Consider the following 144179-nt stretch of genomic DNA (forward strand, 5'->3'; position numbering starts at 1 on the left):
TCCAAGTCTGTAGGGTAAACAGGAGGAGCAGTGCTGCAAGCTCACAGCTTGATGGTTTTAAAGATAAAGCAAGTGTGTTCTAAGTACAGAGATCTTCATTAATAAACATCCTTTCTGCATCTATAGAAGTAACTATTTACCCACTAGCTGATTGATTGAATCAATCTTTCCCAAACCTCCTCCCTTTCACATAAAAATACAGCAGGTCACCATTCGGGCTTGCAGTATTACTCTTTGCTTTCTCCTTGCTTGCTTTTACACATAACTGTAAGCTCCTGCTTGAAAGACCTTCAGTCTAATTTGCTTTATCCAAGGAGCAATCACTAAGGACACGTCGTTATCATGCTGTGGACTGGTAGTCAAAACAATTCACAAAATAACACCCTCAAAACCATGGCACTTTAACCACCTCTAAACAGAGAACCATGAAGAGGAGGAGGCTTGGGCATCCTTCCAGCAAAGCAAAAGGTCATTCTTTGAGACTGTGCCTATTGCATCATTTGGGCATCATAAACTAAAAATGTGCGTGGGTCTGGATATCAGAAGTTTAGTTTGCATTCAGGAAAGAAAATGCCAAGAATTGTTTGCATTTGTAAGAAACAGTATTTTAGCAATGGCCTAAAACCCAATAAAATAGTCAGGCAAGGATGTGAAAATGGGAGCTGTATGGTGTTATTAAGGAACAGACAGCTAGTCCTGGAAGGTGAGCAAACATTCACTTTTGCAATGAGACTTGGCACTATATGTACCCAGCCAATAAAAGGGCTCCGTTGATAGTATTTGAAACAGGACATGGACAACATTTTGTTTTGTTTTGTTTTTCAAAGCTTATGAGACGTGGAGCCTCTGAAGAGCAAAGAAAACAAAGGAAATGGAGAATTTGAGGCAAATGTCTGTGAACCAGCAATGAAGAACGAGGTTTATGAAATTTCAAGAAGAAATGAAAAATAAGAATGAAGGGGTAGAGTGAAAAAAGTTTACAAGAATGAGAGATAAAACCCTGACTTTCCTGCAGGCCAGAGAACTTACATCATTGGTTTTAACTGAGCCAGGAGTTCACTGAAGGAGCACTGGAGCTGCTAGGAGTCCAGGCAAGATTACCTGATGGAGGAAAGGATCTGAAGCAAACCAGAAAGGCTTAGGGTGTTAAAAGCCCTGAGGAGAGACAAAGCATTTTGAGACAGAACAAAGTTCTGCTGTGCAGAGGTTTTTAGGACTAAGAAAATAACTATTACTGGCTTCATCTCTATAATCTGCTGTCCTGCTGACACACTAGAGGGAACTGAGGAAGAAGATCCCTGGAGCTTTTTTTTTTTTTTCTGGGTGCTACACACCCACTAACAAAATTTCAACCTAGATGAAATGCTTGGGAAAGGTTATGATTGTAGAATGTCACTGAGTAGCAGGTTAGCAGTTGCATCAGTTAGAAACAGAATGGAAAAATAGCAAAAGGAAACAGAGCAGGTAGTGGTGGTGTCCGGCTGCACGCTGATTTGGCATCCTGCTCTAAGGAACCTGCTTTGGCAGGGGGGTTGGACCCGATGATCTTTCAAGGTCCCTTCCAACCCCTTTGATTCTGTGATTCTGTGATTTTGGGACAGGCAGTTCTGCAGAAGTATCATTACTTACACTGATGAAGGACTTAGGCTTTGCAAATGCAGGTGGCAAATGCACACGTTTTCTGGATGCTGAAAAACACAAGCATATTTGCAGATGATCACCAATCTGCAAAGGAAGGAAAATTTCAGAAGAATTTATATGATGTTATAAATGTATTTCATATATTTATGAAAAACAACAACAAAATAAGAAACGAAGTCACTGCAAAGACTGGGTAACATAGTAGCCTTGAAAAGTTTGTCATGTGAGCATTTTAGACCTTTTATATAATTAATTAATTATTTTCCAGCCTGAAGCACTATTTCTGCTGATTTTTTGCTCATTTCTTTGCTATGCCAATATTCACAGAAAAGAGTAGGGAATTTAGATTTATTCTGCAAATCAGTGGGCATGGAATTTGAAAATATTTTGAAAATATTTTGTTTTTTATTTCTGCTCCTTACTAGGAGCAAATATAATAACCTGCTTGGGTCTTTGTAGAGTTAGCAGGGTAACATCAGCAGAAGGAACCTGAGCATTTGTTGTATATTTTTGCTCTTAAAAAAATCAATACAAGCTACAAAGTCATTAACTTATAACAAGATGACAGTGATAATATAAGCTTGATTTGAATAACAGGATGATCTGACCAGATAAAAATGAATTTCCAAAGTATTATAACAGTAACAGTAACAGTCACAATAATAATAATAATAATAACAACAACCACCTCTCTGTGATAAAATAACTGAATTATCAGATATACCTTATACTTTCATTAGGTTCACACACCATTTGTGATTCAGATGATCTCAGTTTCAGCTTCAGAGATTTTGTGATATAGTGTGAGTGTGTGTTAAGTCTTGTGCTAATTATCAGATATAGATTACATTCATTCTTGCTCTTTTTGTAATTCCCTTGTCAAAAAAAAAAAATTATTTTCCACTCAATTTTATTGATCACAGTCTCTCTGATGCATTATGGAAATTTAATTCATTTTAAAAAGTTACTGTGGTTTGGCTAAGAGAGAGAAAGTGTTTTTCATGGCATCTATCAAACATTTTCCTCTCTGTTTAACAAAAACATTTACTGGAATTTGCACAGAAGGAAAAATGTGCCAAGCTAGAAGATAGAGGGTTGGCAGAGTGCTCAGTACATGCATCAATGCAGGAAGATTGTTCCTTTTGTGAAGTGGTCTAGCTCAAGCAGAAGAAAAGAAGAAAGGATGAAAATATCCTTAGGAATTCTCAGAGCTTAAACTTAAAAGGGAGTCTGCTTTAAAACTTTCTATATTTCACATGAGTAAAATAAGCACTTCACTTTCTATCTGCCTGTACCCTAGCTTTAGTTTCCAGAGTCTCTTCTGGGCACAGACTGTCTGAGCAGCTCAGCTTTGAGCTGGTAGAGGCTTGGGTCCCTGGAGAACCTGGCAATGGGGGACATTATTGGCGGGCGAGGGGTATATCGGTGGACAGCAGTGGTGGAGCACAAGAGCCTCTACCAGGCTAGGAGCTGGGGCAGATTTAAACTGGGACAGGGTTTGGAAGAAAGTTTGGAGGGCAAGTGATACAAGTGGTACAACTTCTGGATTGGGAGAGGTTGCAGAATGGGAACCTGGAGGATCTGGGGACTAAGGGCCTGGGTCAAGCAAGAGAGAGAATCAAATGGCCTGGACAGCACACGTGGGACCTGGTTTGGAGGTAGGGATAGACACGCATAGCTCTTCTGTTTCTCTTTACCACCTTCCTTCTAGTTTTTGGAAGCACATCAGCCTCAAAAAGAGTGTCTTGTTGCTCCCTGACTTGCAAGTTTTACTACTTAAAATAAAGCCCATCAAAGAGCCAAAGAGTGTTATATGAAGTTATTGCAAAGTCAATGCTTAAATTTAATTATACAAATATGGACTCAGCATGCTTCCAGAAGCACTAAAAATTGCCTATTAAAATATTTTCTAAAACTATTGAAAGTTTTTAAAACTGTGTAAGGACAAACTTTAAAAACATGATGAGTAGCCAAAACCAAGCATCCCAAACACCATGTTTCTTTCCACCCATAGTAACCCTGCAGTGTCCATACTTTTTTGTTTCTGCTCTCACTCTAACAACCTCCAGCAGCCTGATGGCTTTGTAATAAAGAGTACAGAGTCTTTGTTAGCTCTTGAGGACATCTGTTTGTTCTTTCAGCACCTCTGAGGCTTGGCTGCAGCAAGTTCTTTGCCACAGACAGGGCTCTGTAACTGCTGTAATGTGTCGTGGCCTCCCCCAGCTCTCCATCCCCCTGCTGAACCCTCAGGTCTCAGAACAGTCACAGTTTCCTCCCCAGGGGTTTATCTGACTTCACAAAGAGAAGCCAAAAAGGGCAATTGCAGCCCTGGTTCCCTGCTGCTCAGATGCACCCTTTTAATGAAAGCCACCACACATCATACACATAGTAAGCTGTGAACACACAAAAAGAGTGATGATATATAATTTATCACATTTACTCTGAAGTGTGGTGTATTTCCAGTATACCAAAGACCCAAGGAAATGATGTGGCTGAAACTCATCAACCACTACAGCAAACTCATACCGAGCCAAAAAAACAGACATACACTTACCATTCAGAGAATTTCTCTTTGAAAAACAGCCGTGCAATATCAGATTTCTTGGTCATAATCTTCAGAGGAGGAAATTAAAATAGGCATCTCAGGTACTAAAATCCTGGATTGTACTGAAAATTAAGGACTCAAGAGAGATACTAGTTTAAGTATTTGTTATGACCTTCCTGATTTCCCCTCTGTATCACTCAGGATGCAACAGCACATTTTTTCTACTCAGTTGATGTAATTAAATATAACTAACAGCAGTCCTGTAGAGCCTGAATTTAGCTTGGATTTTACTGTTTTCTGCATGTGTGTTAAGGAACCTTGAGCTCAAAAGCCTTTCCCCCTCACTCCTGGCAATTTGAGGCTACAGCAGAGCCAATCCAACAAGTGTAAGGGAAGGGCTTGCTTTGCCATCACTGCTCCTAGACTGAGGTGCTGGTGCTTGTCTGACCCTTCCATAATCAGACTAAACCAATCTGAGGTGTTTTTGTTAGTTAGTTCATTTGTTTGTTATTCAATTGCTGAATTTAATTGCTTGGGAAGAATTGGGCACAAGGTGATAGGAGAGGCAGAGCAGCACTTTTTGTGCCATTGAGATGGTGGGTAGCCTTATTCCATTTCACAGTAGGCTACCATTGGTGTCCCAGTCAGATGAAGGATACTGAATCTCTATATGATCAGAGGAGAGAAAAGGGTGATTACCATAGGTGTATTATTGTCACTGTCAAGACAAGTAGTGATCTGAGATCTTCAGATCGAGAGCAAAATACCCAGAAGATGCTCCCCAGACAAGCATGTCTTTAACAGACAAAAATTCTGTGGTCAAAAAAAGTGATACAAGAGGTCATATAAAGTGTTCTAGTGGTTCTTTTGGTCTTTTAAAATATGTAAGAAAAAAAAGAAAAAAAAAAAAAGAAAAAAAAAAGCACAAAGAAGTAAATAAAACAGCTCTTTGCTAGGACCCAGGATTTTAATTTGGACTTAAATCTGGTTTTGAAGCATCCCTCCTCCCCTGCAAAGTCTTTTTGAACTGAAAAGACAGAAAATTGTTCTAGAAGTATGGGCTTCTAGAAAAAAGAAAAAGAAGGCTTTACTCACCATCTTAGATGAGACAAAATGGCTAATACCTTAAATTATATTTCAGGCAGAAGTTGCTGTTCTAGAACTGCTTTTTTCTTCTCCATCCAAAATGGCTATTGGAAAGCTTTTGAGTTTAAATATTGCATCAACAGTGGATAAATAGAGCAGCTCTTTGGTCCTGGCATGGGATGACGATGAGGTCAGATTTGCTACAATAACAAAAACTGTCAGAATTTAGAAAATGATTTAACAGTGGCAACAGTATAACTGCTGGCACTGGCTGACTGCATGCAAAGGCAGCTGTACCATAAGAGTCAGGGCATATATTTTATTGCTGTTTGGCATTTTCTTTCTTCAACTCTTTATATACCACTATTTCTGTGGAAGATTATTTCAGAGCAGACACTCTGTACTAGACCTAACCACATGGCTAAAGTTATTTCATTCAGCATTTAACGGTTAAACACTTTCTACTCTAAAAGTTGATGGGAAATGGGACTTTAAATCATTTTCTCCCCAGACCAATATAGCAAAAAGAATCCTGCAGTTTTAAGCTCCTGACTTCATTTTTACCTAAATGATACTGCTCTAGCTACTTCTTAGGGTCCAGAACAGGCTATTCACAGTTGCAGTAAGGTCTCACCCTGTGGCTACAAACAAAGTTATTTGCCCTCCCTAACCTTTGCCAGCGCAGTAGGCAAGCACAGTGCCAGGGTTGACAAAGCACTTTGCACTCCTTAGCAGTCAGTAATTTTATTTTTAAAATTTTATGTCTGTTTTTGTTTTGTTTTGTTTTGTTTTGTTTTGTTTTTTGAATTGCTTGGGGTCCTTCAAGCTCCCTCTCCCTGTTTCTGTACGAGTCAAAATGAGCATGTTGTCAGTAGGTATGGACAGGCCTCCAGCTGTTTTCAATTGATGTCCTAGTACAGAATTAAACCTTGAAACAGAGCAGGCAGGACAGCATGAGTCACTGGGAAAGGACAGGAGCACGAGGGCAGTTTAAAATAGTTTCTTTCTCCCAAGAGTGGTTCTTTTCAGAGGCCAGCTGCAACACAGCTCTTGTGTGCCTCTTCAACCTGAAAAAGGTTGTGAGCCTTGTCTTTTGGGCCCTGTCTTCATACTCAATATTTATTTGCTGCTCTTTGTTTCCCCCAGCTCTACATATCACTATCATTTGCCTGGATTTTCCCTTTTCCTCCATTGTTTACTTCCTTACCTGTTTTGTAACAATGAGAAGTGCCTGGAGATGTGTCCCAGCCACATCCCAAGCCTGTGCTGGGGTGGGATGTAGTTGTGTGCCCCCCTGGCAGGGATCTGAGATGTGCTCCCCAGGTACTCTGATGTGGACTCCAGCAAGGGGGTCTTGAGGACTACAGGGCATTCTAGACAGACCTAAGGTTCTTGCTGGCCAAAATGGTTGCAGGCAGAAACATGTTCTGTTTGAATCATCATGATTCTTTTTTCTGAAGTACTTTTCCTTAGAAAAAATGGTGTATAGTCTAGCTGTTCTCAAAATAAAGCTTAATATAACTATTTAATTAATTGAACATAACTGAAAAAAAAATCTGCTGTAAACAAAGTTGAGAAATAGCATTTTAGAGTTTGCTAATATATTTATGGATGTCAGTCAAGCATACGGTGGCACAATAACAACTGACTTTGCTCTGTGTATAATTTTATTATTCTGGATTACATCAAATCTTGACCACATACAGTTAACAAACTTAACACTCCACAGCTAATACTCTTCCAAACTCTGAACCCAACCATGCTCAGATATGCGTGCTATATACAAGCCACCCACCAATTCATGGTATTTTGCACTGGTTTAATTTCAAAACTTTGAAACTGATGCATGATCAGAGTGAGCACTTCCTACAATGGTTTGAGTAAAACCAAAGTATGATTAGTTCAAACCCAGAGAGCTTTTTTTTTTTTTTTTTTTACTTTGTTTTTTTTGGTTGGTTGGTTGGTTTGGTTTGGTTTTGTGTGTGTGCATGTGTGAGGATTTCCCACTCTTCACAAGGGCAAAGACTTGAGGTGGAAGAGGAGAAGGATGGCACTTGGGCTTTTTGATTTTCAGCCATGGTCACAACAAACACAAAGCTCCGCTCTGCTGGGCAGGACAGACGAGACCTCTGACCATCTTTTGGCCAAGCCCATGAAGGCTGGATGCACTCCCTGGCCCTACCAGCACCCAAGGAACAGGGCAGGCTGCAGGGCTTGGGCACGCTGATTTTCCTGAGCTCTGATGTATAGGAAATGCACCATGGAGGGCTTGGGGAGCCTGCTGCTAGCAGGGAGAGGGGAACCATGAGGAAAGAGGAGGACTACACACAGGAGGGTGGAAGGAAGGACTACATCCCCAGTAGGGCAGTGGCCTCCCTTCACAGCTGGGCCTCTGAGGGAGCGGCAGCAGAGGGCCTGCCCGTGGTGGGTACTGGTAGTATTTAGAGACAAGAGGTTTAGATGAAGCTGTTGGGAAAGGGAAGGACTGAGTGGGGCCTGCAAAACATGCTGTGAGGGAAATTCAACCAGGAGCTCTTGCATTAAAGGAGATGGGAGCAGAGTGCAGCCATGTGGGATGTGCCGGGGGGAGGCAAATGGTCCAGGGCCTTGCCAGTTGCAGAGCCGCAGGCACTGAAGAGGAAGGGTGTCTGTGGGCCTGGGCCCCAGCCACTGCTCCAGATCTGTGTGGAAATGTGGCCAGGTGCAGTGGGACAGCCAAGCAGCTGTAATGTGCTCTGCCTCTTCCTAGCAGACCTCAAACGCCGATGCAAGACTTCTCCCCATGCTGGCTTAAAGCTGTGGTTGAGCTGCTCTGTGCTTATTCAGCCAAACTTTCAAGCATGTGGTTAACTTCTGGGCACATGAGTCAGTCCCTGGGACTCCGGTGGGACTAAATCATGTGCTTAACTTTTAATTTGTGCTCAGGCGCTTTGCTGAACAGGAAGGGGATCTCCTATGTACTTGAGGTTAAGCAAAAACACTTCAGCACTTGGCTGGGACAGGACTAACTCAGGAGTCAGTCTGCCGAAATCAAGACTTCCAGACTCACTAAAAACAGAAAGAAATAAGAGAAGAATTAGGCCTACTCTTTTTATGGAGCTTTTCCTGATGGTTGAATCTGTTGATGTCAGCAAAAGCTGAGATACCTAAAAAACAGAACAAAACAAAACAAAAAACAGTCATGCTTGTTTCAACATTATTTAAGGGATAACAGAAACCAAGAAAGGAGACCACCATTAAGCAAATTCCTATCTTAAATAATACTGCATAAAAAGGCCAGCTATGATATTGATCCTGGTTTTCTTCTCCCATTGCTGCAAAATTTTCATAAAAGCCATTAATCATCATAATTATCATAAAATAGGGGTGTCACTGAAGGTGTACACTGATGCAAGAGAAAGGAAAATTTGGACTGATCTTTACAAGCATCTGCTTTGAGCAATTCATGCTGTTGATCACATGAACATCCAAACATTTATGTTCTATTAATAAATAAACCAAGCCTTTTACAACTTACTTCCTGGTAAAAAAAAAGTGGTTTTTAAGCCACAGAAGTCCATTGTATCATGTGTAGAGCTCATTCTTCTGGGAAACTTTGTCCACTGCCTATTGTATACTGAATGCTTTGTTTCAAGCTTGCAGAGGTTGTTCTGGATGCTTCCACCCAATGTTACTCCATCTGTGTTTAACAAGTATTTAAAACCCAGAGCATGTATTTGTAGCAAGAATGAGAATATGTGGCTGTATGTCAAGAGCTATTGAAAAACACAGCCTCCCAAATGTTAGGGGGAGGGAATTGCTGCAATTATCAGCAGGAAACTTATGGAAGCCTGAAATAATAATAGGAATAATAGAAATCTAAGTATGATTTAGAAATGTAAATAGTTTTCTGTTCCAGTTCAGGGTAACTGCAAAATCTTCTTTCATATTTTTTGTTCTAAAGTTCTAAGAACATGGCTATATATTTCAGAGTTTCTGGGAAACTGTAGTCAAATACCTCTAGTGGGATGCAAAATTCTGCCTGTTTACATAAATAGAAAAGCTATTAATGTGAAAGTCACACTCTCTCAAGCAGGTAAGCTTGAATAAAGACCAGTTAATAGCCATCATGGCATTAGTTTTATGCTTTTTGAGGACAGCAGGAAACACTGGGTGTTTTCTAGGGATAGTGTTTTGTGCAGACACACTGTGTACATCACCCGCAGAAGCACAAACCATGAAAATTTCAGATCATTGTGCTAGTATTAACTCAGAAGCTGTCTGGGAATGCACAGAGCCCTAGGTACTTCCTTTTCCTCTGTCTTAAACTGGAAGATAAAAATATACTCACTGTGATACGCTCTAAGCAAAAGTTTCAGTATGCTTTCTTCTCTCACTGGTGTCTAGGAATGTCACTGTGTAATTTGCTGGTGTACTCCTTGATAGGTTCAGAAGTGAATATTATATGACTGTGCATGATAAATATTACTCTGCCTGTTGCATTATATCGACTCATTTTAACAGCAGGATTTACATCATTTGTAAAAACAAGCCCCTTTTTCCCCCTTTCAGGATTCCCATTAAATATTCAATTTTTTGGAGTCCACCACCTTTACTTTCATCATTTCTACATATGCATTAACACTGAATTTTATAATGAGATGCGCAGGGCAATTAGAGGACTGTTTCTAGACTGGCAATGGAACCACTCAATTGTCTCAGAACAGCATTGCGCAATGCTGACATAATTTCCAACACCAAAAGTGCGTCCTTCTTGAGAAGAAAGGGCTATATGGTTGCAGCAGTAAACCCCTAAACTTCAACTGAGACAGATGGCAGCATTAGACTAGAATGTCCCTGATTACCTGAACAAAACGCCTGGTTTAAATAATTTTGAATCATTTTCTTCCTGAAGATTACACATCATGGAAAAGCTGGTAGCAGTGTCCTGGTTTCAGCTGAGATAATTTTCTTCATAGTGACTGGTATGACACCTTGTTTTGGATTTAGGATGAGAATAATACTGATAACACACAGATGTTTTAGTTATTGCAGAGCAGTACTTACGCTAAGCAAAGGATAGTTTAGCTCCTTGTGCTGCCCTGCCAGCGAGGAGGCTGGGGATGCCCCAGGAGCTGGGAGGGGACACAGCCAGGACAGCTGGCCCAGGCTGGCCAAAGGGGTGTCCCACACCGTGTGGTGTCGTGCTGAACAGTAACGTTGGGAGTTGGCTGGGGATGTGTGAGGGGCAGCTGCTGCTTGATGCCTTGCATCAGTCAGCAGGTGGTGAGCAATTGTATTGTGCATCACTTGTTCTGTATATATATATATACATGTATAATTATAATAATAATAATAATTATTATTATTATTATTACTTTCCCTTCCTTTTTTGTTCTATTAAACAACTTTTATCCCAAACCAAGGGTTTTACGTTTTTCTGATTCTCTACCCCATCCCACTACAAGGGGATGAAGTGAACGAATGGCTGTATGGTGTTTAGCTGCCTGCTGGGTTAAACCACAACACAGAATAATTTCTACAAGTAGATTTTTTTCTTTCCTAATCACGTGGCCTTACGTACAGAACTGCTAAGGTAACATTCAGAGAGTGGTCTTTGCCTACTAGATAAATCAAAGTCTACCTATTATTGGATTCAGACTCTAACATCCCTGCTCCTATTTTTGTTGCACATACGAGACCTTGAGGTAGACAGGAACATTTGTGCCACACTGTACCACAGGAAGAATAGTCAAATAATAGCTCAGTTCCCTGAGTTTCATTTCATTCTGTCTTGTCCTGCTTCCTTGCTGTGGCTTTTGCTTATAGGCAGGCAACCCTTTCTCAGTGAGGTTCCAGTACCAATCACACCATTCTGCAGCAGAAGGAGCAAACTAGCTAGCACGTCTTTTTCTATTGTTGACTTAGCTATGTGAAGCAGAAAGTACTGAGTGTTTTCCAAAGCATTTTTTCAGAATTTAAATTCCACAATTAGAGAAATTAATATAAGATTTTGGTACAAAGTCCTATGTTTTCCAAAAAGCATTCCTCAAGGACGGACTACTGGATAACAAGTTGCAGTAAACTTATATGGAAGGTCTTTAGTTTCTTCCTGGATGAACTTTGCAGCTGCTGTGTATACCAGATCTAAAACATACATTATAAGGAGAGACTGGTGGAATGTAGTTTGATTTATTGTATCTTGCTGCATTTTGTATTTTGCAGTCTGATTTATTGTTTGTTTGTTTTTCTGTATATATATACATATATATTATTCTTTTCCTCTAGAAGAGGAAGTCTGTTACTTTGTAAAACAAATATTTTTGCTCTGTAATGTGTTCCCTCACATTTTGCACAATGACATCCTATCTTATTTCTACTAAAATTCTTTTAATTTTTATTGGCAGTAAGAATGAGGTAATGAGTTGGTTTAACCTTGACAGCTATTATCAGAATGAAATCAAGGGTGCAGAAATAGTGGTTGCTAATATAATTCATAGCAGGTGCTTGCATCCTAACTTTCCTTATCATGGCATCCAAGAAAATGGCTTTAAATTTGGATAAACTTCAGTTACAGAATAAATATCCTTGTTCTCTCTGAAGACCTATAGGCCTATCCTTTTGAGAAAATGTGTAAATTCTTAGAGGAAAAGCTTTAAAATGATAAAGGAGAAAAGGACCAACTTCAAAAGGATGTTGCACAGAGGTAGGAAATAGTCGTCACCCATCCTCTCCAAATTCCGTGTACATTTGGTGCTAACTATAAAAATTTCTTCCTGTAGTTTAAAGCTGAATAAAATTCCCAGTGAAGTCATTCAATAAGCACCACAGTGTCAAATCCAAAGCAGTAAAAGTAAATATTATTTCTTCCTGTCCAGGTCAGAGTCTTTTACTTTTAAGATAAGCTGCTTAGGACCTTCATTTTTATTCATAAAATTCCCCAAGGAAAATCCTTCCAAGCACACTTTCAGCTATTTAATTCAGAGGGAAACGTCATGCATAGCTTAGAGCTGATGCACATTTCCCTTGCTGGTTTCCTGCAAGCCCGTCAGTTCCTTAAGGAATCATTCACTTTACAGCATATTCAACCTCTGGTTTGTTAATCACACAGATAATATGGAAGAACATTAGGATCTATCTGAAATACAAATATTTTATCAGAGATTCTGAAACACTAATTGAAATGTTTGCTACCCAACAAAGCATTCAAGTATATATACCGTGGAGAGAGTTTGTGAAATTGTGATTAACCACTTGATTAAAGCCTGAAATCCTTCTCTGAACTTGTAGTGGTACCAGTGACTTCAAGTATCAGATCTGGCTGCCTCTAAACAGGTGCCTGTCATCACTTCCAGATTTTCTGGCTTTTACACCAAGTTCTTAGAGCACTGCCAGTGCACAGCATCACGTCAAGGCTGGAAACAGGCCAACAGCAATTTAGCTTTAAGCTAACAAAGGCAGGAAGCAGGGAACATAGGCTTTATCTAAGCTTGCTGAAACATGCTTCCATCGATGTGGTGTTGAAGAACAGGAGAATGTTGCCGAAAACATTGAGTGACCTTAAAAGGGAAGTTAGTGTTACTTGTAACAGGAGCTAGAACCCCTCCTTTAAAAATAGAAGTAATGAAATCTGTCCAGTTAATTCTGTAGATGCATTTTTAGGCTGCATTTGTGTTTTGCATCGCATCACTGAGATATTCTCTCTTTGCATGCCTGGTATGTAGATGGGATCTGCTTCACTGCTTTTGCTGATTAGATAACAAAACAGACTGTAATGAAATTTATAAAGCTCAAGGCTATTTGTAAGAGCTGGCTGAATACTTTCCAATGAATATTTCAACAGGATTTAATCTAAGATCCGCTTTATAAATTATTCACAAGCAATGTAATTCTTCAAAAGGATCTAACATGTAAATATCCTAGAAAAAAAATCATTAATAATTAGGAAAAAAAAATCTCTTTTTTTTTTTTCCTTTCCAATTCCATTTCCCTTCTATTTCTGTTAGAAAATGTGTTTAAAATGTGAAATGATTTAGTAGCTGTATATTTTTAAAGGTAAAAAATCACACAGAGAAGTCTCTGACTTGATGATGACAAATATAAGGGGAAACTGTTCCCTTTCCCCACTTTGTTTCTCAAATGAAGGAAATTATTTAAAATCAAAGTTGCTTTTCCTCCACAAAACAGGAGCACTAAGAGAATGCAAAGAATAAACTTTTTTTTTTTTTTTTCCGTCAAGATTTAAAATACACACAGAGTTTCTGGACAAAAATCCAACCTTCCTGTTTAACAAGACATCCACACAAAAAGAAATCCCTGGTACTGGCCGCATCTGCTGTTCACAATAATTCACAAGATCCCTAGGGAAAGAGAAGTCTTTGTATGGCAACCCAGAGTTTTCAGATAAGACATTGATCCAGGAACTGCAGGGCTGCACCCAAGCATCTGCCTGGGTCCTTGCCTCAATCTATCATCTTATCTTGATCAAGTGAAGCAGTCACATTTAGATCTAAATAAATTGAAACTAGTGAAATCTCTGAAAATGTGTACTTGGGATTACTCTGAGTGTGTTTTCTCAATCTGGAGACATGTATTAGTTGCATTTTGTACTTTAAAAATGGATTGTACTAAACTCAATTCAATTTGAAATCGTGGTACCCATTGGCAACTGTGCTGCATTACATCAGTACCCTCAAAGGAATGAAAAACTAAGGGCACAGACCACTTTTTGCTGTGTTTGCAAAGCAGCTGTCAGGGACATTGGGAGTTCTGTGCCCTGCTCATTAGCCATAAACAACTGCAATAATACGTGCTAGACCTTCCATTTCTCGAATCTTTATCTACTGGATAGAAGACTTTACATACATGACTTTGCAGCCAAATGAGAGGCAGTTTAGATGTTAATTAAATACCTGGGCTTTGAATTACATGGCTTTGAAGGATACTTAGCAGAAAATAAAAAGATTTTACTAAATATAAGTGTATCATTGCTATTAGGTCATGGATCCTCCCTGTCACCACTCCTTCCTGGAATACTGGGGTCACTGTGAATTCATGATGCAGAACTGGTGTGTCACAGGCTGCTCTTTGCCAAGAGAAATGTGTAATCCTACACAAGTGCACAGCTGAGGTGTCTGGGAGCTTCCCACAGTAAAATATCTTGTATGTGTGATTAATGATTTCTCTAATCATTTCACCCATTTGTCCTCTAATTTGCTGATAAATTACATTACACGAATTGCAAAAGCAAGCATTTTTACTCATCATGCTTTGTGTAATCAACAACCGCCAACTTCTCTTTCTCGAGCACGTTTCCTGTCTGTGGAAATCACTACAGGAAACATTTCTGTGGAGACTGAAAACGCCTCAAATGGCAAGTGTTTGCAAAGCCATCAAGAGACCCTTGCTGCAGCAGGGACCTCTCTTTACAAAGGCTTTGATGGTTTGTGAGCAGAACACAGGACTGCCGTGCCACAGTGGTGGCTGAGCAAGGATCTGCTGCGGTGCGACAGTTGCTGCTCGGTCACTGCTGTGGGTGATGCTGGAGCAGGGGCTCTTCTTTTAAGACATCCATGTTACCTGTCCCTGCTTTTCAGAAGAAAAAAAAAATCCTTGATCGTGCTGATGGTGTATGAATTCAGGAGGACTAGAAGTGTTTGGATGTGTTTGAATTTAAATGAATTATGGAGCTAAACTCTCTAGTAAGAACCTATTCTGTTATTCAAACCATTTGTTCACATAATCTAACATCTCTCAAGATGCCAGAACTACAGATGACAATAATTAGCTGAAGTCTCTTTCACAAAGGGTTAAGTTTGTGCTTTTTACCTTTCTTTAGCCATGTAACTCAACAGAAAATGAATGTATGGGGGGTATACTGCAATGACGTGGTCAACACATGTTCACATATTACTCTTCCACAAGTTGTTCTAGTGTTTGAAATCTGGTTTCTCTACTGGAGATTTACCAGAGATTATCTTCTGCTTGACTATTTCAGAATTTGGCCACGAAAACACAGAGTTCTCCAGGCTCTGAGGGACCTCTGGAGCTCATCTAGTCCACCTCCCAGCTCAAAGCAGGGCCAGCTTCAAAGATAAGACAGGCTTCTCAGCGCTTTTATCAGCTGAGTTTTAACAGTCTCCAAGGAGGGAGATTCCACAGCCTTTCTGGGAACATGCACCAATGCTTAATAGCACTCATCATGAGATTTTCTTGCCTTAGATCCAACTGAAATTTGGATAGGTGCCTTTAGCCTCTTGTCCATTTGCTGTGTTCTTCAGTGAAGGGTCTTGCTCTGTCTTGCTCTAAAACTTTCCTTTTTGTAGCTTTGTAATAAACATGTTTCTTCTTCAGGATGAGTTTTGAAAAAATACTATTTTCTGTACGTACTTTTTGATGTGCAAATACTGTTAAAATATTTCAGAATACTTTCATATGTTTCATAACTAATCCTATGTTTTTCATTCTGTGAATTGTCTTCTATAGCTTATTCTCAAGAAAAATACTTCCTGAGGACTGTTTTTAATTCCACTTCCCTTTGCCTTGCCATCTGTATTTACTTGAAATGCCTAGGGTGAATTGATATTTATTTGTAATATTGAGGATAGCTCAGGTCTAATTAAAGCTTTTTAAACTCTTGCTTTTCCATTTTAACTACATTAACTAATGTTTTATCTAAAGAGAAGATTTTTGCTTTGTCTTCTTAGCTCATATAATTTTTTAATTTTTTTTTTCCTGAGGAATAAGGCTCTTTTTCAGGCCTGTTCTACATGCAATGCTAGAAGTAGGGAAAAAATGGCAAGAGTTAAGCAGTAAGCAGAGACTGTTATCTCCACAGAATCTCTGTAACTTCTGTAACTTTGCAAACAGTTCAGAAGCCAGTGTTAAAGATTGATAAAGCTGTCCTGGAGCACTAGTATAAACTTACACCAAAACAAACAAACAAACACACAAACAAACAAAACAAACAAACAAAAACAACAACAAGGAAAAAAAAACACAAAAACCAGTTCTATATTAGCATAAGTTACTCTCTCTCTCTCGGAGGTAAAATTTGAGTTCCATACTCCAAAACAATCTTTCTGTCTATCAGGCTGGCTGTATCACCTCTACACCTTAGCCTCTGTTTATAAAATGAAAATTGTCACACTTCCCTAACATACATAGCTACAGTATGGAAACATTCATGATGTTTCTGGGAACCACAGGTATTATAGTTATGTTGGAAATGAGTAATAAGAGAAAGGAGACTATCTGACTCTTTCTTTTCAAGGCCAGAAACAGCCGGAATAATTCTAAAGTTCATTCTAAGGCAGATGAGCTTCTGAATTTCTAAGAGTTTTTCAGACACCCAGATTCACCATTGCAGTTTGATGGCCACCAGATGCCAATGTGCTTTGTCTGGTCAAATTTTACCTGAGGATATTCTTGAACAACAAGACTTGTGTGAGCATTCTGAGCTTTCAGATTCAGGTTCAGTGTCAGTCTTTCAATTTGTGGCTAAACCTGGTCACTGAGGCCTGAATCAAAACCTAGGCTCCTGGAGTTATAGATCTCTATTTACTGAACTACTTCAGTACTATAACTTTCACATTGTATGAAGACTACTGACGTCAGAAATGGCCATGATATATAAACTGGAGATGAGTTTCTTAGCACAGATATTTCAATCAACATAAATATACAACACAGGAGAAAACAAACAAATAAATAAGTAAAAAATAAATAAATAAATTTCCAGTGCCCAGTGCAAAATCATAAGATTACTCAAAACACACCTGATGTGCTGCGGTTGATAATTATTAAGGTGAATTGATATATAATGTGTCTTACTGTTAAGATTATTTCATGCCTCAAATGTAAATGCATATGTTTGAAGTCCTACTGATTTATGCAATAACACTTGCTTCTCTAAATTTCTCTGCTAATGACTCATGAGGGTATGCACTCAGAGAAGAGCAGAGGCAGAAACAGTGTTGTGGCTGGGAAGGTGAAGGCAAGTTACTGAGGGAGATGCAGGGTCATCCATCAGTTGGTGACCTGGTGCTCTTTACATGGGGTACACATGGTGTGCAGGAAAGGATGCAGTGCCTTTTCTCCACCAGGTTATCTTAGAAATGCAATGTGGGCAACCAACCAAGCAGTAAAGTATTTTTCCTCCTTCCTAGGGCAGTCTTTTATGCAAGTAAATTAGTAATTCTCATGATACATCTGCAGAGCCATAGCTTTGGGCTGCCGCTAGGTAAGACTCACCTCTGACTGCTGAGCTACAGCTTGCTGTTGCCCCCCTTACACTGCATGGGAGAGCTGAACTGGGAGATCAGGCAAGTGTCAGGACTAGAACAAGGGAAGGGAGATAAGCACCCACCAGCCACACCAAGGACAGAGAGGGAAGTGGAATTTCTTCTTTGACAGGGATGAGCTGTTCTGTCTGCTCACCGTATTGCATTGAACACCTTCAGCTGCTGTTCAGCAAAACAACTTAAACTAGTGACAGCTTGAGAATGAGTGGACAGATCTGGTGTCCTCTACTGCTATTTTCAATGATGGCAAGCTTCTAAAAGAGCTAGACTCTTTGTCACAAAGTGCTGACAAAGTTTTGCCACTTTATATAAGAACTTGGCTCTTAAATAGAAACTCTGACTGGGAACATATGTTGGAGTCAAAAAGCTGGACTTACTTGGCCTATTTATAGGAATGCTTTGACTTTTGAAAGTGTTGGATTTTGGTAATTGCTCAAAAGGAAGAATGTGTGGATTTTAGGTGTTGTGGGTACCACTTAGCTGAGAAGTGTGTTCACTGCGGGCCATATGTCTTCCATTCACCACTGTCATCAACAAGACGATGGAAACTTCAGGATCTGACAATGAACTTTGTTATTTTAAGTTCAATGTCTGTGATCCTAAACCTCCATTGGGTACCGCAGTTCCTTTTTTCCCTTGACTTTAATGAGCAAACACTTCCCTTGGAATATACAGTCGTATTTATAAAAGGAAAACAGTGAAGCTTTCAAAACTTCAGGAAGAAATACACCTCCATGAATGAAATACCTTGAACTAAACATGTAGGGAGTGCCATGCTTTACTTTAAATCTTGCAGGAGCTTGAAAAGATAAGAGGTCTTCAAACGCAGCTCTAGTCCTGCCTTTCTCTCTTACAGAGACTGTTGCAGTGATACACTTATAAAACATACACCATGAAGAACCAGCCTGCTAGTGTGTGAAGCTTAGGTCAGATTTCATAAAATGTGCTTGCATCGCAAGATGATTACATCACCTAGTAAGCTGTGGCTCAGGTGGTGTACAAAGAAACAAAGAGAAGTTCTCTGGGACAACTAGCCCTACTGGCCCAGGGGAGCCAGCCCCACAAAAGGGGCCCTCAGCCCCCCCCCAACCCTCCTAGGCAGGAACATCAGGCAGACAGCCATGTGGAGCAGAGGCATGTCTATCGTCCAGAATACAGCGTGGGATCCAGCCATGGCCGTAAACCAGACGGCAGTGTTGAAACCATGCATGGAAATGAACCAGACAGTGGCATGGGACCTATGCGTGCAACTGGACAACCTCCTGGTTCGGCACGCTGGCCTGAAAACATTCCAGATGGAAGGCATCCTGTCTGGGCAGTCCCAGGAAAGGGCTGGCTCATCCTTCTGCCAAACACTGTGGAGTCCATGGAGTTGGTTCCACCAGAAGATGCGGAGGAACTGACAGAAGTGGATCCACCTCGGCCAGACCAGACCTCTGACTACCCCACCATGTCTTCGCTCTCTGCCATGCGAGTGCACCAACAGCATCACAGGAGTGCCCGGTGACCTCCCTACTCGTCGCTCAAGCTCCATCCCAAGCATTAGCTTGGAGCCGCCAAACGCCATGGACATCCTGCAGGCTCACTTGCAAGATGTCCTGGCAATAAAGAACTCTGTTGCCAATTCTCAGGGGTTGCGTGAGTGCTTCTTTCCCATTCCCCAGCCCTTGTGTGAGAGGTGGCATCCCTTCTGCACAGAGCCTCGAGGAAGAACACAAGAGAGGACCCAGCTTCCTTCGGACTGCTATGTTGCGGTGACAGGAGGAGTCCCCGAGGGCCACCATGCACCTTTCACATTTGTGAAAATAGACTGAGGGGTGAAAATAGTAGTGTGTAAGCGATTAAAGGTGGCTAATTTCTTATATTAGGAGTGAGTTTCTATATCTGAGTAATTGGTAATGGCAGACATGGAGAAGGCTGAGGTACTCAACAACTTCTTTGCCTCCATCTGCACTGGTAGACGGGCTTCCCAAGTCTTTCATTTCCATGAACCCATAGATGGAGGCCGGGGGATCAAAGTCCCACCCACTGTAAGTGAAGAGCAGGTTTGAGACCACCTGATGAATCTAAACAGGTACAAGTCTATGGGACCTGATGACATGAATCCCAGGGTCCTGAGGGAACTGGCTGATGTAGTTGCCAAGCCTCTCTCCATCATAGCTGAAAAGTCCTGGCATTTGGGTGATGTCCCTGGTGAGTGGAAAAATGTAAACGTCATGCCCCTACTCTTCAACAATTAAAACAAAGAATCGAACAAAGAGCACTCCTCTTCAACAATTAAAACAAATAGAAGACATTTCTTCTCAGAAAGAGTGGTCAGGCATTGGAACAGGTTGCCCAGGGAAGTGGTTGAGTCACCGTCCCTGGGGGTGTTCAAGGAAAGGTTGGACCTGGTGCGTAGAGACATGTTTTAGTGGGTGTCATTGGTAGTAGGGTGATGGTTGGACCAGGTGATCTTAAAGGTCTTTTCCAACCTTAATTTTTCCATGATTCTATGATTCTAACTCCGCTGTTTTTCTGTATATTTTGGGCAGCACTGAACTAACTGCTATTGCTGAAAATAATCCCTTCCCAAACACATACAGGAAATACCATCCATCATCTTATGAGCAGAATAAAGACATCATCTCTCACAGACGCTTTGCAAACATACATTGCCATGGCTGCTGCATGTATCTCAGACTTGTAAGATTTTATAAAATTTAAAATTACCCCAGCAAATTACAGACATTTTTGGAAGATGACAAGAAGTCAGTGCATGCAGGTGCAGGTGCAAAGTAACCATGAAGAGTGGTTGCTAGTTGTTGCCAGCTGGTGAACTGCCAAAGAGTTTGACACATCTTGCACTTGGGAAATATCTACTCCAAATGTGGTGGTACAGACTGCTCTGTTAACTGTGTGAAACACTCTGCTAACTGATTTTATCACAAGATGGGAGCTTTCAAAGAGTTTTTGTTGACATCCATTCCTCTCTCTAGGATTATCTTTGTTACTATAATGGAAATATATTCTGGCTATGATTAGCATGAACCTCTCTTGATGTGGCCTGTTGTTGTGAACAAGATGTTTCTCTGTGCATCATCTAAAGCACAGAATATAGGCCAAGTGTTTCAGAAGTATATTCATTTGCATGGGGATTCGCTTTGGGAATTGCCACAGTAAAATATTAAATACTGTCAGGCCAAAATAATAGCTACTTTAAGGGCTCCATTGTGTCATCAATCAAATGCAGATGTCCCAATTAATATTATGCAAACTCATCATTTTGCCTGGAGAATTTCTGGCAGCTAGGGTCATGACAGAAACTGCCTCCTAGGAAATTAAAGATAATCAGGCTAGAAAGGTTCAAAATCTCCTGAAGAAAAATGATAACTGTCAATTTAAAACACAGTGCCATAGCAATCTCTAAAAAAACTTTTATTTAAAAAAAAAAGAGGTGGGTGGGATGGGGGGGGACATGGGACAGGCTCCAAAAGAGCTTGGCAAAGGCAGCCTAATTAGTGTGAAACACAAAATAAAATTGAGGTCCAATATATTCCTACACTTTTAAATTTTAAAAGTTGCATAATATATAATTCAGAATTGATTTATTTTTTTTCTGGAATTTAATAAAAAACATAAAATATGATTATGATATCTTCCTTGGCTGTTACCAAATTCTGTACATGCTACTTAATACACTTAATTAAGAGCATGGCATGAAAAGCAAACTTCTTCCTCCAGGGCAAGTTGAACAGCAACGGATCATCTTGCTTGATGCCTGCAAATGAGTATGTCTGCAGGTGAACAAATAAACCTGGGCTTCTTTTTAGCACTAATGAAGAGAAACACATTTTAGATGTAATTCACCTTGTCCATCTGAGGAAATAGGTAAATTAAATCCTATTAAATCCTTACCTCTTTCTTCTCTGTCATCCACGACTATAGTGACAGCTTAGAGGCATTAGCTTAAACCACAAACAAAGTGAGATAATTCCCATCCACTATGACTAAAATGTTACCAGGTGTTCAAAATAACTATTTCAAGTCTTGAAAAATCAGGTCTTAAAATACCAAATATTAAGTATTCAGTAAGGGATTTGACTACCTTTCCTTTTACCTAAAAAATATTCCTCTGACTTCTCAACCTGATGTCAGCAGGTGTTTGTTTGCTCTGCTCTCTCTGCAATGTAGGAATATTAGCCACCGGATGATCAGAAGAAACTTGGCTCTTCACATCTAACTTTCTTCGGGAAAAGGAAGAATTCACTGAAACCAACCATTCTGAGTGGGCTCAACGCATACAAATCCATGGGTCCCAATGGGATGCATCCACGTGTGCTGAGGGAGTTAGTGGAGGTGATTGCTGAACCGCTCTCTATCATCTTTGAAAAGTCCTGGAGAACAGGAGGGGTGCCTGAATACTGGAGGATAGCCAGTGTCGCTCCAGTCTTCAAGAAGGGCAAGGAGGATCCGGGAAACTACAGGCCAGTCAGTCTCACGTCTGTCTCTGGAAAGGTGTTGGAACAGCTTGTTCTGGATGCCATCTCCAAGCAATTGGAAGAGAAGAAGGTTATGAGGAGTAGTCAGCATGGACTCACCAAGGAGAAGTTGTGCTTGACCAACCTCGTTGCCTTCTATGATGGCATCACCAGCTGGGTAGATGGGGGGAGAGCAGTGGATGTCATCTACCTTGACTATAGCAAGGCTTTTGATACTGTCTCCCACAACATCCTGCTAGAAAGGCTGAGAAAGTGTGGGATAGTTGAGTGGACAGTAAGGTGGGTTGAGAACTGGCTGACTGGCTGAGTTTAGATGGTGGTGATCGGCGGCACAGAGTCCAGCTGGAGACCTGTGACTAGTGGTGTTCCCCAGGGGTCGGTGCTGGGCCCGGTCTTGTTCAACATCTTCATCAACAACCTTGATTAGGGAATAGTGTCTGCCCTGCTGATGATACAAAGCTGCGAGGACTGGCTGACATGCCAGAAGGCTGTACTGCCATTCAGCGAGACCTGGACCAGCTGGAGAGCTGGGCAGGAAGAAACCAAATGAGGTTTAACAAGAGCAAGCATAGAGTCCTGTAGCTGGGAAGGAACAACCGCATGTATCAGTACAGGCTGGGGGATGACCTGCTGGAGAGGAGCTCTGTGCAGAAGGACCTGGGGGTCCTGGTGGAAGACAGGTTGACCATGAGCCAGCAGTGTGCCCTGATGGCCAAGAAGGCCAATGGGATCCTGGCGTGCATAAAAAGGAGCATGGTCAGCAGGTCAAGGGAGGTGATCCTCCCCCTCTACTCTGCCCTGGTCAGGCCTCATCTGGAGCACTGTGTCCAGTTCTGGGCTTCCCAGAAGAAATACAGGGATCTTCTGGAAAGAGTCCAGCAGAGGGCAACAAAGATGATATGGGGCCTGGAGCATCTTCCCTATGAGGAAAGACTGAGTGACCTGGGTCTGTTCAGCCTGGAGAAGAGAAGACTGAGAGGGGATCTTATCAATGTTTACAAATATCTTAAGTGTGGGAGACAGAGGGATTTGGCCAACCTCTTTTCAGTAGTTTGTGGGGACAGGACAACGGGCAATGGTCAAAAAAATGGATCACAGGAAGTTCTGCACCAACATGTGAAAGAACTTCTTCACAGTGAGGGTGACAGAGCACTGGAACAGGCTGCCCAGGGAGGTTGTGGAGTCTCCTTCTCTGGAGATATTCAAGGCCCGTCTGGACGCCTACCTGGGCAACCTGCTCTAGGGAACCTGCTTTGGCAGGGGGGTTGGACCCAACGATCTCTAGAGGTCCCTTCCAACCCCTACAATTCTGTGATTCTATGATTCTATGATCCACCTGGACTTCCTATTATGGCTAATGGTACCAGTACCTTCAATGTTATTATTTAGACAACTCTGCATTTTCTGTATCTTTAATAAAAAGAAACAAGTTCCCTATTTCTTTCACTCTTCTTTTAATGTTGTGTGAAGCCAGCTGGCCAGCCAAGTGTACTGACCAAACAACACCTTTACACAGGTCCAGCCTCTTTCATGCACTTGTCCTTCAATTTCCCCATGCTGTTCCTCCCAAACCACCTTGATCCCTCCCTTTACATGCCTTTGTTTCCTCCCCTGAACATCCCGTAATCTTCCACAGCATCCCCTGCCCCCTGGCCATAACCCCTTAGTCTGTATCTGGGGAGCCTCTCCCACTGATTCACTGTGTAAGATTTTGGTTTAGGGAGATGAAAAGAGATACGCTCTTGTACTTTTAATTGTCTATGGTTTAAGTAATTAATGTTTTACTTTAAATTAAATCCTTCAAATTTTAATGAAATTTATAAGCATCAGACTCTACAATCATCTTCCAAGATCAAAGAATTAGAATGGGTTTCCTCCTCCTTCTGAAGCTGAAGACACTGTGTGACTTTGATAGCCAGTACCAGTCATAAATAGCAAAAGTTTGCATAAACTACCCAAAACCAGACAGAGAAATATCTACACACACTGTATTAGTCATGCAATTCCAAATGAGTAATCCGCTGTTGAAATCAGCTTTTGTATGTGTTTAGTCCCCAAACAGGAGTGCTAGATGCATAAAAACCTGAATTACTTCAAATGAATAATCATTCATTAGACTAGCTCTAACCACAGCTTAGTGAATGAAACACAAAATGTGATTATCTTTAAAACTGGGCAATATCATATGCTGTTCCATCAAATGAATTAGCTACTCAAGCCTGCTACAAGAGATGTAAGAAAATGGGGCCATGCTATCAGTCAGCGGCTGCACCACTGGGCTGGTTGCCATTTTCCCACCTTCACAATAAATCCAAATTCCTCTTCTGCTGCTTAGCATAACAATAAAGCCAATCTATTTACAGGCACTGACAACCTTTTTCTAAATTTGAATGTGCAGGTGTCATAAAGTTACTTTAGAGAGACAACTAGCTCAGAAAATATCTGCTTACCTTACTTTTTTTAAGCAGAGCCAATTTCTCTAGTGTGTATAGAGGAAGTAGCAGTCTTATTCCCTGTGAAAATAACTCAACAAAACTGTCTTTCCATTGAATCTGCATCTCATGCTGCAGCACTGAAAAGGAAAAATCAACACAAGTGCCACCTTCAGCATCCTCAACAGAGAAGAAAAATGCTATGGCCTCGCCTTTCATTTCCCTCTTCCTGTAGCAAACATTCCCATAATAACACACAAAACTACTGTAAGGTGTGCTCAGATGCAAGACCAAGTAGCCAGCTGGTAACGAAGATGAAAACATCCAGAAATTCACACTGCAGAAACTACAACCAAGGAGGTTACAGCTGCGAGGTCATGCCGATGCCTATGTATTGGGTTGGGCTGTTTCTTTCCTTTGGGGATCCACCACCTAGATTCAATAGTCTCACAGAAGAAATTCTGATAAAAGACCGCAGTCTCTTTTTCATTCTGTTTTATAAACTGCTTCTTTAAAGGATTTGGAAGTTCAAAAGCTCATCTTGGCTAAATGCCACAGTGGGTGGATTCCCAGCTAAATTCTTCAGGTCTATAGTGATTTGAGCTATTCCTAATAACCATAATACTGCTCTTGAGTTTTTATCTGTTGTCACAGACTTGCTCATTCTTTGTCAAGACTTACTGTGGCCTAATACCATGGTCATCATCCCTGTTAATGTTTTGTTCTTTGAATGAGAATAGTCCTCTTCCATTGTCCCTTCTAATACTTTATTCTGGCATTAGTAATACACAAATACTAAGTGAAGATTATTATACTCTATTTTTGCTGGCTGTTTCCCTGAGAAATGTATTCTATTTATGGGACGTGTAGACACAGCCGGTTCCAATTTTCCTTTTCATGCATAGCAATTTGGGGAAGCCTGCCATATTCCTGTATGTAAAAGCAATCATGACAGGCTTTTGTTTCGGAGCGCACCCCAGCCTATGGGTCCTTTCTACTGCCTGGGGAGCTGATCCTTGTGTTCGCTTGCCAGATTGTCCTCAGCTTCCTCAGCAGATGTGTCGACCCCTCACTGGGGTCACAGCCAAGGATAATACCAAGAGGGAGACAATGCTTCTCAAGCCTAAGGCCTGTTCTCCTCCCACTATTCTGGAATAGGAGTGTCCACACATGGAGTTAATCAGGGGTAAGTCCCAATGCAGACAAGCCCTCACACTAAATGTACCACTCTAAAAGATGCTGAGGCCTCTAACCACATCCTGGGTACTTTGCTACAGGCTCCCTCAGCACCGTGATTTTATGTTACAGTCTAAACCTGAGCATTCAAACTTAACAAAGGTCAAAGGGTAGGTACCCAGAGATCTACTATTAACTTCAAGACTTTACAACAATTATTAATGTGATAGCTGTCATACTTCACATAGCCATTTTAAAAAGCCTTTGAAAAATTAACTAATTAATCTCCACAACACTACTGTAGAGAAGGATATCAAATCGTAAAGAAGACTATCAGATGTATCACACTGCAAATGTTTCAGAACTATGTTTAACCTCTAAATGTGAATATCAGGAAAATTATAAAACAGTAAGTTTTCTGAGTGCTTTTTTTTTTTTTTTTTTTTTTTTTTGTGGGGAGGCATGGGGAGAGGTTGGGAAAATGATTCAATGTGATGACCCTCTAAATTCCTGTGGGACTCCATGAAAAAATGATACTTTTCTACTTTCAATTTTTTTGGACAAAATTAAAGGCAAAGTCCCAATTTCAATTCCCAGTTGCTGCTGTGTAAAACTGGAGTAACTCCACCAAAACCATTGGTATTACACTAGATTTATGTTGCTCTGAGATCAGAATTTGGACTGCAGGCTTTGTGGTCACTGCTTGACTACAAAGCTTTTCAACTTAAGGGTTTTGTAATCCTTTCTCCCAGAATTCTTTTCAGATGAATTTAGGAAGGCACTCCAGACAATGTTGTATTTTTCTTTTAAAAATCTGTGTTTTAGTTAGTGACCAAGTGTAAGTGTAATCTTACAAGTACAGAGTAGAATAAAAATAGGAAAAGGAATTAAGAAGTCTGAGTAACTTTCCTTTGTTGTTTCACCAATTCTTTAGATAGCTGGATTTGCTCAGCAAATGCTGGCAGTGGAATTTCTACCCAAAAAACAATCAGATAAAGTTTAGTTTGAAAATGGATAAACTGTCTTTTTCTGCTCATTTGTCAGCACTTGGCAGGGTTTGCATTGGAGAAGCATTGTCTACAGGAGCATGCTGGGACCTGGCATTTGAAGGCTCTTGAGTTGCATCATCTCGGAAAGCTTGGTCACTCCTGTAGGTCTCCTTTGCCTCTTCCTCCTCCTTGCAGCTTCCCTGTCACACCCCTCAGTGGCCACAAACTGGCTGTGCAGGTGATGTCCCACCATGGTGTTCTATTCCAGGCCCTCTTTCCAGCACCAGACCTGGTGTCTGTCTCCGGCCCAGCCACAAGCATTCTTCCCATGGCAGGAGAAGAACTGTCTTCTAATTCATGGGTACACCATGAGCAGGACGTGGTCAGAAGGCATGCAGACTTTCTTGTGGCCCTCCTCTGGATGCCAGAAAAGCAGATGCAATGGAAGAAGACCACGTAGGCTGAGCTGGTGATGGTGCCCAGGCAGAAGGGCCATGAGCAGCCTGCTGATTACTCTGACTGCCCTGCCTGGTGCAGCTGGGTCACGTTGTCCATTGCAGCAGAGTCACTGTGCTCCAGAGCTTCCTCAGTGCTTATGCTGTGAGCAAAATAATCTCCACACAGGGGATTTTTATTTCATTAATAACTACTACTTCTACCACACCAACGTCTGAGCACTGATTTGGGTACTGAGGGTAAAAAACAGAGACGATAAACAATCAAACATTTTCTTCCCAGCTTTCTAGTCTCGACTTCCCTTATGTTCACCCCAGACCGCACTCAGAGGGACCCAGTATCTTTGGTGAGGTGACAACTGGCACAAAATGTCAAATACAGAATCCAGAAACACCAACGTAAACTCTTGTGCCTGTACCAGAACAAGGCTGGCATTGGGCAAAGGGGCCTGGGCAGGGGGAGCACATGTGGCTCTGGGGGTTATGGTATTTTGCAGGTATTTTAAGATTTCTGAGGAGGGAGAGGGACAAAAGTGTTTGGGGCTGATAAATGTTACAAGGGAAAGCTTTTAAGGAGCTTTTGGAAGTGTGTAAGGCTCATACCAGGATGTCTTGGGGAAGGCCCTGAGGTGGGGGAATGGGATGGGTCCAGACAGATGAGTGAGGAATCAGTGTGGAAAGAGAGAAGGAAAATCATGGGCTCATGGGAAAATTCAGGCTGGAAAGAACTTCAGGAGGTCCCTCGCGGTCCCTGCCCGCTTTCTTACACAGGGGGATGGAGAGTTCTTGTGCTCTAAGGAAAACATCCTTAACGAGTTGCCAGCTCTGTCCAGCTCCTTTGTCCTTAAGGACAGTGCTCCAGGGGATCTCATCTACAAGGTATTTAAATAGCTTGAAGTTTGGTTTTCTAAAATTCAGGGCTCTGACTCTGCTCTTCACCAGGCCTGTATTCCTTGAGATCACAAACTCAGTCAGGGAGTGGTAGCTGCAGCCCAGACTGCCTCCAGTCTTAACCTTCTTAATGAGTTCATCCACACTGGTGGGCACCAGGTCCGGTAACACTTCTCCTCTGGTTGGTTTGTCTGATACCTGGACCAGGAATTTATCTTCAATGCACTCTAGAAATCTTCTAGATTGCTTACAGCTTTCTGTATTGCCTTCCAGCAGACATCTGGGAGGTTGAAGTCCCCCATCAGGATGAGAGCATGCGAGCATGATGCTTCTTGTAGCTGAAGCAAGAAGGCCTCATCCACAGGCTCTCTCTTTTTTACTGAAAAAAAGCCTGGCTCCACCTTGGCAGTGACCTGCTCATAGGCAGGGGAAGGCTGCTCTGAGGTGCCCCTAAACCTTTCCTTTCTCCAGGCAGAAGCAGCCCCATCCCTCAGGCTTCCCCCAGAGGTCAGGTGCTCCAGTCTCCGAACATCCTGGTGGGCCTCTGCTGGGCTCACTCTAGTTTTGCAATGTCCCCCTTGGATCAGGGAGCACAAACCAGAGGATGCAGCATCTAGGTATGGCTTAAGAAGTGCCAAGTGAAGGGGATTGCCACCTCCCTCCACCTCCTGGCTGCACACCTGATGCTGCTGGCCCTTGCTGCTGGCCCCCAGGGCCCCAGGGACTTCTGTGCAGAGCCACGGCTCTGGCAGGCAGTGGAAGGGAAGGCCTCAGGGAGGGAAGGCCTCAGCTGCCTCTCCTGCCTCCCCGAGCTGCCACGGGGTTTCTGGGTGGAGGCATGTGGGGCATTATTAGTTTCTGAAGAACAGCTTAACTTGGAAGGCGTCAGGGTGTTTATTGGACACAAAATGAAACTGCAGCCTCTCCCCCTTATGTCCTCCTTTTCTTCATATCCCAGAGACACAGGCAGGGTTTCAGTGGGACTCCCCAGCATATAGGTTGACACAGTGCCATTGCAGGCAATTTACAGCAAAGTGGAGGATGTACCTAATGTCCCTGGGCCTTCAATATCTACCGAGATAGCAAGATCCTGTTCAGAGTGATCAGATTCAAGAACACCATGGACATCATCATTAACTCAATTTAAATCCATGGGACCAACCACAGGAGAAACAACAATTAATGTTGTGTCAGGGATAATAAAACATCCAAGCGTACCAGTGTGCATTAATCATGTATCCACTAGTTTCAGGGTGTTTAGATAGGACAGGATAACTATCAATCCCATTTATTTTTTGAAATCTCACTAGTAGGAAGTCACCTGACTGATACTAATCGTTTCATTTCTGCTGTTGAGACAAAGTCACAAAGTCCTCAAAAGTTCTATCTTGAGACTTCAGCAGCGGCCCAGAATTTATTTGTACTTTTTTCTCTCATGTTTGCCCTCTCCCTCACACACACATGCTCCACCCAGATCCCATGAGGCTATCTTTAGACTTACAAGCAGTTTGGATTGTTACTCAAAATCACTGGTTACTGTTGTTTTTATTTTCAAGTCTGCCCCAAAAAACAAACAAACAAAAAACCCAACAACAACAACAAACTCTGTAAGCTAAACTTCACTTTATCATAAACTATTAAAAATGTCAGTGTACTTTGTAGGCTGGTGGATTTTCATAAAAGATCAAGTTGTTTAACATTAAAGTTGTTTTTTTTTTTGTTTGGTTTGGTTTGGTTTTGGTTTTGGTTTTGGTTTTCTGGAAGTTTTAGTCCCCTGTGGCATCCTGCTATGCAGTAACATACTACAACTGTATACAACAGAAGATGGATGAATCATGGCAAAGATTGACAAATGTCACTAACGGAGAATATGTATGAGCTTGTTTGGACACGGAACCCCAGGTCCACACTGATTACTGGATTTAGGAAAACAGGAGCTGTTAGCCTGTTGTGACATGACATGGCTCCTTTTGGTGGTCATGCCTACTGTTGGGTAGCAAACATTATCAAAGGCTCAGAGGAAGGCAGACATTGAGCTTTGCAACTTGCCAAAGTTTGAGTTAACTTTTGCATGTTGATATAATTCAAGATAATTTGAATAAGTCTTTTATTTTTCAAATTTTCTGGTATAGATACTATATTTATGCTATGACATAGGCCCTTTTAACCACACAGCTGAGTATTGATGTACACAAAGTGTTTTTTCAGAGTAACATATGACTAAGCATTTAAATTTTAGTTTACTAAGCTGAAAATTTATGTTTTAAAGACCACAGAGTATCTTCCCACATAGTGCAAGCTAAGCTTCAATGGTGCCTTTTCTAAATTATGGAAGTTGTCTTGCTGCTCTGGCAGGCTCCTTCCATCTTACAAAGAACACCAGTATCTCTCCTGTGGAAAAAGATAGTTTATGCACACATTCTAATCTGAGGTGTACCTGTATGACCCTGTAATTTTAATGACTTTGATGACAGCTCTATTCCTTCATTATTTATTTTTATTTATTTTTTTCCCTTGGGAAATCTACATTAGTTTCCAACATCTGTTACCTCTTGACTCCTTGGGAACAATGGCTGATATCATTAGTTTCCACACATCACTCTGTGCACATCTCTTACCCACATTTTCATTCGGTAAAGTGATCTGTTCTGTACTCATCCCAGGGAGTGGGATAAACCCTTCACCTGCACCTAGCACAGGGGCAGCTAGTGCACTTCTTTGTGAGAGGTGATTTTTCAGGTCAGTTCCATAGAGGAGGTCATGGCCCCAACAAGTATGAAGCAGTCTGTGCCTCCAGGAAAAATGAATGTGAAGCATCCTACCTTGGCCAGTTTATGCTCATCTCTGATAGCAGATCTGGAGGAAACTGGCTGAGTAACAAAAGTTAAACGTATATTTAGAAAAAAAAAATCTAAGTTCATCAAACACAATAGTTTTGTTTGCAAGTGGAAAGCTCTTCAGACTCTCAGTTTGACGGAGCTTGAAGTGGCTGTGCATGTTACAGAAAAAAAGATCTGTGTGCTGCAACTCATGCCCATTCAATTGGACCAGATCACTGTCACAAAATCCCTTACCAGCTCATTGCCACAAACTTCCTTTCACAAACTCTTGGATTTCCTTCATACAGTCTTATTCCTTTCATAGGAAATAAGTGCCTCTTAGATGCCAGCATTTAGATATAATGATGATAAATGCTATTTAAAGGATGAAGGCATCCAGAGTATACATGATGGGGGAAAAAATTAGGCCCTTGTCAGTTATGGTGATTCAAAGTTTCATAGTACTTTTTAAAAATCATATGTATTCACTTCCACGGCCAAAATTCAAGTTAGATAGCATGCTGTCAGCTTTTCAGACTGGAAATTTTTGCCTTCACTTCCTTTTCTCCCTAGTGTAGTACTTCCAGTACTTGCTCAGTCCCATCCCAGAGGTGGTTGAGGGATGATACCTCACATAGAGGTGTAGCTTGTAGCTGAGTTGTTACTCCTGCAAATGCTAACACAGCTTCAATACAAACCACACCTTCCACCAGATTTACCCCTAATATACCTTAATACATTTTGTATACCTCTTACAAAGCTTTTTACCCTAGAACATATTATAGTGTTTGCTCTATCTGCATCTCTAAGTCAAAAGCAGAGTAGCAAAGGCACAACTAAAGGAAACAGCAATGCTGAATAGGTCACTAGAGGGAGAGGTGGACAGGGTGAGATGCTGTAACAGCACATGCCAGGGCTGAGCTGGAAGCGCCTCTGTCCAGACAGTCTCAGATGGTCTGGAAGAAAAGAAGCACTTTCTCTCATGCTCCTTAGACCTGATTTTTTGTTGCCTTTGTCCGTGTGGTCTCCTCCATATACTGATGTTTGGCTGTGAAGTTTATAATAGCACCTCTTTGTTTAGCACTGAGTGCCCATACTACCCCTTAATTTCCCCAAGGACCAAGATAGCTGCTCAACTCTCCCTTTCATGGTGTAGTAACTCCCAAATTTATCACTGGTATGCACTGCCTTGTGCTCTTCTCATTAGATGCCTTTTTTCAAACAATGCCTGCTGCTCCCTCAGGCTGCCCTGATGTGCATTTGTGTAGCCCTGGGAGAGTTTTGCCGTGGGATCTCTATCTAGTGCTACTTCTAGAGGGCTCATGTTGCCAGAAATGTCTCAAGCCCTCATCAGCAAAGTGGGGCTTAACAACCTTGAGACTATTTCAGATGCTCATCAAGGTGGGGATTGTAAAGTGTTTTTATTGTTTAAATGGTGTTGCAGTCAGAGATGCTAACCCCATCAAAAGCTAATTATAGTTCTCTCAAGTATGCAAAGGAAATAGAACTAAAAGAAAAAAACATGATGGTATGTAGATGTTACTGGTAGAACAGCATACATTTCCCTCTATTGTGATAACGTGAATACAGAAAAGGACAGTTTGACAGGCATCAGCCATAACATGCTTCCACCAGTATCTCCAGGCTTCATGGTTATCTGCTTTTATTTATCGATGCTCAGAGATGACTTCACAATGACCTTTTTCCACTGCCTTTTGGAGCTTGCCCTTTATCCTGCCATTTTTCTCCTGGTATTATTCTTCCTGTTATTTTTTTTTATTTTTTATTTTTTTCCTTGAGGCATTCTGCTATCTACTCACTGCTTCATACTTCCTCCTTGTTCACCCCTATGCTTAATTTAGTTGTTTTTTCCTTCCTCTTTCCTATTTTTCTGTCAATTTCCTATGTAATTCTAAGTTTTCCTTGCTTCCCTCCACATTTTAGCCCATTGTCTACTCATAAACTTTGAATATTTGGGCATCATGATATGAATGTGATTCATCAAAAACATCTAGAAACAAAAACAGTTTCTTCCTCACAAGCAGTCCCCTCATCTGATTATGACAACCATTTGCTACTACTCACCACATTTTATTTTTCTGAAATAGAAAATCATTCCAGCTAGGAATGCTTATGTTGACCTAGCACAGTTTCTCTCACCTCGTCCCTCAGCACAGCATCCTTGGCTACTTCCTCCCTCCCCTGAGCTCACGGGGCTGTGCTCTGACCCAGGGAACATACAACTGAAGCAAAGATTAATTTTGGCCAAAGTCAGTTATGTGGCTGGGTGCAGCACACAGTCGTGACAAGCACAAGGGCAGAAGTGGGGCATGAGGAAGGAGATCCACCAGGAGGGGTGGGTGTCAGTGCCTCCCCAGCCAGCTCTGAGGCTGCAGAGATAGCTTGTGCCAGTTGAAACCGATGATGACAACAAGGCACTGCTAAAAATTGCTACTTTGTGCCTTGTCACCATCAGTAGATATGTGAGGAGACTGAACTCAGGCCCAGGACTCCCATTTCTCACCTAAAAGCTATGAGTACTCATTGCACTATTTCTACTTTTGTCCAATCCCTGGTCAAGGCTTTCTCCAGTCTCAGTTAGAGTCACAAGCTTCTCCTCTGCTATCAGCAAACCACATTGAACTTGCAGTGACTTCCATCACGCTCTCCATGTTTTCTCTGATATCTCTCTGCATTATCTTCTGGCTGTTTTCTGTATCTTCCTATTTACTGTCTGCACTACTACAAAAAGAGACACCTCCATTAAATCCCACAGACTTAATGAAAAATTATATACAGGCTTAATGTTTGCATTTGAAATCAAGTGAGCAAAACATTTTTGTAGTGTATGAGAAATAACTTGGCTCCTGGATACCCTGATACTGTAACTGAGAAAACATATCTGGTCCATCTTGCACAACAAAATTCAAATTCAGCAAGCATTTTAATTGTTTTGTTTTACTCGTTATTCTCTCTCTCTCTCTTTTTTTTTTTTTTTTTAATTGGAAATCAGGGTCTGACATCAGACCTATTCTGTTATCGGCCAGACTCCCAGTGAGTTCACTGGGGTCTAGAGCCCTTGCTATGGACAGATGCAGAGACGTGGCCAACCACAAGCACTCCAACAGTTCACTCAGTAGACCTACTGAAAGTACCTATAAGACACAACCCATCCCAAAGTGCCAATGTCCCGAGACTCAAAAATGTTATATTACTACATCCACAACCCAAGATATTTTTGCAGCCATCACATGCTGTACAGCTGTATACAAATAATATTGCCTAAACCATCACTATGTCCCAGTAGGTCCAGCAACATGGCATGGCACCCAAAGGAGCTTTGGGCAACCACAATGCCAGCAGGATTAGGTCCTTTCAGAAAGGAAAGCACACTAGAATTATGCTCACATGTCCTTCCTTAGTAATCAACAGATACCCAGCAAACAGCAGCAGAAAACAGGACAAGCCGGAAAGGAAGGATCACCCTTAATCCACTGCTTTGTGAATGTGTATTGCCATAGACACAGAAGAGTTTTTTCTCTTACCAAAAAGGACACATAATTTTCAATTATGTGAATGTGTGTGTACTTCTAAGAGGCCATGAAATGACAACTGAAATAAGTAAGTCCATATGCATTCTATATATCTCTACGTATTTGTGAAATTTCTAAGGGAAACATTACCCTTTCAGAAAAAGAAGGAAAAAGAAAAAAGAAAGAAAAAAAAAAAAGAACATGAAAGTCTGTGCATTGAAAAAGACTGAAATAAAGGGACTGGCTAAGATCCCATTAGGGGAAGGGTCATGAGCTGGACAGGATTTCAAGTGCCATCCAGTGTTCAGGGATTGGCAGTGATGCAGCTTTGCTGTTCTGTAGTTGGGATTACAACCGGAACACTTAAATACCTGGTAGTTTAACTTCATTCCAGGTTAGAGCCAATGAGTAAAAATGAGTAAAAAGTCATTTTGCTTTCCCATATTTTGTGACTTGAACTCAAATCACCAAAGGGAATGAATGTACACTACTACAGCCACTGAAAGAGCCATCACGTTTAGACTCAGCTCAGTACTGAACGTGTTCAAAGAGGGACCTGTGAAATGATTGCACCAGATCAGGGCTCAGCTGCATTGTTAAAAATACTCAAAACACCTCACTGCCACTATGCATTCTCTATTTCTCCTTTTGGTATGTGTAGAAGTTCAGGCTCCAGAGCTGCCCTGTCACATGCACCACATCCAACAGAGTAGGCGTTGTTGGTGGGCACTATTTCACAGAATCAGAATCACAGAATCATCTAGGTTGGAAGAGACCTCCAAGATCACCCAGTCCAACCTCTGACCTAACACTAACAAGTCCTCCACTAAACTATATCACTAAGCTCAACATCTAAACGTCTTTTAAAGATCTCCAGATATGGTGACTCAACCACTTCCCTGGGCAGCCCATTCCAACGCCTAACAACCCTTTCAGTAAAGAAGTTCTTCCTAATATCCAACCTAAACCTCCCCTGGCACAACTTGAGCCCATTCCCCCTCGTCCTGTCACCAGGCACGTGGGAGAATAGACCAACCCCCACCTCGCTACAGCCTCCTTTAAGGTACCTGTAGAGTGCTATAAGGTCGCCCCTGAGCCTCCTCTTCTCCAGACTGAACAATCCCAGCTCCCTCAGCCACTCCTCGTAAGACTTGTTCTCCAGACCCCTCACCAGCTTCATTGCCCTTCTCTGGACTCACTCGAGCACCTCCATGTCCTTCTTGTAGCGAGGGTCCCAAAACTGAACACAGTACTCAAGGTGCGGCCTCACCAGAGCCGAGTACAGGGGGACAATCACTTCCCTAGCCCTGCTGGCCACACTGCTTCTTATACAGGCCAGGATGCTGTTGGCCTTCTTGGCCACCTGAGCACACTGCTGGCTCATATTCAGCCAACTATCAACCAGCACTCCCAGGTCCTTCTCTGCCAGGCAGCTTTCCAACCACTCATCTCCCAGCCTGTAGCATTGCTTGGGGTTGTTGTGCCCCAGGTGCAAGACGCAACACTTGGCCTTGTTGAACTTCATACAGTTGGCCTCAGCCCATTGCTCCAGCCTATCCAGATCCTCCTGCAGAGCCTTCCTTCCCGTGGGCAGATCAACACACGCACCTAACTTGGTGTCATCTGCAAACTTACTGAGGGTGCACTCGATCCCCTCATCCAGATCATTGATAAAGATATTAAAGAGGACCGGCCCCAGCACTGAGCCCTGGGGGACTCCACTAGTGACCGGCCTCCAACTGGATTTGGCTCCATTCACCACAACTCTTTGGGCCTGGCCATCCAGCCAGTTTTTAACCCAACAAAGCGTACGCCAGTCCAAGCCACGAGCAGCCAGTTTCTTGAGGAGAATGTTGTGGGAAACGGTATCAAAATCCTTACTGAAGTCAAGGTAGACCACATCCACAGCCTTTCCCTCATCCACCAAGCGCGTCACTTTGTCATAGAAGGAGATCAGGCTCGTCAAGCAGGACCTGCCCTTCATAAACCCAAGCTGACTGGGCCTGATCGCCTGGCTGCCCTGTAAGTGCGACGTGACAACACTCAAGATAATCTGCTCCATGAGCTTCCCTGGCACTGAGGTCAAACTAACAGGCCTATAGTTCCCCGGGTCTACCCTCCAGCCCTTCTTGTAGATGGGTGTCACATTTGCTAGCCGCCAGTTGACTGGAACCTCCCCTGATAGCCAGGACTGCCGATAAATGATGGAAAGCAGCTCAGCCAGCTCCTCTGCCAGTTCTCTCAGTACCCTTGGGTGGATCCCATCCGGCCCCATCGACTTGCATACGTCTAAGTACTGTAGCAGGTCACCAACCATTTCCTCGTGGATAGTGAGGGCCACATTCTGCTCCCCATCCCCTTCCACCAGCTCAGGGTACTGGGTATCCAGAGAACAACTGGTTTTGCCGCTAAAGACTGAGGCAAAGAAAGCATTAAGCACCTCAGCCTTTTCCTCGTCTCTCGTCACTAAGTTTCCCCCCGCATCCAGTAAAGGATGGAGATTCTCCTTAGTCCTCCTTTTGGTGTTGATGTATTTGTAAAAACATTTTTTGCTGTCTTTAATGGCAGTAGCCAGATTGAGCTCCAGATGAGCTTTGGCCTTTCTAATTTTGTCCCTGCATAGCCTCACAACAGCCTTATAGTCCTCCTGAGTGGCCTGCCCTCTTTTCCAAAGATTATAAACCCTCTTTTTTCTCCTAAGCTTGAGCCACAACTCTCTGTTCGGTCAGGCCGGTCTTCTTCCGCGCTGGCTCGTCTTTGGGCATGTGGGGACAGACCGCTCCTGAGCCATTAAGATTTCCTTCTTGAAGAGTGCCCAGCCTTCCTGGACTCCTCTGCCCTTCAGAACCTCCTCCCAAGGGACTCTGCCAACCAGTGTCCTGAACAGCTCAAAGTCAGCCCTCCGGAAGTCCAAGACAGCGGTTTTACTGTTTCAGTGAATAGTTTAAAGGCAGAGATCAACTGTTTAATTTTCCAGTCTTTATTGTTTTAAGTCAAACCTTCTGTAGTATTTTAATCTACATGGTATGTCTTTGTACCATGTAGACTGAAAAATTGTCATGCTTTCAGACATAGCACTATGAAATAACCCAGTCTCAGGTGTTATCCACTGCTTTTAAAAAATCATTCATTCCCCTTCCCAAAGCTTTGATCTTAACATACATTAATACAATTGGATGAATATTTAGAGAATGTTTGATACACCTGCCAAGTCCCCTCTTTACAGAAACCTTGCTTCAGAGATTTGGGGATGACAAGAGCAAGTCTAAGCTTTTTAAATATTTATGTGATACATAGCTGCTAATATTTAGCAGCTCACAAGTAGTTTGCCATAATCAAGAGAAATGTGTTTTTCAGAGGACAGCAAAACAGACTCTTTAGAGTATTGCTCTGTGGCCTCCTTTAGCTGGCACCTGCATGTAACATAAATGGTTTTTACATATAGTTTTTAAATTTTTACAAACGAAAATTGTGCAAAACCACCACACTCCAAAAGATTATTTAGAAAAAAAAAAAAAAAGGCAAAAGGACTTTGTGCCTTTCCCCTTTTTCCTGAAAAAAAAAAAAAAAAAAAAAAGAGGGGATGGGAGGGGGGAGATTAAATGAACTTGCAGGTTCTGAAGACTTTTTGAGTCACCATCTAAAAGGTGTGTTGAGTTCTGTAGAGCAGGATTTATCTTTTTCACTTCAAACCTTCTAGTAGTTTAAAATGACCAGCTAAAAACCCCAGAGAATCTTTCTTTCTACTTTTTGCTGATACATCTTTGAGTTGTGTGTGTTTTTCCACATGGGGAGTTCTAATATTTAACATCACATTGATTGAAAATGGATTTACTTCACTTTTTATTTATAAAGGTTACTATTTTCATGCTTCTCATTTGTGTCACTGGAAGTAGATGATGTACACATGGCAAGAAATATTAACCAAAACAAATATCACAAAAGTAAAATTAACAAAAATATTAACCAGAACAACTATGCAGAAATTTGGATAACATTGTTACCTTGGTAAACACAAACAGCAAATGTTTCTGTGGCAGAAAGCTGGAGCTAAACAACTATGTGTGATAAATGAGGAACTTTATTTTTCTAGCATTCTGGATGGTAAACATCTGAAGGAAATTGTCAGGAATGATGTGGTCTAATCATATGAAATGGCAAGTCCTGTGAGTTTGGTGCCTCAGGTTCCTCGTAGTAAGATAAGAATGCTTGTTGTCTGATTTTACCTCCTACAGGATCAACTCTACCTTCCTTGCTCCTGAACCTTATGGCACACAGGCAGCCTCTGCCCTTATGGCAAGACTTGGTCATAAAATTCTGCCAGCATTGATTGCTTTATAGGACAGGGCCACAACATTTACAAAGCTTGTGGCCAATCTCCCTGAGTCTACAAGCTGCATCCCAAACTTTCCCATGTGGATAAGTGCCACAGAGTCAGAGGTTCAGGAGGACAAGTGACCATACCAGGGGACAAGGGTATCCTGGAAGGATTTGCAAGCAGGAGCAATAATTAGGGTTGACAGCTGCTCAAATGCTGGGATTGGAGCCTGGGACAGAGACAGGTTGCATTGCACTGTGCAGGGTGTGCAGCTGGACCAGGCAGTGCTGGCCTCACTACATTCCCAGCCTCACCTTGTTCCATCACTGAAGACATTGCTGGGCACTCAAATGAGCTCTGGCTGGCAGTCCCACCTGAACTGCTTGAGAGCTGCCAATGGCTCAAGAGATCACTGTAGGCTTTCCCTTGTTTGAGCAAAAGAGCTTCCTATCTGCTCAGTACCAGAAATAGAAATAATGTTTATCTTACTACATTAAAAATAGCAGCTGCTGGTTTCATTGAGACATAAATAGACTAAAACGCAGGAAGATGCACAGGTTAATGTGCAATGTGAGCCAGATTTCCGTTCAGATTGTATCTTTGCGTAGTCTGGGCTTTTAAGGTCATCGCCATCTGGGAAGTGATATAATTCAATTAGAAGATTCACTTTGACTCAGGACCTCATTTATCTCTTAGAGCTGTGACCATAAATCACAGCTTTGTGAGCAACAGTACAAGACAGTTGCTCTGCCCTCCACCTTGCTCATTGATCTGCCTGAAAAGAACGCATCTGTCTCTAAGATCTGGCACTAGTCTTTGTTCCCTTGGCAGTCTGGCTCCAGGAGCACAAGCCAGAGCCAAGCAACTGAAGTAGAAATAACACCTAGTAGGAAACAAGTCATTTCCATGCAACTGGAAACGCATGTGCAATGACCAACCATGTGTAACCAGAAATTGTGTTTGTGAATAAATAGTTCAGTCACTGTTCTGAGTCTGAGTTTGTTGCTGGTGGTGGGCCTCTGCTGAACAGCGGTGTCATTGAAGCTGAGCTTAGTATTCAAGCTTGGTTGAAAAAGCACAGCAGTGCACGTTCACTGCCAATTCTAAAAAGAGCTTAGCAGCTGAGCATAGAATTCTCTACACACTCTACCTTTTGGGGCTGGAGGGGTTGTTTTGTAGAGAAAGTCATATAGGTGGGATTAGCCTGCAAATCGTCTCTGTCAGCAAGCACATTTTCACTTACAGGGATTCCACATGAGACAAAGCACTTGAATTTATTTTTTTGTGGATTGTTGTGTCTCCATTCCCTTGTCATGGACAAGACTACCTACTTTGAAGGTTGCAAGGCATTCAACATGCATTTAGACAGATATAATGCTATCTAATAGATAAGATCCTGAACAGATTCAAGTGACTGAAAATATAGAAGGGCAATATAGACTTGGACTGGAAAGAGGCAAATCAGAAGTGATACTGTAAACACCAATAAAGTCACAAGTACCATGAAGAGATTTGGGATTAGACTGTTCTCTTTCCTATTATCTGAACAAAGTACAGTTGTGGAGCTCCTCGCCATAAGATCTTATGTATGCAAATATACATATATATATATATGTATATATGTATTTAAGGAGGGACTAAACGTATTTATGGAACAGAAAACCATCACAGGCTTTTTTTTTTTTTTGAATATAAAATCACTCCTTTGCCTCTGAAAATCCACAGATTGTTGGAGCATGTGGACAAATACTATACAACGTTCCTCTCTTGATTTACATTTTCAGAAGTTTTCCAAGATCAGCCAGTGCTGGACACAGGATAATGGAGTAGATGGACCTTTGTGCCAGTATGTTACATATCTACATTCTTAAATCACTGTTGCATTGGTCTGTTGGAATTATCCCACTCTTCACATATATATTTATCATACGTGCACTCAGTGCGGAACATGACATCTTAGTAAATTGCTGCTAACATGGAAGAAATGGGCAGAATTTTTTATGCTATTGGTGTGAACTGCACACCCAAATATCTTAAAACAGTCACGCAAGTGAGAGTTTTGACATTAACATGACATGCTATGCCTCTGTCATATATTACACATTTTCTCTATAAATGAGTCTGTTTACTCAGAAGGAAACAGGTCTAGAATAAGAAAGGCCTTGTGAACCTCAGGGATAAATGTGACTTCTGGCATACTTGCATTCAAATGGCACTCTCTGTTTTTTCAGTTTGTGTAATGCTTGAAAATCAATATGTCACTTTATCTTGATAAAGGCTAAGTGCAGATAATGGATTAATCGGATTATTGGGCTGTAATGAAAATGGTCCCAGGAGAGCACAGATGCACAAAGATGCATGCAGGTTTTGGGACTGTCCAGCAACAACTGAAAATACTTTGATTTTGTTATGCAAATCATGACTTCTTAATGTAGTGATTCAGCACGTTTTACAGTAGAGTTTGGGATACATTATTACTATTGGTTGTTTTTTTGGTTGGTTGGTTGGTTTGTGATTTGTTTTTTTTTTTTTTGAACATCAGTGAAGATAGATAACTACTCCCAGTGTCATTTAGTGTATGACTGTCCCAGCCTTCCTGAATTAGCACTTTAAGCACTACAGTTATATGACAGGAAGCACTCTCTTCATCGTTTTCATCTGTGTCCTGTGTATGAAATCAGTGTGCCCTACAGACGAAACCACAAAAGTCATTTAAAAGCATTTTCCAACACTGTTTCCTGGTTTACTGTCTTTAGTTTATGATCTGTGAACTCTTTCTATGATACTCACAAACAGAAACAGAAGAGCAAGCCAATTGTCAGCAGGCTTAAATTCCCTCTAAATGAACTACATGTCCACTGGAAAGACTGGGGAGCTCAGCAAATCAGAAAATCAAGTAGGATTAAATTGTGCCACCTCAGACAGAATTTACTAAATATATCATTTTCTCCAAAAGCAGCCCCTGTTTAATTCAAGGGACCAAGGAAGTGACTTACCAATTAATTCAATACTACTACAACTGCAGAGAAGCAGGAAGGGGTGCACTGTGCTTTTGTTAAGCAATGCTCAATAAGGGAAGCTGCATATGGAAATTAATTCCTTCCCTGCATTTTAACTGTTAATGCATAAAACAGCACAAACATTCATGACCTAACGTCTGGACAAGGAACTTTCATGCTCTCTCACTTCTTTCTTTCAGTTTGGAACTCGTGGGTTTTTTTTGTTCATGCTACCTCGAAATATCATGATAAATGGAAGAAAGAAAAATAAAATTAGGCAGCTAGTGTAATGTAAAAGTTCTTTAATTTGTACCTTTTAACATACCAAATGCATGCACAGCTGAATTCTAAGCCTTGATAAATGTGAAAGCAGGTTGAATATTAATTTTAAAATTAAAAAAAATATATGAATAATTTATAGACAGAGAAGTTCCCACATTGGTCAGATGAATGATTCACAATGAATAATTCATCAAACTCCATTAAATAATTTTACATCATTGAAACCCCTATGCCAGGCTCCCAGCTGTCTCTTCAAAAATCTAATCACTCTCAAACAATGCGATAACTGCAGTATTAATTCTGAATATTTAAACCATACTTTTAAACTTCTGTACCTAGTGAAGGACAGAAAAGACCAGTATGGGATCAGGAACTGCATGTATCAGGTTCTTTCCACTGAAGTGAAATAATCTGAATTCCCCAGGAAACGAACACTTACGTTCTTCATTCTCAAGCATGGGTCAGGTTTCCTATCACCAGAACTGTTAGACAATACTACAGGTGTACCTGGTCATTCAGTTCAGTTGTGTTTAAGTGATCAACCTCTCCTTGTTTCTACAGGAACTCACTTTATCTCTTTTCTTCCACCTGAGAAAAATTACCCTGAGAATAGTACTTAGTGGCATAAGCTGAATTTAGTGCAGACAGCCCCAGCAGCGCTTGTGATGTGTGGCAACTGGTAGGTTCTGGACTTTATTTTGTCAGAACAACCACCAGCCCCAAGGATTATGACATTTCATTTAAAAATATATCAGAGCAAAGCCATTAGATTAGTAAACAGTTCCTGCTTGCTAGCAGAGCAATCTTTTCAACCTTACTCAGCATTTCGCACCAGATGATGGATATCTGTGGTCACAATCTCAAATTCCTGTTTATTTTCAGCGACTCAGCTGTTTCTTCTTTTTCTGCCCTAAAATCAAGTAGTTTCACAGGATTCATTTTCCCTAGACGGAGTATTTGTGAGTAACAGGACACAAGTCACTTGTCTTCCTTGCTCTTCCAGTCATGACAACCACTCTGATCACTCATTTCTCTCTTACTTCCTTCACACTTGATATCCTTTAGTGCATACCTGACCAGTGGACTTACTTCACAAATACAAAAAGTACAACAGCCATTCCCTCCTTGTCTTGCATAAGAATTTAGTGTGAGCAGTAAGCATCTAATGTGTGAAATAAGCATTTAGTGTGAGAAATAACATCTTCTAAAGGGAAGCTAAACTGTACATGAGAAGACGTGTTTTTTAAGCAGCACACAAAAGTAAGCTATTGTCCTGGTTTCAGCTGGGATAAGTTAATTTTCTTCCTAGTAGCTGGCATAGTCTTGTGTTTTGGGTCTAGGATAAGAATAAGGTTGATAACATCCTGGTTCTTTAGTTGTTGCAGAGCAGTGCTTACACAAAGCCCATGACTTTTCAGCTCCTTGTGCTGCCCTGCCAGCGAGGAGGCTGGGGGTGCACCAGGAGCTGGGAGGGGACACAGACAGGACAGCTGGCCCAAACTGACCGAAGTGATGTCCTACACCATGTGGCTCAGAAATGAAACTGGGGTGACAGGCTGGGATGGAGATGGGGCAGTCTTCAAGGTCTGGCTGGGTCCTGGTCAGTGGGTGGTGAACATTTGCATTCTGCATCACTTGCATATCACATATTCTTTTGCTATTAGTATTATTATTATTAATCTTCCTTTTATTTCCTATTAAACTGTCCTTATCTTAACCCAGAAATATTTTTACCTTTTTTTTTTTTTTTTTTTTTTTCCAGTTGTCTCCCCCATCCCACTGCAGGGGTGTGCGGAGTGAGGATATAGCTGTGTGATGCTGAGGAGCTGCCTGCTGGGATAGACCACAACAACTATACGTCTGTGAAGCTACTGGTATTTTATACTCTCCTCCTCTACCACAAGTAACCCAGTTTAGACATTTTGTCCATGTATTATGTTGGTGTGAACTCTCTCTCTCTCTTTCTCTCTCTCGTGTGTGTGACAATAAACAACAGAATCCCAGCCTGGTTTTATAAGAGGAGATCTCCTTGGGGACTTTGTACACCAGCAGAAGATGGGGTTATTGTTTTCTGATTCTTGATGATACCAGATCAGTGCATCACACAGCTGTGAGCCACAGGACTCTGAAGTTTCTATGTTGTAACCTCTTAGAGTACAGTTCTCCAGTGCACAGGGAAAAGTTATCTTTTCAAAAAGGCGTAAGTATTTGGAGCTTGTGTACTTACTTATATATTGGGTCCAAGAACGCAGGCTCACCAAAAAAGTTATGTAAAGGGGTTCTGTCTTGTGTTGTACTTGCTGTGTACTGCATTGAAGTACGAGGCAAACGTGGTGTTAGCTAGACCAATGCCATGGGATGTTCCAGGCACTGGCACTCAATGTTATTACATCACCAGAATTGTCCTCAGCAAGGCTTTGGTCCAGGACAACTGAAAGACTTCCCAAACTTCCTAGACATTGTTTGTCCTAGACATTGTTTTGTCCTAGACATGCAATTTCCTTGGCTAGGAGCCTTTCCTAGGAGAGTGTTGTAGCCATCGTGTCTGGGAAGGCAAGAGGGGTTAATAGATTGTGAGCTCTCCTAAGAGAATAGGCTCCTGTTCCAGGTAAAGATCTCTGTCATGTTTAATTTACCAGGATAGCTGCAAGCCGAGCTCCCACCTGATTTCTATAATTGAGATCTTCAGATTGTTTTCAAAATCTGGTGTCTATAGATGTTACTATAGCTCCTAAACCTGCTCCAGAGGACTCCCAGAACTTTTCCTTTTTTTCCTCCTTTTTTCCTCCCAACTTTTCCTTCTTCCTTCTGAAGTTGATGCAAATGATGAGGCCTTCTCTCTCCACCAGCACCTTCCGCTGGAACACCAGAACATGGAAGTGCACCAGGGGGATTTGGGAGCCCCAGCACACAGCTTTCTGGGCAGCTAACACAGGAAAATGGAACTTGCCTTTGGAAAAAAACTAGAAACACTGACAAGTTATTGTGCCTTTGGAATGAAACATAAAACTTATTTTTCCTGGATGGGAAGAGAGCACAAATGCAGTCAACAGCAGCATGACCCAGTGAAGCCAATTTTGTTGATTTTTTTTTTTTAATGAGCAGACTGCATATATAAGATGAATAATTCTTAGAAAAACTCAATGGATGGTTTCTGTTTTTCAAATTTTCAATTGTACAGCTCTTTAGGAACAATTGTGGCAAACATTCTTTTAACAACTTGGCTTATGTACAGCAATGCTGTACAACTTTCAGGAAAAGGGAGTAGCATGAAGATAGTCTTCTTTGGTCACTTTATCATTCACATAAATCATCTAGGTTGCTATAGAAATAAATAGATTAAGAAAAAATTAAAAATAGAAAAGGAGTAATTTATTCTTTGCGTGCTTCCAGAGTGCTTTGTTATTTAAACAGCTGGTCATATTTCTTGTCCTGATCATTTCCACTCTCATTTTTTTCCCTCTGTGTTTCCCTTTCATTCTTTAACCCTACATCAGGCCAAGGAAAAATAAAATTGAGAAGGAGAGGTGCCCGTGGAACAACCAGGAAAAATAAACACCATGTGGGTGGAGGGTGGAGGGAAGGCACAACAGTGGATTCAGCTGTAAATTCATGCAGTTTGTAGCCTTGCCTTTCCAGACTGCCCAGCAAAAGGCCACATTGCCCAACTTGGCTTGTTTCAATGAAAGAAAAACCCATGACTCTTGCAACCAGGAAATGTTGACATAATGGAGTTAGTAAGAAAACCTAAACATTAGTCATTCTCCAAACTAGATGCATCACAAGCAAGGTTGCACAAACATTATTCACATTAATACCAACTTTTCGTTTGTTTTGACATCGATTGTGACAATCAGGCACCAACTTTTTTGTTCGTGCATGAAACAAAACAGTGTCTTCCTTGAATACGTTGAAAGGAAATGTTGAGCCTGTGGTATGGATGTACCTTGTGAAAAGAGAATAGGTTTATGGCAAGGAAGGGTGCATTGCAGAGAATTGCCAGGACACGTTCAGATATGGGTGGGTATCTTATTCCTCCAGCTGCTATTGTTAATATACATCTAAAGGAATTTAAATGACCATGAAGAGACATTAATCCTATATTCAAGAATTCTCTTTTAATATCAAAAGCCTGAACAATTAAATGCCTTTAAGCCTACACCACACTTTGATAACTAAAAGTCATCACTGAAGCAGCAGTAACTGGATATATGGAAGACTGAATCAGTTAAATGCAATTACAGAGCTGGATATATGTTGTATGAGGGCTCTGTGTCATGAACCGAGGAGAGGAAAAGAAGAATGAGATGCATTATTTGACAAGAATGAACAAGGCAAGGACAGGAATAGAAAAAGAAATAGCAGATGTGGAACCTTACAGAGTTCTGGTGTTATGGGTAGCTTCTTCCCTTTGTGGTGAGAAAGGAGGGGGTGAGTGTCACTGCAGGCATGGGACCATCTGCGTGCAGCACATTGGTGTGGTTTGTGCAAGTGGCAGTGGGAGTGAGAGGTGCAAAGGCAGGACAACTGAGCCTGTACACCTGCCCTTGCATCCCAGTCCACTGCTAAGTCTGCTACAGATACCTCTACTTTCTGACCAGTTTTATCCTCTCCCTTATGTTTCCCTATTTGCAGCAATTCATTTTTCATCATCTCCCATTTTCCCAAGAAAGGAATATGGCCGAACTACACCGCTTTACACAAAATAAAGAACTCCAAAAAAAAATTTTTTTTTTTAATGTTAGTATATAAAGCTTTGTAACAGTTCAATGAAGATGAAGGTTCTTGCTCAGAACTGAAAAATTTGAGGCAAAGAAAAGTTAAGGAGTTTATTTAGCCATTGCTTTTTAACACCTTCATTTCCTAGGCTTATTGCTTTCTTATAACTTCATTGTTAGGGTCAGAAGATGTGTGTAAATGGTCCCCAATAAAGCACTTTATCTAAAGACACGGACTAAGTCAGTGCCAGTTAGGATTAGAAGCCAAGATTTCCAAAATCGTCATTTTCCTGTTTAACTACCTCTATTTATCTATTCCCCCCTTTTCAGATCATGCGATCACAGAGGAACCAAAGAGCTACACATTTTGCCCACGTGTTAAAACAATGAAATATTTGGGTTTTATATTGAACTGGTATGTGAGGAGTATATGGAAAAAATCTGAGTTCTTTCTCTTCTGTTACTGCATACTGTTAAGCTTGAGTCCTTGAATAAAAACATTCTTCTTGTTTAAAAAGGACATTAGTACATCAACTTCAACTGAAGTAAGCATGAATGAAATAGAAGATAAATTTTCCTGTGACAGTAAGTGACCACCAGTAATTTCTGGGTAATGAAAAGGGTAGGTTTCATGGTGGAGAGGTCTCAGACAGGACTAACCACAAGCGTGTGTCATTCATTATTCACTGTGAGGCTGAGAGGGGAAAGCTAGTCTGCCTTTAACATTTCAAAGCTAAAGGTCATATTCAAAACATTTTCAGGTTATTAGTAAAATTGTGGTTCTTTCTTCTGCTATAACCCCCTGAAATATAAATGCCCTGCCCTCTATATATATGTTAAAGTACACAGTTCTGGACATTAGCAATGTAATCCAGGCTCTTCAGAGTGTTGAAAAATACCCCATTTGGGGTTGCTTGTCTTTCTAATTGAACTGCAAAAAGGTTTCTTCTGGATAGCATTATCATCAAATGGCTCTAAAAAGCGTAAAACTACTGAGTTACTGAATCTATTTAAACTCCACTCAGAGATCAGGTAGAAAACCCGCTACAAATATGTTCTTCCTAAAAATAGGCTTTTAATGTTAATTTGTGATTTATGTGTTAAAAGAATTCTCTCAATTGTTTTCATCTCAACAGTTCAACTATCACAATTTAAAATAGCAATGAGGAAGAATGTGAGATTTTTTTTAAAAAAAGTATCATCTTGCCTATGTATTTTGTCTCCTTTAATTTGACAAGTACATTTATTTCCAGAATAGGAATCTCAGGACAGGCACACAGCACCCATCATGTGAGGTTTAATATTAGAAATACAACAATATCAAAAACTTGGCATTAGGGGCACTCAAGATGCTTCTGTTTGCAAATTAAATAAATCAAACAGAAAACCTCCATAGTTCAATGGCCTAAAAAATTAAATTAACCCCATTCATTATGGAAAGGTTACTTAGACTGCGTATACCCCAGAGATTCTGGTCTCTTTACCAATTACTGTGGTAATTTCAATGATAGGGACACATGTTCTCTGGACACATGGTTCAGGCTACCATCCTTATTTCATCTGGGACACTAAACAGCAGCCAGATGGCTACATATTATAAGCTTTTTAGGAATTTGAATCCAAAGTGGGAAACAAAGTATGCTTTTATGAGTTTCCCAAGAGAGTGAGCTGCATTCATACTGTGAAAATCCAGTACAAAACAGCTAAAAAATTTTCCTCGTGTGAAGTGGACATTTTCTAGCCTGACTTTCTAGGGTAATAAATAAGTTATTTCATGAATAAATGCCAATGCCATTTCATTTTCAAAAGGATTATTAATTTCTTCTGTTTAGAAGTGCTGAAGCACCTGCAATGTGTCCAACAGGGCAGGAGAAGAAGAGCTGTGCTCTTGAAGTACTGCACTGTGAGGACATTGCTGAACTGTGGCACAGGCAAGTGGTTGCAACCAGAAGGCAAATTAACTCTTTCAGTGTAATCATTAGTTAACAAAATTCCAAGCAGGTATTAGGCAACCTTTCCCATTATGCTTTTTCTTTTCCAAACCAGAGCCTTGCTAGATTGAGAAAAACATCTGGGATGACACTGACTATGTACACTGGGGCTCCCATTTAAAACCTAAGGCATCTTCAGCTAGGCATCAAAATCCTTAGCAGGATACCTATACAATAGTCAAATACAAAAATGTAAAGGGTATACTATAGCTCTTTTATGAATTTTGGAGGACGTCAGGATAATTTTGCTTGTCACAGCAAGGTGTGAACTAGGCAAGAGCCTAGTGAAAGGCTGCACTTTCATCCTACCACTTCAGAAGTCCATATATTCAGGTAGACAATTCCCATCACAGCTCAAGTCAGAGGCAGAAGATTGTCAGGGTGGGAGAAAGTGCAGATCAGGAAGCAGGGATGTGTTTGGGCACTGAGATATGCCAGCCTGTTCATTTCCTCTTCCCCAGACAGATGAGATGGGCAGGATCCCTTTGCTTGGCTTCTGGCATTCCTTTTTCTACCTCATTGTATCACTAGGGCACTTCTGTTTGACAAGGCTTATCATGAATTCATAGATTTTAAGACTCTAAGCCTATTTAAGGCTCTAAGCCTGTTTAAGCCTGTAACTCTCTTGGAGCTACGATACATATTTAAGAAAGACTTTCAGGCTTAATTTGAAGACTTTCAAGGAAACACAAGCAGGATGACATTCCCAAGTATATTTTTGCAATGGTTAAGTTTTGCACCCAGAAATGTTTCCCATCATTTCTTCACAGTCAGTTTCAAATTTTACTCTGCTTTTTTGTTTTGTTTTGATTTTGTGAAGAGTCACCGGTAGTCAGAAATCTCTTCTCCAGAATTGTAATCTTCTAGGCCATCATCAATGCAAATGACTTCAGTCACTTTTTTCCCTGTGAAGAGAAAACCACTTATTAGTCTTCTCCTAAGAGCGTGAGGTTTGATTTCCTCAAGTATTCCCCTTCACCAAATCACCCTGTTTTATATTCCTTTCCTACTTTAGCTGTTTTACCAAACATGCACAACAGCTTGGAAAAATCTGCTCCTTTCTGCTCTTCTTAATCCAGTACTGAGATAATAATTCATCCTTAAGCCATTTGGATGTTCTTCTGCTTATAAGGCCAAGGATTATCCTTGTCTTTGATCTAATGCAAGACATTGCAGACCAGGTTGAACTGCTTTTTTGCTGTCATCTATAGTCATCTGCAGTTCCTGGTCAATGTCACTGCTTTCTAGGAGACAAACTCCACTCTGACTTATAGTCTTCCTTCAGACATGGTTATGTGTGAAGCTGGTTGCAGGTTTTTCAGAAGTTCAGTCTCTCAATACCAACCTGTATTGGGTTTACATGGCAAGGTTTTGGTAGCGGGGGGCTGCAGGGGAGGCCACAATAAGAAGAGCCCAGCAGCTGCCCCGTGATAGATAAGGGCCAGTTCCCTGGGAGAGTGGGGAGTGAGAACCAGCACTACAGCTCCCCAGGTCAGCACAGAAGGAGGGCAGGAGGTGCTCCAGGCAGGCAGCAGCAGTTCCCCTGCGGCCTGTGGAGAGGCCCCTGGTGGAGCAGGCTGTCCCCCTGCAGCCCATGGGTCCCACATGGAGCAGATCTCCACGCTGCAGCCCCCCCCGTGGAGGAGCCCCCGGTGGAGCAGGTGGATGTGGCCTGGAGGAGGCTGCGGCCCATGGAGAGCCCCCGCAGGAGCAGGCCCCGGGCTGGAGCTGCAGCCCGTGGAGAGGAGCCCACGCAGGAGCAGGGGCTCTGGGGGGAGCTGCTGTCCACCCGTGGGGGACCTGTGCTGGAGCAGTTTGCTCCTGGGGGATGGATGGACCCCGTGGTATGGAGCTGTGTGGGAGCAGGTCTTGAAGAGCTGCTGCCTGTGGGCAGCCCCCACAGGCTCAGTTCAGGAAGGATGGCATCCCGTGGGAGGGACCCCTCATGGAGCAGGGGCAGAGAGTGATGGTGACCAGAGAGACAAAGCATCAGGGACTGACCGCAGAACCCATTCCCTGTTCCCCTGTGCCACTCAGGGGGAGGAGGTATGAGAGGGTGGATGGGGGAAGGTGTTTTTGGTTTGCTTCTAGTTTCTCACTTGTTAGTGATAGGCAATAAATGACATCAATCTCCCTATGCTGAGTCTCTTTTGCCTGTTACGATAATTGTTGAGAGATCTCCCTGTCCTTATCTCAACCCTTGAGCCCTTTTCATCATATTTTCTCTCCCTTTCCCTTTGAGGAGGAGGAGCGAGAGTGTGGTTGTGGTGGAGTTCAGCTGCCCAGATGGGTGAAACCACCACAGAGTATCACAGGGAAGAGGAGAAACTGTAGCAGCATGGTACCATTGTCTTTGACAATCACAGAGAACACATTTTAGAACTTAATTCCTCATTCTTCAGCCACCTACAAAACACCATTCTAGCATATTGCTTCTGTGTAGCTGTTTTACACATTTCAGTCTTTCAACATATGCAACACTTGAAAACTTCTTTGAACTAAAAATTCTCCTTCTCCATTTTTAGCCTGCTTTGCTAAGGGAACAACCCCTGTGCAACTGTGCCATTTACCTGTCTCCCAACTCCAGTATCAGTGCTACAGCCAACTTCATCCAAATTTGAAAGTGGTGCAAAGATCAATAAGATATTATGTTCTTGCAAACGCCATGAAAAACGGCAGCTGGAAGGAGGAAAGAAGCCCAGTTTAGTATCTCCTGATGAGTGAAAGACATGGTCAAATCAGCATCTTCTCTGTTTGAAGAGGCAGCGGCCATCTGGCCAGTGCATACACAGATTTTGGCCAATTTGGCAGGACGGGTAGCTCTGCATCAGCCAGAGAATACACTGAAACTTCACTGTGCAAGATACATAGGAAGGAGTTGAAGGCGACCCTGCAGAAATGCAGAGTCTGTAAAACACGACTCGGTGGGAAGCTAGGCCTTGTTCATCTTGCTGTTCATCATCTTTCAGCAATTCCTTTTAAAGATATGACCACCTTTTTCATGAGGACAAGGAAAGGAGAACCACTGGTAACTTTTGGCTACAATGTCAGATCACCACTGGTTTTAGTTAGCTATCATACAACAGAAAAGGAGTATCAGCACAGATGAGAAACTAGAAAACTCCTTGGGAGCTCACAAAAATCTATGAAAAGATGACAGCATTATACTAATACACATTCTGTGTCATCTGTCCCAGTGCATACTGTCACCACATCACACTGTTGTTGCCATATGCAAAAGATGGCTATGCAGTGTGCATGAAATATCTGAGCTGACCAAACTTTACATCAGTTTCCTATTAAATATTGTTCTCATTATACTTGGTGAGGGGCCTTTCTTCCCTTCTTTGTGCTCAGCAATATTGTTGCTAATCTATTTGTAGTTTAGACACATACATCTGCTTGTATCACTTCCAAATTAATACAGAAACAGGTTTTGAAATACCCTGACTAGAGAAAACTGATGGGAAGTCACAAGGGACTTTGACATTGAAACCAGCACCTTTGTAATTCTGTGATTCCATAATATTATTTCTATATTCATAAAAGCAACTTCTAATAAAAGTTGTGTCTGCAGCAAGGTCAGGCAGTGTTCTGTTAAGGCTATCTCCTGTATTTTTAAAAACAATCCAAAATACCTTCTTATAAAGTGGTCCCAAGGCAGCTCAAAACCAGCATGGATTATATGAAACAGTGATTTCGCACTGCACACATCTAACAGAGAGAATCTGCTATGGTAGATTCACATCTGCTGCCAGCTGAGCTCTTTTATCGGGTGTTAGAATAACATTAGAAGCTGGAGCTGCAATGGGAAAACAATTTGTCAAGAAAGAAGCAGGCATAGATTAATATAACTCGTTAAAACTGGAAAACAAAGTAAGCATTGTTGCAAAAGCAATGGGAAAAAGTGTCTGTTGGGTAACTGCTGGGTGACAGTAAAATGTCAGAAAATTTGCTTTGCTTGAGACTGCAAGGAAAGCTGTGATATGATTTCTGTGAGACTGTTTATCTGAAAGTAGAAAACAAAAACATCAAAAGCTGTAAAACAATGGGGAAAAAAGCCCGTCATTAACATCTAAGGGCAGTTCTCTGGAGAAGAACTTTATGCAATGCCTTTGTGAGAGTGTGTTTGAATGCTCAGACACCGCCACTCTGGCAGTTAGCAGTTTTGTATATAATAAAAAATAAATTAATAAAGTCTGTAAACTAGTGGGTTTTCAGAAGGTGGGTGTGACACCTTTCTCAGTCAGGGAGGAATAAGATTTAAATCCAGATTTTCCCCAGTGGTGCATGGATGCCCCAGTCACTACATGTATGAAAGCCATCGCTACTTGCCACCACCACCACTTTGCTTGAGTGTAGAGGGTTTGCAAACACAGTGGCAAGGGAGCTTGTATTTCACTTTGTTAACCTAGCCAAGGTGCAGGCTACATCAAGGGGCCAAGACTTTGCTTATTCTTCATCTGCTGCATTTATATGCCCAGTAGCAGAAATAGGACTATTGAGAGATTTTGGGACATGTTATTGCTGTCTAGCTTCATTGTCACTGCTGCCAGACAGTAAATTTGCCAGAATGATGAAAAATTCAGGTCATTTTCTACACTGAATTGCTAGTCCTGGGCCCCAGCCCAGAGTCAAGTCTAAGGCAAGCCCAAAGACTGGCCAGTGTGATGGCAGCCTCTCCCCACAGTTTCATGCATGCTGATGTGTGCCACTCTCTGCTGGACAGTGATGATGCAGCAGGTGCAGTGACACCCAAGTCCTTTTCCTGATTTACCTCTGAATGAAGCATAGAATCATAGAATCATTAAGGTTGAAAATGGCCTTCAAGTTCATCTGGTCCAACCATCACCCTACTACCAATATCACCCACTAAACCATGTCTCTAAGCATGAGGTCCAACCTTTCCTTGAACACCCCCAGGGACAATGACTCCACCACCTCCCTGGGCAACCTGTTCCAATGCCTGACTACTCTTTCTGAGGAGAAATGTCGCCTAATTTCCAACCTAAACCTGCCTTGGTGCAACTTGAGGCCATTCCCTCTTGTCCGATCACAAGTTCTCTGTGAAAAGAGGCCGACCCCCAGCTCCCCACACCTTCCTTTCAGGTAGTTGCAGAGAGCAATAAGGTCTCCCCAGGGCCTCCTCTTCTCCAGAGGAAACAACCCCAGTTCCCTCAGCCGCTCCTCACAGGACTTGTGTTCCAGGCCCTTCACCAGCTTCGTAGCCCTTCTCTGGACATGGTCCAGGGCCTTGGTGTCTTTCTTGTTGTGAGGGACCCAAAACTGAATGCAGTAAGCAATTATTAGATGTTCATCCTTTTTACAGTGTATGTGGTTAACGCAGAGCAAAATCCTGGTGTCAACAGCATTCACTCCTGTTTCACCCCCTGTGACAGACCTCTCTGCACTGGGTTTGAAAGAGAAAATTGGCACAGAGAAGTATTTCTAACCAGCCAAGCTACCAGTCAGCTGTGTAACTGCATGTGTTTCAAACACTGTGTGATTTTCAAAGGACGTACCAGTCCTGCGTGTCTGCCCAGGGCGAGTGAGAAACCAGGCCATTTCCTGTGTCTGGGAAGTCTTCAAGGCGGGCTGCAGAGGCCCTGCGTCAGGCGTCTCCTTTGCTCCAAGCCACGTGCTCGTACGGAAGCCATTAGTCACTTGTGTCACTTATTCCAGAAGGGGACAAAAGGTTGAACTCAGAGCAGTTCTTTGTAAATATAAATGCCTCCTGGTAGAAAAACAAACAAACAAGCAAGCAAACAAAGCAACAACTTCCGTTCCTCTATGGAAACTGTAAAAATGGAAATAAAATAGCTTCTTGAGATACTCGCTAGATCCACCTTTGACATTTCTTAAGCATGTGCTGTCAGCACAACCGGTAGCATGACTTCCCCATGTGGTACCCAAGGGATATTTCCAGCTCCTCACTTCCCACAGAAGGGCAGTCGCACTCTCACCTGTTTGTAGTCTCACCTGTTTGTAGAGGTCACACAAACAACCAGCTTCATCATATTTGCTTTCATGTATGGATGATATCAAATGCTAAGACAGAAAAACATCTATATTTCACATCATCAGGAAGGAATACAAAAAAGGTGGTTATTACTACTTATTTTAAAGCAACTCCACTGGAAGGCAGAGTTAACTATATGTAGAAGAGCTGGTCTCCTTTTTTCCCCAAAGGAATAAAGGTCGGAGAAGTTGCCAACAGCAGCCATGCTTGTGAGCCCTGGGTGGATAGCTACAAAGCCCTTCAGTCATCAGAGTATTAGAAACTTACTGTTACAAAATCTATGCACTGGAACTGCTTCTCACTGAACTCTTACGTAAGGAAAAGTAACGTGTATTGGTGACTTGTGAACAGTGAACATTAAACCGTGTGACAGATCCATAGTGGAGACAAATAAATGCTCTCCCTCAGCAGCCAGAACTGTTTGAAGGAAATGGCAATAATCACAACTGACCATGACAGACAGTGTCGGTGAGGTAACGGGCAAAGATGAGTTCAGATATGTACATCTATTAGATCCATAGCTCATATCTCTAACGCCTGGGAGGTGATGCACAGTTTACAAATAGATTATTACAATTTCTTCTGGCAAAAGCTCTGATTTATGTATGTGTTTAAAAATTCTTTTTCTCAATTTGTGCTAGGCCTTCCTCGTAATAAAAAAGAAAGAATAACTAAAAGTTTTTTAAAAGCACAAAAAGGAAGTTAAAATCTAAAGCAGGAACCGAGTATGTCTAGGTTTCTTAGCAAAGAACTGCCTTCTGGTCACAGCTGTCAGCCTGAGAATTTCCCAGCAAGGTGGAAGTGGGAAATCTGTGAAACCAGAGCAAAGGAGCTCTGCTACGCAATAGCCCCTCGGAGCACCTCCTTCCTCCGCAGCTGTGCTCACTGGGGCGCAGGAGAGGACCTCTCCCTGCCGCCTGAAGCAGTGCAGAGAGGTCTCACAGAGCAAAGACTTTGCCCTTAGTTGCTGAGAGGGACATCCCAAACCCACCGTTTTAGAAACTTTAAGGTAGCTTGGGAACCAAAGAAATGGGAATGGGGTATAACGTGTCTTTAAGTGTAACTTGTGGGTTCAGATTAGGGCAGGACACATCTCCATTCAGTGGTGACCAACAGTTATGACCACTCTGCTGGCTCTTAGGTGGTAAAAAGTGCTGGGCTTCTGAGGCCAAATCCCATGCTTGGAGGCAAGAACCACCAAACAGATATCCCAGCATCCCAGGAATTAGCACGAAGGGGAAAGACTAAATGATCCTAAGTCCTACAACCAGGAGCAAGGTGATTTAGGGTGGGAAAATCGGTAACTTGTCTCACTGATTCTTAAGCTGCAGCATTCCTAGCAGCATATAGGATCGTGGCTGGATAATCCTGTTTGACCAAGAGACAGTATGAAGCAGGAAGCTGTTTGCTCTTCCAGCTGATTCGTACCACTTCTGCTTGCTTCTACACCTGATCTAATCTTAGTCCCAGAGCTGATCTTTAACAGTGTTTTGTGCAGCCATGTGTAAATGTGAATAGTCCTCAAGCTACTTTCATTTCTTTCAGGGGCCAAGTTCAGGTCCATCTCCATCTGCATTAGTTCAGTGCTCCAAGTCAGGACCTTTATCACCACGCTTTCAAATACCTTCCAGCATTTACAACTAACGAGATTTACCACTAATCAGTAATTGTGATTACAATCAGTCAAAACCTCAGGAAAGTTTACCCTGCTCCTTTCTGCACTTTGACCAAGACACTGGGAACACTGTAGCTCTATTTTTTGAGGCAATATTCATGCCAACAGGCTTTAATATCTGTTATACCCTGTCCAACCCTGCTCAGCAAGACTGGGCAATGGTTACGTAAGGAAGGATTTTAGTGATCTGATGAATCCCCGCAACTGGACATCTTGACAGCCTTTCTAAATCAACATTCAATATGTTCATGCCATGGCAGGTTTAATTCAACTAAATCTTATGCCAGCCACAAAGAGATGCAGAAAAAAAAAAAAAAAAAAAAGAGAAAAAAAAAAAGGCAAAATGCTAAACTGCTTTTTTTCCTTGAATGTCAAGAAAACGTCATCTTGATTCCAGGTCTTCTCTGGCAGTGAGGTGATTTCGCCAAGCCCTGTGGCATGTCATAGCTCTCTTCCCACAGGCACAGCTCAGCACACCACCTCTGCCTTTCAAACAAGCCCATGGCTCTACTGCTAAACGACCTTCTGTGGTTTTAAAACTTCCCATCTACAAGCAAATTCACTTCTGTCCTGTCCTCCTAGCTACCCGACTTTAATTAACATCTTCCCCAGTGCTCCTGCTAACAAGGCAGCTTCCCTGGTGGCTTTGCATGTCTGAAACCAACTTCCTATGTGTCTCTGCCTTACTGATTCAACCTCATTTATACATATTTGAGCTTATACTTGTATATAAAATACACACTTTTGATGCTTCTGATTATCTGTAATCTTCTCTAGAATCTCACTCAGCATTATGTTTTCCTGTGTTATACATAAAAGTTGATATGTAAGATAAAGTTTAATCAGTCATCTGCTATTAACTGAACTTATTTATTCGGATCTATTGCCTCTACTCTTTCAGGAAGCTCTGACGCTCAGTCCCGTTCCATACCAGTGCTCAGTCAACTCAGTCTTCATTTCTCCCCAATGAATTTATGAGATCTGATGCCTCTCTGTGAAGCCATGAAAATGTGAGGCAGCTAAAACCTCAGTCTGCAAACAATTTCATGTTTAGGTAATGGTTACCAGCACGTAAAAAGCATTACCATAAAAATAACTAAGAAGCAAGACTGGAATTGAGGAAATGAGCGTGCAAAGCAAGCATTTCACCATACCGAGTCTCCCTACAAACAGATGTGAAACTATAGATTTCACCAGTTCCAATGAAAGAACATTTTGTTCTGGGACTGCATTTGGGATACACAAGCTCTGGCAGGAATGATTGTTTCGAACAAGTGAAGATAAATTAATAGAGTTTCCATTGAATATGCCAGGACAATTATTTTCAGCCCATTTAAAAATATTCACAGAATGTACTTCAACATAACATCACGAGGGTGGACTTGAAAAAAAAAAATGGTGCAAGCAGAATGTAGGCCTGTAGCTTAGGACACTGAAGTGGATTCACTCCTGAATTTGGCCTCTCAGGTCTTAACAGACTGTTGCAGAAAAAGCTGTAGCTGGTGCTTATGGATTTCTATGTTTGCTGACAGTCAAGGAGATGCATCATGGTGCAGGGGAAGCTGCTCTCCGGCTGCCACCAAAATTTCTGACATTTCAAAAAAGAAATTCCTCATCTCAAGTTACAGAAACAACCACAAACCATCTGAGTTCTGATTAAATAAAAATGAGAAACAGCTCAAACAAAGCATTTAATGTGGTAAGTGGGTAATAATATCTTAATTTAGTATCCTGAAGTTGGGAGGCAGTTTTAATGTAAATTAAGTTTAAAATTGTATCAACCTAAAACACGTAATTGTTCAAATTGTCCTTCTTCCTCCAGTTTAACAATCCTGCTCTTGTATTACTGGAGTAGAAAGTTTATTTGAGCAATATCAGGCCTCTTCATTGTTGAAGTCAAACTGATCATCATTTTCTGACCTAAAACATTTGAAGAATGATTTATAATCAGCTCTAGTACTGGGCCAGGACTCTCACAGTGTGAGTTCAGATGCTCAGATCTTCCCCAGAGAGGCAGCCAAGCAAGATGCACACCAGTTTATTCCGTAAGACCAGCTGCTTAAGTTTTCTCAGTATCTGGTTAGACACCGGGCCCACAATTAATATTAAAACAGCTTAGTAATTCAGCACTACTGAGGCAAATGGCTGACAGGTAATGAGAGGCTTCTCTACTGCCTTATGAAAGAGAGACAAGCCAGCACTAGTATATTAACATTTAAGAAACTGATATTTTAAGACCTTCTAAGCAAGTGCGTTGAAAGAGAAAAAAAAATTTAATCCTGAAATACACCAAACACAGTGCTGCTTGTGCCAGTTCAAACGAATGTGTTAATTTTCATGTTATGTTCATGCCAGTGCTGCACACAGCCAGGTGGATGCATGATGAAGTTTCTCTCTTTTTCCGGCCATGTGCATTATGTTAGAGGCACAATGCTGGGCACAGTACAACACAGACCTCAGCACGTGTCTAATTTAAAAAAGAAACATCTGAAAGCTCGTTAGAACACTGTTACTGGCAGTGGGATCCTGTTCTCTACTTGTGTTGCAGTTCTTTGTATGTCTTCAAAGAAAACACAAAAACCTAACTGTGTGGATTATAAACAAAACAATTTATTGATTTTATATATATTTTCAAGGCACTTTTTTTGCTGCAGTTTAAAACTCCATTTGGTAAGAAATTCCTTCATAAACCACATCTTCATGAAATAAAACACACAGCTGCAGGGCTAAGGAAACAACCAAAAAATTCAAACCAGATCTTGACCATAAACTAACTATGTTCCTGGAATCACAGAAGGAATCCATAAGTACAAATCATTTGTTTTCCAGCAGACTTTTTTGATTGATAGTTATTTGGGAAACAGAGGATGAGACTTACTCATTTAGAGTCGACAAGAAGAGATGGGCACCTCAGAAGAACAGCTCACCTCACCTGTATTAAATATCTACGTTAAAAAAAAAGATGAACTCTCCTCTGCCAGAGACTATTCTGTATTGTCCACAGGGAGAGCTTACATGAAGGCACTCAGATTTTTTAATACAGATTCAGGATAGGATATTAAAGTAAAAACGATATGTAATTATCAAATACAATTTGCAATAGAATATTTTATATGAAACCCAGTAACCACTGATACAATATACTTCTCCATATAGAGTTCCCATCAGAATGTTCCAACGTATGGCAGGTATTATGGCAACGCTGTATCACAGCAGCACCAACTGAGAGAGCAAACTCATTGCTGGCACACTTCACTGATGAATTAGGCCTTTACATTGTTTATAATAATTAAAAAAATAAATAAATCTCAGTGCTTTTGAAATTGAGCCAATACTCAAAATACAACTCCATACTGCTTGATCTACTTGAATATCTGTTGACAGGCAAAAGCATGTTCTGAAATAGAGAACAAGGGTTTAGTCCATTACGCTTACATAAAAAAGAGCCAGCACAAGCCTTTTCAGTATTTTTCATGTACAATTTCTTGCTCTGAGTATATAAATACAGACATTCAACAGGTCCATTCAGTTCTGGAGTTCTAAATCCATTGCTGTTATTTTGATTCACTCAATATTATGCTGTGATCTCATTTTTTGCCATTATCATTGTTACTGCAGCCTTATGTTACATCTCCACTGCACAATGAACACAGCAGCTTTGGGCTTCTTCATCTTTACAATGATACATAGTTAGCAACACATTTCACTTCCATATTTATATTCAGTTTTTCAGGGGTCCACAGGACTTTGTCACCTGACTCCAGCAGCATTATTTTGGTACCGCATTGGAAACACATCACTTAGTCTCACGGTAGGTGTTGGAGTATGACTTCTTTTGCTGTTGACAGGAAGGTCTCAGTGGTAGAGAAGTGTTAGACATGCTTCTTTAAGTGTCCAGGAAGTGTTGGATTATAGTTCTTTATTCCTTGTTGGAGTGGAGCCTTGAAGGAGGTACAAAGGGATCAGGTTCCTGCTACCAGCTAAAAGGCTTTGGAAGAAGGGTTTTGCAAATGCTCCGCTGACAGCTGGGATCTGGAGGAAGCTGCTGTTTGCTTGCTGCTAGCAGAAGAGGTCTCAGGAAATGGCAGATGTACAACTACACCTCCACAAAGGATCCTGGGTTGTTCTTTCAATAGCTGACAGTACCACCCCTCTGACTGAGAGTTTCTAAAAACAGTCCCAAAGATTTTCTTTGGAAAAATGGAAAAAGTTTTATAACACAGGGCTGCAGCAGTCCATCTGGAACATCTCAACATCCCAGCCTTTTACACTGGCAGTGCTGGGTGAGCTCAAGCCTGCTTACAGTGGCACCAAGGAAAATGGTAATGACAGACAAATAAAATTGTGTATTTGGGCTCAAATGTATTTTAGTTTGAGCATATAAAGGGTTCACATCCTTACTCACTATTGCTGTACTAACTCAACCAGCTGAAGATGTGTCCTGTATATTTCTCATAGACACTGACCTCTCTCCTGGGAGTGGGCTCTGAACAATGCACTGCTTCAAAATGCGCCAACTGAGGCTGCCTGTGGCAGAGGGAAAGATTAGAAGGACTGCCCCCGCTGGACATGTGTTTTGTTCCTGGGACACAGCAGTAAGCAGTGACTTAGTCTGGCCCTCCTCACGGGTGAAAATTTCCCTCAGCTGAAATATATAAATGTCAAAACCACAATCAAGCAGCAGCAACAACAACAAATATGTACCATGAAATGAATAGCACCAAGGATGTTCAGTCCCATACATTCACTCTATAAAAGCAAGACCAGCAGTACTTGGGCTCAGATGAAAATGCCATTCCAGTGTGAATAATAATAATGCAGCAGTGAGACATCTTAGTACTGAGCACAGTGTTTTTACAGGCAAGCTAACTGGAAGCTGTAAAGCAAAGTACAAAAATACATGAGAAGTTCAGTGGTCAATTTGTCCTCTGAAGTCAACAAGAATTTTACAGTTTTCAGTGGAAGAAAAAGAACGGACCTTAACAGGAGACTGCATATCACTATTGAGCTTGGATTTCCATAAATATAAAAATATCCCCTTTACAGAGAAATTATTGCACATTTTATTAGCAGAGCTAAATTAGAGTAGGTAGTATTTGTCATAAGGTATAAGGCACATTTGATCTGCATTCTAGGAGATGAAGGGTAAATTGCGAAACTTCAGAAGGGAGTGTTTTTAGTCACAGCATTGTTTCTGTCTCTAGTTCCTCAACACATGCTAGTGTGCAGCAAAGGACTTGATGCTACTGTCATCTAGCTGAACTCACAGACTCCAGAGAGAGATAGATGTGCTTGCTTCACTGAAGGCAGAATGTAGCCCTTAGTCAGGAACAGAAAACTTGATATGTACTTCCAGACATAACCTAAGGCTAAAGATAAATCAGCAGACAGGCTGTCAGATACATAGTTTTTGCCGTGTAGATTAGAGGTCACGGATGCATTTTACCAGTCTGCAGACATCACAGACCAGATTTCAGCAACAAATAAGGAAAACAAAACAAACAACAAGAAAAAAGCAACAAACAAACAAAAACACCTCATAATGTTTTACCAGAACACTTATCCACTGCCACTGCTGTAGAATTATTGCTGAGATGAATTCTAGATTTCAAGTTTGCTGACCCGGATGAACACTTGGCAAAATAAAACAGCTTTGTTTCTTTAGTACTGGCCTTTGAACAGCCTCCAGGTCAAAATGACATTAAAGAGATTAGCACCTTGACAATTACTTGTAAAAACAGTTGAAAGTTCTTACAATAGAAATGACAGTTCAGGAGAGTACACAAAATCTTTATCGCAAACTTAGTTCTTCAAAATAATAATTATGTCAAAATATATATAATCCACAACAGAAGGTTCTACTTTAACCCCTGTCATGGGAAATAAAAAATATTGTATACACAGGATGCACTCAAAATCTACGGTGACAAATTCTGCACTGAATTAGGTGGGAATTTTGCTGAAGTATGAACTGGAAATCTTATTTTACGGCCTCTGTAACCGGTAAGATTTTTATTATTATTTCGCAGGTATTTGGGTTTCACCTAACAAACAGTGCATCATTTGACTTATAATAAATAAGCATAATAAAGAACAAATTATATGTCAACAATGTATACTCTCTTTTCCATTCTACCTCAATTAACATGACTAAAACTGACCATGAACTACACCCAGTACTGATTGCGCTTCAAAGTTGGGTTTGTTTTTCGACAATATTGGATCATTTCAGGATCAAGGTTTAACCAGCTATTTTGCAAAGGCTGTTCTACAGTCGGAGCAACCACTGTAGGAAGTAACTGTTCGTGTCTTACTGCCATCGGTGTCGAGGCTGTAGTTTGCTCAGCTCCCTTCAAGAGAGGGGTCACCGTAACAGTAGGTACAGTCAAGCTTCGTTCCAGACAATGACCTGGACTACTGAGGATTACATCCATTTGATTTTTGACAAGTGGTTTTGCCTTCTCTTTCTTCTGACACATTAGCAAAATGCACACAGAAATAACAGCAATGATGAGTAGCACAGAAACCAGGACCAGGGGGATAATAATGTACCAAGGGTTGCTGCTTTCACCTGCTTGCTCTCTGGGACTCTTGGCATCAGCCCGATCTGTGGTCTCAATCCCTGCAGATCCCCTCGTTCCCAGTGCTAGATTCAGCAATGGACCCTCCTCGTGTAGATTTCCCCAGCGATTCTGACCTGGGAACACGCTTGGGACGGTCTTCTGTGGTGCTACTGTGGGTTCTTCATTATGGGAGGAAACTGGTGCATCATCCTTTGAGGTACTGTGAATTTTTAAAGTGGTCATGCTGGTTATTAAAGGCACTTCAGCTGTAAAACCCTGCCCAAGTGGAGGACTATATGGCACTATGGAAAACTCAAAATGGCCGACAGCAGGCTGAACATCATCTGCCCTGAGCATAAATGTGAATGAATCATTTAACAGATCAACGTCTGTCATATTTGTATCTATGTCAAGAAGCACAACACCTCTATCAATGTCAGCTTGGGTGAATGTCTGAATATCTTCAAACTCTGCATCATTCACAAACCTTTTTTTTACAATTCTTCCGTGAGATGGGGGAACCAACACTTCAAATCTAGGATTACTGTTTGTTAAATTAGCTAGCTCAGAAGCATCCAGGTCACTGCTTCTGAATTTATACACTGCTTTATTTGAAATCTGCATGTCAGATACAACTTGCACTAAAGGCTTCATTGTGATGTTCAGTACTTGTCCTGTCAGATTACTTTCTGCAGTGAATATCATAAACTCCAGTACTTCTTTGAACACAGTGAGATTTGTCAGGTGGTAAGACAGTCTTCCTGAGTACAAATCTGCCTGCTCAAATTTACTAACCTTCTCATTTCCAATCATCAGGTGCCCATTCTTCAGAGGCTGGGTTATTTCATACATGATATTAGTGCTTTTTCCATTTGAGACAGCTGAAAGCTGCACGTTAGTAATAGTGACAGATGTCTGACCCTGTGGAAGTGCAACATTGGTAAGGTTGACCAGGACAAGAGCAGTTGGTATTACTTCAAGACTGAAAAGTTTGTATACAGGACGATGTTTACCATCAGTCACACTGAAATAAAACACGCCAGAGGAAGGACTGCCATCCTGTACAAACCAAACCATACCATTGTCGACATCAGCTTGTGTGAAATCCTGTATAGAGACACTGAGATTGCTCTTCATTGCTAAATAACCATTATTGGGGTTGCTAACTATGGTGTATTTAAGCTCAGCTGGGTTGTTATCTAGGTCTTCAACTTTCAGATTGTCTGACCCCAGCACTGACACATCTCCCTGCAGGACTTTCAAGTGCAGCCTTTTAGTCTTCAGTTCTGGAGCTTGGTCATTCACTGGAACAACAGTGATATTAAATATCTCCTCCAAAACTTCACTTTGGGGCTTTGTTGCAGACTTGGTCTTTAGGTTTAACCACACAGCAAAAGTGAAATTGTCACTAAGTGATTCAGAATTATCATGCACGTACACAATTCCAAATTTGTCCAGTATGTATTGGGAGAAATTAGGTTTTTCTTTTGTAACATTTCTTTCTCCGACAATAATCACGCCATGTAGGGGTAAAGATACAACTTGATACCAGACTTCATACATGGAGCGCTGTACCTCAGGTAGCTTTATCAACAGATTTGAGGCATCTAAATTTGTTTTGTTGATTAACACTCTACCTCCTTCCTGGACTATGGTACCTAGTAGAAAGAAAAAGAGAGTCTTAGAAACTGCTTGTTTCATAGTTGCAACGTTTCAGAAATTAGGTAATCTGTTTCAAAAATTTATGATGCTCAAAAAAGAGAGTATGGAATCAAATATTTCTCTTTCATGGTATCCTTGATTCCCAAACGTCATGGCTATTTGAATCCCTATGCTATTTGAATGAATTTGAATGAAAGAATATTATCACTATTCTTAAAATAGACTTGCATATAAGAGATTACATATTCTATTGATCATAGAGCATGATTAAAGAAATATCAGTATCTCAAATCTCCAGACGACTCTCTTTCACTATCTCTATCATTACAGCAAAGTGGAGGATACCCACTACAGCAGTAGGAAGAATCTAACATAGGTGGTTAATCGCATTTTTAAAGATGCAGTGATGCAACTACTATCTACACTATACTTTGTGATGAAAGTATTCCAGTCATTTGCTACCAAAGAAAAATCATCTTTCATTTTTTCTCATTTGTTTGTTGGAATGCTGACAGATCCTAAACAATCAGAAGGCCCAAACAGCACAGCATCTTTACCGGTATTTGCTAGAAGACGACTGTTCTGACCGTGCCTGGTAATTTCATATGAAATTACAATATGGAACACCTGGAGGTCCAGAGCTGATGGTGGAGAGGAGACAGTAAACGTAAAGAAATCTTCTGCACTCCAGCCAGCTGACTCTGCATCTAAGTGCTCATACATGATCACACCTTCATTCACCTGTTTTGGGGTAAAGACAGCTATAGGTATACGAGGAGATTAAGTTTAAATACAGAAGTGTAAGGAGAGAAAAAAAATGTAAGACCATTGTTCAAGAAAGGGTTTTGTAGCTTAGTTCACACACAATGGCTGTGTATGTAGCTTATATTATGAAGTTTTCTTATCCTGCATTTCTCTCTTTGAACATACTCAGTGTCGCCAGACAAGCATACTTGAAAAACAGATTTATGCTGGATATAATCACTCATCTGTTCAGACCCAAAAGCAAAAGCCAGTATTATCATACTAGGATCCTCATCAGCTGAAACTAAACCAGAAGTTTAAGATCAATACCTTCATACACTGAAACTTCAATAGGATTCCTAAGAGCCACAAGACTAGAACATTTGCTATATCTCATTCACTAGATTCCAGCTTTGCCTGATAATTCTTCTCTGACCTCGAGAAAAGACAGCTACCTATTAAAGCCTTGGCAACTTCCCAGGCAACTACTGACCTGGCTTGCCTGTATTAGTTTGTAGTTGCCAAAGAGATCCCTGTCTAAGATGGTGTCAGTTTTAAGTCTACAACTTGTAACACGGGTTACACAGCTTTGCAAACAACCTGAAGGAACTTATTAGCACATGTTCCCATGACATATGCTTGAAAGGTACGAAAAAGAAATCCAAAAATCCCTGCTGCTATCATGGATGAAGCACTTTAGCACTACAGAATCTGTAACTACTGACAGAGTTAATCCTGAAACCACTGAAACAGACCCCTCCAAGTTCACTAGGGAAACAGGTTTCCAGGAGCAAGTTTTCTCACCAGCTTCAAAACCATCTGACCATACTGTCCATAGAATTCAGACTGATGTGATAAAATCCTACATGCACTTCACCAGGTTTATGCTTTCCCTATACTGATTTAATCCTTAATGGTTATTAAAACAAAACATACAGAAGTGGTATTAAAATGTTGTGCTGTTTCAAGATAACCTTCCAAAGCATGCCTATAGGACTTCAATTTGGAGAAAGCAAATTAATGTGACAAGAATAGGCATGACATCCTATAAATTCAGTGGTGTTTAGTTATCAACTGTTAATCTTTCTAATTTTTTTTACTAAGTCGCAAGTCCATGCTAATATCTGCACTGACAAGAAAATGGAATTGGTTAGCATCGCCTTGTTTACCTCTGACATGACTTTACATGTAATGATGAAATTGTGGCTTGCTGCAAAATGAAAATACTTCTAAGTTATCATAGAACATACTGTCCGAGCGAAAAAACAACTCATGAACTACTGTTATTCAACTGAATTTAAAGAACAATTAATTTCCTTATATTGGCAACTGCTCTTGAAAAACTATTGGAACGCAATACTGATTTCAGCTTCTTTTTCTATCTTTTTTTTTTTTTTTTTTGGCCACAAGGCAATAAGCCACTGGACATAAGGAAGATGCACCTCAGCAAAAGTAATAAATTCTTTTTTAATCTAGTTGCATACTACTTTCCAGAAGTAAAATTCCAAGTTCTATAATACAGAATGAAGCCAATGAAGCCAAACAACAAAACTAACTCAAAAACTTGCAGATTAAATGAGATTTACAAGCCTTTTATTACCAAACAGAAATCAAAATTCTTATTCTCTGTGTAATGGAGAATATACAATGCTTGCAATATCATTGTCATTTTTTCACTGATATTTAACTTCATGTGGCTATAACACACTAGACAGTGAAAGTTTATTTTGGATCTTTTTTCTTCCTCTTATTCTTCATTCTCTGCCAGAACAAACAGTGAGCTGGTTAGGATACCTTAATTTTACCTGCAATAAATCACTTAGTTCTACTTGTTTGAAGTGAAAGTGGCCAATACAAATACCTCCAACAGAGAAAAGACGCACGCACATTATTACAGCTCAGACCCTTACACAATTTACAAAGTTCAAAGCAAAGTTATCTACACATCAGTAAGAATTAAAGCTATAGAGAAAAAGTGGCATGTTCTGACATGACACTATCAAATAAACATATGTAGACTATATCTGTAGGCAAAGAGATTTAAACTTCAAAACTCCAGCTGAAAGATCTTGTCTGACATGCTTAACTGTTTCATTTAATGCTCATAAAAAATGTTCATTTTAGGAACAGAAGAAAACAGTGTCATTAGTCAGGTTGTTTCAAAGTTTGGTAATAACTAATAAGAATGCCAACTTTTTTCTCGGTCTTGTTGGTCAAGTTTCTATTTCTAAACAACAGATTTTCTAATGATTTCATTTACCGGGTCAAACAGTCACTTTTTAAATCTGTAAACGTAGATTAAATCCAAATTGTTTCTTAACTTTTCCTTCTGTAAAGTCAGATGGTCGAGCTCCTTCTATCTCCCTTGCTAAGATTTTCTGAGAACAACTTACAGTGCGCAGAGCATACAGCTACATTAAGACTCAGCACACAGACGTAAGTCATTTCAGTTGCAAAAGAATGTTTTCCATCAAGTTACATGAGCTGCCATGTTTTAGTCATTCAAGTACGGGACCCTGTATCACAGTTAAGGTTCTTTAAACACTTAATATCACAGCCAATCAAGTCAATAAAAGTCCTCTTGGGGACACCCATGAGGACTGTGCACAGCTGAAATGAATCTGTTACTTGGACTTTTCATACGGCACAAGGCTACTCCTTCTGCCAGGAAGTCAAGGCTTCCAACCTCTGACTGCCGGTTAACGGCACCAAAACAGCTCTTCTCAAAAAATACTGTTACAAGCAAAACAGTGGAAATTGCCAAGACTCTGCTAGTATCTAAAGAGAGGGGAACAAAGGCTCTTCTTGCATTCATTACTACATGCCAGATATTTAATGACACAGCAAATCCGGGCAATCGCACTGATGGGTCACATATGCTCAGTTACTAAACAGATATACATGGACCAGGCAAGGAAAAAGCAATTGGGATGCCCTTTGAAGTAACAATCTACCACTGAACTATTCAGTGTAAAGTAAATGCTTACCATAGACTGTGTAAAACTGAGGATTTCCTGCGTGGTATTATCAGAATTTACTCTGATCAGCCTTCCAAGTTTGGGGGAAGTTACAATCATAAAAGTTATAGTTCTGTTTCCTGCATTGGTCACATCACTGGTTACAGCTTTCAGATCACGTTGTGAAATAGGTTTCCTGGAACCTAAAAACCATCAATTAAAAGTACCTTAGATTTGCAACAGCAATTTTTCACAAAATGGTAAAATTTTATATGTACAAATCACCCTTTCATCTAGTTATTCTATTTAGCATTCTAATAATGTTTTGTAAGATCAGCAGGTTTACTCTTTTTCCAGTTACTTCCAAATAACACAATTCTTCCACAATGTTTTCAATCAAAAAGCACATCAGTATGAAGTATCTTTGTTTTACAGCAATGAAAAAGTACAGTTCTCTTCAGCACATGTAATTGCTAAATTCTAGTTTCTGCAAAGGCAACCCGAAGCGAGGAGTAGTGCACATGTAAGAAGCCCTGTCCCTTTATCACATGTCTAGAACTGAATTCAAACTCCAGCTGAAGTGACCACTGGCAACGTATTTAGCAATCCCAGTTGCGCACAGAAGGCTGGGTGATTTGGCTGAGAAAAGCCTTAACAAAGCAAATTTTTAGTGAATGCACCCACACCAAAATAAATTATTATCTGAAACTTGAACAACACTTTATTAATATGAAAGACAATTTTCATTAAATGAAGTTTAAAAGTAAATACTGAATTAAACAAACAGGAAGGACACTGTACAATAGAAATAATGGCCTGAAATAAAGTATTATTAAGATGGATGGAGGACTGAGGGATCCTTTTAATACACAGCACTGCATTAACCAGTACCTTCTGACTTAAAGATTATAAAGAGCTTTCTGGAATTTGGCCAAACCATGACAATTTTTGACATAGCTGTGATAAAACCAAATTTAATAGTTTCCTAGAATAAAATTGAAAAAAAAAAAAAAAACTGGTTTAGTGATTTTTTGATGTACTGTTTCCTGATGATATACACTCAGAAAACTAAATCTGATGTTAACTAATACTTTTAGAAGAGCAATAGCCTGTTCTCCCTGACCCCAATTCTGCCTCCCTTTTTACATTTTTTTCCTCATCAACAAGCTTTTATAGGTATCAATGCAGAATTTCAGACACTAGCGATACATATCCTTCAGGTTTGCATTATCAATCCATCTCCACTTAAGCTCAGTGTTTACAGATGAGTAAACCAAAATAAGATCTTTTTCCTGTAAAATTCAGGGGCGGGGGGGTGGGGGGGGGTGCGGCTGGAGGAGGGAGTGAGTAAGCAAACTGGAGAATGCAAATGTTTTGCAAGCCATCCATAATCTCAGGATTCTGCCTGTTTACAAATAGTTGTGCCCTGGCTCAAATCACATCTACTTTGAAATGGAGTTGCTATTACAAAATGAAATGTTCTGGCTGTTTTCCCATTTTTACCTTCCCCTGCCACTCTGTATCCATATTGCTTAGAAAAGTGAAGCAGTCCGTTAGGGCTTGAAAAATCCTCTCACACTATCCAATACAAGAAGTCTCCCTTCTTTTCTCTCTACTATTCTTCTCCCTCTTCTATGTGACAGGCAGAAAGGGAAGCATGACCACATGTTCAGTCTACACCAGATGTGATCAGGAATGTAGAACAGAGAGCAAAAGTTCATCAGACCACGTGTATCTGCAAACAGAGTTATTTCTCAATAACTTTATTTATGCAAATCAGGCCCGCCCCAGTGCCATAACAAATTAAGACAGAGTAAATCGCAAACACGGTTACACTGTACTGATGGATATAACTACTTCAAGTTTTCACAAAGCCCCTGGTCCTTCCCAACAGCCCTGACCTCTCTCAGGAGCTGGGGCTCAACCATGAGGGACTTCACTGCACAGCAGAGGCTGAAATACCAAGCAGGGCCATGGACACTGAAGTCTCTCACACTCTCCTGTGAAATGGGAACCTCCCCAAATATAACTGTCTCCTGTGAGTGATGAACACTTTTCTCCTGAGACATGAAAAACCTTCTCCAGCACCTGCAGGGGTTCTGCTCTGGTCCAACACCTCAAGAGGGAGGAGACGGTTATTTGCCAGCCAGCAGACTGGGTAAAGGAAAGGGAAGTGAGAGCGCAGCCTGCCTCTTCCCCCACACAGGAGCAGAGAGATCACAAAATAACACCACCCGAATTCTGCAGAAAGAATCAAAGACAGGGGATGGGTGACAGAGTGGGGCCAAGCTAATGTATACATGCAGAACACAATGGCGTAATGCTGTTATCAGTACCTAATAATTTTGGCCTCTGTTTTTACTGCCTACTTTTACAATTGGGAAACTATTCTGGTATGAGCATTCTGCCTATCACTGCTAAATAGTTATGGATCATCATGTGTGCTGACTGGCCTTGACAGCTCTGCTTCTGAATACCTGCATCTTTTTTCTTCTCTAGGCACAACTCATCTCATTCCTTCTTCAGTCAATTGCTTCCCTGAAGAGAGCAATTCTTCACATTTTAGCTATTTAGTATACGTAAGACAAACTCATGTATCTATCAGTCTGTTTACTGAGCACACTGAATAAGATGACCTGCTGTTGGATAGAAGAAATCTCTAAACCATATAAACAAACCTGCTATATTCAATTCACAAGAAGAGAGCAGTACATGCTGTTATAAAATTGCAAAACAATATGCTTGAGAAAATAGTTTATATCCAGTCATGAAAACACGGCAAATTCTTCAGAAAATACTCAAGTTTTACTTCCCTATAGGGAAGATTCTTCAAGCTGTTTCTTAACATTTCCCACAGTGCTATAAAATATAGCAAAACACTGGCTATTGTCTTTATGTGTAGGAGTTAAGCAACTGGCACCATCACATTCCACAATGAGCAAGTACCACTGAAACCTGTACAGCTCCAGAATGTCTTTAAAAATATCAGAAAGAGAACAGGTACAAAAGCTAGCAGTACTTTTTAAAACCACTAAAGGAATTCTGCTAACTCTAAGCAAGCAACAATTCAGCAGAAACTGTAGGCTTGGATAAATACAGCCTGCAGCGCTGAAGGAAGTACTGTTATCTTCCAAGCTGGAGAATGGACAGAAAATCTAGAAACTATTCCTTCTATAGAAGTATCAGGCACAGTTTTCTTACAACCATCTTTGGTTTAAGATGGAATTCCTGTAAATCCCTGTGCCTGAGGGAACCTTACACACTGAAATCACAGATTAATAAGCCTTTTAAGTGGATTTATGTGAATCTCATTTATATTGACTGAAGAAGATCATGCTGCTACAATCTCATTTTCTGCTGCCTGTGTTTAAATAGCTTTTGCTGCAAGCCTTTGTTTATGCAGTTTATGTTCAGGAAGTCTTAGAAACTGACGTGCTCCTCTTCTGCATGAAATTAATAAATCAAGACACAGATTAATACCTATACAGCTTTCCCATCTCCCTCTGGCTGTATGAACCATGTTCAGAGAAAAAAGAAGGCAGCACAAACATGAAGTGTGATACAGATGTTGCTGAGAGAAGGCTAATCTTTCTTTCTCCTTTAATTCTGCAATTAATGTTAGATTACTAGCTCAATGAGGGATTACTCTTGCTAATGCAAAGCAATATATGGCTCTGGTGAGAATCTCCATACTCATCAACTCCTGCAGGAGTACAACTTCTTTAAACATAGTACTTAGCTGCTGATACAGCTTGTTGCAAATGCATGAATACAAATTAAAATTGTTCAATCCCTCTGATCCATCAGCGAGTCTCCACCGCTCTCCATAACTCTGCTCAAACAGTACGAAAGCGAACTAGAAACCTGGTGAGCTTAAGTGTGCTATTCAGAGTTCAATGGACACAAGCTTCACTGTTTTTGCCAGGCAAAAATCCCAACCATCTAAAGCAGCCTGAATACTCTAAGCAGCACTTTGCACCTCTAATTCTATGAATATTATACAGAGCTTTTAAATTAATCTGAATGAGGAATGTTGAGAGCTTAGGCAGACAGTGTTTATTGTCACACTGTGCTTATATATTTTACTGCCAAATTCCATCACCCCAAGCACACAGGCATATCAAAAATGTAAAGACCGTAAAATAAAAACATTTGAGACAACATAACTGTTCTTTTAAAAAGCACAGAGATAGATTTTTTCCAAGTACAGCTATACATGGTCACCTATGCAATTTTATCAAGTGCACGAAATCATGATAAGGTGTTAAACACAGACCTGGAAAGACTCCGAGTCCTTTGTTCACTTCAAGACTAACGACTAAAGTCCGAGCTGTGATGCTAAAAATCTGTCGTGGTGCAAAGTTCAAGCCGTCTGTTACCTGAAAGTTGAAGCCTCCAGACATTGCTCCTGTAGATAACAAAAACATAAATTTATTTATTTTTAATCTTATTTTCTTTTTTTTAATTACATTTATTTTTATTTTTCTATTTTTCATCCAGACACATACACACTGGACACCTTTTGCTGTAGGCTACAAGTGAAATAAATCCCAAGTCCTTCTAAAGCAGTTTTTGATCAGCAATTTTGTATCTTAACTAGAATTACATAAATTCATAATGCAGAGAACAGCACACCAATGAGGAACCACTGGCTATTACTTACACTGAAAGCCATATATAACACAGCTACAAATAAGCAGAGTGCCCCTTCCCTTTTTCCCTCACTGACCTCAGCAGACACGATACCCAGTTAAATTTGGAGAGACACTGGCTCCCAAATTTTCTACTCTTTTTACCTCTTAAGAAGGACCCAAGCACTTAAGCAGTCATTTTTGGCATAAAAGTAATTTGGGGAGAAAAACTACTAGAATATTCTTTCATCTCAATTTACATTTAAAGGACTGGATCAAATCACAGGTTGTTTGCTTTGCTTCTTTGCTCTCCTTCAGCTTTGTTGAATAGGATATGTTGTCACAGCTTAAATTATTTCAGAGGTTATGTTTACTCATAATAAATGCACATTTTTTTCTTTAATCTTAGGACCTATATGTACTTTGGCACACAGTAATGGCAAAATACCTCCAGGAGACTGGGCAGATTCCTGTAAAAGTGCATCTTTCAAAACTGACTTACTGAGGTGTATACTGCTTCCTAAGACTGGCTTTATGTTGACGGTGCCCAGAGTGTTTAATTAGGTAGAAAGAGAGAATGAAAAATTAAAATATTAACTGTTGCAAATGGTTACCATTACCCTCCTGCTTGTTTTGCCTAATGTAGCTATGAGATATTGCTGCATGAATATGTATCCTGAAAGTGAAATGTTGACATGTATTTTAATTTAAAGATCAGAACTCCTTGCCTAACTCTGAATTAACCTACCAGAAGAATCAAATGTGGGTTCTAAGATTATAGTTCACAACTCCCCTAGGCAATGCTCTTATATTCAGCCAGGCACCAAAGCAGCTCTGAAAAATCATGCCATATTGTTTTCTTATTTTTAAAGTCTTTATTCTCTGATGTTTTCTTTTCATAAAAATGTACAAGCAGTTGCACATTTAAAGAGGCACTTAAGAGTCTACTAATTGCCTCAAGTTGGTCGAAAAAGGCTTACTCAGCTTCACTTGTTTTTTTGGCTAATGTAGAGCAACTGTCTGATTGACACAATCAGACATTTTGTCATTGACAGACTCAGGAAGAGAACTAAATCCTGCTGCTAGGCAGGAGCATGCATTGTTTTAACACAATTAATTTTTAAAGGGATATCTGATCAGAGGTGATAAAAAGGACACCAGAATGAGTGTTGTAAAAACTGCACTGAGAAGACACTGAGGCTTCAGAACTCACAAGAGGTCAGTTCAGTTTTGCCCTACGAAAAAACAGTGGCAGGGTTTACGGGCGGACCCCAAACTGCAAAAGCTGGACAGGATCACCCTGGAGGGAAGCGAGGGTGGAAAAGGGAAGGCATTCTCACACTGAAAGAGTGGTACAGAAAAGGAAAGGTACGATCTGGTTCTGCATTATGCAATAGCAAACAAAAGATTTAAGGGGAAAACCTAAGAACAAAGGGGCAGATTTGAAACTCACAGCAGACAATAAGCAGCTTAATGTAATTCACAAGGCAGCAAAGATGAAGGGAAAAATTTATGAAGACTAATGTTAAAGGCATAAAAGCAATCTTTCTTTTGTACTGTAAAAGACCCTGAGGATAGAGAGTCAGTGCCATGTACAGTTAAAAAAGCCCTCTGACAGCTGGAGCAAGCAATGCCAGTGGGCGGAAGAGCCAGTCAACTGAGATGATGCTGCTCTTCCCCTTGGAAAGGCTCACAGTAAATAGGAAAAGTAGAAGCCAGACTGTGGAGAACATGAAATGGGCGTACTTCCCAGGAGGAGCCAAGGAAGCTCATAGGCAACAGAAGACTGAAGGTGAGGGACAGAGCAGCTGAAAAGGAGGTTAAGAAGCATCGTGACACCAACAGGTAAGGGAAGGCTCCAGGACAAGGCTGGGAATAAGATTAGCATAGCAGGCACACTTATAACAACAGTCCAGATTGAAGAAGGAAAGAAAATTGCAGACTGAGGAAGGAAAAGAAGTGAAATGTCAAGAGTGCTTTCTGAAACACTGAAGGTGATGATGCTGCCAGAGCAGCTGCAAGAGCTGATGCATGACCTGGGAAATTTTACATTTCAAATTTACTGTACATCCCACACTCCCACTCACTGAAAAATGAAATTTACTATTGTTTTTACTTTTGTTAATCAAGATTCACTTCCTAAGGCTACAGATGTGCATTCACCCTTTCTGGAACACAGAGTGAATTCACTTCCTCACACTCAGGCTACCATCTTCCTACCACCACCGAGTTTTTTTACATATCAAAGCCTCTCTTGGAACAACATAAACAGCTTGGCTCACTTTTGCTATGTGCTTGACCTTTCATCTCCTGACCAAATTATTTGAGTAGGATAGTAACAGCTCACCAACGGCTGCTTGTAAAGCAACCTCAACAACACATATGCACTCAGCAAGATACTGCACTGGAAGAGCACTTTAGAGCACTTTAATCTGCAGCAAGCCTCATGGAGCCACAACACAGACCTGAAAGTAACTGCGGGACCCAAGGGAGCCCTGGAAGTAATTCCATCTCACCCGAGGGCTGGTGAGGCAGTTCTGGACCTCTTCCATCTCCTTGCCCACAGCAGAAAGGTTTATTCCCTCTCTAGCACCTCCTTTCTCCTCCTTCCAGCTGGTACAATACAGCAATAGAGCTGGGCCAGGAGAATAGCAGCTACTGCCTCATAAAAGCCCCACATGTTCCTCAGACTGGAACCCCCCTGGGATGTTCATTCCTGCAGCTTCTAAGCACTGCCTGCCACTTAAGGATCCAGGAGGCTACTCTGACTTCTTTCATATGGTCCACACATTCTTTCTGTAGCAGCAGCATAAATAACCCAATCTCTAGGTCTTACCACTGGCGTAAAAGAGTCAATGGTTAAAGCTGAATTCATTCACAGAGTGAAGGGAGGTTCACATTACCCAGGTGAGCCATGACTTTATTGCCCTGAGCTCCTTAGGAACATGAGGGTACTGTGACATGTATCTGAGAGACTACCGGTCCATGAATAACTCAGCGGTGCACCAAGTCAAAAATAAAAATAAAAAAATCACATGATTCCCAATGACAATGGTCAAAAACAATGATTTTATATCTCTGAAAGCTGCATGGTGATGTTCCCTTTGTGCAAACAAAGGGTTCAGTGAGAAGACTGCTACCAACTGAACCACTAGTACTTCTTCCAACAGAACACCAGGCTTTCTTGGTGAGCATACGTTTAAGTGTATGAGACCCTTCCTGTCTAGGTTGTGAGACCATGTATCACGTAACTAGCAGTCTGAGATTTTCGTGACATGACAAGGAGATCCTCAAAGGATTACAAACACAAATAGACTGAATAGGAGCAGTATACTGTCAACAGGTGGTATTTTTTGAAACTACATACCATTGTGTACAAATAACAGCTGCCCTTCCATTATATGAGCCTGAGTAAAACTAAGGATGCTCTTGTTTGGAGAATCCTTCAGAGCCAAGTGCCCATTGCTAGGTGGAGTAATTGAATATATCAGTTCTGATGGTGAGGAGTCCTTATCTTCTGCATAGAGGTCATCAGCAGTTATTTCTGTGACTGAACCCACCCAGACCTAGAAAAACAAAAATAAATAAAAAATAAAGAATAAGAAATGCATGCAAATGAAACACAGAAGACAAAAAAAAAAAAAAAAAGAATAAAGATTTATGCTGTACAGCACTGGCAGCTATGACAGATTTCCTTATTGTCCTTCCAAATTTCTGATTATGGACTGGAATGGTTAATGCTGGCATGTGTTTTTCAGAAAACAAGATCACAAAATAAGACAAGCAAACATACACTGCATCAGTTTCAGTTTTTGAAAGCTGAAGCACAAGTGCTCTATTTGTCAAGCACTACCCAAACTCTTACAAACATAGCAAAATTGTATTTTGATAACTGAGTCAAGGAGTTCCCATCCAACACATACACATGAATATTGGAGTCATGTACTTCACAGCAGTCACAGCATTCAATACACTCCACTTTCACTAGCAAAAAAAGAAGAAAGAAAAACAGTCCAAGGACAGCACAATCTCTAATACAAATGGAACACTTATTGCTGCATTATTTCCTTTTAACAGTGCACTAAAAGCCCTTTTTCAGTGTACCAAACCACAGAGATGCTCAGTCTAGTGGCAGAGGAAAGAACCATCACCTCTAACAGCTGCTTAGCACTTTGCAAGGTCATGCAGACAGATAAAATAAATAACTAGTATTTGGGAAGATGCTACAAAACCTAGCACTTATTTCTAGTAAATCAACATGCTTTATTTATTTATTTATTTATTTTTAGCTTAAGATACACACAAACTGACAGATCCTTTTTTGAGCAGAAAGAACTGATGTTTCAACTTCATTCACATCTCACTAGATCATTTCTTATTTGGAAACGATAAGCAACAGCTAACTTTGCTCTTCATCTCTTCTGTATATTGTTAGAATATACACAAAAGTACTAAGACTAACAAAGGACAATATGTATTTGTCTCGAAGTGAAGTAAAATTTCTAAATATTCAGAATGTCCATGTCAATTCTTTCCATTCAGAGTTCATATCACAGTGTATAATCTCAAAAGTCTGAGCCTTTAAAAAACTTATACTGAGGTTCAAAACACATACTGCATCATTCCTCTCTATCTTCATAGGGCCTCACATAACAAATATTTGGTAGAAACATCATACCAAATGCTTAAAGAAGAAATGTGATCCTTGAAAAAAGGGCATTTTACTTCTGCCAGAAACAAAATCATCAGTCAGATTTTTCCTTAAGTATCAATATTACTTTTTAATAAAAACTATGGATGAAACCCTGTGGGTTTTTCTTTTTAAACACACTGGGATTTTTTCCATGACACTTCAACAGAAGAAAGATTTTGGCCTAGATTGTGGCTCAAAATATGTTCCACAGGAGAAGAGATACTAAGATGAAATTATATATTTTCTAATTAGGAAAATAAGTTTGGAAACGTATGCGTTACATTTTGTAGTAGAAAACATCTTGCAACCAGGAAATTGTTTTCTCCCTTGAAATATGTATTTCTCTGAAATGCAATTACTAATATCTAGGTTTGATAGAAGATGCCGCATGTGAAAACACAGGATGAGAACTAAGCAAAGGCTGATTGACCAAAAGCAGCACCAAATGAGTACATCAGTGTCACTAGTTTCATAATGAGACCCTTCTGACTCATGCCAGTAGCACTCAATTCAGACTATTCTGCACAGAAAATAAGACATCACATACAGAATATGCAAAAGCACAAGAAAGGACCATGCAAATGTTATTACATATGACTCGGGTTAAATGTAAGTTCGAAAAAAAATCTCTTATTAAAGGAAAAAATCAGCTTTTTTTTCCTATAAAGCCAGTGTTTATTTCAATTGTTCCAGCACACTAACACACAATGCTTTTTAAAGTACTGTACATACTGAGGTCCTCTGTGACCTGTAACATGATCCTCAAGGAATGAAAGGAGATACAAGAGCTGGAAAGGGCTGCAGGGAAGCGGACACTCAGAGTGCTGCAAATACTGTGCAAGTGGCTTATTTTCCACATCTGGGATCAAGTCCTCCTTGAAGAGCACCATGAAAACTGTACCTGAACTTCTAGGATGTAGCAATACACTAATTGTGCATTTGCCTAACACATTCCACAGACCTGGTCCAAAAAAAGGCTCATGACCCTGCCCACTGGGAAATGATCTATTCTGCTCTGCTTACAGCATTCAGCTTATCAGTTATTCCTTCCGTGCTACATACTCCACCAGACACTCTATATTCACAGCCATTTTAAAACTCTACTAAGTGAATGATTTAAAGAAAAGAAAAAAAAAACAGTGTTTGATTTTTTTTAAAACAAATCTATTATTAGGAAGATATGGCCCTCTTGTGGCAACAAGATGATGCAGTCATTTCAGAGCATCACTACTGATAAATATGTTTAAATGCAGAAATAAATGGAGCAAATAAGGCCAGGATACTGATTATCTTAGAATTACCACATTACCCTTTCCCGTCCCCACTACAGCAAACAAACAAAACATAAAAACAACAATACAACCAACCAGAATTTTAGGAGATGATGTATAAATTGCTGTATATGAATCCCACAAGCATTTATTGCTTTAATGGAAAAGCTATAAAATAAATGCAAGGATTACTAGCACGCACAACAAAAGCTTTCACTAGAATAAAACTTTCTGTATCTCATACGTTACGTTAATGTAAATACTTCAGCATGTCATAAATTCTCAGCCAAAGGAAAAAAATAAATAAATTAATTTCACTTCCTAAAGAATACCATAAACAACCCCAAAAATATTTGGTTGTGTTTCCTTTTGAAACCCTCTGTCGTGTTCATAACCTCAACATATACAATGGTTGAAGAGGAGGCTCAGGGGCGACCTCATCGCTCTCTACAGGTACCTTAAAGGAGGCTGTAGCGAGGTGGGGGTTGGTCTGTTCTCCCACGTGCCTGGTGACAGGACGAGGGGGAATGGGCTCAAGTTGTGCCAGGGGAGGTTTAGGTTGGATATTAGGAAGAACTTCTGTACTGAAAGGGTTGTTAGGCATTGGAATGGGCTGCCCAGGGAAGTGGTTGAGTCACCATCCCTGGAGGTCTTTAAGAGACGTTCAGATGTTGAGCTTAGTGATATGGTTTAGTGGAGGACTTGTTAGTGTTAGGTCAGAGGTTGGACTGGGTGATCTTGGAGGTCTCTTCCAACCTAGATGATTCTGTGATTCTGTGACACAGTGGTTTGAATAAGGGATGTTACAGATGCCCAGAAGTACCGCCTTTTTGAAAGCAATGCACAGTTTATTACTCAACATTCATTCACCACTAGCAGTGTCCTTGAGGAGCAGAGTCTGCTTGGCTAGAACATCAGGCCACCAAGTACCACCCTACACAGGAATGCCCAGCTCATCTCAGTATTTAGCAGCACTATGGAAAATCCATTTTCTCCCACCTATTTGGGATGTGCAAGGTTGCTTTGAAGAAGGATGATTTTAGTGTATTCCTCCTAGTACGTAACTCAACTGCCACCTTTATTTCAGCGTGCACACAAATCCAACATGTGTGTGTTATTAGTACACACTCACAACAAAACTAAAGCTTATTTCTCAGCAAAAGCTTACGCATGACCGGCAGAGCCACAGGCACAAAGGCAGCATCATGGCTTTGAATATGCAAACTGCCTGCACAGCAGAGAGGACCAGCTTTGGCTAAGTTCAGCTGTGTTACATTGTTCTTGTGAAGCCTGGACTTAAAAGCCATTTTTAGAAAAAGCCACAGGATGCACTGCAGTGCACTACACTGGCTCAGTGCTCTGAACAGGGGGCAGTTCAAAGCCTGCACTGTACCAGAGGGGAGACACAGAAAGAGATCAGACTGACATACATCCCCCTTGTCTGCTACTAAACATTACCATGTGCTGTACTGATATCTACAGAGTAAAAATGTGATTAATTTAACCGAGGAAGATTTTACTTTACCACTTGAATGCTTGCGAAGAGAGTTTGCCCTTCTACTGGCACTGTCTGCATAGGGTAGGGTGTCCTGTGCTGTGGGCATCTGCAGCTTATCACAGGCTTGCTGCCATCACTGTGAAGATGCACGGTATTACCACTATCACTGCTTAAAAATTACGTCTTTTCTCCTGCAAAAATGCTACATACACAACTCAAAGCTATGGTCATCTCCACAGTAATCCATTCTACCTAAGGCACACGTGACTAAACATGTAAAATTAAATGTTTGTTTTAGGTGCCACCAATTTTTAAACTGCAGCACTGGGAATGACGCAGCCTCAAAATAACCTGATGGGGAAGGGGAGAGAAAGGGGGATGAGGAAGAATGAGACAATAAAAGAACAAAAGAGCAAAAGAGAAAGAAAACAAAACCACAAAAGCACTGAAGTGACAGTAGTGACTTTTTTCATGACTGGAAGATTAAAAAGCCAGATATGGTTATTAAGAGTAAAAAACATAGCATCAGCCTACAATTTTACAATTTTCTTCAGTAATTGGCAGGGGGAAGGAACTAGAAACAAGTTAACACATGCTTTTTTTACCTCACCATATCAAACAATAATAGCTTCAGTGTCTGCAATAATACCTCAGTGACCTCTACCAGCCTAGATTTTCACTGACTGCATTGTGTTATTATATAATTAGAACGTTTTTAAAGTCTGTGAAAGTCTTACTAAGGGAACATTCCTGTTCTGTATCAGGAATACCCAACATGTAGTCAATTATCTAATGATGTGCAAGTGAGAATGCCGTTCTCTTCTCCAGTTCTGTCCCACTGGGGGTTCAGGGAAGAGCAACAGCAGGTTGCTCCTCAGACCTCAGCAAGTCTGGCCCTTCGGTATATTTAATAGCAAGATGCACAGGAGCTGAAAGCCATGCAAAGGCAACAGTAAGATGTTTGTACTCATTATCAGTACTCTTGGTACTTTTCTTACCTGTCTTTATTAACAGCCCTGAAGACACCCTAGCGAAGAACATGGAAACACAGCATTGCTCAAGGTACAAGCTGCCCAACCCCAAAAGCCCTCTGTTAGCCCAAGAGACTTCATGTATCCTTAAAGTTACAAAAAAGCTCAGTGGGCCCTCTAGATAAACTTAATCTGCTTTACACTACGGCAGCAGAAAACATTCCTCATGACCTCCTCTAAACATTCCTCATTCTTCACCCTAAATACAAATTACCCATGTACTGTATCCCTTCATTAAAACTATTTGATTTAAATCCCAGGACTGCATTCCAATGAATATTCCAATACTATTGCACTGAATATTCCAAGAGATGCAAACCTCACATTCTGCTAATGAAAGTAAATTCAATGATACCAGATTAGAAATCAACATTTTAAAATGATGACAAACATACCTGAAGAATTCTGTTAACTTTTATAACAGGAGCTTCATCATTTACTGCTTTAACTGTTACAAACACAGTCTGGGGCGAGCTTTGTTTCCACAATTCTGTATTATTTACTATAACAGTAAAATTGTCTGTCAGCTCCTCACTGTCATCGTGAATATAGTAGATTAATTCTTGTTCCACCTGAAAAATAGAACAAAATGAAAAATGAGGAAGCTAAAAGAAAATGAATGTGACATTAAAAAAAAAATAAGCATGTAAATCTAGTCATGCCCATCTGGATTTATAGCCTCAACTTTTTATGACTTCCAAGAATTCATTTGCACTCGCCTTCAAGGAAAAACGGAAAATCCAATCCCACTGTGTTTACCACAACATTTCCTTGGAGTTATAAACTGAAAATAGTGAGTAGTAACAGATGGTAACTTATTATATAGTTTTGCTTCTTAGAACTAACAAACTGAAAATTAGCTTATCATGCATATACACATTCTCTGTGAGCAAAGAAATAACTTTAAAAATATACATATTGTTTCCACTTCCCTCCTTGTTCAATCTACATACCATTTCCTCTGGTCAACTTTTTCTACAATGTAATCTCTGCCTGTCTTAGGTTTCCACAGTTCCAACATCTTTTACCTAGCGTAAGCTGCTCATTGGTTTCTTATGATTATGGCACACTAGTATGTGTGACCAGTGGCACACAAGGGAGTGAAGCACGAAAACTGTCCACCTACCTCTCTACTCAAATTGACAAGAGAGCAACTGCAGCACTCTCTCTGGTACAAAAACAAAGCTCAAACTCATGCATCTCACCACCTCCCACCGAACCCTCCCACTTGAGACAAAAATTCACATTTAGCAATACAAACAAACAAGAATCGTTACTACAGCACAGTGAATCTAAAGGCATTACCTGTTTTCTGCTAAATTTGGTTAACTTTATTCCAGGAACACGAGAATTTTCAATATACCCATGCTTTGGCTGCTCAACTAAAATAAATTCACAGCTGAGTCCTGCAAAGTGTCTACTGGAAATTTTTAGATAGTCTTCCAACAGGGCTTTTGAGCCACCTTCAATTACTGTGAAGTTCTGTACTTCCAAGGGAATCACTCTGGGAATGATGTCTACAGATATTTCTATTCCTCTCACTGTTTGGACACCATTGGTCGCATCCAGAGAAAAATGGTCATTTAGTTGGTCAGAAACTGTCTGCACATACTGAACCTTGCCCTCATCAACATCTTGCTGTGTGAAGGTCAGAACTGGCTTTTGGTCGGCACCGAGATAACTTCCTTCTGATGAAAATTTCCGAATGTATCCATGTACTGGAAGCTGTCTTACTGTGAACACAATCTCAGATGAAGAGCTGTTTTCATGAGCAACCTTAAATTTGAAAAACACACCCCAAGATTATTTAAATGGAAACACGAGAAATTATTTAATTATCTTCCGAATTTCTCATTTTTAACACCGGGATTGTCTACCTAATTAATCGGCATCTTTAGTTTGGTTACAGGTATATCTGCACATTTCTAATATATAAAAATTCTTCAAGTACACATGCATTAAATGGCATGGGAGTGTTTCGTAACTCCGAATATGTTTTGTAGATTTTGAAAGAACACACTGTGTAATTAACTAATTGCCTAAGACCTGTAGACTCCTGCTTGAAATGAAGACCTCAGCCAGCACAGCAATGTGCTGCAGCTGCCCCCTCGTGGTGGTTACTGTAAGGCTACATGCAAACAATAGGGAGGAAAGTATTAACCAACAAAATACAATCTCTTGTTAATGATTTCATATTTTTAAAATCTTATATCTAATCCTCCATGTTAATGGGGATAGCTCCAAACTGAATGAAACGAAATTCTTTCTTCCTTGGCATATCCCACCAGTTCAACTAATGAACATACATACAAATAGTTGCCACAACTAAAGCAAATACACAAGTAAAGCATCTACAAATCTTAACTTTCTCAAGCACCAGTATGTAACAGTCAAAGAATACAGTCAGTCCTTCTCTTTCTTTAACATAACTGGATTTCTTTCCTAGGAGTGGAAGCTACCTAGTGTCAGTTTCCTTACAGAATCAAGCATCCAGAACAAAGACATGCTAGTGAAAACAAAAAGAGTTAAAAACTAACGACAGTTTTGGTGAACAGAGAGAGTACAGACTGCAATGGCTGAGAAAGGAGAGAAGAAAACCCACTACAAGACTGGAGAAATGGACAACACAGTTAACTAACTTAATACAGTTAACTTACTTGCAGTTTTCCTTTACTGATTTTAACTGGTTTTCCTTCTTCAACTAAGAGATTGTTATTGTTCACAATCCTGGGTGGCCATTGATGACTTTCCAAATACATGCGAACATGTACACCAGCATCCAGAAGGACATCTTTAGCACGGACTGTAAAGTTAAATGTGTCAATAAGGTTGTTGCTGTCATCATGCCTGTAGGTCACATATCCCTTTATCAGATCAAGTTGAGTGAAGGAATCTGTCATTAAATTATTTACACATATTCTTCCATATTTTGGGAAAGTGGATATCTCATAGGTAATCTCATGATCATTTCTGATGTCTTGGTTTGTAACAGCACTTAGGTTAGCTGTTGTAACAATTTCTTCTTTTCCTTTTTGAACCAGCAGGCCCGTATTATTTGCCAACCTAACATAAGGATCAGTGGCATTAACTTCTAGAAGGAAAGATGTATAGTGCTTGCCATCTGTCACAAAGAGCACAAAACGCCCAAAATCTGCACCACGGTGTATAAACAGGACTTGCTTTTGCTCCAGGTCTGCTTGCCTGAATTGGTAGAGTCTGTGCAATGTATCATTTGTTAGCACCAAATCCCCATTGGAAATGCCACGTCTAGTGTACAGCAACTGTCCATCTTCAAAGTCAGAATCAGGATCGTGATAGCAAAGATCTGCCAAAGTTAACAATCGCTGACCATTTCTCACTACACTAAAAACTTTATCAACTACACGTACTGGTTTTTCATCATTCTTCAGCTGGACAGAAATGTTGAATCTAATTTCTACTGACAAAGATCCTGCTTCTGGATCAAAGTTTGCCCACTCCCCTGATTCTTCACTGAAAGCTCTGACAATAAATTCATCAAACACTGTCTCAGAATCATCATGCACATACATAAGGCGCTTATTACTTATATCTTCATTAGTGAAAGTGGTGAGATTGTCATTACTCTCAAATGAACCTGAAAAATTAATGAGTTTTAATTTCCCATGCTTAGGAAACTTTAAAACTTTATATTTGAAAGTTTTATTATCCAGCATTTGCACAAACAATTTTGTGCTTGTTATTAATTCTCCTTCACCTTCAGTAACAGTCAAGCCATCGTTAATCAATATAATGTTTCTGAAATCTGATTTGATGCAGACTTTGAATTCATAGAAATTTGATTCCAGATATTTTGTTGAAATGAGGAATTTAAATGAATCACATTTGTCTTCATGGTATCTGCTGATTAATTCATATGCCACTTTTTGATCAGTAATGTCTTTCTGGCTAAAGACTGAATATTTTTTCAAAGGCTGGTCATTAAGCAGCATTTGTCCACTCTTTGGTAGGGACAGTAGTTTAAAATGAAGCTCATCTTCAGGTATTTCTAGATCCACCAGCACAGCAAAAAGATTATCTGAATTCAAGTACTTCCTTTTCGATTTTTCAATTTCTAGAGGAGTATATTTCACTAAGCTGTACCTTAACCATTTCACTTGGACTGGAAACACATACTCTTCACTGATTCTGTTTCCTAAGCTAACTTTGAATTTAAATTGGTCAGTAACATTTTCCAGCTGAACTTCTTTGAAAGTGCTACAGTATCTCACACGGTTGCGCTGAACAGAGCGTTGAGAAAAAGAGCTGACTTGCTTCCACTCCCCCCTTGAATGCTGCCTTTGGACTTCCCCAAACTGGGGTGGCTCTGTGATCTCGTACCGTACCTCCAGCTCCTGGAGGCTGGCATTTGTCTCAACTGCCAGATGCCTAGGTGTGATCAGGGCTGCAGAACCCTGCAACAGCTTAATTCCTGAGCTGCTGACAACTTTGTAATCCAAAGGAACTGCCATAACACGTAACACAACAGTGTTGCTCACTTTCTCACCATCGCTTGCCCTCAGAACAATCCTCGAGTTCTTGACACCTGTGTGAACAAAGAAAATACTGCCTTTTCTTAAGTCCTCATTAGAAAAAGTAGCAATAGCTTTTCCAGGATGCTTTGAATTTTCTAAAAATCCTGCATCTGCATTCATATTTCCAAGAACTGAAAGACTGAGGTCCAGAGGATCTGTATCATTATCTAAAACTTTTATCAGGTCACTAGTCAAACGTTTCTTTGAGTTCTGTAACAGAAGAAGTACGTTTCCCTCAGGCAGTGTGATCTCAGGAGCATCGTTTACTGGAATGATAGTAATGCCAAACACATACTGCTCATTTCCTTGCAAATACAGGGGCAGAGTATTTCTGCTGCTGGCAGAAACGGAGAAATTAAAATGATCATAAGTGTCCTCAGAGCCACCATGGACATACAGAACCTTCCCTTGCCACAGGTCCTGCATAGTAAATTTATTTACCTCCTGCACAGCTTCAATATCCAATTTCAAGTTCCCACGTGAGGGTGGTTCCTTTATTTCAAAAAGAACTTGTGACTGATGGATCCCAAGTTTCTGAAAGTCTAAGTTGACTTTAATATGTTTAGATTCAAGTGAAGCTTGTCCACCCTCTAGCACAATCAAGTTACTCAGAACTAAAAGGTGACTTTTATCTCCCTGGCCCAGTGAGACAGAGCTTTCAAGAGAAATGGCAAATGTTGGGGCTGCTTTCACAGTAGGATATTTTAAAGCCATCTCTAAAGAAAGATTTGTATTAAAAGCACTTTCCGTTTCACATCCAGCTGAAATGTCCTTTGTTACCAGAACATTCTTCAGTGATTTCTTTTCTGAATTGACTTTTAGGTCTCTTAAGCAACCTTTGAAGGACCCTCCTCTGGCATATTTCCCAGACACTGACGCTAGCTCTAACTTAATCGCTTCTGATCGTGTACTGTCATCTACACCACCTACAAAGAGAGACCCCTTCAGAAGCAGCTTGCTTTGCAGAGGGAATGATTCTTTCACAGTTTCTTCATCCAATGTCAGCTGTAAATATTCTGTGCTAAATTTCAGCTTCACATAGTGCCAATGACCATCGTTGACTGGCATATGAGAGGAAAGCTGGGTTCTACTTTGATGCCTTCCAATACAGGCTTTAATCAATCCATCTTCTATTTCCATTGCAATGAAATCTCCTGCTTGTCCAGGATGATAAAGCAGCAAGCCACGTGCAGCTGAGGTTTGCAATGCATACTCCAAGATTCCCTCACCATCAACATTCCACAATGGGAAAGACACGTAAGATCTGGAACTGAAGAAACTGATGGGTTCATCTTCACCTGCAAAGAATTCATCACTGCATCCCACCGAAACTTCATGAATATTTTTAAAGCCAGGAGAAGGTCTCAGGGGCATCAGGATGTCTAGCTGATTAAATGACACGTCATCAATACATCCTCGAAAGTTGGGCAGTGCTCCAACAAGGTAAGGAATGTCAAGTTCACTAGTACCACCTACATAGAAGCCATGATCAATATTTAAGTCATGGAGAATTCCAGGCATTTTTGCACTTGTTCTATCATATTTATCAACTACCAAGGTGACATTATCATGTTCATGATGCAGTTCAACCAGATGCCAAGCTAAATCATTCAGCTGAGATCTTTGCTGAGAATGCAGTACTCGCTCCCCCATGCCAAAGTTAATTCTCAACTGCAAGAGACAGAATATTTAAAATACATCAAAATCCAATGTCGTATTTTTACAATCATATATTCATATAGTCTTAAACAGTTGATTTTCATAAATTTTCCTATTTAGCATATCATTTATCAAATGTAACTGGAAAAAAAATAAAAAAGAAATCCCATTAAAATTCTGTCTGGGTTTATCTGCCATCACAAAATTGACTTGGGTAATTGCAGAAGAGGGAATGAACTACACTCCAGTTCTGCTAGGACCAACAACTCCTGAGAACCCTTATAACAATGATGTTTCAAGAACTTGCCTTGCATAATAACTATTATTTGGAACCAACATTTTCTAAGATGCTAACAGCATTAAATCTGAAATTTTGTCCTTACTGAACCTCATGCATTGAACAGTGATCTTGATCTTAGATCTTCTAGAGATCTAAGAGGCTTCTAGGTAACTAGATTTTTAATAATTATCGTTGTAAGAAACACATACCATGTTTTGAAATTATCAATTATATTATACAAATTTTCCATTCTTTTTAACATAAGCTTTGAGAATTGTTAGAGACAACATCTTAAAGAAAACACTAAACAATAGAGGCTATGCGTTTCTTTTTTACCATAGCTACAAATCTTACCTGCAACTTTCCTGACTGTAGCTCTATTAAACAATAATCTGTCCTCCCAGCTGCAAGAAAAAGCATTCCATGTGGCTTGCTTGTTCGAAACCGCAACTGTAGGGTTGTCTGTGAGGATGTTTCTGCCTTCTTCAATGCCACAAAGCTATCACCATAAAATGATACTAAAAGAAAGGAAAACAAGCAGATTTAGTCACACATGCACAATTTCTTTTATACATATATTAAAAACTCATATTAACTCTCTATATATTTATTTATATATGTATAAAAATAGACCTCATATATTAAATTCACCCAGTTCAAGCAACTGGGTAAGAGCCCAGTGGCCATACCAGTCTGAACAAGAACTGAATATAGCCCAGTATAATATCTCCAACAATGACCACAGGGAATCATGGCAGAAGCATATTTAACATTTTCCTTCAAATACTCTCCTAGTTTCCAATTATTTTTTATTTCAGATTTTCATGAACTTGTCACAGTCCGTCTGTCTTCTAATTGCCACAAGATTTCTCTCTGAAGTATTCATCTAGTTTCTCTTTGGGCATATGTAAACGTCTTCATCTTTAAGATGTTTCCCTATGTCTCTGTCAGAGACATCCTCTGTCACCTCTGATGAGAAGACGCACAGGTCTCCTGCCACCTGCAGAACCATATCCTTCCAGATGTTCTCATCTGTCTCTTTTTAGGTTGAAGAGTCCTAGCTTGCTCTCTTGGTTCCTATATGCAGCCTTCAACCTCCTGCAACCATCCCCGCTACCCTGTTGCCCAGTGTCCTGGTTTCAGGTAGGACTAGCTGCCTTAGAGACAGAGGACATTAAACAGTTGTCTACCTTGCCCGGTCTCTCAGAGGACCCTTCTGTTGTGGGGCTGCTGAGGGTTGAAGAACAGCAAGTGCCAATCGCTACCACAACTGTGCACCGGCGGCAATATCGCACCAACCGAGACTCCCTGATTCCCATCCACGAGCTAATTCGTCAACTGGAGAGCCAAGGAGTGATCAGCAAGACCCATTCACCTTTTAATAGTCCCATATGGCCAGTGCGAAAGTCTAATGGTGAGTGGAGACTAACAGTGGACTATCGTGGCCTGAACGAAGTCACGCCACCACTGAGTGCTGCAGTGCCGGTCATGCTAGAACTCCAGTACGAACTGGAATCAAAGGCAGCCAAGTGGTATGCCACAATTGATATTGCTAATGCATTTTTCTCCATCCCTCTAGCAGCAGAGTGCAGGCCACAGTTTGCTTTCACTTGGAGGGGAGTCCAATATACGTGGAATCGGCTGCCCCAGGGGTGGAAACATAGCCCTACCATTTGCCATGGACTGATCCAGTCTGCGCTGGAGCAGGGGGAGGCTCCTGAACACCTGCAGTACATCGATGACATCATTGTGTGGGGTGACACGGCAGAGGAAGTTTTCGAGAAAGGGAAGAAAATAGTCCAAATCCTTCTGAAGGCCGGTTTTGCCATAAAACAAAATAAAGTCAAAGGACCTGCACGAGAGATCCAGTTTTTAGGAATAAAATGGCAAGATGGACGTCGTCAAATCCCAATGGATGTGATCAACAAAATAACAGCTATGTCTCCACCAACTAGCAAAAAGGAAACACAAACTTTCCTAGGTGTCGTGGGGTTTTGGAGAATGCATATTCCAAATTACAGTCTGATTGTAAACCCGCTCTACCAAGTAACTCGTAAGAAGAATGCTTTTGAATGGGGCCCTGAGCAACGACAAGCCTTTGAACAAATTAAGCAGGAAATAGTTCATGCAGTAGCCCTTGGGCCAGTCCGAACAGGACCAGACGTAAAGAATGTGCTCTACACCGCAGCCGGGGAGAATGGTCCCACCTGGAGCCTCTGGCAGAAAGAACCTGGGGAAACTCGAGGTCGACCCCTGGGGTTTTGGAGTCGGGGATACAGAGGATCTGAGGCCCGCTATACTCCAACCGAAAAGGAGATATTGGCAGCATATGAGGGAGTTCGATCTGCTTCGGAAGTGATCGGTACTGAAGCGCAGCTCCTCCTGGCACCCCGACTGCCGGTACTGGGTTGGATGTTCAAAGGAAGGGTCCCCTCTACACATCATGCAACAGATGCTACATGGAGCAAGTGGGTTGCACTGATTACTCAGCGGGCTCGAATAGGAAACCCCAGTCGCCCAGGAATCCTGGAAGTGATTATGGACTGGCCAGAAGGCAAGTACTTTGGGATATCAGCAGAGGAGGAGGTGGTCCGTGCTGAAGAAGCCCCACTGTACAACAAGCTACCAGAAAATGAGAAGAAATACGCCCTGTTCACTGATGGGTCCTGTCGTATGGTGGGAAAGCATCGGAGATGGAAAGCTGCTGTATGGAGTCCTACACGACGAGTTGCAGAAGCTGCTGAGGGAGAAGGTGAATCGAGTCAGTTTGCAGAAGTGAAAGCCGTTCAGCTAGCCTTAGATATTGCTGAACGAGAAAAGTGGCCAGTTCTCTATCTCTACACTGATTCATGGATGGTAGCAAATGCCCTGTGGGGGTGGCTACAGCAATGGAAGCAGAACAACTGGGAACGCCGGGGCAAACCCATCTGGGCTGCTGCATTGTGGCAAGATATTGCTGCCCGGGTAGAGAACCTGGTTGTAAAGGTACGCCATGTAGATGCTCATGTGCCCAAGAATCGGGCTACTGAAGAACATCAAAACAACCAGCAGGTGGATCAGGCTGCTAAGATTGAAGTGGCTCAGGTGGACCTGGACTGGCAACATAAAGGTGAATTATTTATAGCCCGATGGGCCCATGACACCTCAGGCCATCAAGGTAGAGATGCAACATACAGATGGGCTCGTGACCGAGGGGTGGACCTGACCATGGACACTATAGCACAGGTTATTCATGATTGTGAAACATGTGCTGCAATTAAACAAGCCAAACGGTCAAAGCCTCTCTGGTATGGAAGACGATGGCTGAAATACAAATATGGAGAGGCCTGGCAGATTGATTACATCACACTCCCCCAAACCCGCAACGGCAAGCGCCACGTACTTACAATGGTGGAAGCAACCACCGGATGGCTGGAAACATATCCTGTGCCCCATGCCACCGCCCGGAACACTATCCTGGGCCTTGAAAAGCAAGTCCTATGGCGACATGGCACCCCAGAAAGAATTGAGTCAGACAATGGGACTCATTTCCGAAACAACCTTATAGACACTTGGGCCAAAGAACATGGTATTGAGTGGGTGTATCACATCCCTTATCATGCACCAGCCTCCGGGAAAGTTGAACGATACAATGGACTGTTAAAGACTACACTGAAAGCGATGGGTGCTGGGACATTCAAAAATTGGGAAACACATTTGGCAAAGGCCACCTGGTTAGTAAATACTAGAGGATCTGCCAACCGAGCTGGACCTGCCCAATCAAACCTGTTACGCACTGTAGAAGGGGATAAAGTTCCTGTAGTGCACGTAAGAAACATGCTGGGTAAGACAGTCTGGGCTACTCCTGCCTCAGGAAAAGGCAAGCCCATTCGTGGGATTGCTTTTGCCCAGGGACCTGGATGCACTTGGTGGGTAATGCAAAAGAATGGGGAGGTTCGGTGTGTACCTCAAGGGGACCTAATACTGGGTGAGAATAGCCCATGAGTTGAATTGTAGTATGTTAATTATCATATAACACTGTATGTCATCACTACCATGGTTGCTATATATCATAGATGAAAATGGTGACTAATTAGAAGGTATTGGAAAGAGTGTAACCTGAGCATGACATAAATGGTATGGAATAAGGGGTGGATATCTGTCCTGGTTTCAGGTAGGACAGAGTTAATTTTCCTCCTAGTAGCTGGCAGGGTGCTATGTTTTGGATTAGGATGAGAAGAGCGCTGATAACATGCCGATGTTTTAATTGTTGTAGAGCAATGCTTACACCAAGCCAAGGACTTTTCAGCTTCTCGCTCTGTCCTGCTAGCGAGCAGGCTGGGGGTGCAGCAGGAGCTGGGAGGGGACAGACCCAGGACAGCTGACCCAAACTGGCCAAAGGGGTATTCCATACCATCTGACGTCATGCTGAACAATATATAGGGGTGGCTAGCCGGGGTGGGGGGGCCGGCTGCTCGGGGATAGGCTGGGCATCGGTCAACGGGTGGTGAGCAATTGCATTGTGCATCACTTTGTACACATTATTACTATTATTATTATTATTATTATTATTGTTATTGTTATTGTTATTATTTTCCCTGTCTTAATAAACTGTCCTTATCTCAACTCACAGGCTTCACTTTCCCGTTTCTCTCCCCCATCCCGGAGAGGGAGGGGGGAGGGTGAGCGAACGGCTGTGTGGTGTTTGGCTGCCAGCTGGGCTAAACCACAACACCCAGTCACTCAGTTTTGTATAGAACTCCTGCAATACTTCACTCTCTTCTCCCCTCTTTACTGTCTTGAACAGTAATATCAGTAAACTTCCTCATTTGACTACTCACTGCCTTTGCCATCTCCTTTATTACTGAACGGCACAAATTGCATGAGCAACTCCTGCAGAGCTCAGCTGTTAACTTCTCTCCTATGCAAAATATCGTTTACCCCTTCTTCCTACCTTTTAATCTAAAACTTAACACTCAGTGACATTTAGAACAACTAGATATGAAGTTGCAGAGAGACAATATTTTTCACTGACACTGGGCAACAGTTTGGTGTTTAAACTGCATTTCCTGAAAAAGAAAAAAATAAATGTAAGCTAAAGCTTTTGCCTTCCACAAAACACTTCAGCATCAGAATCCATCACTGAAGGTGGGACTGGAAACTCAACATCAGCCTAGGCAGTGATCCAACACCAAAGGAGATCTTGGGCCAAGACCACCTACTGTGCCTTGGCGTGATTTCTGCTTCAGTACCCACCAAACTAGGCAGCATGTTATTACAATATGGGAATCAAGTTCCTCTTTTAAAAAGATTTCTGGCTGAAACCACATTATGAGTGACCTCAAAATGACTCTGGTGCCACAGTTTTAGAAAAGGGGACATTATGTCCTGAGCCATCTGATGCCACTTGTACCACCATGGAAAATAGGTGGAGTTCACCAGCAATACCATCCCCGAAAGCTCCCTTTACACTGTAACACATGCATTCAGCATATCATACAGGAAACAATTCCTTCGGACTGCGTGGGCAGACAATCCATTTTGCAATATCAATCCACGCCCCAAAGGGAAAAAGAAGGGTGGAAGCAGCTGAGAGTAAGAGTTTGATCTAGTTCAACCATAATTTCCCTTTGTGGGTATTTATATATACTATATATACAATAGAACAGAACAGTTCAGTTGGAAGGAACCCTCAAAGATCATCAAGTCCAACTGCCTGACCAATTCAGGGCTAACCAGAAGTTAAAGCATATTGGTGAGGGCATTGTCCAAACATGTCCTGAACACTGACAGGCATGGGGCATCAGCCACCTCTCTAGGAAGCCTGTTCCAGTGTTTGACCATGCTCAAGGTCAAGAAATGTTTCTTAATGTCCAGTTTGAACCTCCCCTGCTGCAGCTCTGTGCCTATCCTGTGCATCCTGCCATCAGTTACCAGGGAGAGAGACTGGCATCTCCCAACACAGATACACAAGGCCTCAAAAACAGAGGTCAAATCACTTGGGACACAAATTTAAAGATCTGCTCAACCTGAGTTACTGGTTAATTTGTGGTCTCCATCTCCTTTCTTTCTTCACTAGAGCACACTCCCAACTCTGATTAGAAAAATCACACAGGGGCTACAAATCCTTCTTAATATTTCCATCATGACAAGTTACACTTATATGAAGACCGTAAGTTTTGAGAATTTTGTTTCAAGTAATTTTACTGAATATTCCTGTCCAGCTCCATCCATAAAACCTTTTCTTAGAAGTAAACACAAGAAGCCAGGCCAGACACAGCAAAAGGCTTCAGAATCACAGAGCAAGGGAGTCTTCACTCTTGTTACCTAGAAGAACCATTAGGCTGGCTCTTTAACCTTTTGCTCAGTTTCTTTTCTCTGCTGCTGAAAAAAATTACTGAATTCAGCTACACTTTGAATTATTTTTCTCTTGGTTTCTCTCCTCATTGTGCAAAGCAATCAAAGCCTCATCTCTTTTCCATTTCCAAAACTAATAACCTCCAAAATGTACCTACAAGAAACAAACTCAAACTCACTACACAGTTATTACGTGTGCAGTGCGCATACATCCAAAACCAAAATCAAGACTAAAGACCTAACTGAAAGACGCTATTTTTTCCACATTTTTCTGTATTTCTCATTACAGACTCAATGGCACATGTTCTCAGCAATGTATAAGGAAGAACTGATCTTGGAATCACAATCCAATGTTCACTTCGTAACTGGAAGTAATTTAATGCAGGCTTCACATTGCTCAACACCTTTCAGTCTCCACTGTTGGCAGAAAACAGCCAAAGCTCTGCGTATCTCAACCATACCCTTCCTTAGCACCCTTGTACCCTTTCTTCCCAAAGAAAGTTGTAAGAGAAGGCTTAGGCTTGGACTTGTAACCCAAAAAGGCTTTTATGGTTGTGCCACAGAGGTTTTTAAATTCATGTCAGTTGAAAAAGAGGGGCATTTTTAGATGCTTTCCCTGCCACCTTTTGTATGAAAATCTTGAAATACATGATTTGATCTTTAAGCAGAAAAGAAAAAGACAACACGAGAGTATTTGGACATTTGGAGTATTTTCATACACGAGAGTATTTGGACAATGTTTTTGTCTTCAGTGTGTTCAGGAGGTATCGGTAAAAATACTTTCAGGCTTTATGAAAGTACAGCTTGAAGCCCCATTAAATGCCCTCAGTGACGCAACTGAAGTAAACAATGAGAGACACCTTTAGTCCTAACGTGCTTCTGCTGTAACTAAGATGAAAAAATGGGAGTAAAAAAACACAACGGCCTGGCAAGGGAGAGCAAGAGAATGGGCAGCACCAGCACGCAGGGTATAAAAAACAATGGTGCCTTACTACGTCTTACCGTTTTGTTTTTAATTCCTGGTATTGGATTGCAGAGTTGTATCAACAGATGTGATAAACACCAAATATCCCTAGATGCAGGCTGAACTGCTAGTTGTACATTCTGCAGGTCCCAACCCTTTCTTCTATTAAGCTAGAGGTAAAACAGCATGCAACCTCAAACATAGATATAATAGGAAGTCTCTACCCCGGGACAGAATTTGAGTGATGGATGCAAGTGTTTGGAGCCTATTAATACCAAATGTAAGCTGTTGTGATATTAATAACTTTTAAAAGCTCTGCTTCTTCTGATTGCACAGCACAAGTGAAGACATTAAAAAGGAAGATGCTTTCAGAGAAGGTGTACCAAATTCCATGTATCTAATGTACGAAACTTCTTATAGCCCTCCACCAGAAAACAAAGCAGAATGAAGGATTAAATACATCTGCAACTATTGCACATGGTCTCCACTATAAACATGCCTAAAGCTGGCCCACAAAAACAACTTCTCTAGCTGCTTCCAGGTAACAGAGCTTAACATCCAGGTCTGAGAATCCAGCTACTGCACCACCAGAAGAGATGTCAGTCCTCTCCAAAAGGAATTCCATAATGCCCAAAATACTGACTCTACTCCCATAAGATTTTATAGCATATTTTAGCATATTTCGCTTGTGCTGAGGTAGCCAGAACCATTTATCAGAACAACAGAGATGAAGTGATTCGTTCACATGCTGCAAGCATCCTTTCCAAAATTTTGTGATTCGTGTGTTTATTGTCATATCCAGTTGTATTTCCTTTCACCTTGAAGCTGCCACTAGTAAATTTGAAATCACTGTGACTACAGGAGAAGCCTAATATCAGAGTACATAAAAATAATTCAGAGAAATAAATATTGGGCTCCAACACCATTACACAACTATTTAAAAGTTAGTAATTTATAATAAACCTTTTGAATTATACACCTGCTGAGTGATGTGAAAAAGATGATAAATTAGGATAAAGTGAAGTGTTTGTTAGATGAAGCAATCTTCACTAAAAAATAATCCTTTCAGGCAGGATATTCTCACTAACATTCACAAGCATGACTAACATTTTCTTGCAACTTTTGGAAAGGTTTACATATACTTTATAGTACATCGGTGATAAAAATCACTATTTTTTTTTAAATATAATACAAATAGTAAAAGAAACTACCATTACAGTAAACCATAGGTTTCATGGAGTCCTCAAGAGCTGCACAGTAATAAGACAAGAGGAAATGGCCTTAAGTTGCACTAGCGGAGGTTTAGGTTGGATATTAGGAAAAATGTTTTCACTGAAAGGGTTGTGAAGCATTAGAACAGGCTGCCCAGAGAAGCAGCTGAGTCGCCATCCCTGGAGGTCTTCAAAAAACGTGCAGATGTGGTGCTTAGTGACATGGTTTAGTGGTGGAGTTGGCAGTGCTAAGTTAAAGGTTGGACTAGATGATCTTAGAGGTTTTTTCCAAACTAAATGATGCTACAATTCTAGATCAGTTCTGGTTATTCAAAGCTCACTCAAACTACAAGTTGGAAAAATAAAAATCGACAGCAAATACTTTAAGTAATTTCACATTTGCTTTTTGCTTCTGATAAGTAATGAAGAAGAATCAGATCGGTAGCTGATTTTTCTCACATTCCTGATTGAAACTTGGCCTCATGTTAGAAAAACTTATCGTTAGTGTGTCTGCCCATCAAAACTAGATTGAACAGGCTTAAGAATACTAACCAGAACATAATTAGCCCGATGAAGTGAATAATAACCTTACACAGGTGTAATCTGATGTTGATGATAACACTGTCTTTTACGGTGAATCTCAATGCCTCTCTCTCTTGCAGTGAGAGGAAAATGTGAACCTCCTTCCAGCCTGATTCAGCAGCACTCACTAGTAATCACCTGGAAAAATAACCACAGAACATATCCTCTATCCTCACAATTAAAAATACACTCTTGTCTTCTTCATTTTACCGTACAGCTGGATGGAACCATATTTAAAACATTCCATTTTTAACTAAGTACTTACTACATCATAGATATGATCTAAATCAACTGGTGAGATTGAAAAACACTATCAGCACTACTGAATATCTTATGTCATATGGCATGCTCACAAATCTTTGGTGGGAAACTGGTTAAAAACCTTGTTCTAAACAAGGGGAAGGGGATTTAAACTTTAGTCTCTCAGAATTCAGGTGCGCTTCTTCCAAATATGCCTGATGACTAAATTACATGGAGATACTCATTGCTTCCTTCTCTCTTTAGCAAGGTTGCCTAAACACTTTCATGGTACCGTGTCTAAAAAGTACAAACATATTTCATTATTAAAATGCTTGCGTTCTGCCCCACTTGAATGGTATGCAAAGATCACACCTGCACAAGCAGCCCGGGGGTGATCAAAATATTAATCAGGAGAAAAAAGAAAAAAAAAGAAAAAAAAAACAGAAGCTGTCAAACTGCACTTTGGAGGATGCATTTATTAAAGACCTGAAAGCAGAAGACATTCTGATACTTACAAATACCATGGCATGGGACTGTTGGGTTAATGTTGGAAGTGCCTCTTCCCAGATCACACAGTCTAAACTACATTCTCCAACACACAGTCCCGATACTTCATAGAACAGGAGTTTGGTTAATGAAATTTTGCTATGAGGACAAACAGAAGAAATAATGCAGCAGAATGACAGAAAGAAAACAGAGAGCCAAAGGACACTTCATAATGGAAAAATACTACTTCTTTCATTTCTTATTCAAGCTAGTAGTAGATGACACTGACAGCAATTTAGGGGCACAGGAAGAATGGACACGGAAAAGGACTGCCAGATTTGCTGGGAAAGCCATTTACAGGTAATGTAACCACAATGTTGAAGTGAATTCTCAGGGCTGATTCACACTTTATCACTGTTGGATTTACAGTGAGATTTTGTGGGTAAATCAAATGCTAGTAAGAGTCTGTAAGCCTCTGATACTTGCAAGTAATGCAAAACGTACACAGTAAGACACATCCCTGTGTTGCATCCACGTGTGCTTAACACACCAGCTTTACAGATAAAAGATAGTCCTGTAGTTAAAGCAGTGAACATCAAATGAACAAATGTAATGTTAATTTCTGGTTCCATCAAAGAAACATGCCAAAGAATTGTGCGAATCACTTAACACCTAATTTCAGTTTACTGCCTAAAAGTTGTTAGTGCTTTGTTTTCCTTCCAGCCTCCAATTGTTTTTCAATTCCACTCTAAGATCTTTGGGACAAGAATCTCTGTCTCTGAGTATGGCTACAGTTATAGCAGCAACTGTAGTAAAGAGACAAGAGCTGGATTTTGACACTCTGGCCTGGTACAGATGCCAGCCCACACAGGATGGTAAAGCTCAGCATGACAGCTCCGCTGAAGCATCCTACGCTGCTGCACTTGGGCTAGCACTGTGGTGATTCTGTGATTCTGACATCCTACCTTGCAATCTGGAAATGTTTCCTCCAGCTCTGGATTTACCGTGCACTGCCCAGAATGCCGGGCACGGACGGCTCTTACCGCAACAGTGAGGCATGAAGTGGTTTGTCAACTTCTCAAAGTACTGTTTGCAAAACCATACTGGTTGGCCTAATATTCCTGCCAGCAAAATCATTGATGAAACCTTTAGACCATGACATTTATGACAATGCTACCAGCACTAGAGAAATTTTAGTGGCAATCTGATCTCCCACACATCTGTGATAGCTCAGAGACAATTCCATGAGCAATAAAATATCCTCCCTACTCTGGATACACGCTTCTTGTCCATAAAACCTGTAAGAACACTGTTTAGAACAACATACATTGAAATTCTCTTGCAAAAAGACAAGAGAGGCATATTTCATTTGTAACATCTGAAGTTAATCCTTTAAGATTACCAAATAAGCCTTGATCAATCTCTGAAGAACTGAAGTTTGTTTTTTTAAAGTTACAATTAAACATTAGGCATTAGTTCCTGGCTAGTCTACTGATCTAGAGAAAACATTCACAGTACAATCATAGACACTGAGACACTTCTAATTTTTAAGGAAAGGGAGTTACAGCAGTTAGTTCATGTCACATGGGATTGCAAAGCATACCAGACAGGTCGATTCCGCAACTGTTTACTGGCCAAATATTTAAGCGGATATTTAAATAGTAAATTTGATTATGATTCCTTGATGCTGTACTTATAGTTCACTTGAAGATGAAAACAAAGAAATTTCAAACTTAAGTTTTTGGCTGTGCCAGTGGTTTTGGTGACAGCTCTAGAGTAGCACCTGATCTTGCACCACCATCAGGAAGAGTGGCAGGCCCTTGGCATGTGTGGGAAGCCAGACGTAAGCTCAATTTGGATGCCAAAAACCAGCACCCATTGTCACTGGTCGGTAATGAACATCAAGGCTTTTTGCAAGCCAAAACGGTGGAAGGAACCACAGGGCATATCTTTGCACATGCCTTAGAGCTTTTCTCATGGCACATAATTACAGTCATACTCACGATCGTTAAAAAAAGAATTTCATGCCAGTTGTTTGGTATTTGTTTTTATTAAAAAGACTCTGGGACTCTGTCAAGTCCCAGCATCAACCCTGCAGCAGGCGAAAAGAGAATCACACCTCAGCTGACAGGCTCGGCCTCCCCTTTACAGAGACACCTTCCCCCTTCCCCCCCAAAACGCCTGCTGTCGAAAACAAAGGTATTTTTGCACGCCTACTGCCAGGTAAGCCCGGCTGCTCCCACCGCAGGCCTCACACGCCGGGGGCTGGGTCTGGGGATCGCCCCGCCGCAGCCCCCCAGCCTTGACCCCCGTGGGGTGCCCCTCCATGGGGGCTCCTCTCCTGCAGACGAAGCCCCACCGCGCCCCGCCCCGTCAGCCGGCGCCGTGCCGGCCTGCCCGGAGCCCGGCGGCTTCCCGCGACATGGCGGCAGCCCCTACCTGCGAGGGCCGGCCGGCCGGCGGCCAGCAGCAGCAGCAGCGCCGCCAGCAGCGGGGCGCTGGGCCCGCCCGCCATGCCGCTGACCGGCCGGGCACCACCAGCCGCCCTGAGGAACCGGGGGCCCGGCCCAGAGCTCGCCGCCCTCCCCCTGCACCCAGTCCCGCCTCCCGCTACAGAAACACGGCGGGGGCGGCACCGTGTGGGTGGAGGGCCGGCCCCGGGGCTGCCACAGCCGTCCTCCGAAATACGGGTGGCTTCTCGCGCTTTTTTTCCATAGTTTTCTTTCTCTTCAAGCGCCCAGGACGCGTTGCAGGGCTTGCCGGCGGTTCCCCGGTTGTTCCAGCTGAGCACAGGAGGAGAAGCCCTGTGCAGAGCACTCGCCGTTTTTATTGTGTGCTAACACTCAGCAAACACTTAAAGTCTGCCACCATCGCCGCATCACTCAGGCTGGAAGGGGCCACTGGTGGTCAGCACTCCCAAATGTGGCCTTGTCCTCACACGTTTCCAAAGGTCTGTTCTGGTGTCCCCTCCAGATCATTCCTAACGAGATCATAGGATCATTAAGGTTGGAAAAGACCTTCAAGATCAACTGTTTCAACCATCTCCCTTCCACCAATGTCTATGTCACCCACTAAACCATGTCCCCAGTCACCAGGTCCAACCTTTAGGCCCCTTTGGTTCTCCACCTTTAACCAGCTCTCATGATATGCGACCCATTAACCACAGACCTGGGAATAATTAACTGACAGTCCTGGGAATGGATGGCACACACAGCCCTTGTGCTGTAGGTGAGTTGTCTTAAGCACACCATGTGGGTCAGTAAACATTTCACCTGTAATTTTTATGTTTTCATTTTGTTTCAAAAATTTAGTTTTGGATTGCTAATTCTCTGACAGCACTGTATGACTCGGATCCTCACATCTAAAATTGATAAACTATGGTTTTTGTACTTCAGAAAATTATTTAGGTATAAATAAATTAAACTGTACACTGATCGAATACTCTAGTGAGGGTGCTATATACATACAAGGAAAAGAAGTCTGAAATGGACATATAACAGGTAATAAACAGCACATCACAGTGCCTTTAAAGTCCCTTCAAAGAATAGAAGCAAGTACTGGAGGTATGTTGTACTTGTAACCTTGTAAATACTATTGGCTTTTATAATCGTGAAATAAGAAGTATTATACAGCTTATATACAGCTTTCTTACTAATTCGTTTTGTACCAGATACGGTATGTAGCTACAATCATACTTGCATAAAGAAGTAAGTCATGTTTTGTTGTCGAATAAATATATAGCAAGTAGACAAAACAAAGTAAAATGATTATAAGCTGTACAGAACTTAAACTAGACAGAGGAAATTCTGCATTTTGCACCTTATCAATGGTGCCCTGTACTTGAAAGCACAAGGTTCTAGTTTAAATTTTTTTTAAGAGCATACTTGAGCTACTTGTGTATAAGCCACTTATCATACTTAATTCAAATATGCAGACATACCCTCAGTTGCATACATCATCCATGCCAGGAACAGCCTTGCAGTCATAAAATTTTCTCTGATATAATCAGCTGGCAGGGTGCTTTCTAATGTGTCTCAACAGGTCAGTTGTTTTTTTAACTTGTTACTCCACTTACACATAGAACTGGAATTTGTGAGATGAAATCTTACACTAAATAAGCAGAATAAGTAACCTAGATAATATTCCAAGGCTGCAGAAATAAGAAAAGTTGTGATGGAATGAATCTCTTCTGGGTCAGCCGTCTGGTTCCTCTCTTCCTTTGAGGTTTGTAGTCATCATTTAGTCTAGATTTTCCGTAGCAATTTTTGGCAGGCTTTGCTGTCTTCACAATTTTAGAATAATGTACTTGGGGGGAAGCCATGTCCAGTGGGAAATCATAGGGAGTGATCTTCACCCAGATATTATTTAACAGATTTATTAAAAATCTCAAAGGCAGAGACCTGATAAACTTCTCTTTTCAGACTGGTGCTCTAAGAAGAAGTTTTGTGCAAACTTTGAGAAGGAAATATTAAAAAAGTATCAAGAGAGTCCAAGATGCGAACAAGAAGGTCAAAAGCAAAAAGGATATAGCATGGAATAAAGATCCATAATGTGACTGAAGCTGGAAAAGCAGGCCTGCAGGTGCGTGGCAGTGAAACTCTGTGCTTCTGATGGAAAACCTTGGGAAACAAATTGCTTTTGCACTGACCATGTGTTGCACAGGTATGGCAATGTATCCCCAGTTAGGAGTATTTGTCTTCTCTAATCATGTTAGGAGAAAGGTAGTGCTGAGCAAGACACTTGGATGAGAGGCAAGAGACAGGTAAATGGCAGTATCCTGTACCTGTGGAGGTGTAGAACTAGACATTATTTTTTAATACTTTGTGATTCATATCATAGGATGAAATTGGAGGACGATACATTTGTTTTAAGGTATGTACAATTTAAAGTCTATTCCACATTGTAGTTCCACTGATATAGTCACAAAAATGTACTCAGTCAATGTTGTCTGTACCTCTACGGAGTAACTCAGCAATCATTGAACTAATTTTGTCATTAAATTAATATTTTTTAGTATGCTCATTATGACATTACTTCTTGTCCAAAGAAAAGTAATCCACTCTGACATATGAGAAAGTTCAGCCTGGAGAAGAGAAGGCTCAGTGGGAATCTCATCAATGGGTACAAATATCTGATAAGAGTGTGTGCAGAATAAGGAGCCAGACTTAGAGGTATCCAGTGGAAAGATAAAAGACAATGGAAAAAAGTAAAGGAAATTCCATTTAAATACAAGAATCTTTCCCACATTGAGGGTGATCAAACGCTGGAACAGGTCTCCCGGAGAGACTCCATCCTGAGTGATGTTCAAAACTTTGCAGGACAAAGCCCTGAAAAACCTGATGTAGGTGACCCTACTTTGAGAAGAGGAATCAGACAAGATAGCCTCCAGAGGTGCCTTCCAGCCTCTGCTGTCCTGTGATGCCGTGACTCAGGCAGGTACTTCCACGGCCATGCAAAACAAGTATTAAGAGACTTCTGAGAAAAGAAAGGCCACATTCTGACAATGGCCCGAATGACCTATAGCTTTAAGCCACATTTTCTTAAGTCCTTCAGGAGTTCCCAAACCGAAGTCCTACTTGCTTTCAGTGAGACTCTTGTGGTTTTTCTAAGAAATGTAAATCTGAATTCTTTGATTTTAAGCCTTGCACCTGCATTTCCTGAAAAGCTTTTATTTATTTATTTGTTGCTTGTTTGTTGGTTTGGTTTGTTGGTTTGGGTTGGGTTTTTGTTTGTTTGTTTTGTTTTTATCATCTTTGGCATTTATTACTGAAGGATTTCTTATGTCTTCAAAGTGTAACAGGACTTGTTCCCTAAACAAAATTCCTGGTCATGCAGTCAGACAGGCAGAAATCCAGTATGTAATTTTTTCTGTTTTCTGTTTATTCATCCTCCTCTGTAGGATTGTTCCTGTATGCCAACTGAATATCCTGTAGTCTTGACCTCCATGTGGAATATTTCTGTGAAAATATGAAAAATTTTCCAGCTAGTAAATAGATTCTTTCCTATTAATAATGAAGATAAGCTTGCTTGCAGGAGACAGTCAATCAGAATATCGGTTAAAGCAGAATGCATGGTATCACTGAGCTCTATAATACCCTGCACATCAATTTCTTTCTATTGGATTTGGTTGGATAAAGATTTTACCGAGAAGAAAGCAGTTTCATGTCATACCAGAAACTACTTTAGAAATTAGTTTCTATCAATTTTCAACGAACAGTACTCTTTGCAAATTGTTGCTGCAGCCAAGACTTTCTTAGGGTCCTCATAGGTTTTCAACCAATTTCAGAAGCCAAAACTGTCCCCACATTTTGAAAAAAATTATATCAGTTTTCTTTGGTTTTGGTTAATTTATGCTGATATGACAGTAGTGTAATTATAACAAACACTGAGAAAACAAATATTAATTATTCTGATGGGAAAGATTGAATGCTGCCTGCAAGCAGTTAGGAGATGTCCTGTCCTAATAACTTAAAGATTTCCAGCTAAAGAGAAGAAATTAATAATCTTTAGAAAAAAACAGTGGAAAATGAATATTTTATTGCATTAAAATGGCTTATTTATTTATTTATTTATTTATTTCAGTCTTAATTTTAATTTAACACTGTATCAGGTGGTAAATATTCACTTGGATTTTCTGAGTGAAGGGTCAACACAGTGGACTGAAGCTTCTAGGCATGTTAGATGCAAATAAGAAGTTACTGATGTATGCTCCGTAGTCATCAAAAACAGACACAAAACTCCAGTGGTCCATGCAGTTCCATAAAGAGCTTGACTGTAAAGACACTAGAGGGAGTCCTGAGGCTGCAAGATAATCTTATTCCTGTAACAATTTCTTTATTAAATAGTACCTTATAAATAAAAACGTTGCTTCTTAAAAATACAGCTTCTTGGAAAAATGAAGAGGTCATTCGATTCAAGTGGGATCAAATGGTATTCAAATTCTCAATTCCAAGTTTTCCAATGATTCTTTACCAAGCCAAGTGAATTTTAAAAAGGGCATTGTTAATAAGGACGTTATTTTTCCAGTAAAGAGAATATTTAAAGTCACCATTCAAAATGTAGTAAAAGAGTCTCTTAGATTTTTTTTCTGTGAATTGTCTTACTAGAGATACAAAATCTCTCTACAAAATCTGTGCTCTTCTTGTGATCCCTCATTATCTTGTGATCCTATGCAAGTTAGACCATGTAAATTTTCAACCTGGACAACTGAACTCTTATTTACCTTGAAGATCAGGTTACATATTTATAATAAAAATAATTTTCCAAGAACTGCATAGGTGAGTTGGGAGCACAGGTTACTGTGGGATGCTGATCCATGCATGTTCCTAAACCACTTCAGCAACTTTGAAAATTCTGTTTTAGGTGTCTGAAAGAGAAATTTGTGTGCACCCAGGACTGGCTGTCCTCAGCAGCTCAGAATGAAAGTTCATCGTGTGCCAGTGAGATAGCCTAAAGCAAGGCAATATGCTGTGTTCTGTACAAAGGAAGAGGATAGTGTTGGCCTTTCTTCCCCTTGGTGGCTCATGCCTCAAACCAAGATTTCTTAGCCTGCTTCAGGTATTCTCCATACAATCCCTGCCCTTTCCAAGACATCACAGAGCGAGTGCTCAGGTCTTGCTCCTCTCCTGATGTTGAGTGAGCTCTATTAGAGAGATTTGAAGGTGCGTTCCATAATAGATCATCCAGAAAACAAAAATACTCCTCTGTTTCAGCCAGACTGGCACAACATGAGAGGCTCAGTACAGGAGGCTGCAGCTGCTACCAGGGGGAAGTGGTTTTGCTGTTGCAGGACACAGACAAGAAGTTGGTGGGATGACACTGGTGGGCAGCAGTGCCCTTTGCACAGCAACAGTGTGCCATTGGGAAGTTCTCAATGGTAGTCCTCCCTGGACTGTTCATGTGGTCAGCCCAAAAGAGATGTAGTAATGTTACAAGGGCAAGAGGAAAATCACAACCACCTAGTAGGCCTGCTGATGTCCTTTCTCTCTCTTTAGCTAATCATGGGGTGTGGGCCTAGGCATTCTCCTCCTCCTTGTTTTTTCCCTGTGCACAATAAGGCCCAAGTAATCAGTTTGCATCTGTGTACACAGGCTGTGTGATGGACCTGCTCTCCTCAAGTTTGTGCTTCAACTATCATGGCTGCTTCACTGCCCCACTGAAAGATGCACCTCCTGACAGTACACTACAGTTTTAGGAAAAACATGCCATGAAGAAGCATGAGTTTGTATTATGAGGCTGCTATGGTGTAGACTCTGCTTTAATCCCCACAGGATATGTGTTAGCAAACACAGGGTGCTTCATGTGTGGTCTCTTCTAGTGAAAGATCAACCATAGTGCCAGATTTATTGCAATGGCTGGGTACTGTAGCGGTTTCACCCCTGTGGTAAGGGTTGGGGATGCTCTCCTGACAATCCTGAAGAAACTCCAAGAGCCAGAGTGTGACCTATAGGCAGCTTTGGAATGGAGGACCATTCAGGAGTTAACAGGAAAAGGTACATGTGTTTGGTGCCTTTCTTTTGGGACACCAGATACTGTGTTTGGACAGAATATCTTTAGATCATCACAGCCCACCCAGCCTACTGGTTCCCAAAATCAGGTCCTTAGAAAATCCAGTAATGCTATCAGAGGGTGTTAGTAATGTCAGCTGAATTTTGGGGTACCAGCTCAAATTAATTAGGCATAAGAATCTGTCCACCCAGAGTTATTTTAAAAGCAACAGCTTAAAACTGCCTTCTTTTTATTTTGATTTTGAGCACAACCTCTAATCATTTCTTAGCAACACATTTTCTTAATTTACAGGATATGCTAATGAGTATATTAGTTTGCATAATAAGTGTTATTAAAAAATCTGTGATTATTAAAACAGATGTGGTAATTCATTCAGTGCACTGAATGATGCAGCATCCTTAATTTGTGTTATTTTTCTTGTTTGTTCAGTTTCAGTATGTGGAGATGTGTTTCTTTATCTCAGATAGTTACAGACATAAGTGCAAGAGTCTGAACAGTCACACTGGCGTAAAGAAAATATTTATTTGCCCCAAGTTCAGTGTTAAGTGTTGTAGTTGAGCGTCCTCTGCAGATCCATATGCAAGTCTCAGGTCATTTCTTTTGAGGGAACCTGTGTAAAGCTTCTGACTCCAGAAGTTTCCCCAGAGAGAATCTCTCGGAACTGGGAGTCTTGAACAAGGTCTTCACCCCTGTCTGCCAAAGCAAAACAACCTGCAGTCAGCCAGAAGTCCAACAAAGGAAAAACAGAAAAATAACTACAGCAAAACTATGCAAATTATCTCAGCACAGGGAGACGACTAGAATTCAGCCTTTGTGTAGGTCAAAGGAGGGAGAGGAGCTTGAGGGGATGGTGCTGAAGAAAATGCTTTCATTCCCCTGGCTTCAGCACGCTGAAAGAGAGAAGCAAATCCCCAGGGAGGGCCTCAGTTCCAGGGCAGTGGCACGTGGACTCCCTCAGGACATCTGAGGAAATTAAGTTCTTAGGTTTTAGTGAAAAACATCATCTAATTCCATGGCATGGCTGATTTAGTGACTACCTAGGGATCAGACACTGCAGCAGCCCATTTACAAGCAACATGTATCAGAATACTGAATAGAAGTAGTGAAACTGAGAAGAACCTTTCATACAGGTTGCCTTTTAAGTTGTTTTTTTTGTTGTTGCTTTTGTTTGTTTGTTTGTTTGTTTTTGTTTTTTGCGTGTTTGTTTTTGTTTTGTTTTTTCTTTTCTGATGCACTTTGCTTCACTTATTTCTACAGTTTTACTAATCTTTTTGGTTTCTGAAGGTTTTTTATGCTACTCCGATTGCTCAGTAACTTTGTTGTTTGTAATTCATACATCTTCAGTCAGACCCTTACTTTCTAGGAAAATCATTAATATTCATCTATACTGACCTGTTTTTCTCATTTGCCTGTGCAAACAATCCAGATTCTTCCAATAATGGGAATATATCTTTCTTTCACCATGTGAATCATAGATTAGTGAGAATTGTCCTCAGCATCATTGTTATCCTGTCTAAACATCTGGTGCCTTTGCATGTGCTGCTTTTAACATCGTTGGAAATGACTGCTGTCTTTACAGCCATTATGCTCTCATACTCGCATGGCTCCAATTCTTGTTGCCTATTTTAAAAGTGCATTTGCAAATGTATTTTGTATGGCTTTGCTTTTGAAATTACTTACCAAATTGCAGCTGTAGTAGGTTCACACCATTACTATGCAGAAAGCTGTCTCTTCCTGTAAATCAATACCCTCCGTTGATAGTAGCTTTTACATCTGAATTGGATTCCTGTTGTGCATCCATTTTACACAAGTGCTGCTGGGCTTGCTAAATTATCTCTGACTCATGCTAGGTATTTTCACAGTCCTCACAATTTTGACTGTTTTGCTCTTTTAAAGCACTTGCATTGGAAGTAATGAGCTCTTTTTTCTGTTGGCCATGGGTACAGAATAGTGTTGGCTGTGGAAGCATAACAGCATAGGATGGAAAGGACCACCTGGATCATTAAATCCCAATCCCAACTACTGCAGACATTACCTCATGTAATAATCTCTGTTTTTCATTTATTGAGCTCTATCTTAAAAACATTCAGATGGCTTGGTCTCATCCCTGTCCCAAGCCTGACTCCCCCTCTACAAAACCGCCACATGACATGGTTATCTTCATGGTCTGGAAACTTCTGATTTTAAGTTCCTTATGGGCAGCTGGTATCTCACTTATGCCAACACTCTTTTTCATCGGAACAGTTACCAGCTCCTTGGTGTTGAGACCTTTCCTCAATGTATTTGTAGAGAGCAGTGGTTTCTCTCAGCCTGGCTGAGCAAGCCTAGCTCACCTAACCTCCTCTCATAAATTTGGCTCCCCATACCCTTCCCGTTATCACCCTGATGGCTGTCATCTCTCTGCTATCCAGAGGCTGCAGTTTTCTGTCTCTGTGCTGACAGCCATCTCCCCATGGCAGTTCACCCTGATAGGAATTGCCAGAGTACAACTATGCTTCCCAAAGCTGGATGTGTGAAGCACCGCGGGGACTGGTGTTGGCCTTGTGCCGTGGTAGGATTTAGCACACTTTTTGTAGCAACCTGGAACCTGTTTAGTACACAGTGCATCATGTGCACTATTGTGCTTCTTTATTCCTTAATGTTTGGACATCACCGTTTATTTCGCATGCATTTTCAAAGCCTTGCTGTTTGTTTTTTGCCATATCTAAACAAGTTGCCTCACTGCAATTTTTTCTCGAGGACTCTGCCAGTTCTCCTTTGTCACTTCATCATAAACATTTATTTGCCTTGGGTAACCAAAGTGCTCTGGTAAGCAGTTGAGAAACAACTGTAGCCCAGTGGGTCAGGGAATAGTAAAATAGTAAAATGGTAGACTGAAATGAGGTGTGGGGGACTGAGTTGCAGAGTGGACAGTATGTAGAACAGTATCTAGGTTTTGAATATGTTGGGGATATGTTTGTGCAATGTTTTTTTATATATGTTTAGGTTTGCCACAGAAGTGAACTTGGAAGAGTGGGATTTGAAGGTTGGGATGGTGGCTCGGTGCCAAGGTGTTTGGGAGCAGGTGAGAGGATCTGGGAAAGTACAGGAAGGACTTTGACTGAAGAAGAGATAAGAACAACATCAAAAAGAAGGTTAAATTAACATCTTTGATCAAGTACACACTACAAACTCAGAGATGTATGTCCCTGAGTGGGAAAACAAACAATAGGACTGAACTAAAGGTCTCCTAACACCAGGAAAAACATTTTCATTGAGACTGACAGGGCTGGGATTTAATCCAGAATGTTTGAATCTTGTACATACAGAAACGGAGATATGGCAGCTCTTGAGGTGCCATGGTCACCAGTAAAAGCTGATTCCAAACAGCTAGAGATTTTGCAGGATGGAGGGACAAGTCCTTTCATAGCTTCAGTTTTTGTCACTCTGTGGCTAACTTGTCATCCATTCAGGTTTCTCAGTGTTTCCCAGCCAGGTCAGTTCCTTGTACAAAAAGAACAAGATTGTTTTGATTTTTAATCCCTTAATTTCCTTAAGAAGGAGGAGATCAGTTTTTAAAGCCACCTCTTAACACTTCAAGCATGTTTGACTCATCCTGTCTGGCAGATCCTTCAGTGCCCTAATAAACCTGCTGTGAACACTTCGTTCTGGTGTGTGGTATTCAACCCTGAGATTACACTTTGGAAGCAGCCCGGTTATTGTATCCCACCCCACTGTCCAGACCATCTGAATAGGAGCCAGTTCACTCTGCACTGTTACGACTGAGGAATGTTTTAGTGGTTTGGGTGGCCCTGTGGGAGCTGGGAGGGAGAAAGACATACTTTGAAACCAGCATGAGTTACAGTTTTGGATAAGCACAGACTTTCACATCTATAAATGGTGGCAATGGTACCTGCTCCATTTTATGGAATATCTTGAGGTAGTATACCTGTAGACTGCTATAGGAGATATACTGGACTTTTAATTCCTTACCCGCCTTGTGTGTAAGCAGTCGATAAACCTAACAATCGCCTGCCCCAGCGTCAGTGCACATAGTCCCACATCTCCTACGCACCTGCCCAGCCACCCATTCAGGTAGGGGCTGCATCTGCTCCAGTATCAGTAACACTGTTCTGTTTTTTTCCAACTGAGTCTGGTCACATGCCATTCTGTGCATCTGCTTTAGGCTGATCCCTGGTGGAAGCTTGTTCCCTTGCTGTTATTCAGCTAGGAGAGTTTGGCACAAAACAATGTATGGCACAAAGATCTTCTGAGAGACATCAGGTTTCACCCTTGAGAGCTGCCATAGCCAAATCACCCGTTTGTGTTCACGAAGGACTGCTTGTATAAAAAGAAATGCGAGTGCGAACCCTGCCTGATCAGAGGTGATGGTAGGATGAATCTGCAATGCCATTCAATGCAAAATATTGATCAAATAGTATGATATTTAGTTACTCCTTTCATCTTTTACTGGTCATCTCAGATCTGTGTGGTCCTGCTGTTCTTCAGCTAGTCCTTCAAGGTCCTGTGAAGACAGGGATTGCTTTTCTCTTCGGTAGTTTAGAAATGACAGCTCTCATCTCAGAAGACTTTTCCACACTTTCCAGCTGTGCTCAACCCATCAGTAGCACCATCAGCATTAGTAAAACTTCTGTCCTTGTTTTAAACCAGATCTCTCAACTTGCAGTGACAACCGAAGCACTAGGTATGGTCCTCCCAGCCAGAACAACCTATTGATATGCTGGCTGAAACAGAAGCCTGGAGACCCAGCAGCACTCTGGATGGCAAGTGGACCTGAGTTAGCGCTGAGAACAGAAATCGGGCCAGATGAGCCGACTGCCAGTACTACATCCTGAACTGTACCCAGGCAGCTTTGAAAATATGTCCACTCCCTGAGACAGTTTCAAATTATAAGATTCTTCACATCAGCACCACAGGAGTCACAAGCAACCAGAGATGAATTGTTTCAAAACAGAGAGAACCTGGGTGCTCGTGGTCTGTCCAACTTCTGCAGGAATCAGGGAGGTTTGGAAAGGGTTGTGGGTGGTGGGTAAGAAAATAAAGAGAAAGAGTTGTTGACAAGGAAATGAAAAAAAAAAAAGTGGAAAAAGGAGCAGAAGTGAAAGAATTTCTTACTTGCTTGCTTCCTTGCTTTTCCTCCTTGCTTGCTTCCTTGTTTCCTTCCTTACCTTCATTCCTGTCTGCTTTGAAGGTACTAGATATGTGTGTGGCTGTGATGTAGGTACTGGAAAGAAGAGAAAACAGAAGAGGTTTCACTGATCATTTATTTCTACTGTCTGTCAGCATCTTCTTTATGGCCGGGGTAATACAGAGAGTTTATAATTATTTCATAGGCAGTTTATAATTATTTCCTAGGCAGTCACAGTCCTGTCTCCCTTCGAAAGCAGGGAAAGTCTGTCCGCTCTTCTTCACATTGCCCATGAAGTATGATTTTCTGAAGCTCTATTGTTTGTGTAGAAGAACAAAACTTTTTATTGTAGCATACTCCAGCCATGCTTCTTCTGCAAATACTTTAACTTTTAAGCACAGCATGTCTGGTTTGTTTTGGCTTCCTTACACTTTTTTGCCCAGGATATGAGGAAAATAGACATGCATCTCCACTGCGCTCTTCTCAGCTCTGTGTTCTCAGCACACAGCTGTGCAATTTTCTGGAGACAAGGTTGCTTCTTCTGGCAGGGTTGATCTTGTGCTGCCAGTGAGACCCCTTTGAGGCAGATATTGACCAAAATGTCCCAAAACTAGAACAAGTTTTGTTTTCCCAGTATCGTCCCAATTTTCCCATTAACAGTGGCAGAGGTCAGCCAAATCTAATACGATCCCTGCAAGGACTTCTCAAGCCTAACTCCTTGTGTGGGTGGTTCCTACAGAATAGACTGCCCATGAAGACTGCCTGACTCCCTCCTCACTCATACTCGTGTGGCACCACTGAATCCAGTCAAATCCCACTATTCAAAATCCACTGACAACAAGAGCAGAATCCAACCCCCCACTGCTCTGCATTTTACAGGTCTGAGTAATTTTTTCCAAACCGCTTCTGACTCCGCTTCAGGACTATAAAACTGATGCTCATAAAATAAAATGCTTGATAGATCAAGTGAGATATTTTTGTAATTCTTAAAGAGTGAAGAGTTTTGAAAGAAAGCAATTGGTTGCCTTCCTTTGTGTGAATGCGGTTTTTCATATGGAAAAAACAGAATTAGTCATTTGATAGCTGACATTTGAATAGTGTTATGTTGCAGATAGTCATTTTTCCCTCAAATATGGTGTGGAGGCTTTTTTTTAATTAAAAAAAAAAAGCCACAGCTTTTAGCCATGTGATCCAATGAAAATAATTAGAAGTAGGAAAGGGAATCCCTATGGATTGTAGCAGTCCAAGTTTCTTTGACTTCATGAGTACCTGCTGTTTTGACCATCAGAATCCATCTATTGTAAAAATGTTCATAACATTTGGTTTTACTCACCGAGGTAGTTTTAATCCTCCACCTGATAGTCAAATAGGGATTTTACCAGTACAGGCAGAGTTGGGGCTGTATTTTGCAACTGGTCAGAAGCGTATAAATGCAATGTGACTTCAAAAAAAGACCCAGTGAGAGCATTTCTTTCCCTGATATATAATCTTCTCTGTATGATATTCCCACATCCGTGTAGTAGTCCTCAAGAGAAAAGAAAAACAAAGGGAAATGTACTTATTCTATTATTCACCTCTTTTGACAATACCACCATGCAGGGCCTGCAAGGCTTGAGCTCCCTATTGTCCAGCAGAAAGAATTTCCTTAGCGCTTCCAGCCCTTTTTCCCTAAAGTGTTGAGCATCCACGAGCTCCTTCCAGCTCCGAATCAAACTGCTGTGTGCTCAGCTGTTTTCAAAACCCAGGCAATCTGTTCACCTGCTGAGAGAAAGGCGTTAGGAGTTGTACACATCGAAACCAAAGGGTATGACGTCTTGGAACTTAATATTCCCTGGCTGCTGCTGTTTCGGATGGCCAGATGAAGCAATTGTGGTATTTTGACTGTTTAACACCTCCCTCCTATGTTAATTTTCAGTGGAAGAACTTGTACTAAACTTGCAGTTTGTCAAAGACACCACAAAGTCATCCAGTATTTCTGCTTTTAAAATTAGAGTAACTGGTAACTGACTAGTGAGGATATGCACAAGCCAGCACAGATGTGGCAGGCATCAAAGCAGTATCATGCAAAGAAATCTTTGTAAATATGAATGGAGATGCTGTGGGAATCATCTAGACTCGTGAAAAAAAGTCCAATAATTAATCACTGGCATTTGAACACTACAGTGATTTGCTTTTCCTTGCAGAACTTGTGCATAAGACTAACAGGACCCCAAAGCCAGTTGAGACAGAAACTGACTGAGTTTTGCTCCAGCAAATGCAGCAATGCTGATTTATCCCATCTGAGCATCTGTGTTGGTGTTGCCACGTGTTACCATGGTGGCAAAGTGATCCAGAGAGCTAACTGAATAACATAGCATTCTGGGGTTTAATTCTTATTTTTTCTAGTAGTACTAAGTCAAACTACAGATCCTACCAATAGAAAAGAGAGAGCTCTTCATTTTCTCTTTGTCTTGTTAATATTACAAGCAACAGGAAGAGTAACATGAAAAAGAGGTAAGAAATACTGAGACAATATTTTATGAGTAACTTTTACAAACTTGCATTTGTTGAGGTATAGCCACAGCAAGCTGGGATGTTTGGGCACATTTGTCTGCAAATATTTTGGTGTGTTCCAGGATCTACTACCTACAGCTCTTGGCAAAAGATCAAAATCTAAGGGTATTATATACCATTCATTTACTGACATATATGTGATTCATTCCTAGTTTTTCTGATGACTCATTCCCCTCTTCTCCTCATCTTGACTTCTACAGATGGAAATCAGAAAATATATGCAGTCCTTTCTAATTCTCAGGGCTGGTTTGATACCTAGGTGTTGTTCACTAGGTGCTTTAAGAAATTCATAGGAAGCATGCAGGGTTGTCACATTGTTTTTCCACTACTGGAGAATAATGCTTAGCTTGAAATAGTTTATCTCTCTTTGTTAATGATTTTCTGGAAAACACTAAAAACAGTCGAAGCAGTTTGCCCTAAAGTATTTGTTTCTTCCACAAATGCTTGCAGAATGGTGTGAACTGTTCGATTTTTCAATTCAGGGACTAAATAAATAAAAAAATGAGGAAAAGTGTTTTGGGTCTACCTTGAAAAAAAAATGTAAGCATGGTGAAATAGAGTTGGTCTGCTTATAGCATAACGATGTTGAAACATTTCTCCTAAATACCAAGCAGATGAGTTTGCAGACTTCATTTACCACAGCAGCACTAATTTCTTGTTTCTCGGGGGCAGAAGGGATAAGAGGCAGCTTTAAAACATTTTTAATTGTATTTAGCTGAGCTTGACCTTAAGCATGCCTTTCAGCTTTGGTTTTTGATCATGACAAATAATCAATTGAAAGAATACTTTTAAGAACTCAAAAGCCAAAAATAACACCTCTGTTGCCAACACCACCTCCCTTTCCCAACCAGCTCTGAAAAGCACTTCCCTTCCTCTCTTTCTCCTCTATCCAGCCATGTCTTCCACCAAGCCCTGGGGCTGGGGCCTGGAAGCACACAGGAAGGCAGCTGGGGAGGGAGGAGATGAAAGCATTTGAGGTATGGAGAGGATAGAGATGTTTTCTCTTGATCATTATATACTTTCTAAGCATCCTGCCTGCCTTAGAGGGGAAAGACGGCTTATCTGCTAGCCACCGTTAATTTCTTTTAAACCAATATCCTTTTCCTAGTCCAGTATTTGGAAAACGGAGAAGTGTCTTGAAGTGTCATTTCAAAAGAACATTTGAAAAATTTAATATGGAAAATTTTTAAATGACGCATTTTGAATTTTCTAAAAGTATAGAAATCATCTGCTTTTTTTCATTCCAAGGCTGTTTAGAGAATCAACCTAAAATGCACAGATAGCTCCATCCAGCCCCAGCAGTGACTTTTTTAACAAACTGGATGTCTGCAGCCTGCTCCAGTGGTTTGTCAGATCCCGAAAGTCATCTGCAGCCTACCAGCCACCAACTTACATCTTGATAAATCATGTTTTTCATTCCATGTGAACTGGGTTTTGTTCTTGTTTATACCCAGCAGTATAAAACAGCTCCTATTGTCCATTGTTCCCTTATGTACTTTCAGAAAAACCTGTTTGTTGCTGGCAGCCTTCTCTCGGAGGAATGTGATGCAGAGCACAGATAAAAGCACGAGCATCTGTTAAGATGATTGGCATTATCCTGACAACAGTGTAAAAATCATCTGCTTGGGATGGCAAGCAGGCACAATCCAAACAAAATCAACATCAGCTTCAATTTGCAGTGAGTATGATAAAGCATATGGTGTAATTCAAGGAGGCTGTGCAAAGCTTGTTGCTTATTTCCTAGACATCCTATTCATGGCAGTTGTGCACGCACTGATTCATTCAGCAGGAGCTGACACTTACATAGGTGCTAAGCACCAAAATACTTCTGAAGATAATAGCTTGGATAAAGGTAAAAAAAAAAAAAAAAATCTTCAAATACTAGTCCATCACTGGGAGCTTTAGGGAATGTCTATAAGTCTAGGGAACTTTAGGGAATTAGGAAGTTAGGGAAATTTAGGGACTTTAGGGAATGTCTATAAGTCTAACTTATAACTGGTACTCATCAGGATGCAAGTGTTGATGCTTTATTTCAGCCCTGAGTGATGGAGAAAAGTCTTCCACAGTCACTGGTGCTATTTCAGACAACATTAAGAAAATTCTTGATATTTTCACATTCAGGCTTTGACCTGACCTGACCCTGCTTAACTTTAAAATCTGACGAGCATAGTCTGGAATTATGTTTCTGTAACTAAGGATTGAATGCATTTTTAAATGCTTTAAGCCTTCTACTAAAAATGTTAGTCTTCTATTCAAGACTCATTGCTCTGTTTGGGTTTTGCATAGCGGATTTTGCCTTGGCATCCCTAAAAATATTTCTGTAGGGAAAAATTGCTGCAAACTGACATCCTATGTGCTTTTTATATTTCTCACTAAAATGTATTTTTAATGAGGAACTAAGAAGCTTCACTCCTCTCTGTTGAAATTCACAGTGATGTTTCTGCAATGAGATTTTCTTCTATTTGCTGGCTATATTCAACAACATAATCTTCCTGAAAGAGACCAGCTGTTACTATTCCTTACAATCTCTCCTCCTCACTTAACATAAGGTGTTTTATTTTCAGTTTTGTAATATGAAATGCAATAAATCCTTTCAGATGCTTTCAACAAATATATCAAATTCCCTACTGATGTCCCTAAACATCAGCAAGTGCAAATATCTATGGAGAGCCTTCTGCAAGAAGCCAGTCTCCTGCACCTCCATAACTGGATCAAAGTGACATGACTGGTATGCAGAAGAGGGAAAGACTCTCTCCCATCCCTGATGTTTCTCTGTGGGCTGCACGGAGATATCAGGTTGATACTTTGATAGATTGCAATCTGTTTTCAGCAGCTGACCCAGACATAACATCATCATTTCCTGATTATATTGATATGTGTTTCTATTATTTGCTTATTTTGCGCCTTGAGAAACAATTCCTTTTTGTTGTTCAACTGTAAACAGCATTGCAAGGCCTCATATTAAATCATAATTATTTACCATGCTGTTCACGCACCTTTGTCCCTGGGGAATGTGGTGACGTGAATTTACAGGAAGATCGGGGTATTTCTCACCAACAGTTTCCTGTTATTGATATGCTTTTGTTTAGTTGTGATCTTTTTTTTACCCTTTCAGGTTCTCAGGGGAAAAATAAACAGGCACACGACATTAATCACACTCCTCGGGTATCGTATTGGAGGTCTCACAAATACTAGCAGTGTGGAATTGTGAACTGGGCTTGGATCTTTCCAGAGCACCAGTGACTGGTTGTTGTTCCTTCTTACTGAGTCTCCTATTCTGACAAATGTTTCCAATAATTCTTAAAAATTCTTTTGTGATCGTGTTCCCTTTTAGGAGCCAAAGAGGTTCAAAAGTTTATGAAGACAACCTTGAAAGTTTTGCATTTGTGTCCTTTGAAGAGATAATACAGGTCGTGTGCAGATACAGAAGTAATTCAAAAATCTTGAGTTCTTTCAGCAAATATTAGCAAATGTGGCCAAAAAGTGTGTTTTTCAAGATGCTTTGCCAATTTCTTTTCTTCATAGATAAACGAAGATTTCAGTTGTGGAGAGCCCATTTACATTCTACAGAAAGGTAGTGTATAAATTATATTCACTAGCATGTCAAAAGGCACCAGCATAATAACCAGGGTAGTAACACATATCTAACACATAAATCTTAAATCTTTTTTCACAGTTTTTGGCTATCCTACTTTTATTTCTGTCTCTGTGGACCTGTGGTGCACTCCTATCCAGTGACCTTTGTATAGTATCTTGATTTTGCAATACAGAGTTATAGCAGAGCAACCAAGAAATTTAATATCAAACCAGAGTTTGGAAAATTTAGGTCTTTTTCTTTGAAATGATTGTAGAAATCTTGTGGTAAAAGGCAAAATGGCAGCATCTCCCACAGAACCCACACAAGCAAGACCACTGAGGAACAAACAGATCTGCTGGCTTTGGCCAGCAGATTCTTTTGAGAAGTCATTCAAGGAATATCACAAGCAACACAGTAGCTATTCAGGTTCACTACCAAAACCTCAATGTTTCATATTTTTGGTTCATGTCTTGGTAAGTAGTATCTTTCTGAGAAATTGTGTTGTAAGATTTAGAGCAAAATCTCTCAATCAAGGCTACATGTCCATATCCTATTAGTGTCTGCAGATTCATCATATTGGCTGCTTACCAATCTGCTTTAAGTAACGGACACCATTATGTTCCTTCACTACTGCTGCTAGCACTGCGAACTACTAAGGATCAGCCAACAAAAGCTGTACGTGATAAAATCAGAAGAAAAATCCATGTTACATGACATTTTTTAAGTACATTGCTGTCTCCTTTCAGAGTATTTAACTTCTAGATCACCTGTAGATTTTATCTAAATTCTTTAAACATTCACTTTTACTCTTTCCAGAAGTCTAAGTAACGCAAAAGGCTCTGTAAAATTTTCTCTATGCACATTAAGAGCACAGTCCTGCTTCTACTGGATTCCTGTCAATTTGTCCTCGTCTGTAAGCTCAGCCAAGTGTTGTCTGGCCACTTCATGGATGAGGAAATTCTAAGAAATCTCAGGTTAAAAGGTTATTCTAGTTGTGACATTTCATCTTCTGTAATTCCAGGCCTTGAAAACAATTTGTTTCAATTTGTTTCAGACATTCCTCCCAGCAGCATCAGTTTAAGATTTCACAACCTGAGCAAAAGAAACCTTTTTCTTTCTGGAAATTCCCACTAGAAAAAGAAAAAATAAAATAAAATTATGAAGAAATCCCCAACAAAACTTCCTATCTGTTTTTGTTCTCCAAGCACATTTATCACTCAAACCATAAAAGCATGCATTCCCACAAATGAAGTTCTTTCCATCCTAAGTAAAACTCACCACTGACAGAGGAACTCCCACATGCACCAGCAAGCTCACCTCCTTCTCTTTTATATCACACTTGAAGACCTTGTTTGCTTGCAGAGACACATGGAGACCTCTAAATGGGTTCTCCTTTTACTTTCTCCAGCATGTTGCCCTTTTATTAGCACCTGTTCAGATTTCTACTTAGTTCCATGGCCTAGCTATGGTTGAGCAATAGTGTGGTCTGCATAAAACTGTGGCTTAGCATTTGCTTGATACAGCTGAAGTGTCCTTTAACCTGCCATCAGAGCCGATCGACCTGGTGAAGATGGACCCCATTAAAATGTTTTACAAATGAATGAAATTCCATATTCAGTTGTCATATCCGCAGTTACTCATCCTCTGAACGCTCAGAGTTTTAACACAGTTCTTCCTTCCTCGGTAAGGGTTTAAGATAGGAATCTAGATCTTCTATTTAAGTTCCAGACAGGATGGAAGGAAGTCGGAATTACATTTCATCCAAGAAGTTTCAGGCTCTTCGTTCCTCCTGGACTGAATGTTTGGGGTTGGTATTTGGGCCCAGTCCTCAGCAAAGAGGAAGGGAAAGGTTGCATCATTTCTCTGAGTCACTGACCACTTTGTTGTTGTTGCTCTGTGGTTCTTGTTCTCTGCTAGCTACCTCAGGAGCCATTGCCACCAAGATGGTGAGACTAGATTGTACTTTGTTATATATCTACATGGTCTGTGATTAGGGTATTTTTATTATCTCTCTGGAGATATTTGTTGTTATTTTTTTTAATTGTTATTATTTTTTCCTGGCATGGTCAAAAGTTATTTCTATTATTGCTAAGTGCCTTTGGGAAGCAAAGACATCAGTTAGGATCATGACAAAATCATGGCACCAGAGAGGGACACCTTCCTCTCTGCATAGATGCTCGTGGCCACTTTGGTTGGTTTTATTTGACCAGCTGTTTGCTCTCATATTTGTCACAGTTAGGAGGACAAATGATCTAGATAACTGATGAAGGCTAGAAGGTATTTGGAGGGCAATGTTAGATAAAGAGAAATGTTAGATTTACAAGCCCTTCCAATTTTCAGATATATCCGAATTCTGGGAAACTAAAAGCTCACAAGTCTCTCCTGTTTCCACAGTTCATTATCTTGTGGGGAAAGATTAACTTCACACAGGATGTACGCTTATCTGTTAAATCAGCTGATTAAATCAGTGTTGCCCTCGTGATATTTGTTCACCATTTCCAACCTTGATATACCTACAAAAGCTATTTTACCACAGAAATGAAAAGAATACAGTGGTATATATCTAAGTTGAAAGCTTTGGATGGTATTCATGGGACCTAGCTCAAACAACTGCAGAGTTGACATCTACGGCCCATCTATTCTTCTGTTCTGCTGAAATTCTGTAAAGAAGAGTGAGTTCTGAGCTATCAATCCTCTCACCCTCTAGAGGACACAAAAACAGGTTGGAAGATTTGTGCAGATGTCACAGCTCTATTGTGGGTTTAGGAGCATAGAGATTTAGCATGAAAGCAAATGAGATTATGGCTGCAACTATATGGAGGTTTTACACCCGGAAGTGTTGGGTGGAGGGGACATCTGGAGCACCTGAGTCCCATCCACTCCAGACAAGGCTCAGTATCACTAGATCAGGTCATCCATAGCTTTGTGCAGCCATGTGTAGACCTAGGACTAACACAGACAAACTGGACACACCATTGACCTCTCTTAGTCCCTTGGTCTCCATTGCATCTCTCTGTTCAGGGTGGTAAGTCCCACTCTGGTTCCTCTAAGTGTATGTGCTTTCCCTTCTTCTCATTTTGGCAGTTTTTCATCATTGCTGTTTTTTTGTTTGTTTGTTTGTTTTTGGCATTGTTCATCAAGTAAGTGTGATTTAGCTGTGAACTCAAGCATGCAGAGGTACCCAGCACACCACAGGCAGTGCAAATGGAGTGCTCTCTCTGCAAACATTTTCTCCAGGTTCTGAAATCAATGCTAGGAGGGTTCAGTCACAGTTATAAAGAATGGCAAATACCTTTTCCAGTGCATCCAAAGTGTGGGGTAAGAGCAGAAGACCAGTCTTAGGTGGACTTGTGTGCTGACTTAAATCCCTAAATAAGATCTCAGTTTTACAGTTAAAAAATCTATTGTCTACCTGAAAGGGCAATTACGCAGGTGGGATTTTAGATATGCAAATACCCATGGGTGACACGTGCATCCCCCTCATCTGCTGTATTGTTGGTAAAGAGGAAGGCTGAAGACAGTGTCCCTCAGTGTGTAGAACTGGTTGATCTGAAGATGAATGTGGGCTGAAGTTTGACCTGAGTCAAGCAAAGCAAAGTGTAAAGCCAAGAGTTACCATCCTACTTAGCGAGGCTCTCAAAGCTGCCAGCTTTGTTTCCCAGCAGGCATCAAGGTTGCATTGAGACACTGCTCAAACCCAACGCAGAAAAAGAAAAGTGGATATAAATTCACTCTGCTCTGTTTAAGGATTTCAGTGATCTTGGGACCCAAAAAAGTCTTTGTGAAACTCTGCCAGTTTGAATGCTTAAATGTAGTATTTCCAAACAGCGTTAGTTTTAGCTGAGAAAGGAGAATACAGGTCTATTCCAGTCCAAGTGCTGAAGACGTTTCAGCTGTGGTGATGTCCTCTGCTGACTTACTTAGCTAATGAGAGCTGAACCATAGCAATAGGGATATTGACACAGAAATTAGAGTGTTTGTGTGCAGACACTCTGTCCATTCATTCCAGAGATGTTCATGGTGTCCCACACTTGTGAGCTGCAAAGCACTCTCATCTTGTGGAGGGAAATGTCCAAATACTTTTTAAAGTTTCACATTTGAGTAAGGTTTACAATATTACTTATATGCTTAAACCTAAACACACCAGTCAGAGATGGTCCCAATGGAGAACTGCACTCCCAGGCACTTAGGTCTACCACAGAGAGTCCATTTTTAAAACATAAAAACCCACTATCTCTTCTCTTGCAAAATATTTATTCTTGCTTTTCCTAAGCTTTGTTTTTCTCCAACATTTTTCAGATATTGGTGCCAATGTCATTTTACTATGATTCTGGCTCTGAGTACAATATTAAACTCTTCCTTTCCACACAAAACAAACAAATGAAAAGAGAAACAGAAAATCCTTTATCTGTTGTCTTTTTTTTTTTTCTTTTCAAAAGTAAATAGTTACCCATTGTTATTATAACCACAAATCACTCGTGAATGTTACCAAAAACATTCTGGGAAAAATGAAGAACAATATAGATGCCGCTAAAACAGATCTTAGTTTAAAAAATATATATATTATCACAGTAATATGCGTTGATTTTATTTATAGAACTTCCCTTTAAAGCACAAAATACATATTTGCACTTAAAATGAATTATGTCATGATACAAGTATATATGTTTTTCATTATTTTTTCACTGAATTTCACATAAAATTCAGGAAGCCACTACTGAAAAAAATGCCCAGCAGAATCCAAACCTGCACTGTTCCCAGAACCCTTTGCTGCTGATTTCAAGGAAAAACAACAAACTGATAATTCATAATTTCAAGGTTGCATCACTTGTTGATTCTTTGTTTGATCCTACCCGCTGTCTTCCGTTGCATTTTGGATTCTTGTGATGCCATCCAGCAAAAATCCAATTTAAAGAGGAGATTTAAATCAGCATGAGCTAAGCAATACATTTCAGCAGAGGTCGTACAGTACAGTCCCAGGGAAGTTTGCACAGGTAAATAAATGATTTCATTCTTAATGACAAGAAGAGAGCAGAGCACTTGGTTCTTCCCCTTGGAAAACAGGCTTTGTTGGCATTATAATTTGATCAAATTGCCACTCCACAGTGGGCTGGTGCATCATGGTAACATTGGCTCCGAACCTGAAGAAAATTGCCAACAAAAGCCTTAATGGGTATGCAGTTATTCCAGAAAAAGTCTCCTGCCAGCAGACCTTGTTCCACTTTCAAACTGATTTCAGCTATGCCAGGAAAAGTACTCTCTTGCTCAGGTGAAGGGATGGTGCCAGTATTGCTGAAACAAAACACCTTTGAGGTGTAGATAGCCCTGTAGCGTGCTCGCATTACATGCCCGTGGGGTGAGCCCTGGGGGACGCATGCAGCCCAGCTGGTCCCCTGCCAAGATGTGCAGCGTGGATGTGGCTTAAAGCACATCACAGAAATATGGTCGTCCCTTGCGCCTACCCTGACCGCAGCCTGTTGGTGAAATCTTTTCTTGGTTTAGTTAGTCTGTTTTGTTAAGAGATGGCTTCAGGTGGACTTCAGAAGGACCCACTTGTCACGTCCCAGCCAGGCTGCTTGGATGGGTCGTCCTCCCCTCAACCCACATGCACAAGAGCACTGCTGTCTGTGCTCACATCACCCCACAGCGGTGCCCAGACACTGCAGAGGTGGCACCTCCAGCCCAGGAACGGCCACGTGGGACTGTGGGTTTGTGGTACATACAGGCAGTATGCTGCATCTGGAAGGTAACGCCTCTGCGGCCCATGTAGCTACACCCAAAGCACTTCAGGAGGGCTGTGAATGAGGTGCAAGGGGGGGAGCATGGGCACAGGTTTGGGAAGCATATTTGCTTGTTTTTATTTCTTCTCAGAAGATCAAGGATGGGTGGGTACTCAATGGAAGTCCGTTTTCTTCCAAACTTGGAAATACTCTACAGGATCGGGGATTTTCCAAAATTCCAACTTGCAAGACACAAAGAAAGTTCTTTTCACAAAATGATGCCTCATTTTAACAGAATAAGTGGTAAATGAAAAACCTCAGGCACAAGAAGACTTGCTGTTTAGTTGGTAATGTGTCTGAGTTCAAGCAAGATGTCTGGCTTTTTTTTTTTTTAATGTACTTTATTATTAATAGACTATTTCTCAAATATAACTTTTGACTGAATCATTTATTTCAAACAGGAGGACATCATGGGGCTGATGAAAACATTTTAAAGTGCTAAGTGTACAAATCAGAAAGAAAAATATTTACCTTTCATGAAGGCATGATGGCAATGAGAAGATTCTGGAGACGTTTTCAGCTGCTGCTTGGAAACTTGGCACCATGGCCAAGGGACTCATTCTTGCAGTCTTTACTCCCTGATACAAAACTCCACTTGGCCTTCTGTAAGCACTCACGGGGGAAGCACTGCAGAAACAGACCCATTTGTTCTCAAGGAGAAAAATCCTAATGTGTTGGCTTCAGTTTAAAAAAAAAAAAATGACAATTTTCAACATCTGAAGGATTAGCAGGAGACCCGAGTCTGTTTCCAGCTCTCCCACATCTGATGGGTAAACTTGGCTATGATGCACCAGGATTTTGGGTCTCACTTTCTTTCTTTTTAAACAGGAAAGGGAAATGTGGTTTAGAGATAAAGACGCAGTTATTATACAAGAGGTAGATATGGCTACAAATTTTATTACCAGTGCAGGACATAGTCTTTTCATTATAGCGTTAAAAGCTTCTCAGCTTCAAACACTGGCTCAATATTTTTCTATTTTTTTCTGTTTTCTTTACTGTGTGTTCCGGATCATGGAAGGAAACTTACCTTTATCAGGAAAAATTACCTTTATCAGGAAAAATTGGACAGAAATAGAATAAAAAGTAAACATTTTAAATTAAATTAAATTAAGGTAAATAATTTAAACTTGTGGTGTGGGAGAGGAAATAGATAATGAATTTTAGACTACGATGTCTTTCTGTTGTACAGAATTTGAGGTGAAGGAGACATGGTTTTTCTGCTGAAATTACTTTCTCTGCACCTTGGAAAAACATCTCTGGTTATAAAAATATAAAAGATCTTTTTAGAACAAGAATTAGGAAAAAAAATCAGGCAGGAAGAAACAAATTAGCATAGTAGAGAGACTGAATTTATTTTAGCACAACAAGAGGCAAGAAGAGAACACTGGATAGGACCCTGAAGAGCTCCTGCAATACAGACGACAGTAATATAACGTTATCCATACATGTGAACATACTGCTAGCCTGATTTTTCTTGCCTGCAACTCATGCTATTGAGTCATAGAGGGAATATCAGGAATATTGAATAAAGATTATGAGCTATAGGTGTGATAAGTCCCCATGCATGTTAACTTTTTGAGTGGATGTATCCACACATTTGCATGCTCAGCTACTGGGGTTAATACGTGTGTGCTTTTCTCGGAGCAGCATGGGGTTTGAACAGCCCCGCACAGGACTGGGACTTCTTTGTACTTCACTCCATAAGCTCACAGGAAGACATGGTCTTTGTCCCAAAGCATTTTAATGTCTACGTAGAAACAATGGCATGAAACAAAAGGAGGGAAGCAGAGAGGGAAAGGGACAATGAGGTCTCGCAGTTACGTGAGTCAACTCCATGTACAATAGAATTGACCTGAATCATCTGAAAGGCTCCTCGGGTAAATAGCTTTACTGTCCTGGGATGTGTCCGGGCAGCTGTTGCTTTTACACAGCTTTGATGGTCTGTCTATTCAGTTTTTGTTCTGATGTGGAGGATGTTGTTTGCCTTGTAGAAGAAGGAGGCCTGGTTTTGAAGAGGGAAGTAGGACTTCCAGGTTTCCATGCCACTGCAATGGTTTGGGAAATAAAATGAAACATTGGACATACAGTGGTGTTTTTTACAGCATGTCTGAGGAATACAACAGGAACAGATATTGTTTTTATTATCTGTCCTTCTAGACTTTTCCACCTCTAAAGTCTCAGCAGGCTCAGAGATATATTTGGGCAGGGAGGATATACTGGACAGGGATATATTTTGGAGTAGAGAGGATCCTCCTGTGATTTAATTTATATTCCCCAAGAAATAAATAAAATTTAATTGCAGCTGACAATTAGCGAAATTCACTTATACCTTCTGTCTTATCTAAAAGCATATTTGTGTGAAGAAATGCTGGTCCCAAAATATCTATGTGAACAAGAATGCTTTCACATGAATCTTCCTGGAGAAACAGTTTTGTAAATGAACAAGCCTGCTAGAAGCAAACATCTGGCCAGAGCTGGAGAAAGCATTCGTGACTCTTTTGCAAACTTACTGAGCTGAAATAAATCAAACCAACATTATCCATGTCTTGCTTAGAGGTTCTTCATTAAAATTGCAAGGCTCTAAGGTACAGAGTAACTACACATCCTCCGCTGTAATCAAGTCCCCCCATGCCAAACCATAGAAACCAGAAGTCAGACTAATACACATCCTTCTTATTATTAAAGTGTTGGAGGTTTGCCTCACAAATGTTCTGCAAGCACTTCGTGGAAGAGGATAATCCAACATAAAGGTCACCTGCAATAGCTATCTGGTGGGAGACCTTGCTCTGGCACAGGGTACCAGTGGAGTCATGAGTGGGACAGCTGGCCTCCTTCTTCCTCAGTTTGCCATCTGCAATCTGTAGTGCCTTCCTGTCTATGACAGCAGCAATGGGGAATACTCTAACAGCGGTGAGATGCTCATGAAATGTTAAAGGAAGCACCATAACGTAATGAAAGTTTTTTATTATCCATCGGGCTCCCTGCTGTAGTTTTCACATGTAAAATGTTCTTGTCTGGTCAGCACAGCCTCATCTGAGTTTCTTTATAAATCACTTCGGTGCTTTTTAGAGCGCAAGAGCTACAGGTAGCTCATTTGCTATTTCTCTGTATGTGAGCGCTGCCAGATGAACTCTAAATGCTTCTGTCTCCTTCCTTATTAAGGATGCTATTTATAGCCCCTTTGGCTGCATTCCACCTGAGGATCAGACTGTTTACATAGAGTGAGGATATATTGTGTTTTTCTAAATGGAGAGCACATTTTTTGATTCATAAAAAAAAATTATTTTCCCTGCATAACATAATGGACAGATCGTACTTCTCACTCCTGGCTGAAAATCCAAGGAGTTCCAGAAAAAAATGAGATAGTAAGGATATTCAAATGCATGCAGGAAAATAAAGAATATCCAAGTAATAAACACAAATAAATACACATAAATGCAAGTAAAGGGCATTTATCTCAATCAAATGTTTAACACAGGTTTATGGTTGCATTTCTTGCAGCAGGTCCTCTCTGCTAATAACAATATATGAAGTTCTGGACAGTTTCATCTTCCTCAGGCTGTGCTACTGATCCCATTATTTCTCTTTCAGCAATTTTGCTATTTTCTTTTTGGATGCAGGATGGAGTCAAAAGATTTGGAAACCTACAAACCCAAATGGAAAAGGAAGATGGTAGATGCTGTATATAGTAAAATGTCAGTTTATGTGGATATATCACTTATTATATCTATTTTTTTCTTCCACCAAATTCCCCATGTATTACAAAATTAATCATGTCTTGGTAGAGCAAGAGTCCCCTTATGTGACGTGATATGCTTTTCTCCTTTCTACATTGTTTTTCAGTTCTTCAGCTTCTCCTAACATCATGGGGGAAAATATTATAAAGGTAAGAGCTATTCTCTCCATCCCAGTGTTTAAAAACATAACTTTTTTTTTTTTTTTAAATGAGACATTTTAGTACTATGGTATTGCAGCAGTTTCCAGGATAGTAACACATGGAGTGGGCATAAACTCTCACATGTTGAACCAGGTAATACATATATATCAGCCAAGAGAGATGTTTTTGACATATCAATATGATCCTAGGGAATTAAGTGTCCTAAGAAGGAATTCTTATCCAGTATATCACAAGAAAGGCCAGTGTGTGGCCATTGAGACAGTTATAGGCTCAGGCTTATGTGGAGAATTAGGTTTATCATCTTCTTGCCTCCCATTAATTCCAGCCACTGCTGTGTCACTTTGCTGCGGCCTGCCCCTGAAATGCAGCCTTTTAGCTGCCTTAAAGCCTGGCCTTTTCTTTCTATTACTGCAAAGTTAAGAGCCTAAGGAAAAGAAAGAAAAGTTTAAAAATAAAAAATAGAAAGGAAGTTTAAACTGAAGCGGCTAGAAAGGGAGTTTCAGCGCCCACTCCCCTGCAAAGACACCCACAAAGCTGCGTGGTGGGTTCTGCCTAGCTGGATGGCAAGGGGGAACAGGCCAGCTGGAGGCCCCACAGCTGCGTTTGCTAATGTGCTGTGGGCAGCTGGGAGGCTTACTGGGATCACGTCAAAGAATGAACACTGTGGGGCTGGGGGTTAAGGTTGGATGGTGCCTCTTTCCCAGATAAATCACTTATGATACCAGAAAAACAAGGGTTTCCAGGAAGCCATCCTGTCTTGGACTAAAACTTGTGAGAAGATGCAGGTGGGCCACCAGTTCATGAAGTACAGGCCGAGGGCTGCGCAGCCTCTCCGCTCACAGCCAAGTCTTTCAGGGTTGTTTTGGGGCACAGCACAAGCATCTCTGCCACCTCCACTGGTAGGTGCCACGCAGGATGGTTCCTTACCTTCTTGGTTATGTTTTTACCTGGTCACTGGAGAGACTGACCAGCATACGGGAGAGGTCCTGGGAAAAAGAATGGCAGTCTATTTCTGGACTGGACCCATAGGTCTCATTTTTAGTCGTTAATTTTCTCAAGTACTGAACAGTAAGCTAGCAATATATTTACTACCTCTTACCTTTTTTTTTTTCCCCCTGATATGTAAAGACACTGCAATGCAATATAATACTTTCTATTACAGCCGGTACAATAGGATGTTGCAGACACCATTACAGTACAAACAATATACCATTTTAGAGTGATATCTGAAGTTCACAGAGGAATAAAAAAGCCTATATCCCATCCACAATTCAAATAATACATCAAAAATATATTTCCAGCATAGACCAACTTTTAATGACAAACAGCTGTATCAGCTTCAACTGTGCAAAACATCTTTAATGCACTAAGTTCAATTTCCTTGTACAAATACATTCACGCAAGTGTTGTGAGACATATCACTACCTAATCACCAGAGTGTGATTAACAGTATAAATTTGCCTCTGTGATCTACTCAAACATATGCATTAGTGCAAACACACCAAAGTATATGTTTTAAAGGAAAATGTATTTATTATCACCTCTGTACATGCTTGATATCTATTTAAATGGACTGTCAGGTCACAGCAGTGTTTTGAAGGTATTTCCTGACACCTGCAGAGTTGGTAAATATTTCCTGTTTTTGTTGTGTCTGTTGAAAATAGGAATTTTACAAGTTGGAACAGATAACTTGACATGCACCATGATCCCCAGTCTGGCAGGTCTTAATGTGGTTTCCATTGGGGTTTGTGACTATTCAAGGGCTGGACAGCCCTGGATTATCCTTGTGCTGACAACACAGCATGTTCTTGCTTTCTTGCTCTCCCAAAATAGGCACCAGTGCTACTCAAGCATAGTCATTCGTGTATCTATGTTCTGGGCAGCCACCAATGATGCAAAACCCAGCTGCGTGGCTTAATTTTTGCAGAATGGGTGAGTATAGCAATTATATAGGTGACAATACAGCAAGATCTCTGAAAGCTGAAGCATTCCTTCCTGTCTCTCAAGCAGCACCATGTGCATTTGTGGGTTAGGCAAGATGCTCCGTGTAAACAAACAAACCTGTGTTTGGATGAAGAACAAGGCAGAGATTTCCTTAACTTTATTAGTATGCTGTCCTCCTGATCCTCCCTGATCCCCTCCCATCCACCACACTCCCAAAGCAGTCGCAGTTCAGACTCATGTGCTGGCTCCCTTCTCGCTTTTGAAAGCTGTCAAGTAAATACTCAACTGAAATTCAGAGCAACAGTTAATTGTGCATAAGCTGATCTTCACTGTTCTAATGAGACTCAATTGATTTTTTCATGAAACAACATAATTCACACAGTCCTTCTGCTTTGAGCAAACGCCAGGCATACAAAAGAGTTATTTGATAAATTAGGACAGCCAAAATCATATGAACATTACTTGAAAAAAATCTTTCTTCCTCACAAGAGAAACATCTATTTTTGAAGAACAAATAATGGATTGGAATGCCATTGAAATCCAAACACAATATTAGTATGTTCCTGAAAAAAAAAAAAGGTACAATACTGAGGGAGAATGCACAAGAGCCCTTGCAGCTGTGTCACACTTTCCTGTTTGTTATTTTTAGTTTTCTATTCCCGCTTTTTATTTTGGGCTTTGCTTTGCTTCCTATGCAGCTTCCCTTTAACTCCTGTATAGCTCTTTCTTACATATTTCAGGCACATGGCTCTTTTTTTCTCTTTTTTTTTTTTTTTCTCTCTTTATTTATTTATTTATTTTTTTCAAAGGAAACCCAGGCAGTACTGTCCAGTTTCAGGAACTTATGTTTCTTCTGGCAGTCGTTGAGTTCTTGGTTTTCTGAAGGCATTTAGGAAATTTACATTGCTAGTTTTCAGCTTTGAACATGATAAGACTTTATAAGCATAAGAAAAACATCAGCTCACAAGGAGAATGCAAGTCCGCACTTTGGTATGTCCTGGTCCACTCTGCACCTGGGAAACTGATGGTGTCTGGACCAATATTACAGTTCCAGGACAGCATTTAACAAAAAAAAAAAAAAGGAACAAAAATGGTTTTAAAACACTGTATTACGATTATTATTTTTTTTTCTTTCATATTTATATATTGAAGTATTTGCAATCTTGTACAGACATACAGTTTGTCTTAGAACAGGAAATGTTATCACCCCTTAAAATTGTACTACAAATATCCCATTTCTGAGTACTTTGCTTTCAGGCCAGGACCTATCCACACAGAATTTGTTAAGAACATCAGTTGAGGTCTAAAAAAGATATTTGGGGGCTGGTGTGTGGGGAAAAGACTTAATTTCCCCAACAATAAACATAATTGCAGGGGAAGGCTTGCAAGTGTGCACAAATAGACTCAGAAATCTGTAGTCACTTGTTTAGTCCAACACCAAAAGGTGTTAAAAAACAAAAACAAAAACTGCAAGATTTTGAAATTGGTATCATGATTTCTAGGACTTGGCTCCCAACAGAAACTGAAAGCTTGGGGCTGGCAATATTGATACTGTCCGACAGTAACTATGAAATCAGAGTACATAGCAAAGAAGTGAAAGTATCTGCTTCCCTCCTGAACCTTTCCTCCCCTTACTTTAAAAAGCTTTTATTGATTGCCAGGGTGGACACACACTAAGCAGAAGGTGAGATTGGGCTTGGTCAACGCATAAGGGGAAATAATGGGACACCAGAAACCTGAAAATTTCACACAGTAAGTGCATGGTAGCTGGTCTCTGTTCTGGTATTAGGTAACGTAGAGCCATCTTTCAACACTACTGCTAACTTCAGTGAACAGTATAACATAGGAGAGAGTTAAAATGGTCGTACTAGGACAGGCTGAAGATCCTTCTAGCCCCATTTCCTCTTCATAATGGTGCTTAGCTCTCTCACATCCAGCCAGACTGCCGTTCTTTTCCCCAGCAGGTAAGGAACCATCCCGGGTGGCACCTACCAGTGGAGGTGGCAGAGATGCTTGTGCTGTGCCCCAAAACAACCCTGAAAGACTTGGCTGTGAGCGGAGAGACTGGGCAGCCCTCGGCCTGGTCACTTCATGAACTGGTGGCCCACCTGCATCTTCTCACAAGTTTTAGTCCAGCATGACTGGTACTTTTTATGATACTTACATATCATAAGCCAGTGTTGCACAATACAGTAAATGACAAACATAAATCAGCCCCAAGAAGAGATAAACAGCATGACAGGGAGTGTACACAGCCAGTAAGGTGTTACCTAAGAACTCTGAGAACAAGTACAACTCAGAGAGCAAAACCTCAGCATTGTGACCAGCAACTATTAAATTAATATAATGCTTAGAACAAATTTGTTCTAACGTGCTGTGATCGGACCTGTCATTATCTCAACCCTTCAAGCCCCAAATTGGACACAAAAAGGACTGTTGTGGTTTAACCCAGCAGGCAGCTGAGCATGACACAGCTGTTTGCTCACCTCCTCCTACAGCGGGATGGGATAGAGAAGTGGGGGAAAAAAGGGTAAAAACTCATAGGTTGAGATAAAGGCAGTTTAATAGGACAGAAAAGGAAGTGATGATAATAATAATAATGATAATAATAATAATTATTATTATTAATAATAATAATAATAATAACAATGATAACAATGATAACAATAATAACAATCATTCCAGAATACACAAAGCAAGTGGTGCACAATGTAATTGTTCAATTGACCAATGCCCAGACATATCCCAAGGAAGAGCACACCTTGGCCAGCTCCCCCCAGTTTACTGTTCAGCACGACACCACACGGTGTGGGACACCCCTTTGGCCAGCCTAGGCCAGCTGTCCTGGCTGTGTCCCCTCCCAGCTCCTGGTGCACCCCCAGCCTCCTCGCTGGCAGGGCAGCACGAGGAGCTGAAACGTCCTGGGCTCTGTGCAAGCACTGCTCTGCAACAGCTAACGCATCTGTGTGTTATTAGAGTTATTCTCATTGTGAATCCAAAGCACAGAACCCCACTGTTTACTAAGAAAATTAACTCTGTCCCAGCTAAAACCAGGACACTACCTAACCTGAGGCTTGTGAAGGAAGGGAAGGTCAGCTAAAAAGAGAATGCCTGAAACACACAGGGTTAGGTGAAGAAAGGGAAAATGTCTAAGAAAATCCACATACGCAAATACAGGGGAGTGTGCAGTGGGAAACCAGGACAGACGTGAAAAGAAAGGTCAAAAGATGAAAGGGTCGAAAATAAAGAGGCAGGCTAAGAGCCCTTGGTCCCATGATCATCATTTCATCATTTGCATCATTTCTTCTACGACGTTAATTTCACTGCCACTAGTACCAACAGGTAGAAGTTTCAAATGACAATGGGTACAATTTTTTTCCATTATAATTTCATGTTGGAAGCTATTGTGTGTGGAGCAATCTCTCACAAGAGCAGCTGAGGAAATACAAAAGCGTTTTATAAATTGCATGGAAAAGAAAAGAAAGCATCCCAAACCAGTTTGCAGATGTCCCCCTCTTTCTCCTTTCATCCTTTATTTGCCACGTGTGAATCTATAGGTTACACCCATATGGTAAATCAAACAGTGCCAGGGAATCACAGCTGCTGGTCCCTGGCATGGCAGTGGCCTGACCAGCAAGAGGGCTCCCAGACCTTCCGTGTGCTTGGCCAGGGAGGGACCATCCCCAGTGGGCAACCTGGCCCAGATGCCTTGTGTTGGAGATGGAGGTGGTTGAAAGTGACACAAGCCATTCTGGACACAAGCCGTTCCCTGCCACTCAGCTTCAGCAAAGAATGGTCCCCAGCAAATTCACCCAAGTAGATGCAGGCAATGTAAAGTCACTTCTATGGATTCGGGAGCAAAACTGTGCTGAGCCTGCATGCGTAGTGGCTCTGCCATCACCGATCTTACCCTGTCACTAATGGATAGACACAACAGTGATGCTTTCAGTCATTTTTTTTTATTGAACAATAATAACATATACTTTTAAAAATCAACCAGCTTATTAGATTTACATTCAAGAACTCATAATGTCATTCATGACACCTGCAAAATAGTAATAATGTATGCAAATATTTACTACATTCTTTAAATAATTCTCTTCAGTCTGCTGAAGGAACATGATTTTGATGCTGCTCTCACTGAAATTGAGAAAAGATTACTTTTTATATCAATAGACGAGAAGCAATATCTTTGCCTGTAAATATCCCCAGATAATATTATGCTCTCTCTACAGGTTAAAATGTGGTATATGCTAGTTCAAGACTTATATTTATGTTTCTTGGACTGTCATGGCAAGAGGACCCGTGTTGCCCTACTGATGTCTGGATGTTCGCTGCTGTCATTGTCCGTTAGTTCTGACACGGCGCGGCTCAGAGCTTCCCTCCCAAGTGAGAGCACACTGCTTTCACTGAAGCTGGCTTTGGATCAGGGTTTGGACTCTTGAAAGTCTTTGAAGTTTCCTGTTCATAGTTTTAAGGTATGTTTTGAGATTCTGCACCAAACCTTGCCTGTGGTACTGCGTGCTCCTTCTGAGGTCACTGTCAAAGCTCACGTTGCTTTCAGAGGAAATAATTCAAACTGCATTTCCAATGAGAGTGCTCTGCCTTAGGAGGCAGTTCATGCAATCCAGGGTCACTCAGATATAGCTGCATTCATTTCCATTTTCTGAGGATCCGGTTGTTTCTAAATGTATTAGAAAACCCATCAAAGTGTGGATTATTATGTTGCAAATTCATAATCCAGTTTGGGCTGAATGGTGGACTGCCAGTTCCTACAGCACTCTAAAGTAGATAAATTATGGGGCAGGAGCTAGTGATGAGGATGGAAAGTACGAAGACCCACTTGCTGATGTCTGGCCTTGGTCCCACTCTTCCCCAAGGAATGCAAGCATTGCCTTAATGGCACCAAAATAGCTGCTTTGTAGAAACATATACATATAAGTAATGCTAAACAGCTTTTTTTTTTTTTTTTTTCAGGTCTTCTTCTACAAATCTGTATAATTTACAGAGCATTTGTTTCTCTGTACAGAATTTAACTTTAGAAATCTACCTTAATACAATATATGACTGCAGTAAACAACTAAGTTTTTCATAAGATATAAACTTAAATGCTGGGTGTTTTCTTCCTGAAGGAAGGTGTATTTATCTCCAAGGGATTGTCACCAAATTTAAAAAAAAACAAACAAAAAAAAACATAAAATGATCGGTGACTAACATTGGCTTATTTCATTCACACCTTTGCACTCCTACATTGTTATTTATTATTCTTGTCAGTGTGACTCAGGAGGGGCATTGCTTTCTATCCTGGCATTTGTTGATGTGCATTTCTTTTGCAGTGGTTTCACACACTCAAACTGTCCACTGAATTCAGTGAGAGCTTTCCTGGCCTGAGGCTGCAAGAATCAGCCTTTGACTTTATTTAAATGAATTGTGTTGTGTTTTTTTTTTCAATATTACTATACATTCAGCAATCCACAATATGTTTCTCTGTTCAAATACTTATCAAAACAAATATCAAAAATCATATACACTGTACAGTCTATTTTTAAGTAAACATTTTTCTCATGAAAAACAGAATCACAATTGCCCTTCAGAGGTTACATTTTCATATGATATAGATCTACTTTGTTCTTAAAGTGTGTTGTTGCATATTCAATAATCTGTGAGAAATGCATTCACTTGACAGTCTTATTAGCGTCAGTAAATATCAGCGAGGATTTAGCCATTTCATTACCGGAGATCGAATTGCTTTCTCCTTAACAAATTCCTCTTTTACAGAATTGCCATCCCCTGATGCCATGTCATTCTCTGAAAATATAATAAAAATAAATAAATAGTAAATTTCATGATAATGAGAAAAATAGAATATTTTCCTGCAGCAATGTTTCTGTCTTGGGGAAAACCTAGAAAAAGGTCAGTTGACAACTCTTCTTGCAGGAATCAAGCTGAATGTCTCTAGTTAGCCAGTCACAAAATTTCTGCTAAATTATGGCATTAGTCAGATGTGTTTTCTAATAGTTTAAGCATAAAGCAGGTGACCTGAGTTCAGTTTCCAGTTCTCACTGTAGCACTCACATGTGACATGGGACCAAACCACACATCCTCACAGGGATAGCTACAGCAGTAAATTAAAGTTGCCTGCAGCTATTCTCTGGCTGAGGCCAGCTGGCATACAATAGCTTGATCCATGCCATTAAGCTCTCTTGTGCTCCAAAACAAATAAAAATAAAAAAGTAAAAGATATCCCATTTGTCTACTGGAAGTGGTTCCTGGCTCACGCTAATTCCTGAGCTGCGGCTGAGGCTGCTTGGCAGGGCTGGCTGGCCTGGGGCAAAGCACGCCAGCTGCTGCCCTACTGTTTGACAAAGAAGGTGATCACATTGCAATACACAGGAACACACTTTGGCACCCTTTAATTCACTGGAGTACATGTAGCTATAATGCCTTTATAAAATATATGGGCCAGAAACTCATACAGTTAAAATACAGAAGCTGTTTTAATTAGCTGAGAATCTGTTCTAGATTATAGAGTTGACTCTGAAGACCGCAGTCAAATCAAATCTTGCATGATCATCCCATGAACTACTGCACACAGAGGTCCTGGTCCAGTGATGAACTTCTGAGGGACAGATTTCAGCGTGAAATCTTTGCATGGGTGAAAAAGTTCCACTTGTTTCCATGGGGTCAGGATTTCATCCTGGCTGCTATCAGGCAATGTGGTAAACACTGAGCGTGCAGAAGGCTTGGGACAAAACTCGAGGAAGAGGAAAGGGGTGGAAGCACCGAGGAAAACAGGCTACCTGGGAAGACCTGGAATATAGACTAGGCACAGAAAAAAAGCAAGGCAGGAATGATTTTCATGGTATCTTAGCACCTAATAATAAAGGCAAAAGAACACAATCACAGAGGAAAATCAGGAAGGATCAGGACTGATCCATCTTTGCAACACTTGCAAAGTGTTTTTCAAAAATCCTTTTAAATGTAGTAGGAGCATAACCTCAAGCAGTTTGTTTCCGTCTAAGCTTTTCTAACTAGAGAGCGGGAGAAAGATAAGTGTCAAGGCAACAAACTCTAGATGCTTTAATATAACAGGAGAAAATCAAACCAAGACAAACAAACTGTAGCAGGAGGAGAAATAAAATTCAAAAACTTTAGGGTGAAATTTTAAAGAAGCCAGTAGTTCTAGGATTAAGTCTCTGATATTTAAAATGCTTGTATTTCTATTCATTTTGATTTGTGTTTAAATTTAGGGTAAATATAGTTTGGTTAGATATACCTCAGTATCATCAAGAAAAAGAGTCAAAAGAGGAAGAAAAATTAATCCCAGCTATCAAGAAAATCAGTGATCACTTCCTCCTGCCTGAAAATATTCCAGCTTTTCACATCTTTTTTTAAAAACAAACAACAAACAAAAAAACACTTGAAAAATCTGTTACAGGCTTCACAAATGGTCTTAAACATAATAATTTATTCCAAAGATATTGGAATAATTAAACTAAGGCGTTTCATAAAACAGCTCATTGACATCTGAAAATGTAGAAAACTCTGTCTTCGTGAGAAAAGGATATTATTTTTACTGTATATAGCTGACAGTGGTAATGTAATCTAGTGAAATCGTATTTGGATTTCATCTGAACTGGCTAATGCAAGTCCTAGTGTATCCTCCCATTGCACAGGTGGCATCACGCTGCTAGTGCATTCAACAGCTGCAAAGTATTTTGCCCATGTTAGGAGTTCAAAATGCTTTTCCCATGTTTTACAGCTCACATAAATCCTTGCCTTATGTTAAGAGAGCTGCCAACAAGGGAAAATGAAAAAAAAAAAAAAAAAAAAGAAAAAGAAAGAAAAAAAAAAACTACGTAGCTTGTGTTGTTAGCTGTTTGCACAGCTCCACAAAAGCACACACCACTCATGCACAGCGTGCACAGTGGGCTAGTAGATCACGTACAAGGCAATTTATGCTAAAATCACCTGCCCCACCAAGTCTTACCTGTGTGTGAAATTATTTTTCGTCGATTTGGAGGCTTTGAAGCAGACAGTTGAAAAAACGGGAACTTCAAGCACTTCCCAGTTACTCTGTCACAGATGCCAGACGGGCAATTGCAGGTTTTCCTGCACTCCATGCCATAGGTACCATAGGGACACTCTGAAAATAAAATTAAAAAAAAAAAAAAAAAAAAGGTCGTAAGGCTGTATAGCACTGCAGTCATCAGTGAACCAAGTCAGCACTCTGAATAGCTGTCCTGCATATAATAGCTGGCCTGAAACTCCTGTAGTATTAAATTGCAAATATAAAGCAATATGCATATGCGAACATGCAATCACAGAGGATGTCGTTAAAGGATTAGCATTGCATTTAGAGGAAAAGAACACTTCCGAAAGTTTCTGAGCCCGCTGCTTGGGCACGACATTACCTGACCTGGGGGACCCGCAGGACTCGGAGCTGCCAGCGCCGAGGCTGCCTGCAGCAGGAACACGGCACCGGCTGGGAGATGGCCGCCAGCGTGACCTCGAGGAGCTCTCCAGGGTGGCAGTGCATCCTCCTGTCCCCACACCCTGGTGAGATGAGGAACGCTCCCAGAGATGTGCACACCCGTATGGAAAGACTTCTCAAACAGCAAAGGTCTGCCTTCCGCTGGCCAACAGCAGTGAGCTCTCACACATCTCCAGCCCAGAGAGTGAATGTGCTCGAAAAGGATCACGGCACTAAAAGGTCTGCCTGCTGATATACTGCATCTGGCCATATACTGCCCCGTTTCTGATCTCCCATCCCTGACCAAGCTGGCAGAGAAGCACCAGAAGGCAGAATGTCAGGTCGGAAAATAAAGTTACTTGGCAAAGATTAAATCGGGTGCAGAAGGTTTGCCCCATCCCATGACAGATACAGATTGCTTGATAGGGGATGCTTTGCCCTTGCTAGATTGTGTAACTCTCCAGAGTGTTTAGGTTTGAGATCACAGCCCTTGTCATTCTCTCTTTTTCTGTTTTCATCTCATTTACTGTTTGTACATTTCCAGGACCCAAGCTTAAATGATGGAGACAAGGAAAATCCAGCTCCAATATTCCCTTTCCAAACCCCCCAAGAACAGATCATCCCAAGTGATGTATGGGGTGTACAAGGAGAAGGATCTGTATGCTCAAACTATCCTTCCCAACCCAGGGTGCATGGTCACCCTAAATGACAAGTCCCAGAGAGTTTCCCTTTCAAGTCGTAAAAGCAGATGAATTCTGTGTTGGACCAAGGATCCATCTAGCCCATGCTGCCACAAAATACTTCAGAAAGACAATGATCATAGCACATATGATACCTCCCTGTCACGTCCTCCTTTCCTCCCCCATTTCAAGCTCTGGGAATTCCCAAGCCAGACATGGTTTCTGTGCATTTAACATCCCACAACAAGGTTATCCTTCTCTGTCCGGTCTCCTCTTGAACCAATGCAAATATTTAGTTTTGCTATACAACCTAGACTATCTGGAAAATCAGGCTAAAGCCCCAAAATGAAGCCAACATTTGACAGTTCTCTGCATGCCCAATGGGTATGCATTTGTAAAGGAAAAGCACCTTAAAAACAACCAGCTCCCTCCCGGGCACTGTGCAGTGAATCCCTCCAGCCCAGAGGACCTCACTGAGCTTTGCCACCCTCCCCTTCCCAGGCAAGGATGCTCTTTGATCTACAGTTTGTCCGCATAAAACAAAACCCAGATCCTGACAAAACAAAACAGTCTGGTTGTGCAGTGTCCTCCCTGAAGGACAAGCCGCGAGGGCTGAGACCACACACCCTATGGGGCATTAATCTGTGTGTTGTGTCTGCTCAGCCACCCAGCTCAGCTATGCGGGTTGCAAAGCTGGGCACAACAGAGTGGAAACAAGACTGAGTCCACAGTGCTTGGCTCCATGTGTAGGAATCCTAGCATCGATGATGCTCGTCAGGTCTGATGAGACTGAGAGATCTGAATCAATTCTGCCATTCAAAGGTTATGTTCAGCAGGAGCCTGCTCCTACATAAATTAGCAAGTAGCCTACAGTGATTTAAGAGAAACAAGAGCAGATTCTCACTGTGACAGAAATATCCCTAATTAAGAGCCTATTTACAAATAGAAGTGCAGAGCACCTTTCTTGCTTAGTCTGTTTTGGACAATAATAACACTGCTACTGATAAGAGTACGATACACTCTTATAACAATTTTTAGATAAGAACCACTGAAATGTTAATTAATACTCAGAAAACTGCTCTGACACACACGGTGCATATTCTACCCATTCTAGAATTAAGAAATTGAAGAAAAGAGAACTCAGGTTATTTGTCTACAAGTTCAAAGTAAATCAGTCACATACCATTAAAGAGAATCCAATCACCCTGGCTACATAAATTATTACAAGCATGGAAGTTATTAAAATGAGTGAGTGATCTACTATCATGGTTATAAATGCATACCTAAAATAATAATACTTGGTGTGATGAAGTTTACATAGGTACAGAAAGAGATCGTACTATCTCAGAGCTGAGATGAAAAAGAAGAATTAGAAATGAGATATATATCTAGTATTATATATCTATAATATCTAGTGCAAATCTGTATATGGGGAATACAAGCCTTAAATACCAGCTTAAAACTCAAAGTTTAGCTATGGCTTTATTGAAATCAATGAGAGTTTTTTCATTGACTCATTGGGAGAAAGGATTTTACATTTTCTACAGAGCTTCCAAGACTCAGCTACAGAGATTCAGATCTCACGTCCCTCAATGTTGCTTTTTTAAGCTTTCTATTGAAAATACATTTATATGAGGATATTGAAAAGTACAGAATAGTTCAAAAAACTGTTAAAAGAACTAGAGATGGTACCTTGCACTGCAGCATTTTTAATAAACTGAAGATCAGTCAGCTATCTCTGGAAAATACTATTTTGATGGGTGCACCAAAGTTACGATCTTTATGCATAAATTCTAACCTTTAGAGACAAGAGGAGTGTTTTCAATTTCACCCTCAAACATGCACGTTAATACATTTTTACATACCAAAGTAAATAAATGTGCGCTCTATGCAAGTCATCCTGAAAGATTTTTGCAGCATCTAGTCCTAAGTCGTGCCTTTAACTGAGACTATTAATACTCCTAACATTTAACTGCCAAAACATCCCTGTGTTTAAGGAAGTTATTCAGAGGCATATCTGTATCTGCTTACTGAAGTGGTACACGAACACAGGAAAACTCACTGCTTCCATGCTTTGCAAAGCATTATTTTTAATTACTTACTTTAAAAGCTTTCCTCCTACCTCTCAGCAGCTTGATACCCCCTCTCCTTTAGAAGATTCTCCTTTTTGCACAGAACAAGAAGAGCTCTTAACTGAAAAATGCCATCATGATGAAAAACATCAGCATGCAGCCTACCTGGCGTCAGCTGGGAGCAGTGGCTGCCTGCTCCTCTCCCCTCCAGCTCCTGCTCTTTATCCCTGCCCGTCACGCAGGAGGGTCTCTGTCTCCCCTGACCACATCCCCGGAGCAGCTGGGTACCTCAAAGGCAGGAGTGAATTAGACACAACAACCTCCCGTGGCAAGGTTGGACGTGCAAGATTAAGGTCTTTGCAAGTTACGCAAAGGCACCCAGCCGCTCAGCAGAAGGGTCAGGACTAGCACCTGGGTCTCCAAAGTCCCCGTCACAAACCTTATCTCTGTGCACACCCCATCCAGATTTCCTCACGGGTGTCCCCAGCTCTAAACAACACTCTCCCATCAACAGGGCTGTTCCTTCCTACACGTAACACCTGTCAATACCAGCAGGTATTTTTCACTTTCTTCTTGGCTAAGGGCCCGCTTCAGACCTTCCAAGCAGGAGGCAAGTCCTAAGGGTAGGCTGCTGCCAAACTGCCACAGCGGGTGCATGCAAAGTGAAGGTCATTACCTTTGCAGATACCAAATTCATCACCAAAGTCATCCTCCTCAGTGTAAAACTGGCACTTCAGCCCAGGGCCACACTTGACACCATCCATACCGGAGACGGTGCGGTAGCAAGTCTCCCCCAGTGCAGCCGCGCACACCCTGCAGCAGCCGCAGTCATCCAGCACCGTCCGCTTACAGCGCAAGGTGCTTTTGCACGCATTGCTCTCACAGGGCTCGGGGCAATCTACTGCGTATTTCGCACTCCAAGCGGTTCCAGCGTGCATGGGTGTCAGCAGGAGTGTGAGCAGCAGGAAGACCTTCATGTCTTGCAGGGGTCAATGCTCGGTCCCAAAGAGCAGGTTTTAATGTTCAGCCCGGTGCCTGGTGCTGAGGGAAGCAGCAGTACAGAATCCAAAGCGGTAGCTGCACACATCAGCCTACAAGTTTATGAGCTTTATACAGCGTGTTGCCCACATGCTGCACCGTCGTCAGCTTCCTCAATCCGGCAGCGCTGCTCCTGCCAGCCTCCCCTGTTTCAGTTTATGAAATCCAGGATGAAGGTTGGATTAGCACTCTGCTGCCATCCAGGAATTGAAAAGCCTGAGCTGATGTAATCTGTTATGTTTAGTTGGTTGTTTTGCATGAGGACTGAAAACTCTCTCACATCCGTCTCAAATGCTCAAGGACGTCTGCCAAAAGGAAAGAAAAAAACCCACACACAACCAAAAAAAAAAAAAAAAGAGACAAGTAGGTTGCATACCTTCCTTCAGGATAGGGATGGCTCTGAGGCGGGTGCTGCTGACAGCACCGCTCTGCCCTGCACACACAGCTCTGCCCTGCACACACAGCTCCTGTGGCCAGAGGAAAATCACACCAACTCGCCTCCCAGCTGAAAGGATAATTTTGAAAAGAGCAAACCTTCGCTTTCCCCTCCGAGGGGAGGTGGGCAGTTGCTGCAAAGCGCAAAGTGAGATCATGACATTTAATGTCCGAGTTCAGATATTTCAGCAGTGCTTTTCCTGCCTGCTCTGAAATGGTACTTTTTAATAAGTATTTAGGTGGGGATGAATTAAACATTTCACTCAGAGGTTATTGCTAGAAACAGGTCAGACAGAAACCAGGATTTTGTGGGATCTTCCGCAGGAAGTTGAGGAAAATGATCAATGAGATGCCCCTGACCTCACAGCCAAAGGGGGAAATCCCCATCTGTCACCAACACCGGCTGCACAGCCCAAATGTGGATCCGGAGGGACTGATTCTCCTCTCCTTTACACCACCTCTACCCTGACCAAGCTCTGTGGGATGCCCTGGTGTTGCTCCTCAATGAAACTAATGTAAATAAACTGAAAATAAGCCTCAATTTCCCCCCACCCCCTCTTAGACTTCATTCGCGCTGCCAGAGACTTGACAAGAAACAGCAAACAAGCTAGGAGTTCAGCACAACAGATGAGCCACCAGAGAGATGGAAATTTCTGCTCTAGAGAAAGATCTGCAGGAAAGGAGAAAAGGAACAAACCTAAACGTAAAGAAATCTCTGAACAGCAAAAATTGCTGCCACCAAAGTTAGTGGGAAGAGAGTCAATGTAAACTTGTATGTGGCTGGCTTGCCATTTGGGAATCCTGCATCTCGCGTGGGCTGAGGATGCTGCCAGCAGGCTGCCAAATTGAAGGAAAGACTGGAAATATGCTGGAAATACAGGGGATCAGGAAAGCCTTTTCTTCATGAATGCAAATGTTTATTGATAGGTCCAAAACAAAATGCTTGACTCTTCTGTCTTGCAAGGAGGCAAAGAAAACCAACATACTGTTTGTTGCATTTTAGGAAATGTTTTTGGTATATGTGGTATATGTGGCCATAAGAGCCTGGATGGATAGGATAGGATAGGGGAAGGGGAAGGGGAAGGGGAAGGGGAAGGGGAAGGGGAAGGGGAAGGGGAAGGGGAAGGGGAAGGGGAAGGGGAAGGGGAAGGGGAAGGGGAAGGGGAAGGGGAAGGGGAAGGGGAAGGGGAAGGGGAAGGGGAAGGGGAAGGGGAAGGGGAAGGGGAAGGGGAAGGGGAAGGCAAGGAAAGGCAAGGCAAGAAACAAGAAAGGAGAGGAGAGGAGAGAGGAGAGGAGAGGAGAGGAGAGGAGAGGAGAGGAGAGGAGAGGAGAGGAGAGGAGAGGAGAGGAGAGGAGAGGAGAGGAGAGGAGAGGAGAGGAGAGGAGAGGAGAGGAGAGGAGAGGAGAGGAGAGGAGAGGAGAGGAGAGGAGAGGAAGCGGTAAGTTTAACATGTCAAAGGGGTCTACACTTGGGTAAAGATTTGCAGGTACTGTATCCGTCTTAAACTGTATATAATCAGATAAAATACAGTGCTTCTAATCACAGTTGGCAGATGGAAGAAGTTTACGTGCCTGTTTTCACACGTAATCCAAGACTGCAAACAGTGAGTTTAAAGTGCAAAATTAAAACATCAGGGATGAAGTCTCATATAAACTGACCAAGTTCTATCGGTAGCCATGAAGAGTAGTAGCAGACAACCTTATCTTCACAATCGCATTCAGCTGTCCTCTGGGAAGGGAGGGAAATACTGTAAGCATGGAAGTGAAGACCGCAGCTAAAACTGTGGAGAAACAAAATTGTAAGATTATAGTGGGAAGATAAATCAGAAATGGATGTACTACCCCTGACCCTGTCACAGTCACAACACAGCCAAAGCAGGGCAGTCACCGTATCAAGCCTCATGGCTCAAACTACTTGCAAGGGTAAATTAGCACAAAACAGCAGGCTGCATACTCAGTGCACAAGACCTCACAGGTCTGGAGCAATGAGGAGCAGGAACACTCTCCCTTAAGTCACTCCCTTAAGTTAATTCACACCTGCCCTTAAATTCAGATCTGCTTGTTCACTAACAGATAATAGAAGAGTGTGAAGACGCACCCACACACGCACTTTGGCATTTATGCCTGGTAATAGACATCAGCTGGTAAAATTCTTTTATGTAAGTATATTTAGGAAATGCTCCCTGTATGAACACCAAACAAGATCTGAAAGGGCAGCATTTCACATTTGGGTTTCTCACAGGGAAAATGTCCTAGGGAGATGATAAATAAAAAAATTACACACAGATGTGGTGAGGAAAAGAAATCGTAAAAGAAATCAGCACACTCCCCTAGCAACAAGCCAATATTATTTGGAATAAAATGGAAACTGCATTCTGTGCTTGGAGCTAGAAGCCAAAGT

At 41.1% G+C, this 144179-nt stretch overlaps 2 protein-coding genes and 2 long non-coding RNA genes across 5 annotated transcripts; 1 reads left to right on the forward strand and 3 right to left on the reverse strand.

The window, feature by feature from the left end:
• Nucleotides 1-58922: 58922 nt before the first annotated feature.
• LOC118251429 (chondroitin sulfate proteoglycan 4-like) lies at nucleotides 58923-100288 on the reverse strand. The gene is made up of 10 exons (XM_050716577.1): nucleotides 100132-100288; nucleotides 88228-88391; nucleotides 84039-87605; nucleotides 82687-83157; nucleotides 81777-81953; nucleotides 76256-76454; nucleotides 72534-72665; nucleotides 68288-68460; nucleotides 65114-65297; nucleotides 58923-64552 (listed from the first exon to the last, which is right to left on the reverse strand). The coding sequence occupies exons 1-10, from the start codon at nucleotides 100205-100207 to the stop codon at nucleotides 62499-62501; spliced, it is 7197 nt and encodes a 2398-aa protein (XP_050572534.1). The 5' UTR covers nucleotides 100208-100288; the 3' UTR covers nucleotides 58923-62498.
• A 6505-nt stretch (nucleotides 100289-106793) lies between these two features.
• LOC118251529 (uncharacterized) lies at nucleotides 106794-113025 on the reverse strand. The gene is made up of 3 exons (XR_004779849.1): nucleotides 112903-113025; nucleotides 111316-111424; nucleotides 106794-106893 (listed from the first exon to the last, which is right to left on the reverse strand). It is a non-coding gene; the product is annotated as an uncharacterized LOC118251529 (long non-coding RNA).
• Nucleotides 113026-117215: 4190 nt separating this feature from the next.
• Nucleotides 117216-118411, forward strand: LOC118251530 (uncharacterized). The gene is made up of 3 exons (XR_004779850.1): nucleotides 117216-117310; nucleotides 117407-117455; nucleotides 118275-118411. It is a non-coding gene; the product is annotated as an uncharacterized LOC118251530 (long non-coding RNA).
• A 16376-nt stretch (nucleotides 118412-134787) lies between these two features.
• ESM1 (endothelial cell specific molecule 1) lies at nucleotides 134788-141282 on the reverse strand. Of its 2 annotated transcripts, XM_035553711.1 has the most exons (3): nucleotides 140982-141282; nucleotides 137071-137226; nucleotides 134788-134888 (listed from the first exon to the last, which is right to left on the reverse strand). In XM_035553711.1, exons 1-3 carry the CDS (start codon nucleotides 141280-141282, stop codon nucleotides 134788-134790), a joined length of 558 nt encoding a protein of 185 aa, XP_035409604.1. The 2 variants fall into 2 exon arrangements, with proteins under 2 accessions (XP_035409604.1, XP_035409605.1); XM_035553712.1 differs by lacking the exon at nucleotides 137071-137226.
• Nucleotides 141283-144179: the final 2897 nt, after the last annotated feature.

The sequence above is a fragment of the Cygnus atratus genome, chromosome Z (assembly GCF_013377495.2).
Source record: "Cygnus atratus isolate AKBS03 ecotype Queensland, Australia chromosome Z, CAtr_DNAZoo_HiC_assembly, whole genome shotgun sequence".
Lineage (NCBI taxonomy): Eukaryota > Metazoa > Chordata > Aves > Anseriformes > Anatidae > Cygnus > Cygnus atratus.

Bases quoted from the DNA above. Each gene is read 5' to 3' on its own strand.
- ESM1 (XM_035553711.1), bottom strand. From the start codon at position 141,282: ATGAAGGTCTTCCTGCTGCTCACACTCCTGCTGACACCCATGCACGCT. The intron at 137,227-140,981 runs GTAATGACCTTC...TTTTATTTTCAG, and splicing joins TGAATTTGGTATCTGCAAAG to AGTGTCCCTATGGTACCTAT. The intron at 134,889-137,070 runs GTAAGACTTGGT...TTATATTTTCAG, and splicing joins AAAAATAATTTCACACACAG to AGAATGACATGGCATCAGGG.
- LOC118251429 (XM_050716577.1), bottom strand. From the start codon at position 100,207: ATGGCGGGCGGGCCCAGCGCCCCGCTGCTGGCGGCGCTGCTGCTGCTG. The intron at 88,392-100,131 runs GTAGGGGCTGCC...CCTTTCTTTTAG, and splicing joins CGGCCGGCCGGCCCTCGCAG to TATCATTTTATGGTGATAGC. The intron at 76,455-81,776 runs GTATGTTTGTCA...TTGTTTTTCTAG, and splicing joins AAGTTAACAGAATTCTTCAG to GTCTGGGTGGGTTCAGTCAC.